This window comes from Leopardus geoffroyi, chromosome D4 (genome assembly GCF_018350155.1).
Source record: "Leopardus geoffroyi isolate Oge1 chromosome D4, O.geoffroyi_Oge1_pat1.0, whole genome shotgun sequence".
NCBI classification, from domain to species: Eukaryota; Metazoa; Chordata; class Mammalia; order Carnivora; family Felidae; genus Leopardus; species Leopardus geoffroyi.
This window is the reverse complement of record NC_059342.1, coordinates 24174948-24319126: the sequence shown is the minus strand read 5'-3', so window position 1 is coordinate 24319126 and position 144179 is coordinate 24174948. Positions and strand designations below refer to the sequence as shown.

The 144179-nt window shown below is 40.8% G+C and overlaps 1 protein-coding gene across 4 annotated transcripts; it reads left to right on the top strand.

Annotated features, from left to right (window-relative positions):
* The first annotated feature begins 42299 nt into the window (after positions 1-42299).
* On the top strand, positions 42300-121340 carry RASEF (RAS and EF-hand domain containing). 4 transcript variants are annotated; one of them, XM_045468339.1, is made up of 17 exons: positions 42301-43033; positions 75854-76000; positions 79148-79238; positions 84517-84612; positions 88085-88162; positions 90725-90840; positions 92919-92987; positions 95061-95145; positions 96536-96624; positions 99872-100106; positions 100411-100548; positions 100665-100812; positions 102100-102181; positions 103815-103929; positions 108731-108850; positions 111448-111524; positions 118076-121340. In XM_045468339.1, exons 1-17 carry the CDS (start codon positions 42603-42605, stop codon positions 118179-118181), a joined length of 2223 nt encoding a protein of 740 aa, XP_045324295.1. In that variant the 5' UTR covers positions 42301-42602; the 3' UTR covers positions 118182-121340. The 4 variants fall into 4 exon arrangements, with proteins under 4 accessions (XP_045324298.1, XP_045324295.1, XP_045324297.1 ...); XM_045468342.1 differs by lacking the exon at positions 108731-108850 and having other exon boundaries at positions 42300-43033; XM_045468341.1 differs by lacking the exon at positions 88085-88162.
* Positions 121341-144179: the final 22839 nt, after the last annotated feature.

The following is a 144179-nucleotide window of genomic DNA, read 5'->3' as shown; positions in this document are numbered from 1 at the left end:
GTGTGAACTTTTTAAAAAATTATTTAGGAATTGGCCAAACATGCCGTGTCCTCCTCAAATGACTCTGTGAGTGCTTTCTTTCAGGACAATAAATGGTGCTAATAAGTGGGCAGGCCTCCCACCAACTAGACCTTTGATATACATTGTGTGAGCACGTTAATATGAAATCAGAATTACAGAAACACAGGGAGTGTTCCCCACTCATAATTGTCTTTTTATGTAATGCAAAATAAATCAAACTATCATGTTGCTCCCAGGAAGTCTGAACCACTTAAATAAAATAATGACTTTTGTTTTTATAAATTGGTTTAATTTATCCATTTCTTTATTGCTTATTAGTTTCTTACAACGTGCAAGGCGCTGCAGGGGCTAAATAGATGCGTGGGCCTAGCCCTGCTGTGAAAGAGCTCACAGTATCTACATACACTCCACTGTTTGGTCCCCGTGCTTTTGCTTCCTCTATTTTCTTGGTCTATTAAATAAACATGTCAGTATTCTTCATATGTGATGTGAGACCACTCACTTCTCTGTAAGCTATCGCTTTGTGCTCTTCTCTAGTATTGAGGCTAAGGACACCAGCTCGTCACTTCTGGTGTTCTTGGTCTACGCCGGTACCAACTCTAGACATTTTCAGAAAAACTTCTAAAGCTAATTAGTATATAGACTGTCACCTAGAAGGAGAACAAAATAAATGGATTGATACAGGACTGGCTAAAACTGAGACCAGATAGTATTTACCAGATAGTAAATATTTTAGGTTTAGAAGAACATATAGTCTCTGTAAACAAATAGGTGTGGCTGTGTTCCAATACATTTTTTTTTTTTTTTAAACAAAAACATGGTGGCCCAGCTTAGGCTATGATTTGGTAGCATGAACTTTCAAAATACTATGCTGAGGGACACCTGGGTCGCTTAGTTAGTTAAGCATCCAACTCTTGATTTCGGCTCAAGTCATGATCTCAAGGTTCATGAGTTTGAACCCTGCATCCGGCTGTGCTCTGACAGTGCTGGACCTGCTTGGGATTCTCTCTCTCTCTCTCTCTCTCTCTCTCTCTCAGTCTCTCTCCCCCTACCCTGCTCGCACTCTCAAAATAAATAAACTTAACAAAACCAAAAAGAACTCATGTTCAAAATACTGTGCTGAAGTAAGTATAGCCACATTTTCCCCTTTATGAAAATCATATTTAATATATGAATTTTATTTATTTTGTTTTTTGTGTCTTCATGAAGTATAATTTATGTGGGGTAAAATGATCAAATCTTAGTACAACTTAACGCATTTTTGCATGTGTATACATCCGTATAACCACCACCCACATCAAGATATAGACTATTTTCATCACTCCAGAAAGTTCCCTATTGTTCCTCTGTAGTTGTAATCTCCCTCTCCCTGGAAGTAATCATTCTTCACTCTTCTATCACTGTAGCTTAGTTTACTTAGTTTTACCTTTTCTTGAACTTCATTTAAAATATTTTTTAAATGTTTATTCATTTTTGAGAGAGAGAGAGAGAGAAAGAGAGAGCACGAACACAAGCAGGGTAGGGACAGAGAGAGATGGAGACAGAATCTGAAGCAGGCTCCAGGCTCTGAGCTGTCAGCACAGAGCCCAACGTGGGGCTCGAACCCACGAACTGTGAGATCATGACCTGAGCTGATGTTGATGCTTAACCAACTGAGACACCAATCCACCCGGGTGAACTTCATTTAAATGAGATTATAGAGCAGTGTGTATTTTTTGTGTATATGACTTCTTTCCCTCAGCATAATGTTTGTTTTTGAGGCTCACCTGTGTTTTTGAACACATACATTTTTATTATAGATATCCTGGTTCTTTATATTGTTGTTACTGAAGACCCCAGTTGCTTAACTAGCAGGAATTTGTTGGTCCTTTTGGTGTTTATAGTGCTATACTAGGGGCCACAAGGAGATGCAGGAGAATTGCTGTCTGTACCCTCCCACCACCTGGAGTTAAATCACAAACACAGAAATTGCAATTCAGGAACTCTTAGTTACAAATAACATCAACAAACTGAAACATGAACTGAGTACTTTTTACTCATTGAAGAATTTAAAGGTTTAAATGTATTCTTTAAAAAAAAATTAATGTTTATTTTTGAGAGAGAGAGAAAGAGAGTGAGCGTGGAGGGGCAGAGAGAGAGAGGGACACAGAATCCGAAGCAGGTTCCAGGCCCTGAGCTGTCAGCACAGAGCTTGACTGGGGGCTCGAACCCACGAACCATGAAATCATGACCTAAGCCAAAGTCAGACACTTAACCGACTAAGCCACACAGGCACCCGTGTGTTCTTAACAAGTGAGGGCTCATATTAAGACCATGCAGAAACCAAATTGGTGTTATACTACCATTGGCTCATGAAATTTCGAGGAAGTTTCATGTCCTTTGGTTCAGTGCTTCTCAGACTTTTATGTGCATATGAATTACCTGGAAGTCTTGTTAAAATGCAGATTATAATTCAGGTTATAATTCAGGGGGTATGGCCTGTGAATCTGCATATCTGGCAAGTTCCCACATAGTGCTGATGCCACCTGCATGAGAATCATGTTTGAGTAGCAGGGCTCTCCTCTAGTAATTATTATTGGTGTGGTTTAGACCAGAGACAATGGTATCCAAGGGCAGTGGCAGTGAAAACTCAGAGAGAAGTAGGATATTTACAAGTTAAAATGGAGAGAAGTTGCTGAGAAACTAGGATAGTACAGGAGGAATGGAAGATACCAAGGGTGATTCCCAGGGGTCTACTTTATGAAATTAGACAAACAGCGCTAGCTCTGGGTAATTCTCCAGATTGTAGTCCATCTCTGGACTACTTCTGACCCTGAGTCTTTTGCAGCCATAGGAACTTGGGAATTTGGGTTCCTGGTGGAACAACATCTATTTTCCATTATTTCTATGTTTAAACTTTAAAGGTGGGAACGTGGCTTTGTCTTCCTCTATTGGTTTTATTGTGGATTTTTTCTCCAGGAAGTCCTGCGTTCTCCATATCATAGTATTTGCCTAATTTGTTCTCTTGAGGCTACCCGACCATCTCTGCTTTTATGTATTAAATATTGACATAACATATGCTTTTAGATTGTTAACACATTTAGGGCTTATAAACTTCAAATGGACTCATGTCCATCACATCTTCCACTGCCGTCTTTGTTAAGTTTTACTTTATTACAGAAACATTTTTAGACTCTCCTACAACAGGCAGATGTTTTCTGGTTTTGTTGATTTTAGTCTTTTGCTTCAGCTGACTCATGATCATCTCCAGGAACTACTGTTCACATCAGCTCATGTTCGTGCATGAGTTACCTCTCTCCACTGAGCCCCCAAACACACAAATATTGTTCATTTAAGGACTTCATTTACACAATGAGTTTGATTACCCCATATTTTGTAACGAGCACAGACTAAATTAGTAGCAGCAGGTTGTACTGTACTTTTTCCTATGATACCCTTCCTACCCCTCTCCCTAATTCCAGAACTCTGTTTTTAGATGCTCGCATAAACATCATTTCCATTACAAAGTCTTTCTTACCTTTACCTATTTAAGAAAAGTGTGTATGTTTGAAAAATCCCTTGCATCTGGACAGTTATTTGGAGACCCTGATGAGGTGGAAGAATGGCCATAGTAGCTTGAAAAGTAGTTGTTAGCTGGAAGGAAAAGAAGTCAAGATCTAAATAAGGGATGCCCTAGTTAGTAACTTCACAGTATGATGACGTCTAAGGCCATACTGATGGAATGGGTGGCTGATGGTGTGCAGAGGAGAAGACTGTAAGAGATAAGGAGGTCAAGAACCCAAGGTCAAGGTGTCAGACAGGTCATCCACTTGGCTACTAAAGTTGCCCACGATACTGGCAGGAGTTGGGTGGGAAGGAAGACTGTGCCCGTGGTAAGTCTTTCAGAAATGGTAGTGATTGAGGGATATGGGAAGTTGATGTGTATGCAAGGGTGGTAAGCTAAGAGGAAGGGGAGAGTTGGTCAGTCGGTCACACATGATGTGAGAGGAGGTGATAATTGCTGGCAAGTGATGGTGGGGAACACAGAGGACAAAATCTCTCCATCCAGATTTTGAGCTACATAACAGTGAGAGAATGAACAGTATCAACTTGTGAGGGATGTGGGAAAGTAACTGCATGGAGGAGGAGGGGACTCCCTTAAGGAAAGGTAGAGAGATTAAGCAAAGAAACCGATGACTTCATAGAAGATTTTAGTGTATGGAATGGTATTTCCATAGAGCTGAACTCAAGGGTTTAGATGGGGTAGGGGAGGGATGGGCTGGGTCAAGGGCCCAGAAGTATGACAGAGGGGGTGAGGGTGGAGGAGAGAATGGATGGCCAGAGCCTCATACTTTGGGTATTCCTGGTGAAAATGCATAGTGGGTTTTCAGCTAGTCTTTTTGAGGAGAGTGGGCAATGGGCCCATGTCCAGATGATTTCTCTTAGATGATACTGGTCCCAGCAGCTGCAATTACTGCAGTCACTTGGCCTTGGGTCAAGTCACTTGCAACCCTACAGCTAAGGCATGAGATGGTATAAAACCTTTACTGTTATTCAGTCTTGTAATCAAAATTCCTGGCTATGATGAGGTTAGCTGCTATACCCTGGCATCATACTTGTTTGCCATAAATTGGCTGGGATCTATAATCATGCAATCATATACTTTCATAGTATTTCCAGGCTTTGGAACCAGTTTTCAAGGTACTTTCAAGCACATGATCCCAAATAATGCCTTGCATTTTCTTTTTATAAACACAAAGCTTTTCTCTTGTGGTTTATCCACAATTATGGGAAAACTCAGGCTGAGAAAAGAAAATTTTATATTGGGTTAATAATTTCAGTTAAATGAATTGTTTTCTCACATGGAAATGAAAAAACACATTGAGGGGATTAAGATTTGAAAAATAAGCTTGAGGACTGAAAGACGAGGTATATCTCTTGTCAGTTTTCAGAGACCCTGAATGGTCAAATTGAAGTTAATTTTAGCAGGTGAGTCTTCAGGTTGTTCCCCAGACTTGATGATGGCTTCCACTCTTTTTCACTCTTTTTTTTTTTTTTTAACATTTATTTATTATTGAGAGCAGAGAGAGACAGAGCATGAGCATGGGAGGGGCAGAGAGAGGAGGAGACACAGAATCTGAAGCAAGCTGCAGGCTCTGAGCTGTCGGCACAGAGCCTGACGCAGGGCTCGAACTCATGAACCGTGAGATCATGACCTCAGCCAAAGTCAGACAATTAAGGATTAACCGACTGAGCCACCCAGACGCCCCTTTTCACTTTTTAAATAATGGTCCTCAGGGCAGGAGTCTGTATTCTCTCATTTAGCTTTGTGACTCTTCACGATCTGGAGGGAAGTAGCTGATACTGTGAATATTTGGTTGGTAATATAAAGCTCAGTTTGGCCTCAGAAGTAGCAAAAAAAAAACCCAAAAAACAAAAAACAAAACAAAACAAAAAAAAAAGCATGAAATGTAGAAACTTACCTTCTTACAAATGCTCAAGCTTGAGTCAGCTACATAATTGCTCCCAAACCCCATTTTCCTCCCTAATAACAATGAAAGTTATAAAACTCATTTACCTGGAACAAGGTAGACTGTTCCATTAAGGTGAGACTTTCATTTCTTCCTCTTAGCTGAACTAGTGTCTACACTTGGCACTAAAGTGAAGTTTGAAAGTGTAGAAAGGGTGTCTTCTGTCTGAGGTAAGCCAGCCTTGATAGTGAGCAAGTGTTATGTAATGGGACCTGTTTTATTTTATACTATCTGGGTGTCCTGTTACTAATTTAAATAGCTAAATGTTTTTAGAGAGCAGATAACATTTTAATATCATTGTAGGCTATATTAAAGTACATGGAGTTAAATGAGGGTTTGAAAGCTGATGCCATCTACCAAAAATGTAATTGTTTGGGAAGCAGAATTGTCTGGTCAGATGAAGAAAAACAAAATCAGGATTTGTCACTGAGCTTTTGTTTAGTTGACATTGATTATCAACTTCTTTGTCATTGCATACAGCATTTTGATTAAAGAGTCTTATGTTATTCTTCTCCTTTTATTGCACAGACTGACTCAGTGATTCTTGCAATCTCTTTCAGTGGCCTTATAGATATCATGAAAAAAAGACTGAGAATTGCCTCTTTTTTAATTTCCTCTGTTGATTGGGTTAGAGTTGTGGTTTATGGTTTTCTGGCTTTGAGGGCTTATTGTTATTTTAAGGATTTTGATTTTTTAAAACAATAATAATACATTTGGGGAAAGAGTTTTCTGAAGCCAAAAAGTTGGTCGCTTTTATGGAAAGCTTAAGGAAATGCTTATGTAAATCCATTGCCTAGAATGTGCTTAGAGAAAAGTCCATTGATATTATTAACATCAATGTATTTTACGTTTCCTTCTCTTGCTAAGTCTTCTAGGAATTTTCACATCAAGATTTCTCAGTGCTGTCTTTGGAGGATTCTTTCATCAACTTGGCACAGATAGAAATGTCATCTTGACCTTGTTTCTGAAGAATGTTTTAACCTTACTAATTAAGCAACCTCCACCGCTATTCAGTGAAGCTCTCTTGAGAGTGAAGAGCCTTTGATTAGGGAAATTTTCTAATTGGATAGGACCTCTCATCATAAACCAGTCATAACATGTTGATTATAGTTTTACCATTAGGAATTCCGTTGCTTAACACAAATGGATTATAACAAGAATTTGATTAACCTCCGTCAATTTTAGCCTAGAGGTACTTGGAACCATTGATAAGATCCAGTCGCCTTAGCAATACAGAAGTCCAAGGAAAGAGGAAGGGCCTCTGATTCATGTAGGCAAAAATAAATATTGTATGGTAGAGTTTGTGTTTTTATAAAATAGCAAACTTCGAAAGATTGTAAAGTCTAATGCTTCTTTTCTCTATGTCTCTCAACTTGTATTTAAAATTTTTGTTATGAGGGGCTCCTGGGTGGCTTAGTCGGTTGAGCATCTGACTTCCGCTTAGATCATGATCTCACCTTTCAGAGTTGGAGCCCCGCCTTGGGCTCTGTGCTGACAGATCTGTGCTGACAGCCTGCTTCAGATTCTGTGTCTCCCCCTCTCTCTGCCCCTCCCCCGCTCACGCTCTGTCTCTCAAAAATAAACATTAAAAAAAATTTTAATTTTTGTTATGAAGATATTCAGAAATACACAAAATTGTGTGAAGAATTCCCATGTACCCATTATTCAGTCTCAATAAGTACCAGTATTTTGTCAATCTTGTGTCATCAATCCCCTCTACTTTTCTGTTTGTTTTGGGGGGAAGGAGGTGTTTAAAGCAAATCCCAGATATATTATTTTACCCATAAACACTTCAGTATTTGCCTCTGTCAATCTATTTTATGTTAAAATCATTCTAAATGTTAAAACCTACATAGCGATTTACAGTTTTAAAGTGCCTTCTCTCATGAAGTTATCACAATCATTTGTTATATATTACTCTATTACTATTTAGCATATAAAAAAAAAAAAACAAACCCAGAGGTTTTGATTGTTAATGACATTTTCAGGGGCTACTGAATAGTGACAGTGGGTTTTGAACTTCGGTCCCCTACAAATACTTAGCTAAGTTTTGCACTTGCAGTATATATGACCATATCAAATAAAAGGCTATTCTTTGAGTATTTGACTTAATCTGTTTTGTGCAGAGGCTCCCTTCTTTCAGTCTTGTGATACCTGAGGACGAACTAAAGGATGCTGAGGGTAGCCAGAGGAAAGTGGTCATTGAAGATGTGTATTAAGCATTTTTATTCTGATGTTTTGACATCTGGGGCCTTGCTGACGTTGGAGACACTGCTGTTCCCAGGGCTCCAGTTCCTAGAGAGAGTAAAGGACTCACTTGCAAGTATGGTTTTCATATGCAAGCCAACCAATCCAAAGCCCATATCCCCTAACCACCTTCTTTACCTAGCTGTTATACCCCAGGCCACTATCTATCTGTCCTAATCACCACAGGGCCAGGTACCAGACAACCAGCGACAGCCCCTGTGCCCTAAAGCCCATCAAAATTATTCAAACCAACTAATCCTAAACCTGCTTACCCTGCCTCACTCATTCCTTCCCATGGAAAGCACAGTAAAGACTCTTGCCCATATTTTCCCTTCACTTCCCTCTGTTGCTTCCCCATGTGGCACACTGTTGTGTTGCATGCCCCTTCTCTTAGGAACTATTGATCTGTTGGTCTCAATATACTTGGATAATAATAAAACCTACATTTAAAAACAAGATGGTGGGGCACCTGGGTGGCTTGGTCAGTTGAGTGTCTGACTTCGGCTCCGGTCACGATCTCACAGTTTGTGGGTTCGAGCCTCGTGTCAGGCCCTGTGCTGACGGCTCAGAGCCTGGAGCCTGCTTCGGATTCTGTGTCTTCCTCTCTCTCTCTGACCCTCCCCCTGCTCATGCTCTGTCTCTCTCAAAAATGAATAAACATTAAAAAAATTAAAAAATAAAACAAGATGGTAAAAGCTGAGTAAAATCTCTTGAGACTAATATCAAGGCCTTTCTAAGGTCAGACAAGCTTAGTTGGAAGCTGGTTGAGGGTCCAGGGTCAGGTAATCAGGTTGGAGATCAAACTCTATAAAAGAAGAGCAATGGGGACAAAGGCAATGAGGTAAATAGCACGTGAAGAACATCATAATTGAGTGGCAATAGGCAATCATTACCTTGCTGGCTTCCCGAGGTGGGTTGAATTCCAGGGGCAATTATAATTTTTCTTAGGTATGAATGTCGTCTCAGATACATTCCCTGAGGACTAGGAAGCAGCATTCCTTTGCACTTGATGTTGATGCCTCCCCAGTATTTCTTCCCTCAGGCTACCATTCCTGTTGGCGCTGCATATCCCATGCAATCTTATAATAGTCAACAGAGAAGGACTGAAACTGAGGCTTTCAGTACCTGACTCTACCTCAAGTGTTTCCTCTTCTCTGAGACTCTAGTTCTCAAGCTAATGCTTGCATATCCAGCTCAGTGTCCACCTTTGGTAGAATCTCAGATCAGGCACCATAGACTTCTCTAAATCTAATATTCTCATTTTACAGATGAGGAAACCGAGCCTCAGAGAGGTAAAGGACTGGTCCTAAGAACACAGGCTGCAAAAAAGGCGGAGGTCTTTGACACTAAAGGACATATTCTCTTACTACACTGATAATTTTCAGTAAAATCTGACTTTTATTCAATATAGATCATGTTTCACAATAACAAGTTCTAGTGGACTACTATAGTTGGCCATAGCACAATCAGTATAATAAATATTTATTTAGATAACTGGGAAATGACCTTCTTTTTTTTTAAGTTTGTTATTGATAGAGAGAGATAGAGTACACACACATGTGGGCATGCACACACAAGCAAGCAGGGGAAGGATAGAGGGAGAGAGAGAATCCGAAGCAGCCTCCGCAATGAAAGTGGGGCTCAACCCCATAAACCGTGAGATCATGACCTGAACTGAAACCAAGAGTCGGAAACCCAACTGACTGAGCCACACAGGCACCCCAGGAAATTACTTTCTTGTGAAAAAATGTTCTAATAACAATTTATGTCATATTTCATTATAATTCTGTTATTGTAATATGCCAGATTTTTCTTTCTGACTGTTGCTTATGTATGCACAAATACTCACAAACATCCACTAACACACAACATAAACACCCCCACACCTGAAAATTCACTCTCCTTTTGCTCTTTTAAAGAAATTCCTTGACTCAAATTAACCTGTCTAGATGGATGGGGCAATAAATTAACAGGCTATCTGTTAAAATACTTCACAATAACTCACAATAACTCAATATGGATTGATTTTGAAATCATGCTCTAAAAGCAGGCTATCACTTAAGGTAGCTTATTATTTTGTACTGGTTCTGGGAAATAATTAAAGCTTCATTATGCACTAGTGAACTTACATATCCGAGATGTAAACATGGATCCAGGACCCATGTGCCTGTGCTAAGTACTAAAGTGACCTGGATAGGATGAAGAAAATTCCTGAGGCCGGCTCAGCCACAGATTGCTGGGCTCCACTCTCAGAGCTTCTGATACCATAGATCTGGGGAGGCCCCAGCCATCTGCATTTCTAACAAGGTTCTACTGGTTCAGGAAGCACATTTGGAGAGCTGCTACCAGGAGGAGCTGGTGGGAACTTCCTGATTCCTTCAGAGCTGACTCTTGAACTTGTAGCCTCATACCACGGAGACACCGTTAATCCTTCCCCATGCTTCTACTCTGAATGGAGATTCTCTAAGAGGAGGCTCCTAAAACACAGCAAGAAGTAACCCAGATCAGGCAAATATGTGTGAAAAATACACCACGGCACCAGCTACAAGAATAGGTACCTCAGGGACACCTGAGTGGCTCAGTCGGTCTGGCGTCCAACTTTTGATTTTGGCTCAGGTCATGATCCCACGGTTGTGGGATCAAGCCCTGTGTCAGGCTCTGTGCTGAGATGGAGCCTGCTTGGGATTCTCTCTCTCTTCCTCTGCCCCTCTCCTGCTCTTTCTCTCTCAATAAATAAAATAGTTAAAAAAAAAAAAAAAAGGATACTTCAGATTTGCAAACCTTATTAGTGCTTTAAAGCAGACAGGTTTTACAAGTCCTGTAATTAGTTTGAGGTGAGGGATGGTTCCATCTTCCCGTGTAATATCAATTTGTAAGAAATGTGAAAATATTTTTTTTAATTTTTTTTTTCAACGTTTATTTATTTTTGGGACAGAGAGAGACAGAGCATGAACGGGGGAGGGGCAGAGAGAGAGGGAGACACAGAATCGAAACCGGCTCCAGGCTCTGAGCCATCAGCCCAGAGCCTGACGCGGGGCTCGAACTCACAGACCGCGAGATCGTGACCTGGCTGAAGTCGGATGCTTAACTGACTGCGCCACCCAGGCGCCCCGAAAATATTTTTGATAAACCTGCACTGCCAGTGAGCACAGCTACCCTGTAATTCAGGTGCCGCTAATATAAGCTAAGGTTGTTCTTCCTCAGAAGCTGCCTTTAATCGTATATACTATTGCTGAATTTAGTGTACTGATATTGAAGATGCGCATTATTTGTGGATTCCATATTTGTGAACTTGCCTACTTACTAAAATTTATCTGTAACCCCCAAATCAACACTCGAGGAGCTTCCCTGGCCATTTGTGGACATGCATAGAGCGGTAACAAATTTGAGTTGCCCAAAGTGTGTATTCTCAGCTGAGATCCAACAGGGCGAGGCTCTGTCTTCTTGTTTCAGTTCTCATAGTGTAAAGTATTTTTTATGCAGTCTATTGAATGCTGTGTTTTTCACATTTTTGTGCTTTTTTGTTGGTGATTTTGCTGCTTAAAATGGCCCCCAAGCATTGTACTGAAGTGCTGTGTAGTATTCCTAAGGGCAAGAAGGTTGTAAAGTGTCTACATGTGTCAGCTTAATTTATTTAGGCAGGAGTTACAGTGTTGGCCATGTTCAATGCTAATGAATCAATAATATACATTAAAATAAGTGTCTTTAAGCAAGTACACACATAAAACAAGGTTATGTATTGATCAGTTGACAAAAATGTTAAGACCAAAGGCTTGTGGGAACCTAACCTTGTATTTCCCTTAGAAACAATGGTTACGTATTCACTCATCCAGTATTTGCAGCAGCTTTATAGAACACAGCTATCAGGAATAAGGAGCATCAAGACTTGTCTTTGCTGAGAATACCACACTTTGTGAATTTTATTCGTCTGTTGATGAAATTTACCAACTCATTTCATGTTATCAGCACTATATGTTTATGCCTCAAGTATGACATTAAAATGCAGGCCTTCCACCATGAAAAAGTAAAAATGTCACTCAGATGACTTGAGGGATCTTCTCATGTGCAGTGGATCAGGAAGCACCGTATATTTTGCTAATTTTTTTTTTCCTTCCTTAGTCTCCACAAAATAGAAGTATTTGGCTGCCTTGCTCTCACTGCCAAGAGTGTAGGTTCCCTGGCCGTGCAATGTCCACACCTGCGGACCCTAAACATCGGGAGAATCCCCAAGGTTTCTGAGGCCTGCCTGGTCAGGAGCCTGGAGAACTTACGAGAAGTAATTGCACTTAATGTCGCTGGCCTCAAAATGGTGAGACTTCTTGGTCTTCAGACTTTTAACGAGGTATCCACATTCCTACGTTTCCAGAACCCAAAACTAATAATGTTTCTGTGGCTTTCCAGCCTCATCATGAAGTAATGTGCATTTACAGAAGGCAAAGAATCCCATAGTACCTGGATAGAAAGGGTTTGGACATTGGATTATTTTTTCCACTCAAAATACTTTAAACTAGAGGAGCAAATATGATCTCCCTAAGGAAACAATGCTATATAGTTATGGATCAGGTGATAGATTTAAAAGTCGACCCATTAACTGGATCTTTTACCACTTTTGCAACTGAACTAATATTTACCGTAATTCAATAAAACGATTGAACAAATAAGAGATAATGATAATAGCTATCATTTATTGAGCCCCTCCCATATTCCAGGAACTGTACAAGGCACTTGTTACACGTATTATTTCATTTGCATCCCATCCTCCCTGTGGGAGAAGCAACATTATCCCCAATTATCAGATGGAGTCATTGAAGTTCTGAGGGTTGAAAGAGATATGGTGCAGGTCACAAAGCTAGTAAGCCTGGACCCAGGTGTGCTGTCCCCCCCACCCCCCACCCCATATCCACCGGTTTCCACCCGTATGTGGAAGAACAAGGCAGGCTGACTTTTCCCTCCACACGAGATGAGCCAAAAGGTGACATGACCATGGGGCAAGCTGATCTTCACAAACTGAATATGAACTGCAATTCTGTGAACTTTGAGTGGATGGTACTTCTGGCTCAGAACATCCTCGTGTTTTTTGGTACTGGTTGACTGGAAGCCAGTGAAAGGGTCAGCTGCTGTAAGCAGTTGAATTAAAATTTTTTTGTGCTCAGTTTTCTCTTTTATAGTCTCATCTTGAGCTCTGAAGTGTTCTTGCCTTGAACACCACTCTGAATGAAGTAATGAGAGAAGAACAATACTGCATTTCTTTTTCTTTTAATCAAAATGTCATGTCCTTGAAAAGCATTCTCCACTGAAAAGTCGACAGTCTGCTCTTAGCTTGCTTGATGATGTATTTAGATATGTTTGGGAAAGTCTTTTCACAAACTCAAAATTCTTCGTCTCTTTTTACTCAAAACAGCAAACTCGCACAGTAACAATAGCTTAATCTTCATGTTTGGCATTCGCTTCTAACATATGAAGAGCTCCCAAATTAGCATTATGTATGCCATGTTGGATTACTTGATATCCTGAATGAGATAGGCAGAGCCCATTACTTAAATTGTGAGCCTAGTTTAAGAAATGCTGTATCACTATAGTATTTGAGGCTCCTTAGTTAATCTAAGTACAATATGGGACAAAGCACCTCTATGACATTCTGATTTATATAACCAAATGGGAATTCTATAGATTCTGGCACTAAAACAGCCATATAAGATCACAGATTTGGAGCCCAGCCCCAAAAGGTCTTGGGGCCCTGAGTGTTGATCACGAACAAGGCACAGTTGCTGTAATACAGTCAGTGCTACGTAAATTTGTGTTAACTTAATGATTGGGCTGAGACCAGGCTGTGAAGGCTATATCACAGTAAATTATGTGTTGATTGAAATATTGTGAGTCAGGTCTCATTTTGAATGCATAGGGAAGGCTTGTTCTATTTAAGAACTTTGTCTGGAATTATTTTTAAATGAATAGGTACTGCCTAATTTGCCTACTGTTTAAGTTTGACTTTCTCTTACTTAAGGTTTTCTTAAAGTGTGGGTCACCTGAGTGTATGAGAAAATCACTTAGCACAGCATGATATCCTGGACAGGATCTCTCTTGTGATTTTCCATCTTCTTATGTCCCAGAAAGTCAAAGACCCTTTATGATCTCTAAATGCCAAGCTTTTCAGCAAGGACTTGAGAGTCACCATGGAAGAAGGACAGGTCTCTTTGCTCTTGAAACCATAGGCTTTGTGGTCCAGACAGAGCTCAAGGTTTGAAAAGTGGACTCGGACTCACTCATGTAAGAGAGCATAAATGTAAATGTGCACTTAAACCAGACTATATGGGGTAAAGGCAATAATTCTTATAGCATAATTATAAAACATAAAAAATAAATGGATGGATGACAGAACATGGATAGATATAAATCTATGTAAAGACACAGAGATGGACAGATAAAGATGTAAGGGTGGATGAGGGCTTGAGGAGTTGATTTCCCCTTCTCTATAGGTGCCTACACCTATATGTATATAAAGGGACAGGGTTTCTAAGATCCTGTCCTATTATAAATTATGAGAAGGAAAATCTGAGTCTGTGTTCATTTAGTGCCTAGCACCATCCTAGTTGCAATTAGGTGATTATTAGTTACTTATTACGATAATAATTTTAGGTAGATGAATAAAATCTTCCTACTAAGACAGTGCTCAGTAGCTATTAACATTATGGTGAAAAAACCATAGTGAACAGTGATTAAAATAAGCAGAAAAATCAGAAAACAATGCAGTTAATCACAAGTTAGATCTGATTTTGTCTGGTGCATTCAGATCCTTCATAACACCTCAGTTTCTTAGTGTTTCATAACTCATTTTATTCTAATAATAACCTAAAACAGAACCTACTAAGCCTAAATTTGACATTCATTTTAGAATCTTACAACTAATTCCGTTTTATATCATTAATTTATCAAGGTCTCTCTTAGTTACCAATTATATTAATAATGAGCCTCAGTGCTTGCATCAGATGACTGACTCTTACTAGTTTAGTTCTTCACCGAAAGTACCTTGGAAAAATACTGGCTTTGGGACCGTCAGTTCTAGATTTGACTGTATGCTTTCCATTTACTTAGGGGCAGCCTCAGCAATTTAACTCCCAGGCGCACAATTTCCTTCTTGTAAAGTGGGGATATTGATGTCTATTTTGTAGGACCATTGCAAGGATTAGAGCTGGTGTATATGAAGTGACTAGCTCAAGATCTGACACACCTTAAGCACTCCTCAAAAGAGAATTACTAATATGATGATGATAATAATGATAATGCATCTGGGAAAAAATGCACATTTTTATCGTTAACACACACGATTCATCGTCCTGTCTTTTCTGTGCAGAGAGCCCTGTGCTTGAAAATAATTCTGGTTTGTTTCCTCCTGTAGATGAGGGATCAGATTGTCCATTGCATTGTGACACAGTGTCCTAAACTGGACAGTCTGGTCCTCAGCTCTTGCTCTCAGGTAACAGACGTGAGCTTGGTGGAAATCAGCACCTATCTGCGAACCCTCAGGTAATCTCCCCTCTGTAAGCATCATAACCAGACCCCAGCAAAGTGGTCCCATTGTTCTTTAGAAATCTGACTTTGATCTGTGTATTTTTCTTTTTTAAAAAAATCACTGAAATAACCCATACATTCTTGTGGATGGATGAATTAGAAGCCAGGGTTCTGCCTGATACATTTTTGTGTCTTGGTAGAATAGCCAACATTATTCTGTGAAGTGACCTGACCCATCAACACTGACTGGAATAGGATGAAACAGAAAGGAACAGATGCACGGTTTGGGGATGTGTGAGATTTTCTCTGACCAAAGATTTTTTTGAAGGGCAAATTCAGGATAATATTTCAGCATAGCGACCATTCTATATTCCTAACGGGCCTGCCTTACAATACCAGTAAATGGCTTTAACGTCTTCATCCTTCCCCATCAAATGTAAGCAAGAGTGGGGATGGTAAGAAGAGGTAAGGGGAAGGCAGAGTAGGCATAGAGAAAATGCCCTCCATGACAGAAGCCCACTGACCCACAAATATTCACCAGAAAAAGGCATGGCCTGAGAGGTGATGTTCTAAAGGGTCTGAGCCACAGGACCATTTACTTAATGTGCTCCTTACCATTTTCTCTACTTTCTTTGAACTCAGAATTACAGAGCTGTGAAATACATGGAGGATAACTTCATGTCTTTAATACTCTGGCATTGTTGGCCTCTGTTCCAGTTTGCTGTATAACAAACCACCCTGGAATTGAGTCACGTAAAATGACCCTTTTATCAGATTCACAGATTCTGTGGTTTGTGAATTTGGACAGTGCATAGGAATGACAGCTCATCTCTGTTCTACAGTGTCTGGGGCCTCAGCTGGGAAGACTGAAAGGGTCTAGAATCATCTGGAGGCTCTCTTACTCACATGTTTGGCATCCGGACAGGGATGACTTGAGCTCTGTACTCAGCTGATGGTGTCAACTGAAGAACTTACACGTGGCCTTCCCTATGGTGTGGGCTTCCCCATAGAGTGGCAGCCACAGGACAATGAAACGTCCTCCACAGCAGCTCAGGGCTCTAGCATGAGTGTCCCGGGAAATGAGGAGGAAGTTGCATCACTTTGTATGAACTAGCCTTGGATTCATATCGTATCATTTCCTCTGTACTCTATTGACTGAAGCAGTTAACAGGTGTGCCCCGTTCTATAGGAGAGGGCACATAGATCTCGCCTCTCAGTGGACAAATGTCAAAAAAACTTTTATGGCTATTAAAAAAATGGCCACTGCCCATTCTATAGTTGAGGAACCTAAAGAAATACCAATACTTTGTCATATAACTTCTAAATTAATTATATATAGACTTAGAATTTTTGGACTGAAGAAAACCTTAAAGATTCCCTAATCCAAACACTTGTTTATATAACAAGGGTATCATCAAGGTCCAGAGAGGTGCTGTGACTTGTCCAAGTTCACACAGCTGGGCACTGGTAGGGCTGGGATCAGATCCCAGGGGATCTGACCAACAAGTGCTCTATCAGACTGAATGAGTATTAGCAACTGAGCAACATTCACTACAAACAACTCTCTCTGACAGAAGAGAACTTTGGAATGACAAATGACACCAGCCCCAGCATCAAAGGTTTCACAAAATAGTGACTGCCACCACTAGTGAAAACATGGGGGACAGAGTAACAGTTGGGAAATCCATCAATATGCCACCTCTTTAACAATATTTCCTTCTAGGGGTGCCTAGGTGGCTCAGTTGATTAAGCATTCAACTTTGGCTCGGGTCATGATCCTGTGGTTCGTGAGTTTGAGCCCCACTTTGGGCTCTGTGCTGACAGCTCAGAGCCTGCTTCAGATCCTTTATCTCCCTCTCTCTTCCTCTCCCGGCTCACACACACTGCCTCTCTCAAAAATAAATAAACATTAAAAAAATAATAATATTGCCTTCTATCTGATGGGCACTTTCACAGACACATATATTTAACCACCATAATAACTCTAAATGATAAAGTTATTCCCATTTTTCCCCCAAGGGGAACTGGGGCTGAAAGGAATTGAGTAACTTGTCCACATTTGCCTAATCAGTAAATGGCAATGTAGGCCTCCACACCAAGTCATCTGGCTGTACATCTGTGCTATATTTTCCCCAGCAGGAGAACTGTTTTAATCTTTAATATGCAACATAAATAGATAGGGGTACCCTAATTTGATGGAAGTTTGCCTTGTAAGGACAAACGAATGCATCAGAGGACAAGGGCATGAAACCAGCATTTTTTACTCCAGCACCTGAATCCGTCTAGTGGGTTTTCCATTTCTTAAGAATGTCTGCTTTCCTTTAGAAGAAGGAAAAGGGGAGTAAAGGCAAGCAATGCCATTCCTGCTGCCATAAATGCACCCCTTGTTATAGGCTCCTACTGATGGCTTCCAGGCAAGCCCAGCAGAGGCATTCAGAATTGTTTATTTGCTTCCTTGGAGAAGCAAGGCAGGTACCGTATGGTGGTTTCTGGAAAGACTCTAGAAAAGACCTTGGGGGTGATTTTTGTCTCATAGGCTTGAAGAGTTATAAACTGACTCTCCAAGGTGACTTAGAGATTAAATTAAGAGATTAATAACATAGAATACAAATAATGTAAATAATAAGTTAAAATATAGTTGTTATTATATCTGTGTAGACATTTCTATTACAAGCCCTTCTCTATTATGAAAGCTGAAGCTGTTTTTGCTCTTGCAAAAATTCGACAATGATTTCTCAAATAGTTTTTCATTTAGAAAACTATTCTTTTTCTTGATTTTGATACTTAAAAACACTTAAATGAAAGCAGCAAAGACATCTGATCTTTATTTGAACTCTGGTCCTGGAAACTGTTTATATTATCTTTAATGCCTCTTAAAATAACTCTCATGATCAGAACAGTCTATGAAATTCTAGGTAAGACTTAACTTGTTTAGATACTTAGAGCTCATGGTACTTAACCGAGTAGATATGGGGAGCATAGTAGACAGAGTTCTATCTCTAGGAAAGTAAGACTTGGGTAAAGAACAATGTGATTTAAATTGCTTTGTTATGTGTTTTCTTTATAAAACAACAAATTCCATTGAAGTGTCTTCTCTCAGCTACATAAATACGAAGCTAATATTTCTCCATATAGAAACACCAACTCTTAACCTGCTAGTTAGGAGAAGGGAAACTGAGGGTGCCAATTTATGAAAAGCCCCTACTAAATCCTTTTTATTTAAACTCTACAGGTATCTTGATGTGAGTGGATGCCGGCAGATAACCAATGCAGGGATCCATGCATTGGCAAGAGGCTGCCACCAGCTCAAATATCTAGACCTGAGCTCTACAGGAATAAGCAAAAGAGGGTAGGGAATTTGCAGTTTCTTTTTAAATTTTTTTTTTTCCAACGTTTATTTATTTTTGGGACAGAGAGAGACAGAGCATGAACGGGGGAGGGGCAGAGAGAGAGGGAGACACAGAATCGGAAACAGGCTCCAGGCTCTGAGCCATCAGCCCAGAGCCTGACGTGGGGCTCGAACTCCCGGACCGCGAGATCGTGACCTGGCTGAAGTCGGACGCTTACCCGACTGCGCCACCCAGGCGCCCCTGCAGTTTCTTTTTTTATCCCGTTGCTTTAAGAAAATGAATCATGAATTAATTGTCCATTTCAGTTCATCATTTTAAGGGTATCTGTGAGTCTACAATGTAGACTATGATATGCTAGGCCAAAAGGAGTCTCTATAGATTCTTGTAAGAGAAAATCCATGATAAATGAAAATATGAATAGAAGAGATTTATCCAATCAACTGACAGAAGAGTTGTTTCTCAAGAGGGATATATACAAACGATATGTATAGTCTGGTATGAACTACTTCACAAACTTTGAATTAAAAATATGGTCGTAATTATTTACATTTCTTTTTAAACATTTTAAAGTTTATTTATTTTGAGAGAGAGATAGAGAGCACGAGCGTGTGAGTGGGATAGGGGCAGAGAGAGAAGGAGAGAGAACCCTAAGGAGGTTCCACACTCAGCTCAGAGCCCCACGCGGGGCTTGATCTCACAACTGTGAGATCATGACCTGAGCCAAAACCAAGCGTAGGTCGCTTAACCAACTGAGCCACCCAGGTGCCCCCATTCTAATTAATTTCTCGTTTAAGCAATCCCTGCCTCATTGATAAGAAATATATTTTCTTCTTCTTTGGTTGGCCTCCTCACTAATTATCCTGGAACCCTGAAGGCTTATGTAATCAAAAGAGGAGGGAGTTTATCCAGCTTCACGCAGGTGAAGAGACCGGAAGCCAATGAGCCCACTATGGCCATTGCCTCCTGCTGCCACAAGGGATGATGCTGAAGATGGTTCAGTGGATTCCAGTGTCCTCTACTGCAGTGATGCTTATGATTCCAGATCTCCACTGCTGAGGCCAACTGAGTAATCTTTGAGGGAGAATGATCTCAATACCTCAATTCTAAGCAGTGTGCCCCAAGACTGAGATCTCAATATTTTCCTGTTGGTGTTTAGTTCCTTCAATTCCTTTGCACAGCTACCTCCCAGGGAATTATTTTACTGATTACAACTGGTCCTGACACCCGTCAACTCATAGTTCCTGAATTGCCACCTTTCTTTTCTCCCCAGTCAGCATTTCCTCTTAAACTCCTGAATCATAATTACCCTTCCCCAGAATATTGGAACTCACAGACCAGTCTTCCAATGAAGGCTATATTCCAAGGGTCCCAACATTTACCAACTTGAGGGAGAGTCTCACTTATGCCATGGTGTGGGGTTACCTTCACTAATGTTGAATAAAGTCAATGTACAACATATGTAATATATGTAATATATTATGTATCTATCTATCTACACACACGCACACATGCACATATATAAATGGTATATTCAGAACCACTGCTCCCTTATGACACTCTGGCCTTATAGTATAGCTTAGCATAGGCTAACCTACTGCTAACTTAGGGTGTGCATAGTTTGCTTGGGCTACCATAACAAAATACCATAGATTGGGTGGCTTGAACAACCTAATTTTATTTCTCACAGTCTTAGAGGCTGGAAAGTTCAAGATCAGTGTAGCAGAATTGGGTTCTGCTCAGAACTCTCTCTTCCTGGCTTGCAGATGCCTGCCTTTGTGCTGTATTCTCATATGATGAGGTGGGGGGGAGAGCAAGCAAGCTCTCTGGAGTCTCTTCTTATAAGAGCACTAATCCTATCATGAAGGCCTCATCCTCATGACCTAATCTGAACCTATTTACCTCCCAAAGGCCCCGTCTCTAAATACCATCTCATTGGGAGTAGTGATTCAATATATGAATTGGGTGGGCGGTTATGATTCAGTCCATAGTAGGGTGCCTTTTTTTCATTTTTGTCTTCAATGTTTCTCTCTGTAATTTTGCTTCTACTGCATTGCCTGCCTCTTATTGGTCAGATATATCTACTGTTTCTTATTGCATTTCTGGGCCCCAAACAAGTCAAGGGATGTAACAAAATACCTGTATTAGTGACACTTAATATTCGATCACAGTTAATATTAGATAGATCATATTCTACCATTGTAGTAGCCAGCTCCCAAGGTAGCCCCCAATGATTCCCAGCTCCTGGAATTCATGCCCTAAGTAGTCCCTTCCAACACTGTATTAGCATTGGTCTGCAAGATCAACAGAACACAGCAGAGGTGATAGCATCTCACATCTGAGAATAGGTGATAAAAGACTGAGACTTCTATCTGGGGCAGCTTTCTCTCTGTTTTTCTGTCTCTTTCCCTCTCTTATTATTTCTTGTGTGGAAAGCCAGCTGTCATATCATAAGGACACTCAGCCAATCTAGGGAGAAGTCCACATGGTGAAGAACTAAATTCTCTGGCCAATAGCCAGAAGAGAACAACAGCAATGTGCCAACAACCAATGTGAATGAGCTTGGAAGCAAATGTTCCCTCAGCCAAGCCTTTAGATGAGACTATAGCCCTCCCAACAGCTTGACTACAATCTCATGAGGCACCTAAAGCCAGAACCACTCAGCTAAGCTGCACTTGGATTCCTGGCCCAGAGAAACAGAGATAATACATGGTTATTATTTTAAGCTTCTAAGTTTGGGAGTAATTTATGATGCATCATACAACTAACACACATGGCAAGTGTTCAGGGCTGGTATTATTATTTCCACTTACTAAGTAGGACACTGACGACCTCTGGACAGCTGCTGCCCAAGCCCACACATCACGTCTGGTCACTTTTGTGGATGTATATTTTAACAAAGATGTTCTTGAGCTCTGAATGGTCATCTTGTAAAAATATGATTTTAAGAGATTGATTCTACTTCTTTACATCCCTCATAACACCTAGTACATTTAGTATGCCACAAGGTCATTAGTGGGTAAGCCCTACCCACTTGGTTGCTTAAAGCATCTTCTTTGCCAAAGATACCTGAAAATATTTTAAAAAATAAAAATGTTGAAATAAACATAGAGGGGGTATTGGTTTGGAACGTACACAATGTGAAGGGTCACATGCACACCAATAATTACTGTTGGAAGTTCTGCAACATTTTAAATGATGCTTAAATTATTTAATATCATGAAAACTGACATTTTATATCTATAAAATAATAACAGTTCAGAATAAGCAAACTTATAGAGGATCAACTTCCTAATGATTATAAGAAGTCAATGGATTCTCCAGCTTCTAGATATGACTATTACTATTCTCAGTTTGTAGTGAAGCAGGAGGGCATAGTGATGGCTGTGCCTTTACTGGAAGCAATTTTACTTTCCTGGTAAAATCAAATAATGTTCTTGTACCTACTTGCCATTACTGGTACATATCTTTAAAATTTGTCAAGTAAAAGATTGCTTTGTGGTTAAGTCTTCATTCCCTAGAATCACAAAGCTGAATATTCCTGGAATAGATGCAACAATGCAGTTCCTGTCATTTAGTTTAATGGATCATTTTAAATATATAATAAATTCAAAATAATTAGATGAGCTGTTTGCAGTGAGGGATAGCAAACAGTATCCAAGACAAGTATCTCCTCCAAGGTACTTCTCACCTAATTTTGAGAAAAAATAAATGGCATACACATCCTTTGAAGAAGAGATTTCTGTAGCCTTAAGAGTGGGGTGACTTCTGGAAAATAATACTTCAGATAATCCTTGAAGCATTGGGAGGATTTAGGTGGGCAGCAGGGAGGAAAAGGAAGTCCAGGAGAGAACAAGTTCTTCCATATTGTGATTTTTTAAAAAACAGGTTGTATTTGCCAAAAGCTTCCCTACAAATCAGAGACCACAATCTAGCAATGTGCTTAGGGCAGGTGTTGTTAATAGTTCCACTTGCTGAATAAGACATAGTAAGCCAGAAAGAATTTAAGAAGAACTTTGCAAGTTTGTTAATATAAGAGGGGGCTTGAAAAATTGTAGCCAGCTGCCTGTTGTTGTTTTTTTTTTTAATGACCTGCAAGCTAAAAATGTTTTTTTTTACAACTTTAAATAGTTATATTTTAAATGCTTATATAAAAAGCCTATATGATATCTTTGATTTTACTTGTTAGCCTGTGATTAAATACAAATTAAAACCTGCAAAACCTCAAATATTTACTATCTGGCACTTAAGAGAAAGTATTCTAACCGCTGTCTTAGGATCTTCAAAATAAAACATTTTTAGTTTATCATAGTAAAATCAAGATATGTCACTATTACAATACACTTAAATATGAATCATCTCATAAATACAGTTTTGTGTCTGTTGCATTTCCATGTAAAGTTATGCCATCTTCTAATTAACCATCATCTTTCCAAAAACACTATTCTGATGTTTGCTTGATATCCCCTTACATAAATGTGATATAATTAATTTAAATATTATCTTATTATTGGGTATATAGATTGCTTCTAATTTTACTTATGAAAAATAACACAGTAAAAAATATCGTTATACCCAAATATTTGCATCTTTGATTATTTCATTGGTATAAGCCCTAAAAATAGAATTGCTAGTTCAAAAAGTTATGAAATTAACATTTTTAAGACTTTCTAGTGAATATTCTGAATTGCTCTCCAAAACACTGTACAGTATATTCTTCCAATAGCAGCATATAGAAGTGCCTGTTTTGCAGCACCACTGGAAACCTCAGTGCTCCGTCACATACATAGCCAAATTATGGAGGGTGTATCTTATTTTGATTTGTTTTGCTGCTGATTCTTGACATTAAGTTTTTATTAATATTCATAATGGCATTTTGCATTTCTTGACCTATTTTTTATTTGTGTGTGTGGGGGGGGGTTTGCCCCTCTTTACTATTGAAACATCTATCTTGCTTCATAGATGTATAATAAATCTTTATAGATATTATGGTATTAATGCTTGGTTTTTAAAAAATTTTGTGGGGATTTGTCCAAGTATACCATTTTATGAAAAGCTTTCCAGTTGATTCTCTTAGGTTTTCCTGATATATTGCATACATTTTAAAGTAGAATACATGAATATGTACAAAATATACATACTTTACAATATGTTACAATAATAAACACATACAGTTCTATTTTTCTAGAGCTAAACTGCTTGAGTTATTTATTAATTTTTAAAAATTTTTAAAAAATGTTTATTTATTTTTGAGAGAGAGAAACACAGAGCATAAGCAGGAGAGGGTCAGAGAGAGAGGGAGACACAGAATCCGAAGCAGGCTCCAGGCTCTGAGCTGTCAGCACAGAGCCCCACGCAGGGATCGAACCCACAAACTGCGAGATCATGACCCAAGCTGAAGTTGGATGCTCAACTGATTGAGCCACCTCAGGCACTCTTATTATTAAATTTTTTTATTGAGATATCATTGATAAATAACAGTATATTAGTTTCAGGCATACAGCATAATGATTCAATATTTGTATATATTGCAAAATTATCTCCACAATAAGTCTGGTCAAAATTTGTTTTTTAAATTTTATTTTTATTTTTACTTTATTTTTATTTTTAGCATATATTTATTTTTGAGAGAGAGACAGAGAGAGACAGAGAGAGAATGTGAGTGAGGGAGGATCAGAGAGAGAGGAGACACAGAATCTGAAGCAGCCTCCAGGCTCTGAGCTATCATCACAGAGCCCATGTGGGGCTTGAACTCATGAATCGTGAGACCATGACCTGAGCCGAAGTTGGACACTTAACCGACTAAGCCACCCGGGTGCCCCCAACATCTGTTAAACTTCAAAATCTCTGATTAAAGATAATATATGAAACAATCATGTATCAATCTGGGAAAGTCACACAAAGCCCATTTTATGGAACTCACTTGTTCTAAGGTGGTGTTTTAGGGTGTGGCCCATTGATGTTCTAGAAGAAATATAAAGATTATACTTGGTTTCTTCCTGTGAACCTGCATACACACACACACACACACACACACACACACACACACACACACACACACATAAATGGGTCTGAATGGAAGAAATAGGGTCATATGGAATAGACAGGATTCAAACTACCCAGGAATTTTTCATTCATTTACTACAGATGTATTATCTGTAGTACATACAGATATATGTCTGTTTACTTGCAGATCACTGGGCCCACGCACTTCCATTAAATTTACAGAACTTCTAAGTGATTTAGTCAGGCAGAGAAAGACAAATACCATATGATTTCACTCATACATGGAATTTAAGAAACAAAATAGATGAACGTAGGGGAAGGGGGAGAAAAAGAGGGAAGCTAACCATAAGAGACTCTTTTTTAAAAAAAAATTTTTAAGGTTTATTTATTTTTGAGACAGAGAGAGACAGAGCATGAATGGGGGAGGGTCAGAGAGAGAGGAGACACAGAATCTGAAGCAGGCTCCAGGTTCTGAGCTGTCAGCACAGAGCCTGAAGCGGGGCTCGAACTCACAGACTGTGAGATCATGACCTGAGCCGAAGTCAGACGCTCAACTGACTGAGCCACCCAGGTGCCCCCAAGAGACTCTTAATAATAAGAACAAACTGAGGGTTGATGGAGGGAGGTGGGGGGGATGGTCTAGATGGGTGATGGATACTAAGGAAGGCACTTGTTGTGATGAGCACTGGGTGTTGTATATAAGTGAGGAATCACTAAATTCTACTCCTGAAACCAATTCTACTCCTGCACTGTAGGTTAACTAAAATTTAAATAAGCACTTAAAAAAAGAAAAGATTTACAGCACTGACATGCTTCCTCTCCTCTTTGCAACTTCATGAATATTATCCCTCTTTCTAATTACACTTCTATCCATGATCTACTTCATACTTTGCAGCAGTTGGTCGACAGAGGACACTTGTCAGAGTCCTACAGATTTTTCTATGAGAAAAATCAGTCAAAGTAAATAGAAAGGAAGACATCATGAATTTAATTCATTATAGCCTTGAAGCCTACTTTTCCTTTAGGCCCCATTTGTTATTTATGATTAAGCCAAGTTACAGATGGAAATTGCCTCTCTCTCTCTGCCTTTCTTTCATTTGTCTTTCACCTAGGAATACCTGGATAAAGACTGGGCTCATCATCCCATTGATCAGCTTACTGTATGTGTTTGAATTTCACTTACAAATGTCTGACTGAGACATAATGAAGAAAAAAGTGAATATATGGTATGGTGGAGCTAATGATAAGCCACTGTCACACTTCTACTGATTTTTGTTTATGAGACAAAAGTAGCTCCTTTGTGATGTGGAACTAACAAAAGGGTGATTCAGCTAGAACCATAGTCTCTCCTGTCTTACCTCTGGTGGTGGGCCTACATGAATGATCAGCTCTGGCCAATGCCCTAATTAGGAGACTATCTTCATTTTAGAAGGATACTGTCTCTAATTACACTAATATGCAACAGAGGCTTCAGAGTGAGTTTCATAAGGATGAAACTTACTAACAGGCAGAACTGAAGACATTTTTTTCATTCTGGCGTGTCTCCAAAGGCCAAGATCGTACTAATTAAAGTACAGAGGAGAGAATGACCCCAGACCTAAGAGCTTATTTTGCTTATTTTCAATATCTTACTGACATGGAGATTGTAGGCTGTGTGTGTGTGTGTGTGTGTGTGTGTGTGTGTTTCTTGGTAACTATGGCAACATCCCCATTTTTGTTGGCTCTCCTGGCACTCTTACAGGATTATCTGTTTCATGCCTCCTCAGTACGTTCCTTTTATATTTTACTTCCACATCGTAAATAAAATATTCAATTAATTCAAATGTGAATTCAAAACCAGTTACATTGCATTCTTTGTTGCACCCAAGCCAGTACTTCAGTAGCTTAATTTATAGAGCAGTGACCAAGTAGGTAAATATATGACAGGCACCTAGACACTCTGTGTCTCATTGTTTTACTGCAACTCTTAGAGCATGGGTACCTCTATAGTAGAGCCTATTTTAGCAGGATTTATTCAATTATAAGAGAAAAGAATGATCTACTCTAAAAGCGATGGGTACCTCCAATGGTGGTTGAAGAATTTGAGAAAGAAACATTTCCAGCAATATAAAACCTGTCCATACATTGCCTTCCTCACATAAGTGAATTTGTTTTCTTAGAAGAAGATGTGGGACACCATTCTTGTGCTCATGAAAACACTCAACAGAAACCTGTGTCTGTATCCTGGGGTGCAATCATGGGGTTTTTATATTATCCTCAAGGTTTGGGCCAGAAACGATCAGGAACAATTATCAAACAGAGTCTTGCCCACTCATTCACAAATAGACTATCAAGAATGACAGGCAGATTACTTTTTTCCTGTGAAGCAATAAGATTTTTCACCAAAGTGTTCAGGAAAACACCCATTTAATTCTTGTGAAAGTAGTCTGAATCTTTTCTTTCATTGCAGAGGTAAGATTGATATAGCATGGACTTTGGAGCCCAATTCTCTGGCCTAAACCCCAGCTCTTTTATTGGCTGGGTACAACACTTAAACCTCTTTGTGCCTCAGCTTCCTCATCAGTAACATGAAGATAAAAATAATGGCTCCTGTCTCAGGAGCCTTGTGGGGATTAAGTGAGTTAACACAGGAAAAGATTTAGGGGCCTGGCACATGAAAAGCACTCTGTGTTAGACACTATTATTTGTTTATAAATACCATTAAAATTTTCTTCATTCAAATAATAAGTATTATTCACTAGACCTAAACTCATGTTCCTTATTTGGAGTGTTTATTTTTTCTCTCAATAGTGTATTATTAAAAAGAAAGCAAAAATTATCATTACTCAATTTGAATAAACCCACTATGAAGAATTTTGAATTTTCATAAGTATTATAGGGGAGACTTAGTTCTTCGATAGCACTGGCCTAATCACTCAGTGGAATCCAAAGAGATATCAGAATTTCAGTATTTATGGATATCATCATGACATTTAAAGTCCTCCAATTTTTGTTATTAATTGGAAACTAGAGAAAAGTCCATTTTAAATGAAAGGACAGAAATTAGAGGTTTTATATGTATGTTGCTCTCACCATTATGAAACCTGGAGAAATATTTCAAGGACAGTCTACAGAAGCTTTTCCTTGCCCTTGTTAACATCAGGAGCACTCTCCATGGTGTGCTATGTGAAACACTCACAATCTCCAACCCACGTCATCTTTGATAGTGCATATAGGCCACACATACCATCCGGGTCTATATCTGGAGAGCAAAGATGATAACACTTAGGATTTAAGTTTGAAATTTACTTTGTCTTTAATGTTGGCATGGCCATATCTATACGAGACCATCTTCTGTTTCTGACATTGATGATTGTCCCATTTGTGCAATAGTTCTGGGTTAAGTGGAAATATGTTTGCTACAACCTACTTGCCCTAACTTGCCTTCCTTCTTGCTATTTTCTGCTCTTACCTGCCTTCCTACAGCTGCCCCCCCCCACCCAATTTTTCTATGAAAACCTGGTAACTGGACTAACAGGAAAGGTTGAAATGGAAAGAAGAATTAATGCTTTTGGAGGCCATAAATACTGAACATGGATTCTATTAAATCAGAATTACTATTTTTAGGAAACCCGGTGATAAGGTCAATTAAAAGTGCTGCTTACCAGAGATTTTTGACTTTATAGACTTATTCTCAACAGTTTGTTTTTTAGAAGTATAATTTGTTTAGGTTGGTAGAATCACTGAGAATGATTCCCTGGCATCAGCATTTGCTAATCATGTCAAAGATGCATCTGATATGTGGCCAAGGCTGTGAACCATTGTTCAACGAAGGTCGGTGATTCTCAATGTTTATGTGCATCAGGATCACCGGGAAGACTTGTTAAAACACAGACTGGGAGCCCCACCCCTATAGTTTCTGACTCAGTGGGTCAGGAGTGAAGCCCTTGTGCCACTCCCCACCTGAATTTCTTTTATTTTTTATTTTTTAAATGTTTATTTATTTTTGAGAGAGAGAGACAGAGTGCAAACAGGGGAGTGGCAGAGAGAGAGAGGGAGACACAGAATCCCAAGCAGTCTCCAGGATCTGAGCTGTTAGCATAGAGCCCGATGTGGGGCTCAAACCCATGAACTGTGAGGTCATGACCTAAGCCGAAGTCAGACGCTCAACTGACTGAGCCATCCAGGCACCTAGGTGATGCTGATGCTGCTGGTCTAGGAGCCATCCTTTGGGAACTAGTGATTTATGGTATACAGGGATCCCTTGTCCTAGAAGAGGCCTTTTTACTCCCAAGATCTAGGTAAACATCTTGAGGTTGTCAAAATTCTATGCCCATGATTTTGACAAATTCTGGGGGAGACTTATACCCTCACATTCCCTCTTGTCTTGCCTTTTGGGGTCCTGCTCCCTCTCACATGGACAACAGTAACTCAGCCTCTTCTTTGAGCTCATCCGTGAGCAAAAGTCAGGAGAAATGTTTCAGGGAACCCTAAGAAGGGCCTACATCACTTTCACTAATCCTCAAGGGTCTCAGCAACAGCCCTTCTCTCTGTTTTTCTACCTTCTATCTCTCTCCCCTCAATGGTCTTCTTTACCCACATATCAGGGGGAAGAAAAGCCCATCCCTGTCCCTGAAAAGTGGCAGAACTATCATGTGCTGTCCTGCAGATTCTTTCCTCGACAAGTCTAACATTATCTCAAAGATGGTTCCCTTCTGGGAGTAATTCTGGTGTCAGATGTTAACATAGTAATTACTTTTACTTCATTATTATTAAATACACATCAAAATGATAACACTCTCTGGACTTATCTACTATTACCGTTTCTCTAAGAATCTCAAAGTAAAATCTACATCTTTAGATCTTTGTTCCTGTCATCTTTACTGTTTTTGTTTGGTTTTGGTCTGGAAATTTTATTAGGTGTGTTCATTGTGTGTACTTTTTTCAGGGAGTTCTTTTTGGAGTCTCAGCCTGGTTGGGAGGGCAGGACCAGGAGGTGAGGAGGGATAGGGTAGGGTTAGTGGACTTGCAGGGCCAAGGTAAATTTGAGGGCTGAATTTTTGAAAACTTTGTAAAAAGTGCATTTAACTATCTATTCTAATAACTTTTTATTCTCTTTTTCCTTTCCAGAGTTTGTTCATTGGCTAATTATTGTCACATTAGTTTGGAATGTGTGAAACTCAGTTTCTGCACGAATGTCACCCTGGATGTGGTTAAAAAACTTTGCAAAAACTGTAGATGGTAAGAGAATATTGATTTTTTGCCCACTGTGTCTCTTTCGGTCTTAAATGTCATCATATAATAAGGAGGAAACTTGATATGAGCTGTGCACTGGTTTATGCTTATTTATAAATCCCCAGGGTTGTTATCATTTTATTGACACAGAGTTCTAGCAATCATTAAATATTTCCCAGAAAATAGCTTCTGGTAACTTTATTTAAGACTAAACCAAGTTTTCATGACCTCTCTTATTGCAAAAATTATATTAGTTCCTTTGTATTTTAGTAGTCATTAAAAAGCTCAGGAAAAAATACTTAGAAAAACTTAGATACCTTTCAGTTATGTTGGCCTCTGTCCTTGGAACACCATTTACCAGAACGATATACAAGCCAGGGAAAGAAAAATATTCGAGGAGTTATCAGAGTTGAAATTACCATTTCATATGTCCCATATTTCAAGAACTCTTTGGTTAATCATAGTCTAGTCCATGAAATCTGAGCTTTTTGAATGAAATCTAAGATTTTTTGTAAGGAATTAATCTTTCAGGAAATAGAGGAATCCATAGAACAAATGGGGGAATCCCTAGAACAAATATTTCTGTATGGAGCCCTGGAACTTTTCAGGTTTTGAAACAAACAAAATAATGGAACAGCCTGAGGAAATCTGGTGTGCGGATTGTAATATCTTATAAAATATTAACTAATTTATTACTAGGAAATGTGAGTTGGGACCTTAAAAGATATAATGGAATCTACATTATTTTAATAAATCATCTCTAAAGAAACAGTATTCTCAACAAATATGTTGGTTGGCAAAGAATTCTGTTTTCTTCCACTATCTCATTGCAAATGTGACCTCTTACTTTTTACTTTATTCACCCATCTTCTTTAATATTAAAGATTTTCAAATTAAAAAATACATGTAACAACGTTACAAATCCTGATTCTGTATTTCCAATTACTACATTAGTAAAAAAATTAGTGTCCTAGTTCACTGCTAAGCCGAGACTCCAGTGTATTGGTGAAAAGAGCCTTATTTGAGTATCTCATCATTTGAATACTGAATTACATAATGCTTTCTAAAGGAATAGGAATGGTTTTAGAATTTTATAGATCTCTATCTGACTGATCTAGTTTGTCTCACTTTGTACTTTTGGGAACAGGAGCTTTAATCTTTCTTAGTCTAAAAAAAGATTAATATTTTAACATCTTGTATTATAAAATCGGGAACTACTTTCATATCACATAGAAATGTACATTTCTCCATTATTTTAGATGAATGTAAATGTACCTCTGATCTAACAATGCACACATTGCATTCCCTGGAGCTAAAAGTAATTTTTGAGCATTTGAGATCAAATTCATAGGCTTTCTTAGGAAGAAATCCATTGTGGTCTTAGGACACGATCTGTCTTTTGTTAGAATACAAGTTTGGGGAAAAGTTAAGCCTGTCCTAAGCAGCTCTAAAACAAGTGGTAAATTAAAGGAAATATTGACATGATTATCATTCCAATATTGCCAACATTAAAGTGCACACAACTGCCTAATAGGTGTTTGTAATTATTCCTAATTATTCCTAATTTTAAGTCCTGCCCACTTTCCAAAAGGCTTTGAGACTTTTTTATAGCTAAGTGCACACATACACACACACATGTGCACACACAAGCACACCTCTCAACAATTCAAAATTATATTAAAAAATGATCAGAAACCAGGTGGAGAAAAAGGAGAAATGGAACTGAGGTTAAGGTGAGTGCCACAGTTTAACACTAAATGTTAAGCTAGAATTTCTGGCAGGGAAGGAAAAATGGAAAGCACCATAAAATATGGCCCTTTTGCCTTCTAAAATGATGCCTGGTAATTCTGAGAAGAATTTATCATAGGATTCTTCTAAAATACTGAGAAACTGAAAACCTTAACAATGAGACAAACCAGACAATGGCACAAGATTCTGGTTAGTCCGTGTTCCTTTATTTTAAAAAATGTTAAAAAAATGTTAGGGGCACCTGGGTGGCTCAGTCAGTTGAATGTCAGACTCCATTTTGGCTCAGGTCATGATCCTACGGTCATGGGATCGAACCTTGTGTCGGGCTCTGTGCTGAGCACTGACCCTGCTTGGGATTCTCTCTTTCTCTCTCTCTGTCTCTCTCCTGCTCGTGTTCTCTTTCTCATTCTCTCTAATAAAAAAAAAAATGTAGGGGCACCTGGGTGGCTCAGTCAGTTAAGCGTCCAACTTCGGCTCAGGTCATGATCTCATGATTCATGGGTTCAAGCCCTCTGTTGGCTCTGTGATGACAGCTCAGAGGCTAAAGCCTGCTTTGGATTCTGTGTCTGCCTCTCTCTCTGCCCCTTCCTGCTTGTGCTCTGTCTCTGTCTCTCTCTCTCTCTCAAAAATAAACATTAAAAAAATTTAATAAAAAATTTTAAGTAAGTCACCATCAATAGAATTTCCATTCTTCCTTCATGCTACCACTGTTCCCTTGTGATGACTACACTTCTTTTCCTGTCTGTTGAAATATGTTTTTATTGGATCTGAGGAATTTTTAGAGGCATAAAGGTAGAGGAGTAGTTTGACAAGAAGGAGCTTCTTTGCCAGTGCATTATGTTAACTTGTGCTATGAGAATATGTGAAACGTGTCCTTCCCTCACTTCTTCATGTAGAGCGGGGTTGGAAACATTTTTCTGTAAAGGGCAAGAGAATAAATATTTTGGGCTTTGCAGGTCATATGTGTTTGTTGCAACTCCTCAGCTGTGCCCTTGAAGCATAAAAGTGAACAGGCATGACTGTGTTCCAATAAAACTTTATTTATGGACAGTAAGTGTCCCAGTAGAACTGAACACACCCTTTCCTTCAGAATGCAGCTGGTCTTCAACTTCAGATATTCTTACTATTCCTCACTAATGTGACAGATTTTTAAAATGTGCTTGTTATTCTCAAATTTGATGCTATCTTTCCCCTTGAGAAACATAAACTACCAGTCAAGGTTATTTTAAAGACTTTTCATGTGCTTACCATGCTTAGGATATAGGCTCCACTTATTCACTCCACATAATCTGGGGTCTTGTCTTTTCCTTTTTTTAGGTTGAAAATTCTCCATCTTTATGGCTGCACCATCACTTCTGACCTGTGTAAAATAAAAGAGGCTTACAAAAGAGTCAAAGTATTTCATGACACTTCTGCCCTTACATGCTAATGTTTTCAGGAAAATAGAATTTCTAGCAATAGTCAATGAAAATATTTGAAGTAAAATATGCCCAGAAAATTTTCCCACTTAAAGTGAGATATAAATTATTTTTGAGCTAAGGTGGAGATAGATAATCAAGGAATAATTCCATGTGAAGTGTTGGCATCTCATCAAAAATAATACACTTTTGTATGCCACACAATTATACCCCCCGTAATAATAAAGTAAAAAAGTACAAAATTTTAAATATTGGTATTTTTCTTGCTTGTATTATTCATTTATAATGTATAATTATAATTTATGATGTATTTAATTAATTGCAATCCCAACCTTCTGGGAGGGATATTTTCTCTTTCATATCTCATACATATTTAATTGTATGCACCATTGTTTTATATGTAATACAGCAATGACAAATGTGTTGATTTCTTTAGGACTTGTGTCAGGGCGTTGTGGTGGCTTCCGAGGAGCCCATGTATCCCACAGGATCCTTTCACAAACTCCAGACAAGGCCATGCCCTTTGACTTGAGTCTCTATAGAGAGTATTTCATGCCAGGGAAGTAGTTGTGCATGGCTTTGGCTGGGTTACCTGGACCCTGGGATGAGGATTCATGTGCATGTGGAAGTCGAGGGAAGTGGGGTGGGTAGAACTGTGAAGGGAAGGAGGATAAGCAACGGTGCAACACTGACACCAAGCAGTGTCACCCAGTGGGCGACTTTGTCTCCGTCCCAGTGCTGAAGGTTGTGCAGGTCAACTCGGAGCTGTTCTACATAGAGAGTGAGGGGCCTTGAACACCACTACTTTCAGAGAAGATACAAATTTCCCAGGCACCTACAGCTCTCTAGACACACAAGCCAAGCAAACTCTAGCAGCCTGAGGGCAGTCCTCCAATATGTGACACAGGGGCTGGCTGTGAACATGCCCAGGGGAATCTAAGGGGATGGGGCAGAGCAAGATAGCATTTGCTACTTGCAGTATGGGGGGAAACATGCAGCAAACTTGAATAAGATGATCTGGGTTTGAATGCTAGTTTTAGTAGCTGTGTGATTTTAGTCCTGTGATCACTTTGTCTGAGATTTAATTTTCTTGTCTCTAAAATTTGGAACTCTAACCTCGTGAAGGATATGTAAAGGATGAAATATGATTGCATGGTGAGGACTCTTATTGCGAGATGAGGACTACTTACCTTTCCTTTGAGTCTGGGTTGGCCTTAGTGATTAGCTTGGTGAATAGAAGGTGGCTGAACTAACATTCTAAGACTTCTAAGGCTAGATGAAAGAAGGCTTGCAGCTTTGGCCCAAGACTCTTTGAACGCTCATTCTTGGGAGTCCTGAGGTACCATGTAAGAAGTCCAACTATCTTGAGGGAGAGACCATGTGAAGAGTCCCTGAAACCCTATGAAAGTAAAAGTTGGGTTAGAATTGGAAAATTCATCAATATAAGACATCACATTAACAAGATAAAGGAGAACAAAAAACCACTATCATCTAAGTAGATGCTGGATGCATCTAACAAAATGTAAAATCCACCCATGATAAATATTTTCAGCAATGTAGAAATAGAGGAAAAATTCCTAAGCCCTATAAAGAACATCTACAAAAAAAAACCCTACAGTTAACATTATAATTAACAGTGGAAGAGTGAATGATTCCCCCCTGTGATTAGGTACAAAGCAACGAGATCTGTTCTTACTACTGTAATTCTACATTGTACTAGAAGTACAAACCAGTGCAATAAAGTAAGGAAAAAAAAACACATACAAATTGGAAACGAAGAAGTAAAACTATCCTCTTATTCCCATAGAAGAAGCATAGCATATGGAGAAAATGCTAAGAATTCTACCAAACAGTGACCAGAACTAAATAGTGAATATAGCAAGGTCTCAGAATACAAGTTTGTGATAATTCCAAAATCAATTGCATTTTATATGCTGGCAACAAATAAACAAGAGATATATCATATTCTCTGATAGGCAGACTTAATATTCAGATATCAGTTATCCTAAAATTGACTTACAAGATTCAAACACAATCACAATGCCAGATATATATGTATAAATTGAAAAACTGATCTTAAAATTTATATAGAAATCCCTAAGACCAGGAATATCCAAAACAATTTTGAAAAAGAATAACAAAGCCAGAGGACTTATCCTACTTGATTTTGAGACTTGCAATGTGATCAAGACCATATGGTATTGGTGAAAGGGTAAATGTACAAACCAGTAGGATAGGATGAAAAGTCCAGAAATAGACCCATACATGTATGGTCATTTGATTTCTGACAAAGGTGATTCAATGGGGAGAGGATACTTTTTTCAAAAAGTAGTGCTGGAAGACCTGGATGTCCATATAGGAAGAAATAAACTTCAACTTTAAACTCATCCCGTACACAAAATTAACTTGAAATGGATCATAGATGCAACAGTAAATGAGAAATCTATATTTCTAGAAGGAAACATAAATATCTTTGCAACTCTAGGTAGATAGAGGTTTGTTGGATGGGTCACAAAAATATAAATACAAAATACAATGTTGATACATTGGATTTTATCAAAACTAAAACCATCTGCCCTTCAAAAGACACCATCAAGAAAACGAAAAGGCAAAGCACAGAATGGGAGAAGATTTTCAAAGTACATTTAAATGACAGAGGACTTGTTTCCAGAACACAGAAAGAACATGTACAACTCAGTAAGATGGCAACCTAATAAAAAATGGGCACATGATCTGAACAGACATTTCATTAAAGAAGATACAAGAATGGGTGATAAGCATATGAAAAGTTATGCAATATCACAGTCATCAGAGAAATGCAAATTTAAAAAATGCTTTTTCAACGTTTATTTTTGAGAGAGAGAGACAGAGTGTGAGTGGGAGAGGGGCAGAGAGAGAGAGGGAGACACAGAAGCCAAAGCAGGCTCCAGGCTCTGAGCTGTCAGCACAGAGCCCGACATGGGGCTTGAACCCACAAGCTGTGAGCTCATGACCTGAGCTGAAGTCAGCCGCTTAACTGACTGAGCCAACCAGGTGCCCCGAGAAATCCAAATTAAAAGCACAATGGGATACCAGTACACATCCCATAGAACGGCTAAATTTGAAAAGACTGATAGCATTAAGGGTTGGCAAGAATATGGAGCAACTAGAACTCTCTTATACTGCAGGTGGGAATGTAAAATTCCAATCACTTTGGAAAACACTTAGTCAGTTGCTTGTAAAGTTCAACATAAACCTACCACGTGATCCAGAAATCTCACTCCTAGGAATTTACCCAAGGGAAATGGACACCTATGTTTCTTCTTACAAAGATTTGTACAGGGATAGTTACAGCAGCTTTATTCATAATAGTCAAAATCTGGAACTATCCCAAATATCAATCATCAAAATAATGGATAAAACACAATGTGGTGTATTTGTATAATGCAATCCTATGCATTACCAGAAAGGAATGAATTACTGAAATATGAAACAATATGGATGAACCTAAAATATGCTGAGCAAAAGAAGCCAGGCATGTTAGAGTACATGCTGAATGATTCTATTTACATGAAACTCTAGAAAAGACTAATCACCTTAAATCTAATCTCTGAGGTCCTAGCCATGGAGTCTTGTCACGACATGGTGGCTACTTCTTCAAGATGAGCAGGAGAATCTCACTCCAGACTGCCCAGTCTTATATAACATAATGTAATCACAAGGGTGATTATCCTATCATATTCATAAGATCTGCTCACTGTGAAAAAGAAGGGATTATATGGAACATATACAGCAGTGAATGGGAATTTGAGGGCTGTTGGACAGTTCTGTTTATCACAGTTGGCCTTTTTTTTTTTTTTACTGTCCAAAATTTGAACTGAGATGGATGTATTTTCACTGCACTGAATTTCTCTTTCCATTACCTGCATGTATAATATAAAATGCAAACTTTTGTCTCGACTGAGTGAAACAAGATGTACGTATGAGACAGTTTTTTTTTAATGTGGGAAAATGACATATGAGCTTTGCTTGGTCATCAAAAAATGGGATCAGAAGTTTGAAACTCGACACTTCTCACCCAATTCTAGTACCAAATGGTCTACCTTGCTCTGGTTTGTGAAATATTTTTATACTGTTTAGAGCATTATAGAGATATTTAATTTTTTTATAATGAAAGACCTACCAAAGCCTGTTAACTGCCACATACACACACACAACAATGCTGTATACTGATTACAGAAACAATATACAATCAAAGAAGACATTCAACTGGTTCTGTAATGCTATATTTTCTAAAAAAAAAATAGATCTGATAAAATGTTCACATTTGCAATTTCTTGGTATATGGGTGTTACATTATTCTTTTCTTTTTTTCAAGTTTACATAACGATTAATTAAGTCACCATGATGTAAATTTGCTGACACATTCTTTTTTGTAAAATCTTCAAAAATTTCCTGTAACTTCCTTTGGAACAGCAAGCCATGGCAAGTATTCATGAGAGAACGAAGACTCAAGGTCTCGCAGGGTGCGTATGTTTGAGAGACTGTCTGAACCTACTAATTGGTCCCTCAGTGGTATGCCATTACTTGGATATCTAGTTCCATCTTAACAGGCTTACTGGATCTTTCTTAGAGTAACTGCAGTGTTAAGTGACTTTGAGGAACGCTCTTGTACCTGAAGGAAATCCTATAGGATAGATAACAACAGGCTTTCATTAAAAACTTCTCCCATTTACTGGGTGAAGAGGAGGTTAAGGGGTGGGGCTCATTCCCCATTATAGGAAATTGGGCCAATTTTGATACTGTGGCAAGGGAGAATTTCTCATGATTCATCACCCTCGTCATTGTCTATCGAGAGGTTTCCCAAAGTATGTTCTCAAGATAACTTGGTGGAGAGCCCTCAGAAATTGAAACAGAACCAAAACAAAACCAAAAACCTTACTTCCATAGTCAAATACATTTAGGAAATTTTAGATTAAACAAGTATAAACAGCTTTCTTTATCTCATCCAAGAACGGATATAGGATTCTTTTCCAATTTTTTTGGTGTGTATTTTAGAAATGTATTTGCTCACAATAATATCTTTTCATTGTTTTGAGAAACACACTCTAACAAGATTATCTCTGATTTTTAAAATCCTTGAGCAGACACCGAGCAAGCTGATCTATCTCAAAGTCATGCTGATAAATACAGGCAAGCTCTCTTTACCTACTGATTCACTGGCTCTCAAAGGTTGCTCTGTTATCTCCAATTTCTCACTAGCTGTTTCTGGATACTAAAATAGAAAAGAAATGCTTCCTATTTCTTTCTTCCCTCTCTTTCTTGAAAAATTAGAGACAGATTATATAACCCTGGCCTTCCCCTGAGTATATTGCTGGTATATTCAAAAGCATTCCTCAGTAACTTGTTGAGTGGCTTTGCAGAGGCATCTCACATTTTATTTTATTTTTTTTTTCAACGTTTATTTATTTTTTGGGGGACAGAGAGAGACAGAGCATGAACGGGGGAGGGGCAGAGAGAAAGGGAGACACAGAATCGGAAACAGGCTCCAGGCTCTGAGCCATCAGCCCAGAGCCCGACGCGGGGCTCGAACTCACGGACCGCGAGATCGTGACCTGGCTGAAGTCGGACGCTTAACCGACTGCGCCACCCAGGCGCCCCTCACATTTTAGATACATAGGAGGTTCCTTACTCTTTCCATACATCAACTTTTTTTCTCACTGATTTACATGACAGTTTCAGATGTATTATCAATTTGTGCTTGTGCCTCACAGATTAGTCCTAAGCTTCACTGCCTCCTTCTCTTTTCCATGATCTTCTCTGCCATGTACTTACTGATGTATAAACAAACACTTAAAAATACAGAAGACGATCCAATAGGAACTTTAGGAATATTTTTGTAAGCCGAACAGTCCTTTCAAAATGTGAGTGATTCTTGATAGAACAGACTAGAAAGTCCAGAAAGAAACCCAAATAGAGAGAAGAATTAAGTATATGCTAAAAGTGACATTTCAATCCATGGGGAAGAGATCGTGAGAGTTGAGACACTAGGTAGAAATCCAGAACAATAGTGAAGTTAAATCTACAAATCACTCACACCTGACCCAAATTAAATTCCAGATGGATTACAATTTTAACTTGAAAAATAAAACCATATTTGAGCTGACATAATACAAACTAAGCAATGTCCTTGTAAGTGACAGGTCACAGTGAAATTGTGGAAACTTTGGTAGGAAAAGCAAGATTCAACTATTCCACTCAGTCTGGGAAATGGTTTGGTAGACCAAAGAGAGGAAAGCTAAAGGGTGTTTGATATTTACATTTTGTGATGACAATAAGACACTATTAACATTAGTTATGTAATCAAGGGTGGCATATTTGGGGATTGTAGGAGCCCTGGTGAGAGATTAAAGGTAGATAGAGGACTATGAATGACCAGATGAAGAATTTACCCTTGGTTCTCTTTTTACTGGGGAACCTCTGGGAGTTTATGAGCTAGGTTTCTTTTTTTTGGAGGGGGTGTGCAGACTTTCTTATCCGTATTCATATTTTTGGCCAGATAATTCTTCGTCATGGGAAACTAGCCCTGTGGATCACAGGATGCTTAGCAGTATCTGTGGCCTCTACCTACTAGATGCTAGTATCATCTCCCCCTTTACAATTGTGACAACTAAAAAACGTCTCCAGACATTGCCCAATGTCTCCTGGGCAACAAAATCATCATAGTTTGAGAACAACTGAGCTCTAGAATGACAGAATAATTGGCATTTTAAAAGGACTATCCAGTTGTGGTTATGTAGAATGGACAGAAGGACAGCAGGACAAGAACCTGAGAAAATGTATTAATGCTGTCCCAGTCCCCTAGCTATGGTATATTGTAATAGTAAAGGGCCTCTAATAAAGCACATCTCCCTGTATCCGTGCCCTTGCATAGTCCCCTCCCACACTGATGTGGGGCTTGCCATGTGACTTGCCTTGATCAAGGTAACATCAGCAACCATGACACACACCGAGACTGGAAAGGCATTTGTGCATTGGGACTTATTCTCTCGGAACACTGCCACCATGTAACAAAGCCCATGCTAGCCTCCTGAAGACACATGGTCCAGCTAAGAGCCAGCACCAACTTCCAGCCAGACAGGAGTGAGGCTTTCTAACACCACGCAGCCACAGTGAAGCCACCATGACTACATGATCCCAGGAAAGCCAGCAGAAAAAGTATTTACCTGCGCCCTGACCAAGCTGATGACAATGAAATTATGAACAAATGAAATGGTAGCTGTTTTAAATCACTAATTGTCTGTTGTGTTGTTATGCAGTGATAGATAACTTGTAGTAGGTCTGGAGTAGATCACTATCACTGGAAATGAAAATATGTGTACACAAGGCATTTGGAAGAATCCATATTTCTTGATGATTCTTCAGTGAAGAGACTCAGTGAAAGGGCAGAGCAGGTCAAAAAATATAAGTGTTTATAAACCGAGTGCAAAGGTCAAGGGAATTCAGGAATGAAGTTGCATGAAGAGTTTCCAAGAAAGCACTTCTATCTAAGCAGCTATGAACATTAACTCATCTATTTTGAAAACTACAGTTATTTAGTAATTGCTAACAGTATAATCATAATAATACTTCAAAGATTCAGTTTAATACATATATTTCTAAAGCTTTAAAAGCATTACCAAGCTAGCCACTTTTTACTTTATATGGAAAAATCAATCTTTAGACTAAACAGGAAAGAACATAAACTCAAAATCAATAACAATTTATATTGCACTGATGATAAAATTCATTTCAATGTATTAGCTGTCCACTTGTACGGAACTCTATTCACTTAGCAATTAGATTGCTAAGACCAGGGCCTCTAATAGAATGCCTCTCATAATTTACCAGTTGAATTTACAGATGGCGATTATCAGTGGTATTTACGGCTTGATAGATGCTGAGTGTTGACCCTGTTTATTGTACTATTCAAGAATTAACAGTTTCTCAGAGGGTTAGCGCTTAGCTTTATGTTTAAGAACACCCGTCTGAGGGAATGTCAGTCAAATCCCCTACTTTATTTTAATCATATAAAAAAATCAAAGTAATAAGCAATAAAGAAAATCCATAATGAGATAAAATGGAAATACAGACTCATAACTAAAAGAACTGGCAGTAAGTAAAAGAACGTGTAAAAAGCATGGAGGGAATGGACAAAGTAAGTAAAGTAGGAATAACCAAAATGCATTTTCACAGGCTATTAGAATCACCAAAGGGAACATATGCATAAGTCATATAAGACAGTGAGGGTCTCTTGGAAACAGGACAAGATTTTTTAAAAAAATCAAAATGACAGAATTTTAAAGATCTTGTACCCATTAAACAGTCAGTATTAAAGAAACAATAGTATTGTTGAAATAAGTGTTTAAGATCAAAGGGTAACATGCATTTGGATATAGAATTCCCATAAGATTTGTTTAAAAAAAGGAAAAAAGCAACCCCAGTCTTTGTTTAAATGCTGCTGCCTGCCAAAGGATTTGGCTTATTAAATCTTTTTTTTTTTTTTTTTTTTTTTTTTTTTTTTGAGAGAGAAAGAGAGCATTAGCAGGGGAGGGACAGAGAGAGAGGGGGGTCACAGGATCTGAAGCAGGCTCCAGGCTCTGAGCTATCAGCACTGAGCCCCACACAGGCTTGAACTCACTGAGGGTGAGATAAGGACTTGAGCAGAAGTTGGATGCATAACCGACTGAGCCATCTAGACGCCCCGGTTTCTACTTTTTTCTCAGGTTGAGGAAACAAGGACTGAGAAAAAATTATTTGGATGTGGGTATCTGGAAGATCTATGTGATTTCTAGTGTGTATTAACCAGTGGTACCTTAATGTTGGAAGGACCTGGGTTAAGGAAAGCCGGTAAAATCAGAGAACGGGGTCTTCTGTAAATCGTCTAGTTTACTTTGTCAAAAAACTTGTATATGCAGAAGTTTACCAATTTTCCGGAATTACAAGAGAATAAAAATACACATAACGTTCACCAACTTGGAATCCTACACCTATCTTCCTTTTCTCTTTTTGTCCGGTTAGCTTTGCACACCTCTGCCAGGTCTTGGCTTTACTGAGCAGTGTTTACGCGGAAGGGCCTGGGGACTCTAGTGCCAGGGTTCCGGCCGGGCCCCTAAACCCAAGAGCCCCCCAACCCAGGTTCCGCCGACTGGAGCTTGGCGCAGAAAACAGAGCGGGTTCCGGAGGCGTGGGAACCGGAGCCGCGCGCTCCACCTACCTGGCTGGGCGGAGCCGGCCGGCCCGGAAAGTGAGGGCCGCCGCTCCCCGGCGCTCAGTTGCGGGCGGGCGGGGCTGCGCGGTGCGCGGAGTTGTGGGGGGCGCACTTAACACTGCTCCTGGGCCGGTAGGGGCAGCGCGTGGGACCAGCGTCGAAGCGCGCCGCCCCCAGCCCGCCCAGGAGCCTCGCCCCGTCCGGACATTCCTGCAAGTGGCCGAACCAGCCGGACGAGCCCGACTCTCCGCGGTTCCCGGCGGCAGCAGGTGGCCCCGGAGTTCCTGCCCGTCACCTCAGCCCCGGCGGGCAACGCGCCCCGGAGCTGTCTGGGCTGTCCCCGCCGGGCGGGATGGAAGCGGACGGGGACCAGGAGGAGCTGGCCCGCTTGCGCTCCGTCTTCGCTGCCTGCGACGCGAACCGCTCGGGGCGCCTAGAGCGCGAGGAGTTCGGCGCGCTGTGCGCGGAGCTGCGCGTGCGGCCGGCAGACGCCGAGGCCGTGTTCCAGCGTCTAGACGCCGACCGGGACGGCGCCATCACCTTCCAGGAATTCGCGCGCGGCTTCCGCGGGGCCCGCCGCGGGGGGCGGCACCGGGGTTGGGGCCCTCGGGAGCCCGCGTCCACCGCGGGCCAGGTGGAGCCCGACCGCGAGGACGGCGAGGAGGACGAGGGCGACGAGGACGCTGCGGAGACGCTGGCAGCACCCTGGGGTCGCGCGAGCCCGGTCCAGGCTTGGCAGGACTTCCAGGCGCGACTCGGGGAAGAGGCCAAGTTCATCCCCAGGTGCGTGTGTGGGTTGGAGGGCCGAAGGTGAGGATGGTGTTTCCTGTATTCCGGGTCCACGGACTCTAACTTTTTCAAGTCGAGACCCCCTAGAGTTGAAGAACGGGAGTGCGTTCAGAGTTCGGGTTTGGGGAGAACGTTTTGCTTGCTCATTTCTGAGTCCTGCACAGGGCACTTTGTTAATTACCTGGGTCACAGTGAATTCCGCAGGGTCCAGAGTTCCTTCCCAGGCAAGGGTTTGGGAGCGCTCCCTACATTTAATCGCACTTTTTACCAAGGCCCCCAGGCTGCACCCCGGAGCGTCGCTGCGATCGGCATACTCTACAAGTAGTTTTTGTATTTGTTGTTTTCTTACAACCACATAGAAGATCAAACATGTTGGGCATTTATATTCCTGGATTCGCATATTCATTGATGCGTACTATGTTCTAGGCATTTTACAGAGTTCGTTCATTTAATTGTTGCAACAACCCTGGGAAGTGGGTTTTCTTATTTCTGATTGTTGGGGAAACTTAAAGACTCAGAAATTTAGACCTGTAAGACATTAAGGGACTTGACTAGTTAATAAAAGAGCAGGGATTTCATCCCAGATATTGTTGAACTGAAAAACTAGTTTTATACAATGGAATCAAATGATAAAATCATACAATTAATTCTCTACTCCTATGGCTCCGACAGAAATAATATCAAGTTACTAACTTACTTCTTAGGGGTTAAGGGAATGCCTGCAGGGGCAGGGCAGGGAAAGAAAGATACTCAGGTTTTATGCCAGAGTAATTTGCATCTGTCCCTGCTTTCCTGCCATGGTATGTCTTGAGCTGCCAGTTTCACTTCTTCCTCTGGCACTACAAACACGTGAATGCTGTAAAAAAGTATATTTCTGCTCTCTGTTTGGATTTTTGGTTGAAAGCTTATGGAGCTCTGACTGTCATTATTAATAACTGAAAGGTGTCATTCTGGCTGGCAATTCACATATCTTAGACTTAAGACTCAGAAAAGCAAGTAGCCCTGGGAGGGGACGGTGGTCTGGCTCACTCATTCACAGCGTGGACCTGCAGACTTGGAGACCTGGGTTCCACTTCCTCCTCTGCCCAGCTCCTCCCTCCAGTTTGGAAAGTGAGGCATGGAGAGTGACTCAGTGCAGTATGAAGCAGATGTGTAGAGAAAGTGGGTGTGATACCCATTTTTCTGTTATTTACAAATGAGTTAAAATGCAATGGCTCTACCAGGAAAGTAGAAAAATGTAAACATTGCTATAAACAGTATTCTTTGCGTTATCTCTTATCTGTAACTTGGTTTAGGTCTGCCTAATGAAAAGTAACAATTTTAGGAATAAGGAAAGGTGAACCCATGCCATGTTTTCTATCCACACGCGGACCTACTTTTCACAGTTGTGAACTCTCAGCAGCAAATATATGACACTTAACCATTAAGTGATTTAGATTGATCTTCTTGGAATCAGTATACAAACCAGGATTTAATATTGGTGATATTGTTATTATCATTTCCAAACTCTTCAAAGGTTATTAAATTTTATGGGCACCAGTGTCACCAGTAGACTTGTTTTAAGCCCCACCCCCTTCTGATTGGAGATTAACAAGTACAATATTTGTCTTCCTGTACTTGTTCAAGTGGAAAAGAACTAAACTGAGCTGCTGCATCTGATTGTTACCATGGCAGCCATTAACTGTTTTTGGTAAATTGAATTGCTTCCATTCCACTTTCCTCATACAGCTGTTCACCTTCCGTTCCTCTCATCCAAATGTGAAAGCACTCTTTGGTTGTTGATAATGCCATCAGCATTATTTCAGCCAAATTAATTCTGCAAACATTATTGAGTGCTTATTTTGTGCCAGGCACTGTCTTAGGTACTGTCCTAGGTCCCTGGGGACAAAGAGAAGTATGGAATGTAGTTCATGACTTCAGGAAATTTATAGTGCAGGTGAAACATTTCTCAAAAAATTCATGAAAGAACATTTAAAGGTGAGAGGGTTTTTTTTTGCAAGAAATTCCATACATAGAGGACAGTCCAACGGACTACTATAACCGGGAGCTTTCTTTGAAGTCTTGAGTTTTTGTTTTTAAAAAGGTCATGGGGGCGCCTGGGTGGTGCCTGGGTGGTCAGAGCATCTGACTCTTGATTTTGGCTCAGGTCATGGTCCCAGGATCATGGGATCAAGCCCGTCATTGGGATCTGCGCTGAGTGTGGAGCTTGCTTAAGATTGTTTCTGTCTCTCCCCCTCTCTGTCCCTGTCCCCAGTTAGTGCCTGCATGTGCTTTCTCTTTCTCTCTCAAAAATAAAGAAACAATAAGAAAGGTCATGTATTTGTTCATTTTTCCCCATAATACATTAGGGCTTATTTTAATATAAAAGACTATATTTTCCTCCAGTGGGAACATTGTTTCTGTAGGTGGATGTGCCATTTTGCCTGGTGGCTTTATCCCATGCTTATCCAAGGGGTTTTCATGCCTAGTTTGAGAAGAACACATATAGATGTAAGAATATTGGGCTCCTTTAAAGGCAAAATGTGGTAGTGTTGACAGAATTTCCCATTTGTAAGACCATTCAAGCTCCTGGTGTAAAATGTTAAGCAAGTTTGGGTTAAACTCCCCAGTCATCAGTACTTGTGATCTTAGAGAAGAAATAATGTTACACTGTCTGAAAGGATGAAAATGGTCTCTGGGATGTATGTCAGCACACTCACAAATTGTTTTTTACTTAGCAGATTAAAGGGGACTGTCCAGAGTAGTCAAGTGACCTGTTAACCTGAACTGGGCAGGTGTAAATGGTCTTCAGGGTCAGGATGGCCATCACCACTTCCTAGAGAACTGGAATTAGGTCAGCCAGCAGGTGAAACCAGAATGGGCATGGCCATGTGGTTATATAAGAGAATTCAGGAAGGGAAGATTGTACAGGGCCAAGAAAACTCCACGAAGCGGGAAGAGAATGTTGGGTGAGAGATAGAGAACAGGCTTGTAATAACCTAGCCTGGCCAATTTCTTGTGCCAGGTGTGTTATGAAAGAGAGTTTTGTACCTAGTACGTAATAAATGTGCTTGCTAAATGTTTGCAAAAACGAACGGAATAAACCTCTGTTCTTTGATTCCTTGGTTCATATATTGAGAATGCAGTTAGTTCATGTTATGTGCACTTTCTTCATTTGTTTTGTTGATTCCTTCTTTTTTTTTTTTTTTTTAATACTCTGGTGTGAGCTGTTTATGGTGTTCTAAGATCAGCAAAGAAAGAGAGAAATAGGGTGTGTGTGTGTGTGTGTGTGTGTGTGTGTGTGTGTGTGTGTGTGTGTCTACATGCATGTGCCTGTGGGTGCATTGAGCATTTGACCAGGGGTGGGCGGATGGCAGAACTCTTTCCTCTAGTTGGAGCTGAAGCTTTTCAGAGCTTCCTTAACTCCATTTGCTGCGAATTGTGTTGTGATTTGATTTCACTTTGATAAATCAGTTTTGAGCCCCATGTTTTCACAAACAGAAACATGAGGATCCAGCTGCCACTAAAACCACAATGGATTTGTGCATGGGCACAGGTACTACAATGGCCAGATTAGGGACAGACCCAAGGTGGTGCTTGTAAGGTAACAGGTGTTAGTGTGATTGGTGACCCACTAGGCAGGACAAAGATGCCATTTGTTCAGGCACCCAAATCAGTCCTGTGTGGTTTCTTATGGTTTGTGACCTTTGTACACACACGGTGTTGAAGGGGAGACTTTTATATTGACAATTTAGAAAGAATAAATTTAATTGAGAAGAACTGAAACTACCGACCTGTGAGTTGTGTATGGGGTGTCAAAAACAGTGTACTTTAGCATCTCCATATAACTGTAGGGATGATTATGGAAATCGAGAGAAAGATCCATGGCTGAACACCAATCCCATTTAAGCAGGACATTTTTAAAACATATAGCTACAAGTAGGCTGAAGTATAGTTTCCCTACTGCTCAGGGTTTCTTTTACATTTCCCCTTCTTGGGTTCCACATTAGCCCTTTCCAGTCTGGTTGCATTTATTTATTTATTTATTTATTTATTTATTTATTTAATTTATTTATTTTTGAGAGAGAGAGAGAGCGCACGCACACACAGCTGGGGAGGGGCTGAGAGAGGGAGATACAGAACCTGAGGCAGGCTCCAGGCTCTAAGCTGTCAGCACAGAACCTGATACAGGGCTCAAACTCATAAACTGTGAGATCATGACCTGAGCTGAAGTCAGATGCCTAATGGACTGAGCCACCCAGGCTCTCCGTTGTTGTCTTCTTTTAAAATAGCATGGTTGTTTCATGCAGCCCCTTCCTTTCCATGGTCTGGTACAAGATCACAAGATGGGGAGGCAGAAGAGAGATAAAGGCAGAGAAAGGAAAACTCAGAAAGAGGGCTGGAGACTTGGAGCAAGAGAGGGTACAGGTGAGGGGAGAGGAAAGACAGAGATCAATAGATAGATGGACAGATTGGATAGTGCCTCAGTTTCCCCTCTCTTTCCACTGAAGAGGCCATGAGCCACCTTGAGACGGGAGAGGCAAATCAGCTTTGCTCAATCTAATTTTAGCTCTTGAGTGTCTCCAAAATGTGGGTATCTTGGTGCTTTGGACTGTGTGTTTGTAGATAAGTATATGTTTTCTACTCATGTGGCCAGGAATATATCTGGTGCTCATCCGGGGAGATAAAGATTTGTTCTAGCCTTGAGACATGACAGTGGGTTGGATCCCAGTCCTGGAAAAGGATTAAGGGTGATTTTGCCTGTGTCTGATATTTACTTCTGGGGCTGGCTTTGGGATCTATTAGTGTAGTAGCCACAGGCTTTCCAGAATTCTCTGCCTTTTCTGGGTTCAGAAGTGGGGTGTTTATATGTATATTTATTTTCTAACTGTTGCTGGTCTTTTGCTTTTTGTTTTCTCCTCTTTAGTACATCTTCTGTTGTAATTCAGTGTGTCATTTCCCTGCTGCTGAGCGGGAGAAATGTGTCTGTTAAGAAAACCGCAGCTCAGCCTCGAACCTTCCGAGACTTGCTCCTGGGCTTTGTAGGGGTCTGCCGGTGGCTTGGCTTTTATGGACTCTACTTGATGATGGTCCCTTCTGGTTTTGATATTTGAATTTCATCTCAAGGTGATAATTTCATTTAGGTCTCCTGGCCCCAGAAATGTATTCTGGCCTTCCTGTCCTTGGAAGACTATCTGTTCTGGCCATGTGGTTAGTGGCCTGCTCAGATTGTGAGATCTCACTGATTGTTCAGGTCTTTATTCTCAGGTTTTGATAAGAGATGATTTATCCTGCCCTTATGAGGTGGGCATAGAGAAAAAGGCTTAAAATGGGGTGTCCTTGGGAAGACTGCACTCCAAGAACCATAGGTTGTTCTCTTAGCTTGTCTTTTAACCTGAAATTTTGATTTACTCCTCTCCCAAATCACTGTTCAGATTCAGGGTCATACTACTCCTATCACTGTACATATAGATATCTTTACCTGTTTCTGGGGGCACCTGGGTGGCTCAGTCAGTTAAGTGTCCGACTTTGGCTCAGGTCATGATCTCACGGTTTGTGAGTTGGAGCCCTGCATCGGGCTCTGCTGTTCGTGTGGAGCCCACTTCACATCCTCTGTCACCTCCACTTTGCCCCTCCCCTGCATGCACTTTGTCTCTCTCTCTCTCTCTCTCTCTCTCTCTCTCTCTCAAAAATAAAGAAAAAAGAAAAAAAAGAAATCTTTACCTGTTTCTTCATTTCCACCCGGGTTACACAATTATTTCATTTGAAAAATGGAAGTAGCGACATTGCACTGATCTGCCTCGAATCGAGGTCTGGAGGCTGACAGCAGAAACGGGACCCTGTAGGTGATGGGAGAGATCGGAGCGCCATGGGCGTTCAAATGCCTGGGTTTTTCCTCCTAAGATGGTGTATGCAGTACACATTCTTGGTTCATGTGTAACTTGTTAAAGCTGAGGCAGCTCCTGACTGCAGTGTGTAGTTGGAAGGAAGAAGCAGGAGGAGATTCTTTATCGTGGGCATTCAGGCTGCTTCTGTTTGATGACATTAGTCTTCTATCAGGTTGTAAAATGGAAAGTAAACACTGCTTTCTACAGGGAAGTTGTAACGGGGGAATATATGTATGACACATGATTTTCTTGGAGTTAGTTCCTCAAAAAAATTCCATTGCTTCAACTTGTAAATATCCAGGATTTTCCAAATTATAATTGCTTTTGTCAGAGCAGTTATAAAAAGAGAATAGTGAATTGTGACCTTTAAGGACTTAGTTTGTATGTCTTATAAAAAGATAGATGCAGTAACTCAAACATGTTTCTGTAATTCTTTCTCTCATTCACTCAGTGTGCCTGCCAGTGTCCTAGGCACACTAGAGAGACTTTGTAGACTTGACCCTGACCTTCAAAGAGCTTATTGTCCCACCTTAAATACATAGGAGTTTCTGATACCTGAAGGACCTGGGATGAGGTATAATCTGAAAAAATATCTCTTGGCACATACCCTACGCTGTGGACGTTTCATGTCAAGAGTGTTTCTGAAATCAGACCCTTTGAGGTCTTTCCATGTGTACCTGGGAGTCTTAGAATCCTAAATGTTTTTGTTTTCATTTCGATGAAATATAACACAAACTGATTTGCACACGTTTGGAATCACCTGGAGATTTGGCCGCTCTGTTTCAAAGCCTGCCTTTGTGGTTAAGATTGTGTGGCATCCCCAGCACTGCATTCATAGGCAGAACAGTGCATGGTGATATGTTCATGTCAAGTGGCTGACAACACAAAGCAAAACTATGCCTGACACTTGAATTTACCAGGGTACCTTCTCAGGTAGGAAACAAGGGATGCGCACACTAGAAATGGTAGCTTTCCCAACTCTGTGCTTTGACCTTCACAGTATGAAAAATTGGAATTTCCACTTCAAATCTGAATTTTTCACCATCTTTTATAAGCTGGCATCACCCACAGCACTGAGCCTGTATCCAGCATGACAGTTCACTCATGAACTGTCCAAACTGTTGGATTGTCTGTGGTCTCAGTAGAAAGTGATGGGAGAGTGGGGTTTTGGTTGTGTCAGTGTGCTCCAAAGAGCCACGTGCAAGCTGTGCTACCATATTGATGTTGGCTATGGTGATTTAGTTTCAGACGGAAGTGTATCCCCTGTCAGGTTAGATGAATGTTGCTAATTCTGACTTCATTGATTTTGTAAATGCATGTTGGTCTTCTAAATGTTTTGGAGCTATAAGTATAGGAAGTTTATATATGGTTTATGTTTGTTCCTGGTTAAGCAACATGGTATAAACAATATTTATGTCAACCCTGGAACTCATAGGAGATATTTTTAAGTAAGGTCTGCATGTTAATCAAGTGTGAGATACACTGTTCTAAAAAAGACTTGAAATTCTCAAGAACGATGTAGGATTGGAAATGTTAGTTTATTTATCATTGCTTATCAATCTTGTCTATCTCTCTTTTTTTAATTTTTTTAAATGTTTATTTGTTTTTGAGAGAGAGAGAGAGAGAGAGAGAGAGAGAGAGAGAGAGACTGCAAGTGGGGGAGGGGCAGAGAGAGAGGGAGACACAGAATCCGAAGCAGGCTCCAGGCTCTGAGCTGTCAGCAAAGAGCCTGACGTGGGGCTTGAACTCACAAACTGTGAGATCATGACCTGAGCCTGTCAGATGCTTAACCGACTAAGCCACCCAGGCACCCCAGTCTTGTCCATCTTCTAACTTGAGGGCATAATACTGTTGAAGAAGTTCATCTTGAATGGTTCCCAATCTTGTCATTTATCCAACAGAAGAAACTTACCTTTTTCTCTGTCCATCCTTCCTCCCTCTCTTCCTCCCTTCCTTCTCCTTCCTTCCTTCCACCCATCCTTCCTTCCTTCCTATAACATGTTTTTATATCCACATGTGCCTGGGACTGGGCTAGATACTGGGTGTTTTAAAATAGTACCCTGTCAGGGGCGCCTGGGTGGCTCAGTTGGTTGGGCGTCCAACTTCGGCTCAGGTCATGATCTCATGGTCCGTGGGTTCGAGCCCCGCGTCAGGCTCTGTGCTGACAGCTCAGAGCCTGCAGCCTGGTTCCGATTCTGTGTCTCCCTCTCTCTCTGCCCCTCCCCTGCTCAAGCTCTGTCTCTGTCTCTGTCTCTCTCAAAAATAAATAAACATTAAAAAAATTTTTTTAAATAGTATCCTGTTAGAAATCAGAGTTTCTTGGCCAGTTTGTCTCTATCCAGAGGTGATAGCATCAGTGAGGTTATAGAATGGGAAGAATCATGGGTGGATGGTCTGAGTTCAGCTCTTACTGGTGGTCAGAAATCAAACAGGTAAACTAAAATTCAGAGTTTCTTCCTGTCTTCGATACAGAAGTCGTATCCTTCTAGCTCCTATGATGGTGTTACAGTTCCATTGAGGACCTGTCAGATGACCTCCAGGTTCCCTTCTCTTACCATCCTGTGGGTCGTGACTGATGTCATGGAGGTGGGGGTCACAAACTCAGGGGTCTGGGGCCAGATGAGTAACACTGAGCTGGTGGAGAAGAGTCCGGGCCCAAAACCAGCCTCTCTGAACTGTCATGCTGGATGTAGTCTCAGTGCTGTGAATGATGCCAGCTTATAGAAGATGGTGAAAAATTCAGATTTGAAGTGGAAATTCCAGTTTTTCAGACTCTGACGGTCAAAGCACAGAGTTGGGAAAGCTACCATTTCTAGTGTGCACATCCTTTGTTTCCTACCTGAGAAGGTACCCTGGTAAATTCAAGTGTCAGGCATAGTTTTGCTTTGAGGATCCATGTTGAAGTGAGCATGTGATTGCACGGTACCCTAAATTAGGACTTGGGCTGCTACTTCCACTTCCCAAGTTTGTGGGCAGTATTTTTTGACCCAAAGATAGTCTCTCTCTACCACTGTTTTTTTTCTCCTGGATATTGTTGTACTTTTCAGAGTCACCTTGTTCAGGCTTAACAGATGTTGCTTGTATGATATTTTCTGCCTCCAGGTTTTGCTGCCCTGATAGGTGCGTCCTTGGGGTAGGAGGGCTGAGTTCTGAATGCATTGGGATGTCCAGAACCCATTTTGCCCTAATGTCTTTCTCTTCATTTGAAGCTAGAACAACATTTAAGGCATGTCACAGTTTTTAAGCATATCTTAATTTTTAAGACTTGTAACAAAGGCAATCAGAATCAGGCAATGACTTCTGATTAAAAATAAAGGAATTTGGGTATAAGAGGTACTGCAGTGGTATTATTTTTTACTGTTGGAATACTTTGTCCTTCAGACAGAAAATTTTTCGCAGATGAAAAGATGCTCAACATCACTAATCATCAGGGAAATGCAAATCAAAACCACAATGCGATACCATCTCACAGCTGTTAGGATGGCTATTATCAAAAAACCAGAAAGTAACAAATCTTAGTGAGGATGTGGAGAAATGGAACCCTGGTACACTGTTGGTGGGAATATAAAATGGTGTAGCCACTATGGAAAATAACATGGAGGTTTCTCAAAAAATTAAAAATAGAACTACCATATGGGGTGCCTGGTTGGCCCAGTTAGTTAAATGTCCAACTCTTGATTTCCGCTCAGGTCATGATCTCATGGTTATGAGATCAAGCCCCATGTCGGGCTCTGCACTGACAGCACTGGGATTCTCTCTCTTTCTTTTTCTTTTTCTCTGTCTCTCTCTCTCTCCCCCTTTCTGTCCCTCCCCAACACGCATGCACACTCATCCTCTCTCTCAAAATAAATAAATAAACATTAAAAAAAAAACCCAGAACTAGCATATGATCCAGCAGTCCCACTTCTGGGTATGTATACAAGAGAATTGATTAAAATGAGGATCTTAAAGAGATATCTGCACTCTCACTATCATTGTAGCATTATTCACAATAGCCAAGAGGTGGAAATAATCTAAGTGTCCACTGACAGACGAATGGATGAAGAATATGTATATAATACAACGGAATATCGTTTAGCTTTAAAAAAATAAGGAATTCCCACAATGTGGGACACCGTACATGAACCTTGAGGAATTACACTAAGTGAAACAAGCTAGTCACGGAAGGACAAAGACCGCATGTTTCCACTTATATCTTAAGTATCTTAAGTAGACTCCTGGAAGGAGAAAGTAGAATGGTGGTTGTAGGGGCCGGTGGGGGGGTGGGGGGGAGGCGACAATGGAGAGTTGCTGTTTGATGGGTTATAGCCTGTCAGTCATTCAAGATGAAATCATTCTGGAGATTTGCTCTACAATAATGTGCAGTACAGGACTGTCCACTTAAAATTTTGTTAAGAAGGTAGATTTCATGTATGTTTCTTACCATGATAAAAAAAAGTTAAAGAAATATGAATTTTTTTCAGACAGATAAGAAATTTGAAGTTATCAAAGCTCTGTGCCTTGATTTCTGTTTGTGTCATTTGTTTCTGAGCCATCCCAAATACAGGGTCTGTGAAGCTTTGCCCCTTGAATGTACTCATACTGGCTGTTTTTAGGCAAGCAGGCAGAAACACTTGCAGTAATGACACATTCTAAGAGCACTCTCTCACCACACACATACACCAAGGGCAGTCACTATTCAATTTCACTTTTTTTTAAAATTAGTTTTGGGACATTTTATGAGAATGTTCAACCACGATACCCCATTGTGATTATTTACAATTATAAAATTGTGGAGCATGTTCAGATGGCCATTTTGTCATAATATTTTTGACCAGGAATATTTTTTAAATGTCTGGATATAAAGCAAACATGTGCAAATGAGTTATTCATTCTGAAATCCGAATGCAGTGGTGAGAGTATCACCTGCTGGCAGAGGTGGAAGGGCTCACGGGAGCTAGTGGCACATCCACTGACTTGTGGCTCATCTACGGGGCATGGCGGCTGTGCCATTTCATCCCTTGACGTGACACGATCACTTCGTAATTCTTGCTTCCGTAGAACAGAGTTATAGTCTGCTCTGGGCTGGGGTGGAAGAATTCTGGGAGAGTCCATCGACATTTGCTTAGAAAATCCATGTTTTAGGATGTTCATATGTCATGTTTTCTGACTGAAATGCTATAAACCAGTGTTGGTGTTTGTGATGCAAAATATTTTTTCTTTTCCTCCTTGGGGATCCATGGCACAGCATGTACTTCACAGTCTGGCAGAAATGGTTAGCTTGGGGATGTTAATGAATGAATTACAGTACCGGCATTCTGCTCTACCATGGTGTATGCATTCCAGAAAGACATAGTATTCTGCAAACACATAGGACATATGAAGAAGGATAGGATGGGGCCAACCACTCAATATTGTACACCTTTGTAACCAGAACACTGGAAAAAAAACCCAGTAACAACTCTAATAAGATACCAGCACAATAAAAAAAAAAAAAAAGCCATGTTAGATTAAAAAAATTTTTTTAATATTTATTTATTTTTGAGAGAGAGATAGAGAGACAGAGTGTGAGCAGGGGAGGGGCAGAGAGAGAGGGAGACACAGAATCTGAAGCAGGCTCCCGGCTCCTAGCTGTCAACACAGAGCCCAATGTGGGGCTTGAACTCATGAACCATGAGATCATGACCTGAGCCGAAGTCAGACGCTTAACTGACTGAGCCACCCAGGAGCCTCAGTCATGTTAGAGACATAGACATGGAAATACAACAGCCCAGGAATACCTGCACATGTTTTAAAAAACAAAAATATAGGATATTACAGTTTAATTTTTTTTTTGAAGATTAAGGTAGCTTGATGGAGGAGGTATATAGGTTGTGGCTGCTGAGTTATAGGGACAAGGACAAAATGCACAAAGCTCTGAGAGAACCAGGACAAAGCATGTGGACCATCTGTGCCAAGAGGAAGGCCCCCGGCCGAGTGGGCATTGTGTCGGCCCTGTATTTACCTCAGCTGCCGCTGCAGCTTGGGGAATGGACTTGCATTTGGTGGCTGTTACTTGGGGGCACAGAGCCTTAATATGCTGGGAAACACAGCTTCCACTTCAGCATCACTCACCTGTTGACCTAGGAAACAAGCTGGTTGATGCTATAGGAACACACATTGTGGTGGAGCAGTCCTGGTCTTCAGTACAAATTCATGAGGGGGCAGAGCCAGGCACAAAGCCAGCGCTGAGTGGGAGGTTGGTTCTGTGTGTACAGATTCAGAGGCTTTGTACTGGTCTAAGGGGATAATGCATTGCCTTGCTGCTAATAGATTATAGTGAATAAGCTGTCTTTAGGCCAATAAAAATCCATCAGTCCCCAAAAGTCTGCAGCTTTTTCAGACAGGTTATTACAATCCTAATGAGCCCTGTGACAATTAAAATGTTACGATATAGCTGAGCATTTGGAGCCCTTAAAAAGTGACCTACTCCATTGAATGACACTTAAAGTTCATATTTGCCAACTGAAAAATAATTCAGTTCTTATTGAATTCAATTTATTCAACTGAGTAAGTTGAATAATCTTATTCAGCTCTTTTAGGCAGTGCTAGCTTGTATATGCTGTGAAGCTGGTATATGTTTGTTTATGTGTGATTAGCCCCAAAGTGCAATGATGTAAACTACCATATTATTTAGGGTTCCCTAGAGAAACAGAAACTATAAAGTGTGTGTGTGTGTGTGTGTGTGTGTGTGTGTGTGTGTGTGTGTGTGTATAAGAGAGAGAAAGGAATTTATTTTAAGGAATTGGTTCTTAGATTGTGTCGGCTGGCAAGTCCAGAGTCTGTGGAGGTAGACCAGGAGGCTGGAGACCCCGGGAAGAGTCATTGCAGGCAGAGGGACGGGCAGAATGCCTTCTTCCTCCAGGGAGGTCAGTCTTTTATCTTAAGGTCTTCAGCTAATCGGATGAGGCCTGCCTGCATCATGGAGGGGAATGTGCTTTACTCAGAGCCTACTGATTTAAATGTTAGTGTCATTTACAAAATGCCTTCACAGCAACATCCAGACGTGTATGACCAAGTGTTTGAGTACAGTAGCCTCACCAAGTTGACACATAAAATTAACCACAGCCACTAAGAAACTTTTTCAGATGTTCCCAGTTTCTGAGATTCCCGATGTCTTGGGAATCAGTTTTGAAAAGATCAGAGACCATTTTAAAAATGCTTCTAGGTTATAAAATATATACCAGAAAACTTGTGGATATTTACTTGCATCTGGAAAAAAAACCCCGGTACGTATGTTATATTCCTCCCGCGCCCCTTCCAAATGCCTAAACAGTCCAAAACAACATACCAAATTTCTGTGGCAGCTTTCTGTGGTTCCTGTTATTTTTCTATCTGCCAAAAAAAGGCTTGCCCTGCATGTGTTTTTGGCTCTGAGATGCCCCCGGGGGGGAAATGGGCTTCCTCTGTACCGCTCCATCCTTACCCTGCAGTCCCACTCTTCATCACAGTATCCGTGAGTCTGAACCAAGCACCTGACAGAAGAGGCATTTTGGATTGAAGCAGCCTTGGCCGCATCAAGCCACGCCAGCATTCCACACTGTTGTCCTTTCCCGGGCAAACCATCTGCTTGCTTGCTTATGTCTTCCTTCTCCTCCTTCGCTTTCTTTCCCTCCTTCCCTCTTGCAGATGCTGTGGAAAAGTGATTATGCCACGAAGTCCAAAGATAATGAGAAACATTATGAAGTTCCTTAGAGTAGGGAAGGTTCTTCCTCTACTGTCCCCAACTACTAGTTTTAGTCCCTGAATTGGTAGCTCCTAACAAGGATGCAATTTGAGAGGCATAGGGAATCCCAGAAGTGTTCCACCAGATAAAAGTCCTAAAATTCAGCCATAAGAAAGCTGCTAGTTGCATGCTCATATTTCAGTTCCCAGGAGCTCAACAGACACTGATTTCATTATTATTTTTTTTACTTTTTTAAAGTTTATTTATTTTGAAAGAGAGAAAGAATATCCCAAGCAGACTGCTGGCATGGAGCCTGATTCGGGGCTTGAACCCACAAATTGTGAGATTGTGCCCTGAGCCGAAAATCAAGAGTCGGTCGCTTAACCATCTGAGCCGCCCAGGCACCCCAGCAGATGCTTCTTTTAAATCACACCTTTTCTCAGGCACTGCTACTCAGCAGTGCAGACCAGCAGTACTGGCAGCACCTGGTAGTGGTTCTAGAACCTCAGACTCTGAAGCCCCACCATGAACCTGCTGAAGCACTTGCATTCTAAGAGGGTCCCTGGGTGATTTGTGCACATTTTAAAGTCTGTTAGGGAGGCGCACCTGGGTGGCTCAGTCCGTTAAGCGTCCCACTTGGGCTCAGGTCATGATCTCACAGTTCATGAGTTCTGGACCCGAGATAGGTTCTGTGCTGACAGCTCAGAGCCTGGAGCCTACATCGGATTCTTTGTGTACCTCTCTCTTTCTGCTCCTCCCCCACTCGTCCGCTCCCCTCTCCCTTCTCTCTCTCTCCAAAATAAATAAACATTTAAAAATTGTTTTAACTCTGCCAGTAAAATGAGAAATGAGAGTATGGGATTTAGCCACTTTTGCTTGGGAGTTGCTTATAAAGAGATAGAGAAGACCGAGAAAGAGAATGTTGAACTTAGGTAGAAAATATGAACTTGACGTATGCCAGAATTATGCTGGGTTGCCCTGGTTGTCTGAAATCTGAATTGTGAAGTGTTCCTGACAGAATTTACCATGAAGATAAGTAATTGATACTTCACTGAATATATTGTGTACTTTGTGAATGTATTCTTCAAAGACGTACGCATACAGAACAGTTCACAGAGCTTAATCTTCCTTGATCTTCCCAGATGGAATGCTCACATAATCGGCATCCAGATCAAGAACCTGAACATTTTACCAATTTTTCCGAAGTCCCCAGTGCTCCCTTTCAATCCCTGTTGTCCTCAGCCCCAGAACAGTCATTATCCTTTGCCTTTTTTTTTTTTTTTAACGTCTATTTATTTTTGAGAGACAGAGAGAGACAGAGCACAAGTGGGGGAGGGGCAGAGAGAGAAAGAGACACAGAATCCGAAGCAGGCTCCAGGCTCTGAGCTGTCAGCACAGAGCCCGACATAGGGCTCGAACCCACAAACCATGAAATCATGACCTGAGCTGAAGTCGGACGCCCAACTGACTGAGCCACCCAGGCGCCCCTGCCAGGGTTTTTTTGTTTTTTGTTTTTTGTTTTAATTTACATACAGGGCCCCAAACAGCATTATCTTCCTTCCTGTGCTCCACATTGCGTTCATGAGCTTGGAGTTGTACATCTGTCATTTCCATTGCTATAGAGTATCCCTGTGTGTAGAGTATCCCATAAATAAATGTATTTACTTATCCATTTGGGAAATTTCTGCTTTGTGGCTGTTACTGTACAATGAGCAGTCTGTCACATGTCTTTGGTAAACACATGGACACATACAATGCATTGCTCTTAATAACTGCAAACTGGTTTAAGATTTCCTTGCTAACTCAGGGACATCATCATGAAGTCTGGTTTCATCCTGGGCTGTAGTATAGTGATATCCCCAGGATTTGTAGAGATGGTAGTTCAGCGTGGCTTTCTGAGTTCCTATATACATTTTCTCTTCTAGCTGTCAGGCTACCCGGTGACACTTCATGACTGTCAGTTCTTCCTTCCTGGGTACCTCCATCTGCTGAAGATTCACAAAGCAAATGATTAGAATTGTGTTTTCAAACCTCTGTTTGAATGCAGGTTATTCCTGTACTGAGCAGGGGTGTCGTAGAGGCTGTTTTTTATTCTTTCTTGGCTTTCAACCTTCTTTGGATTCTTCTTGGTGCCAGATCCCTGAATTTTAGGTAGCTGGAGTGCTGTTGTCATTTTGAAATTATTATTATTATTATTATTATTATTATTATTATTATTATTATTTGCAGTCTTAATTTTTATTCCAGTTAGCTCCTTTTCCCATGTTCATTTTGAAAGTTCTGCAAAGTAGACCTGATAGTTCTAAAGTATCTTTGTAGAAATGATGATACTTGGATAAGCACGAACATTCAATTTTATTATTATGAATACATGTGAGAAATAGGTGTCTAGTCAAGAGTAGGAGTGGGCATATGCTTGGATGAGCCCATGGGAGTCTGGCCAGGTGTGGGGGCTTTCACCTGTGTCATGGGCCTCCAGGCCAATAGCTGGTCACTGAAATTATTTTTCATGCTCTTTTTTTTTGAAGTCTGTTTATTTATTTTGAGAGAGAGAGAGGCTGGGAGGGGAGAGAGAAAATCCCAAGCAGGCTCCGTGCTGTTAGCACAGAGCCAGGTGTAGGGCTTGATCTCAAGAACTGTGAAATCATGATCTGATCCAAAATCAAGAGTCGGACGCTCAACTGACTGAGCCACCCAGTCACCCCTTTAATGCTCTTTTTTATGAGTCTTGGGGAAATGCTACAACAACTATCCATGGAGGTAAACACATACTACAGCTTTGTGCATTCTCCTTATCCACTCATACAAATTTTTATAATAATTTTATTGCTTATGTCATTTTATTAAGCCCCTTCTTTAGTACTTGGATTGAAAGCAACCATTCAACATCTATTTCCATTTTACTTAGTAGCGTTTGGGCCAATTGTATTGCCCAGAGGGGATGTTTTCCACGCGCATGAGAGCAGAGGGCAGCTCATACCACAGGGAACCAGAACTACAAACCAGGGAAGAGTAAAGGTTTGGGATGAAAAATATAAACTGAGATAAATGTAAATACACAGCTCACTGAGATTGCCTTCTTTTTTTAAAATCTGATGAACCAGTGAGTTAAGATGATGACTCAATTAAGAGACCAGTTGTTCTTTTCTTGGCTCTCCTGAGGGGCTGAGGTCAGATTCCTTCAGTAGATTGTGTTTGCAAATCTGAAGGTTGTTTGCTAGTGGGCTGTGGCTCTGGAAACTCCTAAGTGGGTTTGTTTTCAGGACAACTGATCCTGGTATAATGTGAAAAAGTCAGATTTTGATAGGATTTTTGGCTGCTTCTTTTTTCTTTTTTTAAATCACATTCCAGAAAATCACCCTTTGGGTGTTGAGAAAATCAAATGAAAAAGTAATTAAACTTTCCTGCAGGATGCTGGGAAAGCATTGAAATGGACAGTTGATGAGCAGTGGAGTGTATCTCGGGAAGCTTCTCCCTTGTGGAAAACACGCCCCAGGCACCACTGAATGAGACCAGCGGTCTCTCAAAAGGTCTTAGCTGTTGAAATGTCAGATTAATGGTATCAGCAGCATTTTACTTTAAAAGGGAAATGTGTTCAAAAACATTATGAGGAAACCTCTACAGCGAATTTAACTTTAGTTTAATATTTTGGATCCACCTCTTTGCGTAAAACAGAGAGACTGTAAAGCCATTATTGATTAATCTTTATGTTTGATGGTTAGGTAAGAAGGTATGTAGGTAAAAATCAATGATACTTTAAAAGAAGTAGATTAAAAAATTCTTTGCTATGCTTTTCATACAGTAACTAAACAAACATTGCCATGTATACAAATAGTTTTAAGGTAGTTCAAGGATGCCGTAGAAAAAGCTTTCTTATTTAATTACATGATCTTTCAGAGAAAACTGTAGTAACCCTCGAGAGAGGTTTTTAAGAAGGCCAGAGCGGGTTGTATATGATGTACAACAAAATTTCTTGCCCATATCATCCATACACCGGCATAAGGTCAAGATTTAACTGTTCAAGAAAATGTGACTATAAAAAAAAAAATTAAAAAAAAAAAAAAAAGGGGGGGGCGCCTGGGTGGCGCAGTCGGTTAAGCGTCTGACTTCAGCCAGGTCACGATCTCGCGGTCCGTGAGTTCGAGCCCCGCGTCGGGCTCTGGGCTGATGGCTCAGAGCCTGGAGCCTGTTTCCGATTCTGTGTCTCCCTCTCTCTCTGCCCCTCCCCCGTTCATGCTCTGTCTCTCTCTGTCCCAAAAATAAATAAACGTTGAAAAAAAAAATTAAAAAAAAAAAAAAAAAGAAAATGTGACTATAGCTTTGGCACCAGTTATCTTTCCATGATGTCAATAATAATTTAGCATTATATGAATAATCAGTAGTAAGTTTTTGACATATACTAAATACAAATTCAAGAAATATGTTTGCTGCTGAGTGAACAGGTAGGATGCACTTATATTCCAGAATATGCTAATTTTAGGAGAGAAAAAATGTGCTCTTTAGTGGTACTCATGATTCTGAAACTAAAATGTATATGTTCGTTTGTTACAAATGCATCCTTGTGTATTAATGAGAAAATATAGTCAGGATTCACAACATTAGTTCAGCCATTCAGCTGGAGTTCTGATTTCAACAACCTCAGAACACAGAAAGGCAGATCTGAGGTGGATGGACAACGAAGGCACCTGTGCCTATTAGAGATATTAGTGACAAACCTCTGCAGGACAGACAGTTTCTGGAGTAGACAATTTTGGACTCTTTCCTAGTATTATATGGTAAATATTGGGCACGTCCCCTGTTAGAAACAATGCAAAATGAGAAAAGGGAAAAATAAATGAAGGGCAGCAGTGGGTTTAGAGTAACAGTGTACGCTCTTGCCTGTAGGGTTGAGATGTGCTTTCTGGAAAGCCCTGCTTTCTCACAGCATTCAGGAGGGGGTTGGCCCTTCTTCCTTGGCAGTTTGATTTCCCTTAGTTAGTCTCATCTCTGACTCTGTGACCAGCAAGGTTCATCTGCTCCCTCCTCAGCATGGACTTCCTCAGCCAACCTCAGATCCAGCACAGAAGTCCATATTCTCTTCTCCTCTTCAGCTCCCACTGAGTCCTCCTTCTCTAGGCTCTGGCCTCCTTTATTCATTGATGCAAGATCTGTGTCAGGTCAGCTTTCTGGTGCTGCAAGGGATATGGAGGCTGATAGGGTAACAGGGAAGGTAAACATTCACAGAAACAGTCCACAGAGCTTCAGATGAAGTGTGGCAGGGGATCTGAAGGGGAAGATTTCTTGTGGTTGAAACAGGGCAGGCTTCAGGGAGGAGGCAACTTTTGGGAGAGCCTTGACTGATATGCAGGGTTCACTTTCTGAAAGAGCTTTTTATTTATTTGTTTGTTTTGAAATTTATTTTTTTGAGAGAGAGAGAGAGAGAGAGAGAGAGCACACAAGCAGAGGAGCAGCAGAGAGAGAGAGGGAGAGAGGGGAATCCCAAGCAGGCTTCATGCCATCAGCAAAGAGCCCAGTGTGGGGCTCGTTCCTGTGAACTGTGAGATCATGACCTGAGCCGAAACCAAGAGTTGGACATTCAACCAGCTGAGCTACCCAGGTGCCCCAGGGTTTACTTTCTAGATAGGAAATACAAAGGGTTTTGATTTGATCAGAGAGCAATATCAAAGTACACTTTGACCAGGAAGGGATGCATGTGTTTCCGAACCCTTTTTAAGTCTTAAAATTTGAAAAAGATGGTTAAGGAATGGGATGATGTGAAATCAACCAAAGTGACGTATTTGATCTGAACATTGTCTCCTTTGTTGAAAATTTATGTATTACATGTTGAGCATTGCCGAAAATATTTGAGAACAGTAAGCACCTAAGAGTGCTTAGAATATAAGCAGGTTGAAGGAAATGAGGTAGAAAGTAGAGTGGTCATAGAATTGATCCTCAAACCCAGAATTTTCCTGTGAATAAAATGAGAGAAACTAATATGCTTGAGATTATCTAACTTTCTTGGAATTTTATTTTATTGTCTGACAAATTGCTTTTATTATATATGTGGTCCTTGAAATAGTTCTACTCAAAAAGTTTTAAAAATAAGGTTATTTCTAAAACATACACACATTGTATATACATTAAGGCAAAGAAAATCTTTTGATCAATCTTGTCACTGTTAAAAAATTGTGTAAGTGGAATAGTTAGTTTTGGAAAATACTTCAGCACTTTAATCAGTTACTTATTCATCTCTACTTCTCGTACTTCCACGAAGAATATATCTTTCTTCATTGTGGTCTTTTATGCTTTTTCTGCGCCATAAAATTGTTTGTGATCTTCTTTAGAGTTCCATTTTATGATTATTAAATTTGAAATTATTGACATCAGCATTAAGGCTTCTTTGAAGGTCATCATGTTTTTAACTGAGAAATTTATTCTCTGTCTAAGCGCTGAGGTACAGTCATAGAGAAAATTCTGCCATAAGCTTAGAGCAAATTCTGATAAATGGCAGATATTCTCAATTGTATTTAGTTTTAGTATGGAGAAGTGTAAATATTGACATACGTAAATATTTCCACCCTTGATGGTCACAAGTTCTACGCTTTCTGTCTTCAAAGTACTTTCAAAGTACTTTCTTTGACAAATACTTTGACAGATTTCTTAAGTTTTATAAGATAAGACTTGTCAGATGAGTTGTCTCCTATTATGATTCTTAGGAATGTTTTTCAGTACTGAGATGCTCCAGAATTGTAGGCCTTTTCAATTTCATTTTATTTTGGTACAGAGTATAAATTTAATCAAGTAAAAATAGGAGGTGGAGATATTCCAAATCATAATTACGGAATTTTAGAATTTAATTTGTGCAACATTTGAGCTTTTAATCTGTTTAGTTCATCAGTGCCTTCCTGTTTTCAGGCTTATTTTTCAGTGAATTCCAACCTCTAACAGCTACAGAAGCTGAAGGTAGTTTTTGTAGCTCCCATTGTTGACTAATTTGATAAAAGTTTTCCAGCAGCTTTTGAGCAAAATGTAATACCAACTTAGGGGACAGGTTTACAGAAAAACCATAGGATGATTTGTTAAGTAGTTCTCGAAAGGTTCAAATGCTTCCAAAACTTGAATGATGACAAGCCACGAAAAAAAGTAATCTCCACAAAAATGTTTAGATGCTGTAATGATATGTGTGAATATATTTGAAATTCTGATAGCTACAGCTTCTCTTTCAGTTGGTAAGAATATCAAAGCCTGTTTGGGTGCAGTCATATGCACCACTGACAGTTCCACATGTATTTCTACTCCATACATTTCTTAATTTAGTAAAAATTTAATTTTTAACTAAAAGATTTTTACTAAAAGTGCTTTCGTTTTATATTGCACTGAATTTATAGTCACATTTGTAATGAGTTTGGATGTTTTACCTTCAACAAAATGAACTTCCAAAAGCTTTACTCTGCATGAAGTGGATGGAAAAAAACAAAATCAAACCATTATTGGAATTAACTCCACTGATTTTCTTTTAGAAGCATTGATGACACTGATATAAAACTGGCCTCATTTATCTCTGCAGAGTTCCTTTTCTGCTAACCAGAGACACATAAACACTTGTTGCATCACCATGTGCATTTGTACAAGAAAACTTGGAAGTGACAATACACAGAATCAATTTAGAAAGATAGTCTTTTGATCTAAGGGAAGGGTCATGCTTTGCATGCTTTCATTCTGCAGCTGCATGAATGAATTGTAGACCCTGAACAGTTTTCTTAAAAGATGTAGATGCGGGGCGCCTGGGTGGCTCAGTCGGTTAAGTGTCAGACTTCGGCTCAGGTCATATCTCACGGTTTGTGAGTTTGAGCCCCGCATCTGGCTCTATGCTGACAGCTCAGAGCCTGGAGTCTGTTTCAAATTCTGTGTCTCCCTCTCTCTCTGCCCCTCCCCCTACTCATGCTCTGTCTCTCTTTCTCAAAAACAAATAAACATTAAAAAAATTTTTTAAAAAAGACGTAGATGCTTTTAGGAGATTTGTTATTTATTATCTTCTGGATTTCTTGCAGTTAATGGTATCAGTCTGGTCCACCATGGTGGAGGCTAAATGTTGACAAACTTTTTTTTTTTTTTTTACAAAAACTTCTTTTGTTTAGAATGTTTTTAGATTTACAGAAAAGTTGTGAAGATAGTACAGAGTTTCCCTATAACTTGCACCCACTTTCCCCCAGGATTAACATCTTGTGTTGGTATAGTACACTTGTTAACAATTAGTGAACTGATCCTGGTACATCCTTATTAACTTAAGTCCATACTTTATTAATATTTCCTCAGTTTCTCCCCAGTGGACTTTTGTGTTCAGCATCCCATCCAGGACACCACATTCCGTTTAGTTGTTATATCTGCATCAGTTCCTCTTGGCTGTGACAGGTGGCGAACATGATGATCAAGTTACACATTTATCACCATCATTTTTGTAGAAAGGAGATTTGGTACTTACCTTTTTAAAGCATGAACCTTTGTTCTTTGAAGTCATTGCTGCTAGAAGGGTTTATTGCAAAAATGTAAAGGCATTACTATTCAATAAAATAAGTAGTTATACATGTAAGTTTTACTAAAATGGTTCAGTTACAATAGCAAGAGCATTCTAGTTACTTTCTGTTGCTGTGGGGCAGGGTGGTCCGACTTCTGTTTTCTGTACCAATTTCATGTACACTGTGCCTTTAATTTCCTAATTTCTCATTGATTTGGCCACACAGCCTCCTGGCTGCCCTGTGCATCTTGCAGGTAGTGGCACAATAGGCTGGTTGCCCGGATGGCCAGCAGGGCAGCTGTCCCCAGCCTTTCTCCACCACCATCTGAGATCCACAAGAGTTTCCTGTCTACAGCTTCTCTTGTCTGAGCCTAATGTGTCTTATCAACGAGCATTCTGTTCCTTAGTCCTGAAAGGAAAGGCTTAGTTACACTGTGTCTGAAAAGGATCAGGAAAGGAGAGGTAGGCTTATCACTGATTGTCTTCTGATTTAGCCACCTGTTGGTGAGAAGTTTCTCCACTGCACGGGTGGGGTATGTCACACACCACTAGGTGACAGCAAGAGGTAAAAGGGTACAGATCCACAGCTCACCCTGGCTTATTGTAATGCAGCTGTTAATAACTTCGGTGCATAGTTAGTACATAGTTTAGTAATAGTTACCTACTGTTAATGTAGCTTTTTGATTAGCATTTATCCAGAGTTTTCCTTTTTTTTAAGTCAAGACAGAATACAGGACAACAGGATAAACTGAGATTGTCCCAGGCAAACCTGGGAAGGTGACAGATGTCTTCTAAAGGAAAATTTTGAATAGGAACTGATGTGGCACTCTTTTATTTTCTCCCTAACTCCCATCTTTCTTACCAAAACAAAGAGATTTTCAGTGAAAATACACCAGCTTGCACTAACATTACTGGATTATGCCTACATTTAACTTGATGCCAGGTAAATTGATAGAAGAGAAATACTGGGGGTATGAACGTGCAAGGTCAGTACTCTTAAGTAAAGAGGTATGTATTCTCACATACACCTGCACACATATAGAGCATGCTGACAATGTGATATCCGTATATAAAAAAAATTGTTCTGCACCTAGGGGCAAGATGTGAACGAAGGCCCGCCCATTCCCTTGTGTATAGAAAGCTAGGCCTGCATTGCCCCATGCTCATTACTGTGCTCAGGGCCTTCTGTTAATAGACTTATAACAGGGATCAAAGGAAGGTCCATTGGCCCTCGGCCTGTTTGTGTAAATAAGGTTTTATTGGAGCATAGCCAAGCTCATTCATTTATGGTTTGTCTATGCCTGTTTTCATGCTACAATGTCAAGGTTGAGTATTTGCAACAGAAATCGTAAATGCTTTCTGACTGGTGCTTTACAGAAGACTTTTACTGACTCTTTCTTTTGGAGCACTTGGACCCAATTCCAGCATGGGTGGGGGTTGACCTCTGCACCCCCTCCCCCACCAAAACCAAGCAATCCTTGAACACCAGCAGGGTGTTCAAGAATTCAACTCAATTCTGACAGTTGGAGATAACATCAGATGCCATAGGTTAAGGGTTCATCCCCCATCCCCACTGCAGATGCCAGTCACAAGCCCCAGGCTGTTACCTGTGCTTCTGACTGATTGGGTTTCAATTAATTCACTAGAGAGGCTCACAGAACTCGGGGAGACACCTACTTAACATTTACCAGTTTATTAAAGGGTATGACCTAATATGTATCAGCCACGTGAAGAGATACCTAGGATGAGGTCCTAACCAAAGGAGATTCTGTCCTCATGGAGCTTGGGGCCCACCTCGGTGGCACATGGAAGTGTTCTGGCTTTCCCCAAACATGGAAACTCTCTGAAAAGGAGCAAAAAAAATGTTCTCTTGGGTTTTTATGGAGGGTTCATTACACAGTCATGATTGGCTAAATTGTTGGCCATTGGCGCGTCTCCTCTCCCTGGAGGTCATGGTGTGGGGTGGGTGGGGCTGAAAGTTTCAACTCTTTAATCCTATGGTTGGTCTTCCTGGCAACCAATCACTGCCCTAGGATGGGATCCAAAAGTCACCTTCGTTAATAAAAAGACTCCCATTTCACCTTTATGGCTCTGGAGCTTTTCAGGAACTGTGGGTGAATACCAAATCTATCTGAGAAATGTATTTTGGTCACCTGAGTGACCAAATATATATTTCTTATGAATCATTATATCACATGCCTAGACCATAAGCTTTGCAGACTGACCTCGGGCATGACCCAGTTATTTTTTAGTTTCTTCGGCACTGGCACCCATAAGACGGCAGTTCTGTCTGTGAGGTTTCCACATCACATCACTTTTTCCCTTTTGGCCCCTTCCCAAAACACAACCCAGAAGCACACAGGAGATAACCCCTAGTTCTTTTTAATGCATTGGGGTAGAGGAGTCAAGAGCAATAACAGACCATAATAATGGCCAACATTTATGGATTCCCTGCAGTGTGCCTGGTACAGTTGTGTGTGCTTCAGTAGGAGTTAATGGTCGCATTATGTGGTAGGTTCCATTACTGTCCTCACTTTATGTCTGAGGAAACTGAAGCTCAGGAGGTTAAGCGTTTTGCCCTGGGTCACGAAGCCAGATGTGGTGAGGAAGCATTTGATTTAGCCAGGCCATTACACTTCCCCCACGCACTATTCATTCATGACTGAGGCAAGCCTCAGCTGTTGGGAGCGTGCCCTCCCTAAACCTTTAGTACAGTGCCTCTTGCTGTTTCTGTCTTCCTCCCTCCATTGGTAAACTCCCAGTAACTAAATGTCAGTGATTTCAAATAGGAAGCAATTTACAATTTGAAATGTTTCTAGACTTTGAATCATCTCCCAGGGAGTTTCCATTTTAAAATCTTTGCTGGAATGTTACCATATAAGTGCTTAGGGAAGTAAAATACTCGTCAGGGTGATGGGAATCCTGAAGGAATTTTATCCGTGGGAGATGTATTTGGGAGGGGGCCTGGATGAGGCACTGGTGGTTGAACACCCAGACTAGATCATCCTCTGCCTGAGCAGTAGCAAAGCAGAGCCAAGGAAAGGCCAGGCCAGGACTGGCTTGTCTTTCTGTCTGTGGGATGGTGGGACCGAGTTGAAGAGATCATTATTTTTTTTTTTTTCCCTCTGGAAGGGAGAGCCGGAAATAATTTTGTAACTGAGTTAATGTTCTCACCTTTTGTGAGAACACCAGCGGGAATCACTTCCAGTCAGAGGCAGCCGGCTTCAGGCGGTTAGTGGGCCGAGAGGTACACCCTTGTCTGGAGAGAGAGACACGAACTTCACAGAGAGAGCTAATTCTGCCTTAGGGCCAGAGCTGGATTTGGCTGTTGGAATTTATTTTCTAGTCATTTGGGGTTTATTCTGAAATATGATGTACTATGTAATAAGAGTACGTTTTGAAGTCAGTCAGTACCTTTTATCTAACTTGTGTGGGGGTAAAAGGATAAGCCTTTCCACTTACTGACCAAATGACAGTATGGGTGGTTCAGGGCATCCAGAGAGATCAGCTGGTGTCACCTGAATAGGAATATACCCATTTTTATTACCCCCAAAGAGAAATAAAGCTATCTGATTTTTAAATTATTTTTTATTTATTTTTTATTTTAGAGAGAGAAAGAGAGAGACCAAGTGGGATAGAGGGGCAGAGGCAGAGAATCTCAAGCAGGCACCATGCCCAGTGTGGAGCCTGACATGGGGCTTGATCCCATGACCCTGGGATCATGACCTGAGCCGAAATCAAGAGTCAGATGCTCAACTGACTGAGCCACACAGGCACCCTGAAACTATCAGATTTTTTAAAAAAAGATTTAGTTTTTAGAGCAATTTTAGGTCCATGGAAAAATTAAGAGGAATGTGCAGAGATCTCCCATATACCCCCTGGCCACACACTTGCCAACTTCCTCCATTTTCCAGAACTCCCATCAGAATGATACATTTGTTACAATTGATGAACCTACATTTATACATCATAGTCACCCAGATTCCTTATTTTACATTAGGGTTCACTTGTGTACATTATGTGGGCAAAGGTACTGTGACATATACCCATTATTATGGTACAGAGTATTTTCATTGCCCTAATGAAATACTGTCTCCAGGTTTTACCTTTTCCAGAATGTCATAGAATTGGAATTAATATGTAATCTCTTCAGATTGGTTTGTTTCATGTAGTAATATGCATCGAAAGTTCCTCAATTCTTCTCATGGCTTCATGGGTCAGTTTTTTAGTGTTGGGCACTATTTTGTTGTCTGGATGCACCCGAGTTTATCCACTCACCTACCCAAGAACATCTATCTGGGTTGCTTCCCGGTTTTGGTAATTATGACTGAGGTGGCTATACGGATTCATATGCAGGGTTTTGTGTGGACATAAGTTTTCAACTCCTTTAGGTAAATTGCTAGATTGTATGGCTAAGAGTACATTTAGTTTTCTAAGTAACTGTCAAACTGTCTTCCCAAGTGAATACCATTTTGCATTCCTGCCAGCAATGAATGAGAGTTCCTGTTGATCCACATCCTCACCAGGATTTGATGTTGTCAGTGTTCTGGATTTTGGCCATTCTAATAGGTGTTGTCGTGGTATCTTTTGTTTTCATTTGCATTTCCCTGATGCCATATGATGTGGAGCAGTTCTTCATATGTTTATTTATCATCTGTATATCTTCCTTGGTGAGGTGTCTGTTAAGGTCTTTGACTCATTTTTTAAGTCAGGTTGTTTGTTTTCTTACTGAGTTTTAAGGGTTTTTGAGGGGTATATTTTGGATGACACTACATTATCAGATGTACCTTTTGCAGATATTTTCTCCAGTCTGTGGCTTCTCATTTTCTTGGCACTTTCACAAAGCAGTTTTTAATTTTAGTGGAGTCCAGCTTCTCAGTTCTTTCTTTAATGGATTATGCCTTTGGTGTTGTATCTGAAACTTTGTTGCCATACCCATGGTCATCTAGGTTTTCTCCTTTCTTATCTTCTAGAAGCCTTATAGTTTGGCATTTTACATTTAGGTCTGTGATCCATTTTGACTTCATTTTGGCGAAGGGTATGAATTCTGTGTCTCTGTTGGTTCTTTTGTAAGAGGAAGCCCAGTTCTAGCACCGTTTGTTGCAAAGACTCTCTTCGCTCCATTGTATATTACCTTTGCTCTTTTGTCAAATATCCATTGACTATATTCATCTGGGTCTCTTTATGGGCTCTCTGTTCTGTTCTTGTGATCTGTTGGTCTATATGATCAGATTTTACTTGTCTATAATTTTACACATTCTATGGCAAAGGAAAGTAGAAGTTCATGAAAACTTCTGAAGTTGTACATTTCTGGATTCAGTGACAATGGACTCAGATTTACCTTTATCTCTACAAACTTGTTTCAAAGTCCTTTGCTTTATTACCTGCTTCAGCCAAAACGTTGTGAAGATGGGAATAGGAAAGATGCATGCTTGATTAAGTTATCACTTCATTTTAACACTTCCACTGGATTCCTACTCTCTCAGTAACTGCCCTGCACCCCCACTGTGTCTCTGCTGTGCTTTCGGGTCCTGTGAGGTCCTCTGGCTCCTGCTAACTTCTCAGGCCACATCCACATCTGATGCTGCTGCTGTCCCTCCCCAACTCTGAGCTGTCCAGCCCCACCAGCTTCTTCCAGTTACCTGCTCCCTGCCCCCACCTCTTCAACTTATGGTTACAGGTGCCTGGGACAGGCCACCATTCCCTCACTTCTTTCCTACTTTCTGCCTAATTGAGATCTACTCATCCCTCAAGTAGTCCCTTAAAGGCTGGTCATGTTCACCTGTCTATGCTGCCAGAGCATCTTGTACTTAACCTTCAAATGAGGGAAGGAACTCAGTCTGTTTTTTAGCATTTTACTTTTAGGATGTAGCATGGTGCCCCTTGCATGGCATGAATGTTTTAATTTCCCACGCTCATATATTAGTGTCATAATGTCAGTTTTCTTATGGCAGTCGCTACTGTACAATGATGCAGACATTGGCACTTAATGCTGTTAGCTTTTGTTCATAGCAAACTGTTTGGGCTTTAGATCTGTTTAACTTATAGTTTGAATGAATAGGTTAGCTCCCTATTTTAATGCTTAAGGGAGCAAGACTTGGAATCTAATGGAGTCTTTTCCTAACAACGTTATTGGATCACTGTGTTCCTTCGTGCGGAGTGGTGTTGTCTGTGCTTGGCTGTTCCCAGAGGTGCCCTTATTATTATTTTTTTTAATGTTTATTTATTTTTGAGAGAGAGTGAGTGAGCACACAAGCAGGGGAGGGGGAGAGAGAGAGAGGGAGAGGGAAACAGAATCTGAAGCAGGCTTCAGGCTCTAAGCTGTCAGCACAGAGCCCCACAAGTGGCTTGAACTCACAAACAGACTGTGACCTGAGCCGGCAACCACCTGAGCCCCCCAGGTGCCCCCCAGAGGTGTCCTTAGACCAGAGGTGTGCAGGCATTCTAAATACCAGCTCTACTACATTACATACACATAAAGGTAGATATAGACGTGCTCTTCTAAATAAAGTGTTAATCCTGTGAAAATATGTGACCCTTTAAAAATTTTTGCACATCTTAAGCATACCTGTTTTTCTTCCAAGTTCATGTAATAGCCCTTTCAGCTTCAGTGGGAATATTTGTGATTTAAAATGCATATTTCCCAGGATAATTTTATTTTGGTTTTTATTTTTTATTTTCCCAGGGACAATTTTAAAATTCTAAGTTGTGGGGCGCCTGGGTGGCTCAGTCGGTTGAGCGTCCGACTTCAGCTCAGGTCACGATCTCACGGTCCACGTGTTCGAGCCCCGCGTCGGGCTCTGGGCTGATGGCTCAGAGCCTGGAGCCTGCTTCTGATTCTGTGTCTCCCTCTCTCTCTGCCCCTCCCCCGTTCATGCTGTGTCTCTCTCTGTCTCAAAAATAAATAAACGTTAAAAAAAAAAATTCTAAGTTGTGAATTTTTCATCAGTAATTAGCCATCACCGCTGTCCTTTTTTTTTTTTTTTAAACATGATCTTGTAGTTTATCAGACAAGAAGATGAGTAGGCTCGAGTTTTAAACATCTAAAGCTGGTTGACAATTCAGTGCGTGTTTTTCTCTGATCTGATGTCTTTCTCAGCCTTTCATTTGATCTCTTTACTTCAGACATAGATTACTTTTAGTGTTAGGGGCTCTCCCAGCACTGAAGTGCAGAGAGCATGTTTTGTCTTGGCTGACTAAAGCATATGATTCGACCCTCTGTTTTTACCCAGTATTTGTCAAGCACACCTATAAACAGGTGTACGTGGTACTTGTGAATCCAAACGTAATTGCCTGAGATGAGTCCCTGGACTTAACGAATTAAAAGAGCTTCAGGCTTGTCACCACCGGACACCACACTCAGACCCACCTGTGCCACCCTGGGTTGGGCCAGAAAAAACCAGATCTGTGTGTGTGGCATTGTGCATCCTCTGCTTGTTTAACCTTTGATGGCAGGAGCAAGGACACTGGGGAGGCCAGTGACTGTGGCACTCTTAGCAGAATAAAGATCGTCTTGGCACCAAATAGTGGCACCAAGTCTGCTGAGCTGAAGAACCCACATGTGTTTAGCTGCCTGTGCACGGGGCACGGCATTGAAAGCTTGCATAGAGGGACCAGGTATCATCTCTTGTTACAATAAGACATTTTTTGTCTTTGTTTTTTTCCATGAGGTGTCAGAATTGCCAGGTACTTTCTGGTGGCTGTCTCAGCATAATCCAGGTGGTTCTCTGGTTTCACAGATAGAGACCAAATGAAGCACACAGGAATATGGGGGGCGGGGGAAGGTCGGAATGTGCCTTATTGTCTCCTAACGTGCTTTCCCCAAATAGCTTTAGGCAAACCAAATTTTATGAGATTATCTCATTTTAATCTTAGTCATGCCTTCCTTCTTTAAAGGAGTCTCTTTGTGATGTGGACAATCCCTGCAGCGATAATATACATCCTTCTGCAAAGTAGGTTTTTAAAAATCTTGGTATGTTAAATCTTCTTCATGCCCTTGGGACCCCTGAAGACCAGCTCAACGTCTACTCTTGGCACGAAGAGCTAGTTTCTCCATGGGGAGCTGGACTCGAGCCAGATGGGCTGAGATGGAATCCTGGCTTTGCTATCAGGGCAATGCTTACCTGTCTCTGCCTCAGTTTCCTCTTCGGTAAACAGGATACTAGTGGTAACTTCTTTATAGGGTTGCCAGGAGGGTTGAGTGACTAGTACATAATAAATGCTAAATCACTGCCTGGACTACATATGGAAGGTGCTTAGTAAGTATCTGCTTCAGTATATGAATGCTTCAGAAGAGTCTTTTGTTTCCTTGAAAGAGAGTGGGTGGTGGTGGTAAAGACTTAACCCTGGTCATAGAAGCTTTTACGTAGTAAATACAAAGCTAGCACGGAAGAGGATGAGGAAGTAATTTAATCTGGAAGAGGATGATTAAAAAAACAACATAGGAAACTATAATGCCAACTTTTTAAGTTCAAACTGACTGTAACAAGTTCCAAGTCATAGTGGCTTGGAACAAACTTGCAAAATACAAACTTATTTCTTTCTCGTGTGTCATTCAGATTAAAGTGGTCAGGCAGCCCTGCAGGGCAGGTGACCTCAGTGTGGGGACTCCAGAATCCCAGCGCACTCTATCCTGTGTCTTTGCCATATTAGAGTTCTCCACTTAAACTATGAGGATGAGGAAGAGAGATGGAAATAGGTAGAGGAGTGGGAAGAGAGGGAGAGGGAAAGGGGTGGAAGGAGAGACACAGAGAGAGAGAGACAGACAAAAATGAGTATAAGCTGAGGATTTTATGAAGGATTTTAGGGAATAAGCCATGAAGTGGCAAACACACCATTTCTCTTCCCACTCCATTGATCAGAACTAGTCACATGGCTCCGGTGTACTTGCCTGCGGTTCTGGGAAGTGGCTTCTCCCTGTGTGCCCGGTAAGAAGAAGCAGGACAGATGAGCATTCCAGTAGTCTGTAGCATGATGGTTAACTATAGAACCTATCTTCTGATGATGGCAGATACTTTCTAGAATTGATCTGTTTGTATACTTCACTGTAAACCATCCGAAATTCTTTATAATGTCAAGACCAGCAAAGGACTTGAGAAGATTTAGAAATCATTATGTGTCTTTCTTATTTTTGAAATTTGCGGAAAGTCAGGAAATCTGATCTCTGCTTCTGAACGTTTTATTGTGCTGTTAGCCACTAAACAAGGACTCTAGGTGACAGTATCTTAATGGCCATCTCTGACAGGCAGGTCCCTATTAAGGAGAAAGTTTTTATGTTTTGTATTCTGCTGGTGATCCGTAAATGACAAAAGGCAAAGAAGTTAATGATCCAGTTATGCACTGAGGTTGCATGGGACAATATAAGAGTATTTTTTGTTTTGTTTCCTGCTCTAGTAAGTACAGCTCACTGTTGCAACTAGCATTTGTACTCCGCTCTGATGGGAACGGTGATGACTGCTTTCTGTCTTATATCAAATAAAGTGACTTCATCCTGCAGGTTTATTAATAACATTTCACTTGAGCAGTTCTTTTGAATCATAATTGGCATCTACACAGATTGAACAGTTTATTTAAGACCTAGGGGATTTTATAGCCACATAGGCACCCCTTGAGGCCATGCTTAACTAAGCTTCTAGGTTAATATATACCTCAGATTTTTCACTGTTTCATAGTTCAGTGGATTAAGTGAATTCAGTGGATTAAGTTCAGGGATTCAGTGAATCCCGTTTCTTCTGCAAGGTTCAGATGTCTAACACAATTGGGAAGCAAAATAGTGTTATGGTGTATCATGTGGTCTTCAGCCTCAGACTGGGGTGGAATCCCAGCTCTGTCACTCAGTCACTCAGGGACTTTTTATCGTTGGCTCTGGTTGCCTAGGTATCTCTAGTAACAAATACCAGACTGGGTGGCTTCAACAACCAAGATTTCTCACATTTTTGGAGGCTAGAAGTCCCAGATCACGGCGTTAGCGGGGTTGGTTCTTTCTGAGGCCTGTCTCCTGGGCTTTTCTTCACAGGGTCTTCCTTTCTGTGTCTTCACAGGGTCTTCCTTCCTTCCTTTGCGCACCAGGTCCTGAACTTGAGTCAGGGGCACCGCGAGCCCCCCTGACTCACTCCTTTATCCTCCAGCAGGCAGGCTGCCAAGGCGCATCAGTTTTTCTTTTGAAATGACTCTGGAGTATTTGTCTTTTAATAAAAGTTAATGACAAATAGAATTGTCACATATAAGTATATATGAGTTTATATGAAGTAATTTTTAATGGACTATCAAATAACAGGTATACTCACTCTTCTGATCATAAATGCTGATATATGTCTTATTAGAGATTGGTGGAACACGTTATTAATCGGTTTAATGGTTACCTCACTTTTTTTCTGTACATCTATTTTTTACCTTTCTGTTAAAGAATAAAAAGAAAAACAGCAGTAACTCCCTATCATTCCCTCCCTATGCACTGGTCTACATCTTCTAACACTAAGTCATGACCTTATAAAACTAAATATATACAGTTTTTATTTATCCAGTCATCCCTCAATAAATCCAGGAAAAAATGAGCTTGCTGTTCCACTTAAAAAATAATACGGAGAATAAGGCAACGGCATCTCTTCCCTCTCTTCCGGTCCTTCTATTGTTGCTTTTTTCTTCCTTGGTTCTTACGTATTTTATTCCTCAAAGTATTGTGAAAATTTGCCTTTTTATTTTTTACTTGGTTTAATTTAGTTTTTAATTTTAATTAAAAAAAATTTTTTTTTTTTTTTTTTTTTTGGCAGAAAAGAGCAAGTCAGTACCTTGTATCTAAACATCAACCTTGTGGAGCCAAGACTAATTCAGCCATACGAACATGTTATAAGGAACTTCATCCGCGAGATCAAACTGCAAAGCACAGAAATGGAAAGCCTGGCCATTGCAGTGAAGAGGTATTAGAACCTTTCCTTTCTCTGTGGCACGCGGGGGTCCTTTAACTGGCTCTCTGACCAGGTGGCACGTGGACTGAACTGAACTGTTGCATCATGTTGTGGGTGGGCTTCCTGAGCCTCAGGAACCTGGAGCTGCCTAAACTCAGCCAGCTATGAGGGCAGCTGCGTTGGGCAGTACTTTGTAGCGGCGGCCAGCAGCCCATCAGTAGGTCGCTGTGACCCTGTCATATAAACTTTTCAAGGCCAATGATTCCATACAGACCAGTTCAGAGAGATTTGTTATCTTCTATCCAGCCACTTGAAATGTACGGGAAACTTTTCATCCAGAGAGGCAGACAGGACTCCCATTTGAAGCCTGGCCTCGTCACTGACAGGTGTGTGACTTTGGGCAGGTTTCTGCATCTGCAGAATGAAACGATAAATATTCACCTTCTCAGGGTGTTGAGATGCAGTCAACGATGTCATGGCTGGAGCCCCTGGCGCGGGCTTAGTGGTGGGACTCTTCCTGTCTCCGGCCCTCCCCACCCAGCCTGAACTGAAAGCCAAAAAGCTTTAATCGCGTACTGTCATGCAGACAGTTTGTGTAAGCCATTCATCTTATTGGTTTTACCAGCAGCCCAGTGCAGAGAAAGAGCTTAGATATGTTACAATCCAAACATCAGCCTTTTTCCCCCCCGGAAGGACCACAGTCCTTTGGCAGTAGTGGGAAAGAGGGCATGTTGTTTGCCCTAATTCCTGGGTGTTCTGCCCCACAGATGCTCGTTGCTGCCATCTGTTTTACCGACATCTCCGAGCGTGCAGCACGTCCTGCTGGTCTCTGCCAGGACTTGTGACAGCCTCTTTGATAGGATGTGCTCCATGTGCATGGAGGCAGGAGAGGGCTATTCCTCTGTCTCTTTATTCTTTCCTTCAAAATGATGATCAAACTATCTAGTTGACTCTCTGCAGTAAGTGAAGGGAATTAACATATAGAAGAGTAATGTTTTAAAACATTGATGCTAAGTAGGACTTTGTATAGTGCTGGGGTCACGCAAGAGTTGTACCATTCACAGGGGGTTTCTTAGAAAATTTTCAGTTCCTGACCCTGAACTTCTCCCTCAAGTTTGCCTGCTAGGGGCTTTCAGTAGGGTAGGAGGGTGGTCCTCTGCATTCCAAATTCTGTAGAGCATTATGGAGCTGGGGGTGATTCACAGACACACGTGTTGAGATTTTAGAGTATCCAGTGAATACGTCTTAAAACAGACTAACTTCCCTGTACGCACACACACACATATACACACACAGACTCACACAAAACCATGTGGAACACACACACACATTTACATGTGACCTTTAAGGATGTTACCATGTAAACCCATCGGAGGGAAAAGAATGGGATTCTTAATGTTCTCATCAGCAGCCAGGCTGCTCTGCTCCTGTGGAGTGAGTGTGTCATGTGTGTTGAGCTGTGTTAGTGCTTCTCTCCTTCCTGCTTCTGTGTTGTCTGGGTGGAATCCACAGTCAGGCTCTGCCCTAGCTGTCTGAGACCTCGCTGAAGGGCTTACATGACAACTGTGCAGTTATCTTATGTTCTTACCTGAGGGCCATCCGTCCTCACCTGGGCTTTTTGGTTGGGGGAGGGTCTCCATCTTTTCACCCTGCCCTTGGACCTAAAGAATGGTCCTAGTGTCTGGATGGGAGCCCTGGACTAGGTTAGAGTGGACAGTCTTCATCTCATTAGACATTTCACTAGGAGTTAGGAATAGCTGGGGGCAAACACTGTGTCATTATAGAGTACCCCAATTTACCAAAAAAAAAAGTTGCTCAGAAATGAGGAGGTGGAAAGAACAATTCAGGAGCAGTCTCAGATGCCCAGATGTTTAGAAGGAGCATCTGGATATCTAGAAGGGGCAGTTGGAAAAATGGTCATAGAGGGAGAAGGGATATGTGGCTTGGCTGTTTACATTCCCAGAGTTGACCAAATCAAACCAAAGTTGCTCTGGAGATATGTAATTCCTAGATTTCAGACAGTAAGTATTTATAAACGAACCAGATAGCTGACTTTCTAAACCAGGTTAACATACCTTTGGACAAGCTGTAAGGTAAGGATGAAGAAAACACAAGCAGAAAGTAGTAGGAAATCATGAAAAATTTTATTCTGGGCCCTTCTCCCAACCCCTCAGTGTTCATTTGGAACTTGATATAGAAATTAAACTATAGCATGAACAGATTGTTAACAAGGAGTAAGTAAGTGGAAAGCGGGTAGGATGGTATGGTAGAAGCCTTCAAACTGGAAGATGGGAGGTCTTATATTTAGGTCCTGGTCCCTACTTTTTATTAACAGCATGTCATTGATCGTCTAAATCTCACGTGGCTGCTTTCAAGTCTCTCGTAATCTAGTTGAGTAGGCAAGGCTCATGCAGGATAAAATTTAGATAATCAGACCTGCAGCAGAGAGAGAACAAATGATACTTTTTCTAGGGTTTAATCTGAAGCCTCAACCATTGTAAAGTAGCAGATGTCTCCATACTAGACAGTTGCTCAAGAAAACTATCCCAGAACTCTTTTCAATGAAATGTTCCCATTTCTGACTTTTTGGCAAATCTGTGTGCTCTACTTTAGAGAGAGGTGATTTAGTGATGACATTAATAAAAGAAACAGAATTTTTCTACAATGTAAAGACCATATATCTGTATTCTAGAACTTTGGGAACTGATTAGAAATAGTTGTTGAGATTCCTTTTTTTTTCCCCTTCTAACTGTAGTACTGTGTGTTTCATAGAATAAAATTTCAAAATTATATCTAACCATCTGTTTGCCATGGGGTTCTTTTTTTGTCCAGAGCTGTCACTCAGTCATGGCAGTAAAAAGGATTTTCAGAATTTATTGACAGCTTCCCAGTGATTTGGTATCTTTATCTGTACTTTGCCACAATCTAGTTTAATACTGTTCTATCTAATTTATACCATTTATTTAATGTCTAGTTTTAATGTCATTTTACACCCAAATGGTCAAATTGCCAATCTCGTTTTATTACGTGGAAGGGACAGGGAATATTACTTTAAATGGCGGGTTTCTCCTCACCTGTAAAAATAGGGGTTGGAATAGCGGAGGTTGAAGTTTTCTCTGCATGTTGCGGTGACAAGGCGTGAATCCTCTTGAATTTCAGAGCCCAGGACAAGGCAGCCATGCAGTTGAGTGAGCTGGAGGAGGAAATGGACCAGAGGATTCAGGCGGCAGAGCACAAGACGCGGAAAGATGTGAGTGTGTGGGATCGGCCCCTTCTTTCCACGAATCTTGAGGGAGCACCTTTTGTAGACTGGGCACCAGGCAAGGTGGTGCAGCAAGTCCAGGCTCCAGGGGGCTCTCGGTGAGGGCAATTTTTGGTGGTGGTGGCTTTGTGGGGAGAGTAAGGAGAGAGAGAGAGAGAGAGAATAAGTAATCAAATAAGGCAGATGATTTCAAGCACAACAAGTGCAGTGAAAAGCAAGTGTGGTAGACCGCAATGAGGAAAGGAGGCGGGGAGGCCAGCTGCCTCTTTGTAGAGGCGATGTGAGAGCTGAGGCCTGAGGACGAAGGCAGAACCCTCTTTGGTAGAGGAAGGTGGCTCAGCTTTTATACCGTTGTCACTGACCATGTCCACTGCCAACTTTAAATGTAGGTTGTGGGGAAATTAAAATTCTCTCTGCAAACTTCAGTGTTTTATAATGGAATATACTTTTTTAAAAATTTTATTTATTTATTATTTATTTATTTTCTTAGAGAGCGAGAGAGAGAGTGTGTGAGCAGAGGAGGGGGCAGAGGGAAAGAGGGAGAATATTAAGCAGGCTCCATGCTCAGTGTGGAGCCCGGCATGGGGCTCGATCCCACAACCCTGGGATCATAACCTGAGCTGAAATCAAGAGTCGGACGTTCAACTGACTGAGCCACCCAGGCCACCCCTAATGGGATGTACTTTTTATTCATCATAGGCACTCTTGTGGTTGAAAGTTGCTACACCTTCAGTGATTCCCGGAGACACAATAATTGTCTTTTTTCCTTATGTAATATAGTTAGGTGATTAATGCTTACTGAAAACAGAAAATAGATATGATATATCTTTGAGGCTAACATTCAGTTGAACATTCTATTTTCTTTTCCACTCATTTGCTCTGTTACCACTGAGAGGCAGCAGGGGGGCAGTAAGAAGGCCTGAACATTGGCATCTGACAGGCCTTAGTGTGCTTCCTGCCTGGGGTAGGTAGCCCTGGGAAAATAACCTGCCCTCTGACGGTTGTGGTTCCATCTTAGAATGGGGTAATGTCACCTACCTGCTTTGTGGAGGTTAAGCCTGATGATCTGGCTATGTGCCTAGCACTGTGCCTGAAGTATGGTGGGCACATCACACCTGGGGCCTACCCGCTCTTTCCTGTTGCTTTGCGTACTTTGCCTTTTTTCACATTCTTTGCCTAAAACTGCTCTCTCACATGCATGACTTCAGGTCTCTTTGTTGTCTTATTTCTTAATGACATATTTAATAACTACTGGGAAGTCATAGTCAACTGAGTGAATGGCTCAGAATCCACAGGCCCAGCTTCAGTGCAGTGGGGATCCCATTCTTCTGTTAGCACTTCATTTGTTGTAGTCTAGAAACAGAAAAATTGTAAATTCTTTTCCTTTTTTCCCTCCGTCCGTTAATCTGTGTGCTCACTCCTGCATCGCACACTTATTGAGCACATATGCTATTCTGCTGCCAGTCTCCCTGCTTCTTCCAGCTAAGTACGGAACAGACATATTTGTTGTTGGTATTGGAGACCTTACCATGGCCCCCACCCCTTATAGCGTCAGGTTTGGTTAATTATAACATCTGGCTCAGCTCAGCTCCCTGTGATTCTTCACCACACAGCTCTGGTCCGGCTTTGCTCCAGCTCTTTTCTTTGCCTGGGTAACCGTTGCCCCACTCCTTCCCCTTTTCCTGAACTTGGCAAAGTTCAGGGAAAGTCTCCTCTTCTCCTTGATGCTCTCTCCCAGTCCTCTGGCCTGTATTCCACTCTTCCTGACCTTAGCTCCTGTTGTATGTATAGTGGTATTCATTGCTTCAGTTAAATTTTTTTAGTGTAATGGCTTTCTTGCAGTATAATTGATATACAAGAAGCTGCACGTATTTAAAGCATAGAATACAATAATAGTGGGTATATCTGTATACTCTGAAACCATCACCGCAGTCAAGATAATGGGGTGTATCCGTCCATCTTGTGGGTTTCCTCACGCCCCTTCCTCCCTCCTCTGCCCTCCTTGCCAGGCCACTGCTGTGTATCTTCTTCGGTGAAATAGCTGTTAAAGTCTTTTTCTCACTTTTAAAATTAGGTTGTTTTCTTGTTATGAAGCTTTGAGAGTTCTTATATATTCTGATTTTAACATTCTCTCCCACACTGGGACTTGTCTTTTCACTCTCCTAACAGTGTATTTTGAAGAGTTGAAAATTTTCATTTTGATGAAGTCCAATTTGTCAGTTTCTCTTTAATGGATCGTGCTTTTAGCATCTAAGAAATCTTCACCTACCCCAGGTCACAAAGATTTTCTGCTATGTTTTCTTCTGTACTTTTTTTTTTTTATGTTTTATGTTCTACATTTAGGATCCATTTTGCAAGGTGTGGATCAAAGTTCATGGTTTTTTTTGCAGGTAGACATCCAGTTGTTCCTGTATCATTTGTTGAAAAGATTGTTTTCCACTGAATTGCCTTTGCACTTTGTCCAAAATTGGTTTACTGTATTTGTGTGGGTTTATTTCTGGGCCTGCTGATTTGCCCCATTGATTGCTTTAGGCCAATATTACATTATTGCTTTATAATAAGTCTCAAAGTCAGGTAATGTTAGTTTTTCAAAGTTGTCTTGTCTTGGCTATTTTAGATCCTTTAATTTCCATAGAATCAGCTTGTCAGTTTCTAAAAAACAAAACAAAAACCTGCTGGGGGTTTGGTTGGACTTCATTGCATCCATAGATCAATTTGGAGAGAAATGGCATCTAAACAATAATGAATAATTTGGTCCATAAGCCTGATGCGTTTTCCATTTACTTAGGTCTTCTTTAATTTCTCTTAGCAATGTTTTGTAGTATTCAGTATAAAGATCTTATAAATCTTTCCTGAGATTTATTCCTATGTATTTGATACTTTAATGCTACTCTACACAGTGTTGTTGAAGATTTCCATTTCTGATTGTGAATCTACAGAAGCACATTTGAGTTTTCCATGTAGATCTTGTACCCTGGCGCCTTTGTTTACCTTGTTCACACTCAGTAGCTTGTTTGGTAGATTCCATCAGAATTTCTAGGTAGATGGTTATGTAATCTATGAATAAAGACAGTTTTACGTCTCTTTACTTCTGATGTGAATAATCACTTTATTGATTTTTCTCTCCTTACTTGCAGTGGTTAGAAGAAAAGTGGTGAGACAGCCATCCTTGTCCATGTTGTTCATAGATGCCCTTTACCGAATTGAGCAGGTTCCTGGTTGGCTAAGAGTTGTTGTGCCAATCAGGAATGGAAGGTTGGATTTTGCCAAATGCTTTTTCTGTCTCTATTGAAATGACCATGGTTTTTCTCATTTTTAGAATATCAGTGTGGTGAATCACATTGATTTTCGAGTATTAAAACACACTTACACTCTGGGGATAAACCTCAGTTATGATGTATTTTTGTTTTCATATCTTGTTGAATTCATTTTGCTAAATTTTGTTTATAATTTTTGCATCCATGCTCATAAAAGATATTGGTTTATAGGTTTCTTTTGATGTGTTTGATGTGTCTAATGGTGGTCTCATAGAATGAGTTGGGAAGGCTTCCCTTCCCTTCAGTTTCCTGGAAGTTTGTGATGAGTTGGTCCAAACCACCGCCACGTCTCACGTAGGTTGCTGCGATGACCTCCTATCTGATCTCTTGACATCTACCTGTGACAGGTTAGGAATGGAGAGAGCTACACAGTGATAATTTCCTGTATTGAGCTCTGGATGAAATATTTTTAAACTGTAAAACTTGTTATGTTTGGGTCGTGGCCCTGGATTTAGTGAGGAGACTTGCCTAGTGACATCTGGGTCCATTTTGATGGCAGGAAGGCTGTCCAAGGTGGTGCCTCACTGGGAGTCTGCACATCTTCATCCCACCCATGAAGTGGCGACATTGGCTGCCACACCTGTAAAGCTGGATAAAGTCGGGAGGCTTACTCAGGCAAAGGTTATAATGAGTGAAAATGTTGCTCTTCTCCTATATATTTTCTCCTAAGCATAGAATATTTAATTTATGTGGGTTCTTTAATTTATATGGGTTATTTAATTTACTTGGATAATTTAATACAGTACTCCCTTTAATCCAGTAAGGAAGTGGAGGCACCAAGTAAGTTGTCCCAGCTAGACAGCCAGTAAGTGGGCAGCAAGACCCTGGATCTCAGGCGGGTGTTTAGACATGGGGTCAGGTCTCCTATGCAGAGAGCGCCCTACCTTACCCCCATCTAACTCACTTCCTGTCACATCTCATCGTTAGCTTCTCCTTAGTAGTACTTCCGGAGGTCATCTTTGTTTCCTGGCTTCCCCCACCAGGATGCATGTTTGTCTGCATTGCTTCTGCTTTGTTCCTCTGTGCCCAGGACTGTTGGTATATAGTAGGCTATCAGTGGATATTTGTACACTCAATTTCACTGGTTATTAACATAAAACTTGATTTGAATACTAAACATAGGATATAAAGTTACATACTTTATTAAGAGAAAAAGGAAATCTGAAGATACCTGGGCTCTTGGGAGGAGCTGACCTCCTGGGGTGCCCCTTGCCACTCTCTGATGCAGATACGACACATTTGGGAAGTATGAGCCCATGTGGAAGCACTTAGCATAGCAATGTGTAGGTGATGTGATTTGAATTCATGTAATGTGTGAGCTCTTGGAAAAAGGACAAACCCACCAAACCTTCCTAGGCCCTGATGACATGCTAGGGTTCAGGCAAGCACTTGGACCCTTGGCTGTTGCCATATCTTTTAATTAATAACAGCAACAATTAATTTAGCTAGTTAATTGATGTGCTATCGCCTTCCATCACAATGTGGGTAATAGTCATAGAGGTGTCTCTTCAGCTGATGCGTGCACGTAGGCTCTAGTATTCCATTCTTCTTTCACTCCTGCAGGTTCTAGCTCCAGAAGAGTCATTTGATTTATTTCTTCCATCCCTTCTCACACTCCCTGTGTGGGAGACTTGGGGTCAGCCTTAGTTTGACACAAAACATTTCCTGCTTTATGAGGTGTTGAAGAACCTATTTAAATCAATAATTTTTGGGCACCTGGATGGCTCAGTCAGTTAAGCATCTGACTTCACTCAGGTTGTAATCTCGTGGTTCATGAGTTTGAGCCCCCCGTTGGGCTCTGTGCTGTCAGCTCAGAGCCTGGAGCTTTCTTCGGATTCTGTGTCTCCCTCTCTGTCTGCTCTTCACCCGCTCACGCTTTGTCTCTGTCTCTGAAAAATGAATAAATGTTAAAAAATTTTTTTTAAATCAATAATTTTTTTTTTTTCTAGGAAAAACGTAAAGCTGAGGAAGCCCTCAGTGACCTCAGACGTCAGTATGAAACAGAAGTAGGGGATCTACAGGTGACAATAAAGAAACTCAGAAAGGTAGGTTTGTGGCAGTGAGGCTTCTAGGAATAGTCTCAGTATGTTGGTGTGTTTAATTATTGGCAACTAAAAACATTTGGAATCATATTAAAGCAGCAGTTGGAATCAGATTTCAGAGTCAAACTGCGTTCTCTGGAAAGATGTTTTTTTTGAAGATCCCTGATTTCCTTTTCTGTTTCCAAGGGGAACCTATCTTCTGCACACAGATCTAATAAATATTTCTGATCCCTTGAACAGTTGTCCATCAAGCCCCAGTTTTCCTTCCTCAGGTGCCCTCAATTCCCACACGTTCAGTGGACTCTGCTCATGACAGGAGGGGTACTGTCTTTACTCGTCACGTATTCCTGTATCCCTATCCCCAGCTTACTGCAAGGTACACAGTCAGTATTCAGTGAACATTAAATGAAGTAAATACTTTCTTCTACATAGAAAGTTCCAGATCTAGGGGACCCCAGATCAGTAGGAGGTGGGAGAGAATTTGTTGAAATGTGAGCAAAGGTGTGATTGGTTTTGGCCTTTGCTGTGTTTGGTTTCTAATGAGTAGGTTACGTGTCACCGAGTGGTGTGCTGGTAGATACTTAACAACTGGTTCTGGAGGCAGAAGGGGGAAAGGGAGGAGTCTGCAACATTTGCCAGTTTCTATGCTGTGAATACTCCCACCATTAATAGTTTCAAATCACTGAGTGCAGAGTTTGCAAGAGATGCTTAAAACAGGCTCTCACCTGCGGGTACGGGTTGTCTGCAGCACGGTACGGGATCCGCTTCTTGCATGTGGATTGTCTCCATAACTAGTGGAAATATCTTGGCTAAAAGGCAAATGGATACTTAAAAAATAATCATCCCTGAAAGTAGCATCGTGGATTCTGGCACATCACTTTGCTTCTCTGGTTGTTGATATGATAAGCTTTCAAGCTCTTTCCAATGTTTATATTCATGAGATTAAGGGACAGTTAACTGTATTTTGTGGGCTATTGCAGTTCAAACCTCTGGAATTATTAAAAATTTTCCCCAATAGCCTTCTTGGGAAATTATTGTTGATGTCAGCCTTTTTCTCTGATTTGCAAAGGTCATTAGACCATACATAATGCTTGCATTACAGAATTTGAATGGACCAATCCTTTGTTTATGCCAGAATCACAGATTCTCCTAGCCCCTGTCCTCAGTTATCCTCATGCCTTCCCAAATCTTTAGGCTAAGAGAAAGTTACACAAGAAAGACACAAAATTTCTTACCATGATAAGGCATATGATGAGGACCAAATAGTCAGCGAAGAGCATGAGTCAGAAGCCTGGGACCTGAGTTCTTATCGAGACTATGCCACTTTCTGCCTGTAACACCTGGGACAATTGGCTTCTTTATCTTATCTTTAGTTTCTCATCCGTAATATGGGGTTAATCATTGGCCGTCTTGCTTAACCGTAATAACCAATACTTTTTTGACTTCATGATTTACCAAGCTCCTTTTCATAATTTTTAAATCTAATTCTCAAACTTTCTCTGAGGATAGGTAAATCTCCCACTTTCACAGGTAAGGACGCTGAGTTCCTTGTGAAGTGAAGTAACTTGTCCAGAGTCACAGAGCCAATAAGCAAGGGACTGGTCTTGGTACACAGTTTGTGCTTTCTCACACCAGACTTCTTGCCTGCTTGAGGGTTGTTCTGCAAGAGAGCAAGCAATGATTTATGTGAGGGAACATTAAAGGATTTATTTATTTTTATTTTTATTTTTTTTATTTTCTAATTTACATCTAAGCATATAGTGCTATGATGATTTCAGGAGTAGATTGCAGTGATTCATCCCCTACATATGAACCCAGTGCTCATCCCAAGTGTTTTCCTGATGCCCCTTGCGCATTTAGCCCATGCCCCCCATCCACAACCTCTCCAACAACCCTCAGTTTGTTCTCTATATTTAAGAGTGTCTTATGTTTTGTCCCCCTCCTCGCTTATATTATTTTTGCTTCCCTTCCCTTATGTTCATCTGTTTTGTATCTTAAATTTCTCCTATGAGTGAAGTCATATAATATTTGTTTTTCTCTGATTGGCTAATTTCACGTAGCATAATACCCTCTAGTTCCATCCACGTAGTTGCAAATGGCAAGATTTCATTCTTTTTGATTGCCGAGTAATACTCCATTGTGTGTGTGTGTGTGTGTGTGTGTGTGTGTGTGTGTGTACACACACACACACACACACACACACATACATACAGATACATACCATGTCTTCTTTATCCATTCATCTGTTGATGGACATTTGGGCTCTTTCCATACTTTGTTGTCGATAGTGTTGCTATAAACATTGGGGTGCATGTGTCCCTTCAAAACAGCACCCCTATATCCCTTGGATAAATACCTAGTAGTGTCATTGCTGGGTCATAGGGTAAGAACATTAAAGGATTTAAAGAACTATGGAAACGTTCACAAATTGGTTACAGTTGCCATTACCTTATGCCATTGATGCTGAGGAGCTAGATCCTACCCCCCCTCCCCCCGCCACACACACACACAGTTTTTCTTCTCTGAAGTTGACATCCCTCTTATAAAATCAAGAGCTCTTCTTAGTTACAGTCGTGTGGTCTGCCATGCGGCAGTCACGGCATAGTTGTGTGAAAATCTTTAGTTGATGATGTCTGGCAAGATGAAGAAAGTCCAGCATCAGATTACTTAGCCTTTGACTTAGACTTGATGAAATACAGCATTCCTTTTGCTCACTACCTAACTATTCAATTAATGGAAACCCACAAATCCCTCAGGTTCCGGGTAAGTAAGCTGTTTGTAGGGAAGATATTTTTTGTTGTCCATGTTAGAGATGCTCCCGAGCCAGTTTAGTCTGGTAATACTAACAAGTCAACAAGAAAGCAAAGCTCGTGTATGTATTCATATAGTTTGTGTATGTATTCATATACTAATAAGTCAGCCAGAAAGCAGAGCTCAAGTATGTATTCATTAGCCTTATGTCATACTTACATTTTATTGATTTCAGTTATTTTAATAAGCATTTACTGAAATCACTGTGAAGAAAACAGTTGAATCTGACACTAACCCTCTTTTAAAAATCTTAGACTCTGGTAGAATTAAGGCCTTCATAAATAATCATAATAGAGGATAGATAAAAAGTACAGATAAAAGTTCTTGGGGAATATAAAGGTCCAGACTCCTATGTAGCATAACTGAAAAAGCAAAGGTAGGTTGCTGAATATTTGAAAGGTTTCCCAAAAGGACTTTTCAGTTGTTTCGAAGGAAGTTCATTAAACGATAAAACCCCTTTTTCAAGTTCAGGAACTTGAAATTATTTAAATTATTTAAAGCAAATTTTCAAATCCTCATGAGTTATGTGTAGTTTAATGACTGATAAAGTTGAAAATTGAAGACTTTCAGAATTCCTGTATCTACACTTACGGATATTCAGAAACTTAACTGAAGCAATTCAAAGCGAGTTTGCAAAATGCACAACTTTTATTTGCTTTTTCAGCTAGAAGAACAGTCAAAACACATAAGTCAAAAGGAAGATGTGGCTGCATTAAAAAAGCAAATTTATGATTTATCAATGGTAAGAATCAACTTTCACTTACAGAAATACATTTTCTCTTAGATGACTGTTTCCTAGACATAATCATGCTGTTATTTCAGTGTTCCAGGGATGGAAGCATAGAGAGAAATTAATACCACAGTTAGAGAAAGTCTTTAACATACCTTTGACCAAGGGTGTTACTCAGGCTTTTATCCTCAGTGATACCCCAACTATTGTGAATGGTTTTTTTTTTTTTTTTAAGTATAAAGCATTGCCTTGGACTTTAAAAAAAATTTTCTTAACATTTAAAATTTTTGAGAGACAGAGTACGAGCAGGGGAGGGGCAGAGAGAGAGGGAGATAACAGAATCTGAAGCAGGCTCCAGGCTCTGGGCTGTCAGCACAGAGCCTGATGTGGGGCTCAAACTCATGAACCATGATATCATGACCTGAAACAAAGTCAGACACTTAACGGACTGAGCCCCCCATGCACCCCCATTCCTCTGGATTTTTAAAAAATATTTTTTATTTAATTTTGAGAGAGAAAGAGAGTATGTGCACACGTGTGCACCAGAGCGGGGGAGGGGCAGCAGGCTCTGAGCTGTCAGTACAGAGCCCCACATGGCCCCAGGCTCGAACTCTGAATGGAACTCACAAATCGAACCTGTGAGATCATGACCTGAGTCAAAGACGCTTAAGTGACTGAGCCACCCAGGTGCCCCCTATTGTGAATGCTTTTACTTATTTTTTAATTCAAAGCAGTAATGGCATCGCCCTTGAACTCGAAATTGTTAACCCTGCATTCTTACAACTTCAGCTCCGTCTGTGTCCCTGGCTTTGTAGGATGACTGTTATTGCCCTTCTCTTCCTCCAGCGTTCCTCTTTTTGTCCCTTTCCCATCTTTTGCTGACCATACCTTTGCTCTTTCTGTTGCCGCAGTTGACAGCATTTGCATCTGTTTTGTTACCATCCTTAAAATTGTCTTTATTTTGTTTTTAGGTGGACTCTTGAAAGCCAGTAGTGAGCATTTCCTTTATTATGAGTCTAAATATTCTCATTGCAGAGCCAGAAGTGAGCTGGCTGTGCAGAAGTGCCTTTCTTTCTCTGTAGTCATTACTCCGTACCGTTCAGAAGGGAAGCTCCCAGCTTTATGGTCAAAGTGGAATGCACCAGCAGTTCCAAATTTTGCCACATCTTAGTTGGCTTTGTACTTGGATCATGACTTTCTTGTGGAATTGCTTGTTTTTCTTGGATTTTCTGGTCGAGTTTTTGGTTTCTTGTAAAACAAACAAACAAACAAAACCCAACTCTGGCATCTTCATGATATCATCCACTGATGCCTTACAGGTTCTTATTTATTGTTCCCAATGCATGAAGTTTGTTTTTTCTCCTTGCAAATATTAATTTTGGAGTCCACAAAGTTTCAGTTCTTATTGGAGTGATTGTTTTTCAAACTTGCTCCCCTTATGTCATCCTGTAATTTCTGAGCATTTTAAAAGGTTGCTGGTGTAGGATTCCTGTGCAGCTAGGTAAATAGATCTGTTTACTTCAAGGCCTCTTCCCTGAAAGAGAGTCTTCCTAGGAGCTCTGTGTGTGAAGCTGACTGTCAGACTGTGGGACCCCTGATTACCGGAATGAGTGGGGTATGGATAATCGAGAAGCTGTAGCTAACAGTATCAGGGTCTTCCAGTTATTTTTTAAAAGACATGCCCTGTATTACTGCCTTGGGAATCAACTATCTGCTATTATTTGCTAGTGTAAACGGGATGGCCTTGGGGGGGTGTGCCTTAATATAAAAATTTAATCTCTGTTTTTAGCCCCATTTCCAACTGTCTTCTCCTTTGCCTCCTCCTTTGTTCTATAGCAGAACCTTCAACTCTGCCTCTTCTGTACCTCCTTTGCTCCTGTTCTCTTCCCTTTAGCATATTTCCATCCAGTTTCCATTTTCCAAAAATGTATTTAATTCACTGAATGGTTGAGGGACCCCTCCTCCGTTCTTTTAACTTGTATTGGTTTATTTCATGTTATTTGGTATTTCATGTTAATGGGGTCTCAAAAGGAAAGAATAGTGCTCAGTCCATCATTTTGAACCAGAAGGCCCCAATGGTTTTGTTTTTTTTTTTAAATATGGACATTTTTTAAACCACACTAGTTTATTTTTAAGTGCAAAACTTACAAACATTAGGTGATAAGATTTATTGTAAAAACTAGGCAGTCTACTTGGTAACAGGTACTAGTAATTTCACAGAATATTTATCAGCATTTTTGTAGCTCTCATTGAGTAAAACAGATGTTTAAGTGTTTGATTGGGGTTTATTTGCCAATAACATGTTAAAGGACCTCGTGATCAGGTCTTGACTATTGTTTGGCACCAAATGTCAAGCATTAAAAAAAAAAAAAGAACACCTTCAAGGATTTAGTTCTTTGAGATTTTAATACTTTATAATAATTTTAAATCACCTTGAATTGATAGTTTGTTGGAATACCAAGATTGGAAGAACGGTGGAGGGGTAAGGTTGGTGCGCGAGGTTCCCCTGCACTTGACTCTCTCAGGTGGAAGACACTCCTGAATCTAACTGCCCATGCTGTTCCTCTTCTCCAGGAAAATCAGAAAGTTAAGAAAGATCTTTTAGAAGCACAGACAAACATAGCCTTTCTTCAGAGTGAATTAGATGCTTTGAAAAGTGATTATGCCGATCAGAGTCTGAATTCAGAAAGGTATGAAACTCTCCATTTTATTCTTTAGTTTGAGTGGAATGTTTGTTTTGATGACCATTCATGTGAATGAAGCTGAGCTGTGTAATAACTGAAATAAATAAAGAGTTATTTATTAACTTTTGCTGATATGTTCTTTCTAAAGCTTTCACTTTCAGTGTCATGTCTCCTGGTGGTTTTTGTGTTTTAATTTTTTTAACAAACATATTAGTTTAGTTATTGAGTGCTTAGGACAGTGCAGGACTTAATAAATACTTAAATTATTGGGACCAGAAGAATATGAAGTGTCAGGAGTCAGTGCTAATTAAAGTGCTTTGAAGGTGGGAACCCTGGCCCTTCAACATATGAAAGGGGAAAAAGTAGCATCTTATTAGTAAGTCATTTCCTTTTGATATGCTTTAGTTTTATTAGTATGGTGTTAATAACACAAGACCTAACACACACACACACACACACACACACACACACAAACACATGCATTTATATATATTTGTATATTTATATAGGTAAAGGTGTGCAAATGTATAATGCATGTATTTGTATACACACACTTGCATGTGAATGCATATATGTATATTGCACAGAATACATGTATGTATGTATGTGTATACACATACACATACATTCATATGCATACTCATATATATAAAACATGTACACTTGGGAAAACTATCTTGCTTTTTGTTTTATTTGCTTGCAAACTTTAATCAGAATTAAAGTCCTGTAATGAAAAGCAGTGAAGCAAGTACTTACTGTACACAGGCTCCTAAACTAAATAAGGAGTTATGAGTGTAGAATACATAAAAAAGCAAAGATGTGATCTCTGCTTGATCTGATTCATCTCATCAAATGTTGTTGAGAAAGATTCAAAGCCAAAAGATGAGAGTTAACGTGAGAGCTGAGCAGTGTCAGAAACAATACCAGCAGCAGTGTTACAGGTGGGGTTCACTGCCATGTGATGGTAGGCAAAATGTACTTTTTATTCAGAAGAAGTGAAAACTTTATTAAAGAGGAGACATTGAGGTTGAAAGGAGTTGGTTTGTGTTGGCTGAAGGGGCAACATCAGCAAGTAACAAAAGTAGCATTACCGTCTACCGGGCCCTGTACTTAGTACTTTACTAGTATTAACTCTTTCAGTCCATAGAATATCCTATGAGATAGGGACTTTTAGTATTCCTATTTCACAGATGGAAAAAGAGAGTCTCAGAGATGTTCCAGGTGAGGCAGTAACCAAGGCAGAGGCAAAAACATAGGGACAGATAAGACTGTTTGGGGAACAGTGCTCAGACGTTTGGACAGAAAAAGATATTTTGAATGGAAAGATAAAAGTTAAACAAAATTAAAAATTTTAAAAGCTAATTTAAGGCTATGATGTAAGGGCCCAGAATTGTTGACTAAGGAACTTAAATTCCTATAGTCCATTGGGAAACTTTGAGCTTTATCATCAAGAGAGTGAGCAGACAGGTTATTGTGAACAAAAGTTGAGAGCCTCAGAATCTTTGGAAGCTTAGGGATTTGTCCACTTAGGAATGGGGGTAGAATATGGGCTGGTGGTGAGTGGCTGTTTTCAGTGGACGTTATAGGGAGGCAGCCAGGGCTTTGTAATAAAGCAACAGGAATCTCTGAGCATAGGTTTACAGCAGACGGAGAAAGCCTGGTCCTGCGGACTCCTCTGCAGTCCAGGGTGAGGAGGGGAGGCCCAGGCAAGGAGAGGAGAAGGAATCACAAGGCAGAAGGTAGCTGGGTTGGGATTGTATAAGGCAGGGAATAAGCAGGGAAGGATCAGAGGTGAGAGAGCAGGCTGGATTGAAGGGACTGGTAATGAGTGCCTGGGGAGAGTGGACTTAGCAGAAGGGGAGGGGTCATGATGTTCTGGGAGGAACACAGCCAGAAACTTGCACAGGAAGCAGAGGGGATGTGCTGACGGCACAGAGGAACCGAGCAGGAGCGCGGGAAGCGCAGGGAGCTAGAAAACCAGAGCCAGGGACACATCTTTGAGAGAGGTGGTCTGGGAAGATAGGTACAGGTGAGGCAGGACTGAATACCTAATTGTTGTTCAAACATAAAATATGATTTTACAGGGATCTGCAAATAATCCAAGAGTACACAGAAGATCGAAATAGTCTTGAGAGGCAAATCGAAATACTCCAGTAAGTTCTCATATAAAATGCTCAGTACATCTACATTTTCCTAATGTTTTGTTAATAAGAGCCGTGCCACATCTGACACAAGTTGCCATATACTGGGTTTGCGGATATATGCTTGTTTCTTCTCGCCATGCTGCCTCCAGCACATCCACTTGGTTTTCTCATGCTTTTAATCCTAAGTAAACTATTCAAATCCAGAGGCTAGAGTATAATTTTCTAAAAACCCTCTCAAGTCAGGTGGTATGTTATAATACCTCTGTAAAGACTAAGGGCTGGGGCGCCTGGGTGGCTCAGTCGGTTAAGTGTCCGACTTCAGCTCAGGTCACGATCTCGTGGTCCGTGAGTTTGAGCCCCGCGTCGGGCTCTGGGCTGATGGCTCAGAGCCTGGAGCCTGCTTCTGATTCTGTGTCTCCCTCTCTCTCTGCCCCTTCCCCGTTCATGCTCTGTCTCTCTCTGTCTCAAAAATAAATAAACGTTAAAAAAAAAAAAAAAAAGACTAAGGGCTGTGACCTCAGAGGTTTCCTCTGCAGCCCAGCAGAGGTTGTCAGGAGTCCTGTTAGCTCATGCCACAGCACCAGGTACACAGGATCATTCTTTCCCAGTGTATTGTTCTTGGTGACATGGCTATTTTTCTTAGTTTTTTTTTTTTTTTAAACCCTACTGGAAATATTATACCCACCCTGTCAACTTTCCTCCTGAGTTACTGTAATTCTAGCCTGTGAGGGCCTTCTCCACAAAACCTTCCCCTCCTCCACCCTGCTCTCTTTTCAATATCCAGGTATTTTCTTCTGGTTTGTCTTCCCAAAGGAAGTAAGGTCAGGCTTGTCAAGTTTTGTTGTTGTTGTTGTTGTTTGTTTGTTTGTTTGTTTTTAAATTTTTTTAATGTTCATTTTTGAGAGTGAGAAAGAGGGTGTGAGTGAGGGAGGGGCAGAGAGAGAGGGAGACACAGAATCTGAAGCGGGCTCCAGGCTCTGAGCTGTCAGCACAGAGCCCAATGCAGGGCTCAAACTCACGAACGTTGAGGTCGTGACCTGAGCCGATGTCGGATGCCTAACTCACTGAGCCACCCAGGAGCCCCTGTTGTTTTGTTTTGTTTTTTTCACCATTTACAATGCTTATTAATTCTCACCTGTAGCAGGTACAGGGTTGACATAGTAACTCTGTTCGTTCATTTATTCATTCATTCAGCAGATTTACATTCATTACCTTTTATGGGTCAGGTGTTCCAGGAGCTGAGGATGGAGTACAAGTAAAAAAAAAAGAAAAAAAAAGTCTCTCTAGATATGGGGCTCATCTAGGGAAAGAGAATGGAAACTGATCAATAATTATAGAAATAAACATAAAATGCTGCAGGGGAGGTGGGACAGGGGGAAGGGACGTGTCCCCCAGGGGCATACAGGACAGAGCTTCCTCCTAACCAGGAAGGTCCAGAAAGTGTTCTGGCAGGTGCAGCAGTTGAGCTGAGATCTGAAGGATGGATAAGCCTTCAGTAGGAAAAGATTGGCTGCTATCAGGCAGGGGCTCTGTTATTGTCCTCATTTTTTAGAAGAGGTTGCCGAGGCTTTGACAGCTTAAATGACTCCCATAAATTATATGGTAAGTACATGCCTGTGTTGGGATTTGAATCCACAGTCAACATTGGAACCTTAACTGGTACCTGGGCAGTGGCAGGCCATGAGTAGGATGTGGGAATAGCCAGGAGGAGAAAGAAGTGTGATAAAACACATCGCATCCACACCTGGCTGGGACATGCGCAGGGGGCCAGCTGGGTCCAGGCACTTAGGGAACAGAGACCTGCAGGAAACCTACTCACACTGTGAACCTACCTGAGGGAGGGGATTCCACAGCATAGCTAATTCCTTCCTTAAATGCCTCCAAACCTTTAAAAGAGAGGTGATTCACCAAGTTGTAGTTCTAGTAATGAATTATGATCTCAGTTGATGAGGTTTGAAGGGTAGTGGTACACAGTTGCAAGAGGTGGTAAGTAATTCCATAGAATGAACATGAGAGCCTGCAAAGGCAGTGATTTTCACCCCCACTTTCCTTATCTATCTATTTAATTTATCTGCTCTGTAGAACAGCTAACCGGAAACTGCATGACAGTAATGACGGCCTGAGGAGTGCCCTTGAAAACAGTTACAGCAAGTTCAACAGATCTTTGGTATGCAAGTAGAATTTTTTTTTTTTAATTTTAACACTTATGTATCTTTGAGAGACAGAGAGAGAGTGTGAGTGGGGGAGGGGCAGAGAGAGAGGGAGACACAGAATCCGAAGCAGGCCCCAGACTCAGGGCTGTCAGCACAGAGCCTGATGTGGGGCTTGAACTCACGAACCATAAGATCATGACCAGAGCTGAAGTCAGATGCTTAACTGACTGAGCCACCCAGGAGCCCCGCAAGTAGAATTTTAGAATACATTTTGTTCCTTCTTGTAGTGGGATATTTTGATGAAAATAATGTATTTTCTTTTTAAAGTATTTTGTTTGTTTGTTTTGAGAGAAAGAGAGCAAGCATGAACAGGGGAGGGGTAGAGAGAGAGGGAGAGAGAGAATCTCAAGCAGGCCCCCCACTGGCAGGACAGAACCCAATGTGGGGCTTGGACTCATGAACAGTGAGGTCGTGACCTGAGCCAAGACCAAGGGTCAGACTTGCTTAATGGACTTAGCTGCCCAGGCACCACGCAAATCATGTATTTTCTTAAAGGGGAACTTACAATAATGAGAAACTATTCCATTTAATAAGAAGAAGCAACATTTTCCCAAACTAAAAAATATGCCACCCCTCTGTAGACATAAATACCTAGATGTTAACTGACTCTCTGTTAGATGTTCAGGGAAACCAGAGAAAGATGTATAAAGTGTGACCTGGGTCCCGGAAGAGTTTTTAATGTAGTGGGGAGTTAAGATGTGCATGGATGGCAATAATATAAGAAAAAGTGGGAAATCTTATAGAACTACAAAGAAAATACTGCTCATTTCTGAGAAGGGAGAACGCACTTCTGACTGAGGCATGCATTTAGACACAGTAAGTATTTTCTATGGTGGTAAGATTATCAGAGTGGAGGCATTAGTTTTAAAACCCTGCTGTGGAAACAAGCTAAGCCCTTCTTGGAAATTTGAGGAACTTCCCCAGAGGGCACATGCCAGAAATCCTCCTCTCCCACTTTTGGAGGTCAGCTTCCAGTTTGGGGTTCCTATGCAGTAGCTTTACATATGGACAGGTCAGTCACTTGGCCAAATTATGGTTTGAGAAGAGAGAAATCCAAAGAAGTTGGTATTGCAGGGTCCTGGCAGATGTGGGGAACTGGGATACCCCTTTATCGCTTATGCAGTAAGGCTTGGACTGAAGACACAATGAGACAAGGGTACTGTGTGTGCAGGTGGCTTTTTGAAGTTTTTACCTCAGCGTCCATACTCAACACTTACTCATGTAGGATACCAAGATTTGAATTACAGTGGAAGTTAACTAGTGTGTTGTAAATATGTGTATATGTATATGTACTATATGTACCTGGCATAACAAAAAATTGCTTATATATTTTTTGTATTGCAGCGCATAAATAATATATCACCAGGGAATACAATTTCTAGAAGCAGTCCCAAATTTAATGGTCATTCCCCTCAACCTCTGGGCTATGACAGGTATGTTAACACCTACTTACTTTTTGTTTGAATTCTGGATCAAAGTTAAAAGGAAAGTGAATTTCCTTAAAGGTGAATTAATAAAATAGTAGAATCTACTTTGGGCACAAATTTCTATTTTCTGCTATGTTATTGTAAATTTCTGAAACCTGTAAAAATTCCAAGTAAAAATGTCCCAGAGAGGGCAAAGTAGTTTCCTTAAGATGTTATCATGACTTGATTTTACATGTGCTCCCCATTACCTCATCCCTCATCATGTCGTGTTCCTAAGAAATGGACTCTGAGTGCTGTTTCAGGGAAATAAATGGAATTACAGTGTAGGATGTTGATGTACGTGTGGTATATGATTTTGAGACTCTTGGCGTGATCTGTAAATGTTTAATAGCTCAGCATAATATGTAAGCTGTGTTCAAGGGCAGGGAAACTTTAAAAACAAATAGAAATATGACTAGTAGGTGTTGGTGAGCTATTGTATTGAAGCTGAAGTGAGAATCTACCTCTATTCTGAATCATATGAAGTGAAATATTGGTCCTAGCTTGAGATCTAGTGATAAGGACTGGAAGGTTACATGTATGTATACATGTGTGTACAAACACATATGTCCTTTGTTTTACTTAAAAAGTTAACTTTGGAGTGTATCAAAGTTTGTAAATAGAAGTGAGCACATAAACTCTAGGTTTCCAGCTCTCCATTTCCAGTGCAACCCTCCAATTCATGTTCATTCCCTTTGCATTTGAGAACTTTTGTTCTCAAGACTAATGTACTTACTGTCCCGGAGATAGCAAGATGGTCAGGTCCCCTTTCAGAAAGGTCTGTTACCAGGGCTTATTGGTGGTCACTTTTAGGAAAATTCTATCCAGGTATCAGAGGTTTTGTTGCTCACTGATTTGTGAAATAATAAATGTGGATGGTTTATAGACGTGTAGGCAACTTGGTTGCTCTGTTACTAAACAGTAGACATTTTTTATCTTTATTTAAATTTTTTTTAAATGTTCATTTTTTGAGAGAGAGAGAGAGAGAGCAAGGGAGGGGCAGAGAGAGGGAGAATCTGAAGCAGGCTCCAGGCTGTGAGCTGTCAGCACAGCTTAACCGACTGAGCCACCCAGGCTCCTTCTTTTTAACAATGTGTGGGTGCAATGTGCTTTTTCTGGACTGATATTTAAGATCAATTCTAAGCACATAAGGGAAAAGATACAGAACTGAAAATTATTTCAGAAATTTTACCATAGTTCATTCTGGAAAAGATTACACACTATGGGTAAGACTGAATAGTACTGGACTAAGAACTCCTCAACAGTAGGTTCTAAGGGACAAAGTCATCACACGCCTGTGGCTCAGAGAGATAAGAGCATAGCACTCAGGTGCTCATCACCCTGAATAGGAACCAGTGGGCCAGTAGGGTCTGGACTGATGTCCCCTTTGGAGGGTCATTAATTTGATATAAGAAATCAACATTTAAATTTACTTTTTGATGTTAATATAAAAACTCAAAAGCACATTGTGAATTTTATTGCTTTTGTGGCCTTACTGGGTTTTAACTTGTCTATCTGTCTTAGTTTTGTGTTTTCTCTAAGATCTGTAACAAAAATATGACTTGTTCTATATTTGTACATATTTAATTATGATGAAAATATTCTTTGGGGAAGTAAGAATAGTTTACTTTTAAAAGAGTATGTCTAGAACTTGATTTTGAGAAAGTCTGATCTGTACCTATATTTTTAATTTGGAGTCTAGATATTCATGGAAGTGACTTCTCAATTCAGGATTTCACTTCTTCATTCCTTATCAAAAATCTGAATAAGTTTTTAAAAAAAGTTCTGATCAATAATTACATGGAGCTGAAGTAGTTTGTACTATATTATGAGTATGGTTTTCTTAGTTTCCTTATAGTGTTACCTAAATCAGTTTTGGAAGGAGAGTTTCATAAATTATAAAACAACAAGAAAATGTACACACACACACACACACACACACACACACAGATAGCTAGCTACAGATATGGTGTGAATACATGCCCCAGGATATGAACAACATATTTAGGGAGAGTTTGGTGGTTTAAGTTATTACCTTTTAAATTAATTTGACACATTTGCTAATGGCACCAAAATATTTTTGAGTTCTCAGATTTATATGGCTTATATTTACTTATATTTGAGATCACCTTCTGTTTTCTAAGCATATTAATCTCTTAATATTTTTATCTCTGTACACTTATATACCCTGCCCATTTCTCCATTCTGATGAGATGGTCTATGCCAAGTGGCCAGAATGGTCCCCAGAGTGTAGTGGTGACTAAATGAGTTATAGCCCTTGCTTTTATTTCAACATAAACTTAGGTTTTTGTGAAAATCAAATGGAAAAGCAAAAGTATATAGGGAAATAATGTGGTTTCTTTTGATTCTCCTGTTTGATGTTAATTTCTGCCTCACTTATAAGATGTTAGAGAGTTTGATAAATGGAAACATCCATAGAAGTCAGGGGATCTAGCCTTTATCCAAGTACCTTTCCTATAGGAATCTTTCTAGACTCTGTATCAACACCTACTGGCAGAAAACTCCCAGGTCATATTCCAGTACCATACCTTTCTAATTGCCTGTCATTTTTCACCATGTTGTTTAGAAGTATGACTCTTGGAAAAGTTTATCAGTTGGCCCTTATTTTGTCTTGTGCAACTTGAGAGAATGTATTCTTCTTCATTATGTGTCGCTCTTTGAGTATTTGAGGAGAGAAACTGTTAAGACTTAAGCTGAGTTCATGAGACTTAAGCTGAGTTCACGGAACTATTTCTTGCATCTGAGTCTCACGTCACCATAGATGCCTTCGCTGTCCAGGTTCTCAGCATCTCTTTTAAGTAGAGAGTTATCCAGAAATGGACAAGCTGTTTGGAATATGGTCCAAACACATCAGAGTAAAAAGGTTCACATGTTCTGCATACATTTTTCTTAACTCAACTTGAGATTGCATTTATGCCCTGGACACTGTAATTCCTTTTGTATCAGGAAATAAAGTGATTTTAAAAACAGCTTCATTTTTGTTAAATGTTTGACTTGAGTATCTTTATGTTAACTGATTGTTGCATGGAATGAACTGATATTGCTTTGAACATTTTGTTTCCCTTGATGCATAATCATGGAATACATTGTGGTTCTTGGCCAAAGCTAGAGTGTTGATCTTCTGGAGTCCACTGCTGTGTGGTCCTGAGCTTTGTGAGCTCTCCGGTAAATCTCTCTTCCCCTTTGTCACCAGGTCATCCCGCTCTTCCTATGTGGATGAGGACTGTGACTCGTTGGCCCTCTGTGATCCAATGCAGAGAATGAATTGTGAGGTTGACAGCCTGCCTGAGAGCTGCTTCGACAGCGGCTTGTCTACCCTGAGAGACTCCAATGAGTACGACTCAGAGGTGGAGTACAAGCACCAGAGGGGACTTCAGAGGTCACACGGCACGCAGGAGAGCTTTGCGGGCGATGCTTCAGACACAGACGTAAGCCCCAGAAATCATGGTCTCCTGGGCCTTACCTTTGATAGAAATCTGTCACCCCATTTGACTTGTATCCGTCATGGGAATATGACTTAACGGTTATAAATATGAAACATAGTCAGCCGAATGGTTTTTCCCTCCACCAAGTTGGGAAGAAATTCTCACAGATTGCCATTCGGGGCTACTCTGTTCCCTAACAGCACTGACTATAGATTCAGCTACTTATTTTTCTTCTCTCTAATCCATGATGTATATGTGTAATGAGAGACTTTGTTTTTTAATTGCTGTCTTAAAAAAAAAAAATTAGGTTCCTGATATAAGAGATGAAGAGACGTTTGGTGCAGAAGGTGTGGCTTCCATCTTGGACTGGAAGCCCCAGGGGCCCTCTAGTGAAGGCAGCATTGTCAGTTCTTCGAGGAAGCCCATCTCGGCACTGTCACCACCGGTAGGTAGTTGCTGAGGTATTTTATTCATGAACACTGTGAATTTTCGGTGTCATATAACTTTTTAGGAAGAAAACTGGCATGACCTTTATCACCCACTGTGGCTTTTGTCCCCTAGACAGACATGGTGGATGGTAACCATAAATCTTCCAGCTCACAGAAGGCTTACAAGATTGTGCTTGCTGGAGATGCTGCAGTGGGGAAGTCTAGTTTCCTCATGAGACTTTGCAAGAATGAATTTCGAGGAAATACAAGTGCCACTTTGGGTATGATTCCTTCTTCAGTTGATAATGGGGAGATGACCTTGTTTAGCTTGAGTTTATTTTCTTTAGAGATTAGATACACAGATATACAGATCTCTCTCTGTATACGTACATGCGTGTGTGTGTGTGTGTGTGTGTGTGTGTGTCTCCTTGTCTGTAGAATGGTCCTCTTCTGTTTTAGTGAAGGCCCAACTTTAGGAAAAGAAGACTGACAAAGGTCAAAGATAATCTACTTAGCCGGTCAGAAAAACTGAACCAAGTTCAGAGCTGGAGATTCATTTGTTCAGCAAACATTTCCTGGGTTCTGCTATGAGCCAAATGCAGTTGTAGGTGCTGAGGGCACACAATGAACAGTCAACTAAAACCCAGCCTCGAAGGAAGCTACATCCCAAAGGATGGGAGTCGGTGAAAAACAAATAAAAAAATATGAGGTTTGGAGAGAGGCGAAATCTCACACAGGGTGGCCAGGGAAAGCTTTTCTGATAAGATGTCACTTGTTGATAAAGTGACATTATTAATAGCCAGTTTGTCATGGTCAAAATCATAGGCAGGTGTATGATCCCTTCCCTCCTTTACAATGGAATACATGAGTAAATACTTCTAAGAACAAGAAAAGAAGTGTCCTGATTTCCCAGATTTGCATAATAATCAGTAAATAGGGTTGAAGATACGCAAATTATCATTCACTTTTGTTCTTCATCTAAGAGTTCTTATTTTGATAACTAGAAATATTAGAACAGATTGATTACCCTCTTCACAGTGGGTGTCTTTGTAAATTTATGGTCCTTTGTTACATACCCTTCAAGATAACAAAGCTGAAAGTTCACTGTAATTTGATTCATAAAAAGACTGCAGTGTTTTGTTCAGTTGCTAAAGAGCATGGCACGTATGTGTGTCTTACCCGTGTACACACTCCTACACATGCACATACATACACATATGCACGTTTATGTGCACACAAGCACATACACATGCACACACACAAACACAGAGACATAACTGAGTTCGTCTGATTACCCAAGCAAATAGAACATAGATTTTCCTTTTGTCCAGATTAAATCCTTCCCCAAGTCAGCCAACCTGCAGATGGTACATCTGTGTGCACACGTGTGGTCTGACTTGTAATTAGAATCTGAAGGTCAGTCCCCTTGAAGGCCACATTCATTCCTGTCTACCTCACTGAGCTTGGGCTTATTGGCTTTTTTCTTATCCCAGTAGTGCTTGAGAGTAAAAGAACAATAGAATTATTTACATCATGTTCCCTCATGTTCTCTTATAATTCCTTCTTAGGAGTTGATTTTCAAATGAAAACTCTCATTGTGGATGGAGAGCGAACGGTCCTGCAGCTCTGGGATACAGCCGGTCAGGAGAGGCAAGTGCTTTGTTTGGTGCTTCGGGCTCTGCTTAGGTTTGCCTAGACAAGCCTCCTAAGGTGCTTGGTGTTTTTTTCTGCTCGTGATCATATAATTATATTACAATTTCAGGAATGCGCACTTTTTGCCACATTCTTCCCTCCTTCACTTACCTGTCAGTTGTCCGTGGAGATCTTTAGGCTTCCTCTGAGCCCGTGTTGACTTGGGAAAAAGAGAACAAGGGAATTTAGGTGACCCAGCAGTCCAAATGCAGTATCAGTGGGGGCAGGTACTTAGTCGAGTACAGTAAGTGATGGAAAAGAGAATCTGTCCGCTTCCTTCAGTTCAAGGGCAGAGGCACAAACTAAACGGAAGACTCATGTTGGGTGGCATTGCCTTATCTTGCATTCATTGCCAATGACCATAAGTATTAAGCACAGGTTTTAATCTTGTCTAACTCTTTGGAAATAGAATCTCTCCAGTTGTTCAACTAAGTTTGGGTGCTGCCTGCCTGTGTACCAGGCACTACTCAGGCTGCTAAGATTCAGCAGTGAACAGACACAGATACATAAAAGCTGTTCACCCGGAGCTCATATTCTGGAGCAGGCTGAGTTTCAACGTTTAAAAAACATTCATGGGGCGCCTGGGTGGCTCAGTCAGTTAAGCACCCGACTTCGGCTCAGGTCATGATCTCGCAGTTCGTGGGTTCGAACCCCATGTCAGGCTCTGTGCTGGCAGCTCAGAACCTGGAGCCTGCTTCAGTTTCTCTGTTTTCGTCTCTCTGTATCCCTCCTACTCACTCTCTCTCTCTCTCTCTCTCAAATATAAATAAACATTAAAAAATTAATTAAAAAAAACAAAAAAATATTTGTGGTTGGGATGCCTGGGTGGCTCAGTTGGTTGGGCGACCGACTTCAACTCAGGTCATGATCACACAGTTTGTGAGTTCAAGCCCCGCATCGGGCTCTCTGCTGTCGGCATGGAGCCTGCTTCAGATCCTCTGTCCCCATCTCTCTGCCCCTGCCCTCTAAAATAAATAAACATTTAAAAAATATTTTTTAAAAAAAGGAATAAGAAACATTCATGGTTGATGTGGCCTTACTGAAGATAATATAAAATAGGGCAGTTGGCTTAGAGTTGGGACATACACGTTGAGGTATATGCTCTTCCCCTCACGAGCTGCCCCTTACCCTGTGTATACAGTTTCTGGCCTGTTGCAGCTGTTGTTCTTCTTTCATGTGACCCCCCCCCCCCCCACCAAAACGGAGATTTTCTCTCTTGTGCATCTCCCTCCCTCTTCTGTGTCCCACGTGTAGGTTCAGGAGCATGTTGCCAAGGCTGAAATTTTTAAGAAATTATGCTCCAACCTTGTCCTGGTTATGTTTTGCGGTTTGCAGACATTCTTGGGGGTAGTTTGATGGAGAAATTGATTGGCTCTTGTAGATTAGCATCCCAGATTGTTGTTCAGTTACCTTCCGCTGAGACATCCCAGTCCTTGGAGGTGGCTGTTTCACAGTGACGGTTGCCGTTAAAGTCTTCTCAGGGGAGGCTTATTCTAGAAGATGAGAAAAAAAGCATAAAAGAGATGAAGGGGCAGCTCCTGCCCAGTGGACTGATTAGAACCGTTACTTAACATGCTTTTCTCTTTGCCAGATTCAGAAGTATTGCCAAGTCTTACTTCAGGAGAGCAGATGGCGTTCTGTTGCTGTATGATGTGACGTGCGAGAAATCCTTTCTTAATGTACGAGAGTGGGTAGATATGATTGAGGTAAGACCTCAACACAGAGAAACAAACCAAAAATTACACAAGAGAGTCATAGCCCATCTTGGAATGTGCGATTTCTTTTCTTGGTTGAAGTGCACACCGGTAGAGACCATTGGTCCAGGCTGTCACAGGAAGGACTGGGTGTTAGAGGGAGTTTCCAGTGACACTTGGCAGTATTGGTCTCTTCCTCAGTAGCTGGGTAGGTTTCCACAGAACCATGGATACCACTGAAGGGAGCTTCTGGGAATGAAACTTGGAGGTGTTCTTACAGATGAAATCAGAACCCTTTTGGAAGTAAATGCACATGTAGGCAGCCTGAGAAGAAGCTGCTTTTACACATGGGGTAGTGTATAGCATGACTGGGTGTTGCACAGGGCCTTCCATGCATGCCGGACGTGTGGGTGTCGCATCACGGATGTGAGCCTGTGCACAGCCCAGTTCTGTGGCACCTGCGTTCTCAGCCTTGTGGTGGCAGTAATTTGGGTATCACTGAAATACCAGTTGGTATTTTATTTATTTATTTACTTTTTAATTTTTTTTAAATGTTTGTTTATTTTTGAGAGAGATAGAGACAGAATGCAAATGGGTTGGGGCAGAGAGAGAGGGAGGCACAGAATCTGAAGCAGGCTCCAGGGCTCCGAGCTGTCAGCACAGAGCCTGATGCAGGGCTCGAACTCACGAGCTGTGAGATCATGACCTGAGCCGAAGTCGGACGCTCAACCAACTGAGCCACCTGGGTGCCCCTCCAGTTGGTATTTTAAACATACATGGTAACATCTGTGCTCTTTTTTGTTTGTTTGTTAAATGAGATGATGCCTTTCATCTGAGGACCTTTCTTATCTTTGGTTTCATGGTGAATAATTTCTGAAAGTAGGAAATGATTTTGACCATAGTGTGCTGCCAGAGGTTATTTTTTTTAAGTTTTATTTATTTTTTTAAATGTTTATTTATTTTGAGAGAGAGAGAATCCTAAGCAGGCTCCATGCTGTCAGTACAGAGCTTGATGTGCGGCTCGATCCCAGAACCATGATGAGATCATGACCTGAAACAAAATCAAAAGTCAAATGCTTAACCGACTGAGCCACCCAGGTGTCTTGCTGTCAGCGTTTATTTTTTTTTTAATTTTTCTTAATGTTTATTTATTATTTTTGAGAGACAGAGCATGAATGGGGAAAGGGCAGAGAGGGAGAGGGAGACACAGAATCCAAAGCAGGCTCCAGGCTCTGAGCTGTCAGCATAGAGCCCGACGTGGGGCTCAAACTCACGAACCGTGAGATCATGACCTGAGCCAAAGTCAGTCGCTTAACTGACTGAGCCACCCAGGAGCCCCCAACAGTTATTAATCAACATAAAACTAGAAGCTATGGTTCAATATACTCTTTTAATTTTTTTTTTAACGTTTATTTATTATTGAGGGACAGACACAGAGCGTGAGCAGGGGAGGGGCAGAGAGAGGGGGAAACACAGAATCATAAGTAGGCTCCAAGCTCTGAGCTGTCAGCACAGAGCCCGACACGGGGCTCGAACTCACAAACCGAGAGATCATGACCTGAGCCAAAGTCGGTCGCCCAACCAACTGAGCCACCCAGGCACTACTCAATATACTCTTTTAGAAAAAATAAAATTAAAAAAAAAAATAGTGGCTAATATAATTTTTCAATTAAGTCCATTATCTATAATTTTTAACAGGCATGAAATAGTACAGTGGTGGCTAAACACAGAACTGATTGCTGTATGATACCAGGTTAGCCTCTAGATTCTTCAGTTGGGCCTATTTAATACCCTATCAAAAATAGAATTAATGATCTCTTTCTAACTAAAGAAGTGATGTGAGAAATGACAAAGAAATGTGCATTTTGTTCTACTGAAATATCATGACTTAAATTTGTTATAAATAACGATGAAAGTGTGTTGACATTTATGTAGGATTTTTATTTCACAAAACTTTCCACATGTTATATTCATCTCTGTAATGTATCTGAGAAAAGAAGTAAAAAGTGTAATGTTTTTCTCACTTTTTTATGTGAAACTTGAGGTAGAGAAAGAATAGGACAATGGCTTGTGGTTATTTAGAGGTTAGGAGTTGAATGGGGAATTGGCTCTCCTGATTCAACCCTGGTTGCTACTGGGATAAAGCGCCAGAGTAAGCAGTGGGTTGAGAAAAGCTTTTGAGGTCCAGAAAGGAATTCCAAGGTACCATCAGTGAACAGAGGAAAAGCAGCTGCTCAAGGGAACAGACAGACCTCCCTGGGACAGAGCGATGAGTCCAGAATGACATAATCCCAGCAAACTCATACCCCACAGAAATTCAAAATCTATAGCAAAACTTTTTGTTGTTAAAACTATGAGACTTAGTCTTTGTTTTTTGTTTGTTTGGTTTTTTAATTGTTGTTGTTGTTTTTAGACTTAGTCTTTGTTTTAAGTCTTTGGATTTATGCTCAAGGAAAGGAGGCCTAAAGGCAAGGTCAGCCCATGTTGAAACGGCCCTTAGTGACCAGCCACAGCATGTACCAGGACCTCATAATTTGCCGTGATTTGCTAATCACCAACACATGATAAGTGACCTTTTTAGCTCTTTGGGTCACCTTTCACAGGGTCTGAAAAGGATGAAAACTGTATTGAAGATGAATGATTGAATTTGCAATCGGGAAAAATTAGATACCAGTTGGCATTAGACTTTCACCTTCAGAAAAAAACAAAGCGTGATAAACCTTTGCCATGGCTCACTCTAATTTGAGGAAATTCTACAGGGACAGTTTATTTATTTATTTATTTAAATGTTTATTTTTGAGAGGGAGAGAGAGAGAGAGAGCAAGAGCGGGGAGGGGCACAGAGAGACAGAGGATCCAAAGGGGATAGGAAGCGGCCTCTGCACTGATAGCAGAGTGTCTGATGTGGGGCTCGAACTCAGGAACCATGAGATCGTGACCTGAGCTGAAGTTGGCCACTTAACTGACTGAGCCACCCAGGCATCCCCTGTAGGGACAGTTTATACAGCCACTATAAATATGGGTAGAAACTCAGATTATGATTGTTGGGGTAAGCCAGAGGGTTGTAGTAGAACTTCAGCGGTGAACAGACCCTCTGAATTATTAATGAATACACTTTGATAAAAACCACTGGGTTACAAAATCGTGCAACAAAATTAGGGATAAAGTTAAATTTTGGCCATTTACTCACCTGTCGTGAATAATGTATTGATTGAATAATTGGGTGAAAGTTGAAGGGGGGAGACACTTGAGATGTGGGATCTCTTCCTGACTTTTACATGTTCAAGAGCATTTTGGGAGTGCCTCCCTTGTGCACGTACTATTCTAGAGCCTGCAGTGTATCCATTAATAAACGGAGAGCCCTATCCCTACGGAGCTTGCACTCTAGTAGGGGAAACATAACTAGCAATAAATATGTAAAATAAATAGAATGGTAGAAAATAACAAATCTTGTAGCAACAAGAAGAGGGCAGGGGAAGGGGCCTGATGATGAGGCACTGGACCACAGGTGGTGTGGTCAGCGTGGCCTCCCTGGAAGGTGAAGTTTGAGTCAAGACCTGAAGGAACTGCCAGTCTTTACTGGAATGACTTTGGGAAGTCATTTGGATGCTTGGGTTCTTGGCTTACTTAAGTGAATATTTGTTTAATGGCTTCCAAATGGTGCCCCCTTGGAACCTGAGCAGTTTGCCCAAGAAGCACAATTAATTAACACGTTAGTGGATGGAGTGCCTAGTTTCTGGGAGGGCCTTTTATTTCCTTTCCCCCTTTGCTGTTATCACACTCTGGTGCAAGGAAAATGGTCTGAAGAGAAAGGAAGTCAGGTATAATGTCATCATTTTTAATGCTTATTTCTTGATCTCATGACAGGTAGGGCACCAAACTGAAAGAACACCTTGTACCTTGTATCTTAGACACTGCAAAGGGCACGTCCCATGTGCCTTAGTCGGGGCTCCTGCTTCTCGTGCTTAGGAACCAGAACCCTGTTTTTCTGTGCTGGTCAGGTCATCTTCCTCTGTTCTCATCAGCACCTTTTGAGGTCACATGTGCTCTTACTAACTCCTTCATTTTACAAGTGGGGAAACTGAGGCAGAAACATGAAGAGATTTGCCTGATTTCACACACCCACACCGGCAGCCCGGTGGTGGGAGCGGGGGGGCCTCAAACTCAGCTGTGCTTCTCTCATTTCACGCTCTGCCAGCTCGTGTGGTCCCAGATGGTGATACAGTTTGTGTAAGTTGATTTAGGAGCATTATCCTTACAATTGATTCCTTTGAATGATTGGTAATTAACTCTTGTAAGAAAAATGAACCTTTTAGAACCTTCATATTTTGCTTTTGTTGTAAACCAGACAGCAGTGCATGTGGAGCCCTCAGGCTCTGTTTTTATCCCATTATGGCTGAGGGATTTCCTGTGTGTTTTGTACCTGAGATAACGAAGTTGACTGGTCATCACCGCTCGTTGGAGTGAAAGCTGCAGAAAATGCTGTGGGCGCCACAGCCAAATATAATTCTGTGGTCATGCCTCTTGAGTTTATATTGGTTTGTACGGTGGCAGGGGGGGATGGAGTGCATTTGGACCGTGGCCTGGGCCTTTACAAGTTCTTATTTGGCCTCTCTGAATTTCAGTGTTCTCACTTGGCAATGGGAAGAAGTCTGACTCTTTTTAGAGATATTTTGAGGCTTAAAGATCGTCCCTCTATGTCACTTGGCACCCGAGGGGCATTTGGAGAATGGAAGCTGCGGTTGGTATTGCTGCTCTTGTCAGTGGAACTTGTTCGGTGTTTGATGAACACACAATTTTATTCTTTATGGCAGGATGCAACCCAGGAGAGCATTCCTATCATGTTGGTGGGAAACAAGGCTGATCTTCGTGACGCTGCTGCAGCAGAGGGACAAAAGTGTGTCCCAGGATACTTTGGAGAAAAGCTAGCCATGGTAAGGGTAAAAGTGGGTCTATTGGGATAGACCTTAGCAGTTCATGAGCTTTGTAGTTTACGGCCCTTCACTTTTGTCTACATTCACTTTAAGAGGTATTTTGGCAAACCTCCATCCTTTTTTAAAACTTTTTTTTAAACGTTTATTTATTTTTGAGAGAGAGAGATACAGAGTGGGAGTGGGGGACGTGTAGAGAGAGGGAAACACAGACTCCGAAGCAGGCTCCAGGCTCTGAGCTGTCAGCACAGAGCCCGATGTGAAGCTTGAACCCATGAATCGTGAGATCATGACCTGAGCCAAAGTCAGATGCTTAACCAACTGAGCCCCCCAGGCACCCCAAACCTCCATCCTTTTTGATGGGTCTCCTATCTTTATTCAGGCAGAACTCCGCTCACCTCCCTTTAATGGATGTAGTTAGTTGTACCAAGGATTTAAACCTCTCATGGAAGTAAAATGACCACTTGGTCATCCTCCAGTGGAGAACATTGACAAAGAGTAGCCAGAATTATCCTGTCTTCCTCCCCACTCTCTACCAGTTCCTGGACTCCTGTAGTTCTGGAATCAATGTCAAGGAAAAAGAAGGGTTTCCTGTTTAGAAAACATGGTTGAGGTCCAGAGGTTTACTGTGCCAAAGGGCAGTGTGTCACTTGGGTGAAAGAGCATTGGGAAACTTGTTGTTTTGTTTTTTGTTTTTTCTCTAAGATTTGTGCTTAGTTGAATAGTCTAAATTTGGTTATGCACTTGAATAGAGGATGAAGCCCATGTCTATCCAGCCTATTACCATGGGAAGTGTTTATTCTGCCATTATTACCAGTGTGTGAGAATGCTCCAGGGCCCTCTCACGACCTGTCCTTCCCCAACAAGGAATCAGAGGTACTTGGGTCGGATAAATTCATGCCCTAACAGTCTGATCTGATACTGTGGTCATTGTTGTCTGTCATCAGCACCATGGAAGGGCTGCCCTGTAGCATGGATATGCGGGCTTGAACAATGAGTTTCAGTGTCACTATTTTCAGTTGGAAAATCTTTCTTGATTTAAATCTTGGAATTGTGAGCCTAACATGCTAAACATCAGAACCAGGCAGTGAAATACAGAGGGGATTCATTCAACACATGCTTGATTGTATCCACTTCATTGTGTGCTGAGCAGAGACTGGAGCACAGAGTAGACAGTCCTTGTCTTCATGTAGTTTATTTCTGGGGAAGATTTATGTAAAACTTACATAATCCGCGTGCCACATTGTCCCACACACCCCCTTGAGAGCACATCATCCCTGGCCATATGCCAGGTTTATTCCCATCTCACGATTTCTGAGTTCCCAAGGTTTGTTTACCTGTGTGTCTTGTGACCCCTACCCCTGTGCATCTGTGGAGGCAATCTCTGTTTCACCCCCTGACATCCTAGCTCTAGAACTCAGCAGCAGCGCTGCCCATTTCCACTAGAATTTTGTGATTTTTATGCATTTTCTGTGGAATCCACAGGGGCTCATGGGTGAAGGTCCCACTGTGGAGTGGAATCTTTCCCCATTGTGTCGTTCTCTCTCTCCATGCTCCAGAGCAGCCATTACATCCTCCCCTTGTCCCACATGGACAGTGTTGCCCACACCCAGGCCTTTCCTGAGGGAAATTGTCTCCAGGCAAAGACACAAAAGTAACTTCATCCATTACACTTGTGGCAAGTGCAATGCAGGAAAACCACACAGGGCTGTGCAGCAACTTGTCACGGTGAGAGAACACTGAATCTTAACCTCCGGGGAGGATTACCTGAAAACCCCAAAGGGTGGTAGGAGTCAGCCTGCAGAAGGGGTTTGATGGAGGAAGGTCATAACCCAGGTAAGGGAAACAGCAGGTGAACAGGTCCCGAGGTAGGAGGGAATTTAGAACATTGGAGAAACGGAGGGAAGGTCAGGGTAATTGGAGCATTGTGAGTGAGGGGAGATGATGGCAGGTAAAGCTGGGGGGGTGGGCTGGGACTGCATTGTCAGCCGTGGTGAAGCACTTGAGCGTTACTTGAGGAGGAATGAGAAGCATTGAAAGGTTTGAAGCAGGAGAATATGATCAGTGATCATATACATAACTGCTGGGAGGTTGAATAATAGAGGCCTAGAAGATGTCCATTGGTTTTAGCAACATGGAGGTTGCTGAATCTTGATAGGAAAAGATGATAGCGTGAAGGGATGTGTGTTAGCTGCTGGCCCAAAGGACACATACTTTTGATGGACGTTTAATTCGTGAGTGGTTACCTTAAGCTATCATTTTTACTTCTCTCAGATGATCTTTTAGAGAACATTTGTAGCAACTGCGATAGGACTGTGGGAAGAACCTTAAAACATGAAATTGTGTACAGTGCTTACTTTTAAGGCAAAATAAAATTCCTCTGACTAGAAACTGTTTCTGGCATAACTAGATTCAGATGCACTCTTTCTTAAAGCATTGAAACTCTGAATCCAGTTTCTTGGCTATTAGCATCCTCAACAGAAGAGTATTTTAATTGTATTTGTTGGTTTTAAAAGCTAAAATTCCGGGAGACCTAAGGAAGAGACCTGAGAGAGAGAGAGAGAATTCTTCATTTAATTGTGTGTATTTCTTTTCTACAGACCTATGGGGCATTATTCTGTGAAACCAGTGCCAAAGATGGCTCGAATGTAGTGGAAGCTGTTCTCCATCTCGCTCGGTAAAGTGTTGCCTCATATTTGGAAAACTGGAAGTAGGATTGAATTTTCGTGTAGTTGGTGCATATATCAAATTTCTTGACCATAACATGAATATACATTCGAAAACACAGTCTTGTATTTAGTAGTGGTGAGCGAAACAATTGAGCACAGATTTTATAAAAACTGGTAATGCTGCCTCTGCACTGTGAATGTTGGCAAAGTACCTTTACTGCCAAACAAAACAGGTGCATCTGAGGTGTCGTTGACATTTCTGCAAAATGTCACTGCAAAGCTAATAGTTGACTTGTATGAATCATTTCCAGGAACCAGATTTTAAACACAAGAGACTATTATGAAATTATCTATTATGACATTTTCCTGGGTAAAGGGAAAAAAAAACCTCAACAAAGCAAATTGTATATCATGCCAGTTGGAAGCACCTTGTTAAAATTATTAGTCAGATAATTACTAAGCTAAGGTAATGGTGTTAATAATAAATAACACTTGGGATGTAGATTAGAATGAAAATTATATCATTGAGGAACTTGAATATAAATGTGAGTGTTTTAATCCTTGGAGTAAATTTAATTTTTAGGAAATAACAGTATGATCTGTTAGAGCTCTCTTTTTTGTCTAGTTTTCTGCCACAAATGAAAAGATGATTCTTTACTGGCCTAAAGGAATTAAATATCCAAAAGAAAATAGGAAGGAAAGGAAAGGAAAAAAAGAAAAGAAAGTGTACATTAACAAGATTCAGGCCAGTGATCTTTAATTACTGACAAAGCCATAATTTTAGTGTAATTTGTGTAGGGTTTTTTTTCCTGGTCATTTGTGAGGTTTTACAAGAATCTTTTTTTAAAAAATTTTAAATGTTTTTATTTATTATTTTTGAGAGACAGAGACAGAGCACAAGCCGGGGAGGGGCAAAGAGAGAGGGAGACACAAAATCTGAAGCAGGCTCCAGGCTCTGAGCTGTCAGCTCAGAGCCTGACGTGGGGCTCAAACCTACCAACTGTGGAATCATAACCTGAGCTGAAGTCGGATGCCCAACCAGTTGAGCCACCCAAGCACCCCTACAAGAATCTTAATTTTAGAAGGATAGTTGGCTTGCTAATATACATTGACAAGTAAAATACCTTGCAGTGTTTTGAGGGCTGCTTTTATGTTGATGACTTGGTGTTTCTAGTGCTTACTAGCTGCTTCGACTGGGGCCTTGGGCAAGATCCTTGCCCTCACTTGAGAGAATCAGGAAATGGGCCCCAGGACTTTTTTTTAAAGACTATTTATTTTGAGAGAGAGTGCGCAGGCACACACATGGGGTGAGGTTGGGGGTGGGGAGAGTCAGAGAAAGGAGAGAGAGACAGAGACAGAGACAGAGAGAAACAGAGACAGAGAGAGAGAGAGAGAGAGAGAGAGAGAATTCCAAACAGGTGCCACACTGTTAGCATAGAGCCTGGTGGGGCTCGATCTCATGAACCATGAGATCATGACCTGAGCCAAAAATCAAGGGTCAGATGCTTAACTGACTGAGCCACTCAGCTGCCCCAGGAAATTAGCCCAGGACTTTAAATGGCCTGTCTTTAAAAATTATCTCCTTTGCTATCAGTCCAAGATGGAGAACCACCTTTCCCCACCACACTGGAAATCATCTTTGTTTAAAGCAAAAGCAGTGCTAATTTTGAGTGTGACCTAGAACAGGGAGAAAAAAGGTAAACATTAAACATTTGTAGATTCAGGGGAATTACGTGGTTTTCTGCCTGTGATTCGCAGGGAGAATCATGGGCTAGTATTGTAATTGTCAAACAAGAACCCAAGTAAAACCTTTGTAAGTTGGGTGAAATAAGTGACTTCGTGCACCTCTGTGTGCATAGGGGCCTCCAGCCATTTTGACCAAGGAAGGCTCACTCAGTAGAGGTGGTGAGAGATTCAGCGAAATGCACGAAAGATGGATTCATTGCTGAACTATTAGGTGTTTACACTTTTCTAGGTGGTCACACGGTGTTTCACTGCAGTATACCCGGGGATTCCAGGGTGGAGGTGATGCACTTGCTGGGCTCGATGGGTGTGGGAAGGGCCTGCCTGCAGGTCTGCAGAACATTGCAGGGCCCGAGGCTGACCTGGAACCCCAGGGGAGGTGGAGGGAGCCTTAGCTTTGGCAGTGGGGAGAAAAGGATGCTGTATGTCAGGCCCCCTGTGAGGCTGTCGTTTGCTGCCTAGCTTATTGGAAGACTGTAGTGTCAGGAGGCTCAAAGTCCAATCTTAAATCTGCCCTCGCACAGCCATGGAGTCTCCTCTCGGCCTCTCTAATCTGTAAAACGAGGAAGGAGCCTAGAGGAAACGACCCCCAAGGTCCTTCCGGTTCTGACAGTCCATGGTTCTGTGTATAATAGCCAGTAGTCCACTGAGTCCCATAATCACTGTTTAATGCTGAATTGTCTTCACGGGGTCATATTAAAGTTAAATGACTCCAAATTGCCACAGTCACACCCAGAGCACAGAATCGATTCCCTTTATTGTATTGTAAAGATGGGAGAGGCTGTGAGCCGCCTGTGCCTTTTCCCCATCTGCTCCCGCCCGGCGCCCTGTTTACCATGCAGCATCCGCACAGCCATGTGCTTCTTTCCTTAGAACACCTGTGTGCAGAGGCATTTTGATAACGAGGTCACTTCTCGTGAATCACTTATCAAGGAGTTCTTTTATTGTTGTTATTGCATTGTGGCCTGGTGCAAGGCCTCTGGTTTAGTTACGTTAGCGATGTGTTAAATGTGAAAATTACAAGTAGGGCAAACATGTAAATGCTTGAGTTTGCTTTCTATCCTGCCTTCAGATTTGCTTGTCAAAGTACCTATGTCTTGAAATGGCAGAGTCACCACAGGTGAAATTATCATTTTTAAAAGTTTTTCATCCTTCAGAAAGCTATGTATCATCCAAAGCATGTCACATTCTCGATTTGGATCTCACAAGATAATTCCTGTCGTGGCCCCTTTCACACTGTGTTACATCTTAAAACGTGTACTATAAGAGTTTATGAATTTGCACTGTCTGAAACAGAATTCTGTTTTGAAAGGAGGCCATAAATGTCTAGTTAACACCTGCAACTACTAATACTGCTTTTTCTGGAAACCTCTCAATCCTAGGAAAGTTTCTCCTAGAAATGCAGTTTCCTTGTAATGCTGACAGGACATCTGTCACAATCATCATCCCTTGGCAGGTGAATTTGCCATACCAGGACCACAAGCTTTAAGCATTTTGCACTAGATTCAAGTTCCAGGGGCATTTAATTGATCAATGGCCTGAAAATTGAAAAAAAAAAAAAAACACAAAAAATGCTTAGGTTGGTATTATCAGTTCAGCCGAGGAGCTGAGCCTGTGGGTGTAAATCCATCCATGAGACTGACTCACCTAAAATGCAGCTGTTAAGCATGTGGTAGTTTTTGGAGAGATAGTCTAGTTTTCCCAGCCTTAACCCTGTTGATTTCCTTAAAGTGGGACATGCCTGCATTTATGATGGATTAAAGAAACCCGAAGGCCAGATGAAAAATGTGGGTACATGTTTTTCCTCCTTAATATTTGTTTTCAGGTTCTATAATGTCTGCATTATGTGAGCACTCAGCCCACGGAGGCCCCATACATGATTCAGTAAAGATACCGAGGAAATAAATATGAGACAGGCCATCCAATTTAATATGAGAGGAAGAGGGGCGCCTGGGTGGCTCAGTCGATTGAGCGTCCGACTTCAGCTCAGGTCATGATCTCGCAGTTCATGAGTTCAAGCCCTACATCGGGCTCTGTGCTGACAGCTCGGAGCCTAGAGCCTGCTTCAGATTCTGTGTCTCTCTGTCTCTTTGCCCCTCCCCTGCTCACACTGTCTCTCTCTCTCGCTGTCTCTCTCTTTCTCTTTCTCTCTCTCTCTCTCCCTCTCTCTGAAAACAAAAAAATAATAACATGAGAGGAAAAGAAGAAACATATGACCAGGCAGCCAGATGATTGCAGCTGATAGAGGCCATTGGAACCCCCAGAAGGAGAGATATGAGTTGTCTTGTGAAGGTGCTATGATTATTATACCCATTCTACAGATCAGAAAATGGAGAACTAGAGTGCTTGATCAACTTGCTCAAAGTGACACAGCTACTAAGTGGCATCATTGGGACTTGTCACGTGAATCTGAAGCGTAGGCTTGTCACTTCAGTGTTGGCAGTCTCAGGATTGCATTCCACATTCTCTTCTTTACTCTCTCTCCACCTAATGCCTTCTGTCCCCAGTGTTTCTAGAACTGTCTCTAGCTGGTGACTTCCACTTTCTGTATTTTTAACCTCCACTTCTTTTTAAAATTCCATAACCACATCCCCAACCCATCAACAAGTAGAAATTCTGAAGGCATGACTGTATCCAACATGTCTAAACCCTCACAGCCTGGCCTCACCTACCTTTCTGGTGGCATCTCTTATCTTGCTTCCCAAAGGAGTGATAATCTGTGGACACAGTCAAACTTTATTTCTAGTTGTGGCCAGGCTCTTTTATGTTTCCTTGCCTTTATGTGTGCTGTTCCCTGCACCTGGACTCTCCTTTCCTCATTAACTGAAGGCCAATCCCTGTCCTTTTTTTTTTTTTTAATTAAAAAAAAATTTTTTTTACATTTATTTATTTTTGAGAGAGAGACAGAGCACAAGTCAGGGAGGCGCAGAGAGAGAAGGAGACACAGAATCCGAAGCAGGCTCCAGGCTCCCAGCTGTCAGCACAGAGCCCGACATGGGGCTCAAACTCACAAACTGAGATCATAACCTGAGCCGAAGCCGGACGCTTAACCAACTGAGCCACCCAGGAACGCTTCAATCCCTGTCCTTTTAAGAGATCCCTCCATTGTCAAAGTCTCCATGAAGCTGTCTCCATAAAGCCTTCCTTTCCTGCAGGCCAGCACGACTGTGGTATACCCTTTGTATTCCCACATCACACTGTGTATGGGCATTAGCAGCTCTCTCAGGGCCTTGTAATGATTTGTTTAGACTTTCTCCCCCTCAAAGCTCACAGAGAGGGTCCCAGAGTTTGTTGAATGCCCAAATGTCCGAGATGATGCAGTTGGAAGTTGTATCACTTTCCTGTTGTTGCTGTAATGAACTCCCACGAACGTAGTCCCTTAAGCAGTACAAATTTATCATGTTCCGCTTCTGGTGGTCAGAAATGAGTCTCGTGGGCTGTTCTAGGTTGGCTCGTGTTTCTTCCTTCTTATCCTGAGTCTTTGTTTCCTTACCTGTGGAGAGAGGATAATAGTACTCACCTGTCAACCTGTCAGGTTTGCATGTGTGTTTATGTTGTGTGCATGTGAATGTGCATTAAATAAGAAAAATGTAAAAACGTAAAGCCTAGCATTTATTAGCTGGCCTTCATCAAGAATTAATTTCTCTCTCTTTTTTTCTTCCGCTGAGGCATCTTCTTTCCAATTCACAGTATAGTGGTTTTCAAAAGTGATTAGCACAAATGAGCACCTTTTGGAGTTGTGCTGACCAATTCGGACATTCCAGAAGTGTGGCTAACCCAAATTAAGATGTGCTGTAGGTATTAAGTATATGCTGCATTTTGAAGACAGTATAAAAATTATAAAATACTTCATTACTGTTTTTATTGATAATAAATGCTGAAATGACAATATATTTGCTATACTCATTTAAATCAAATATATTAATAAAATTAAATTTACATGTTTGTTTTTACATTTTTTGATGTGGTCTCTGATAAATTTAAAATTGCATATGTGGATTATATTCTATTTCTACTGAAATATATTGCTGTATTAGGAATACGCCAGTCCTTAGTAGTTTCAGGTGGGACTTCAGGGTCCCTGCATGTTTCACGAGCATCCCAAGGAATACATGTGGAAGGATCTTTCCCTAGGAGACTTTTGCAAGATTTTACAGATCTTTTGTCATTGTTGCCTCTAGCTGTTAATTCCAAGAGAAATTTAGGAAGATTTTTCTTTTTCTGGATTTTAACTTAAACATTCATCACAACATCCATGATCATGTATAATTAAAGTGGTTATAAAGTTATCGTTGTTTTCATGAAGGTCAGCGAGCATGAGTCAGGGATGGAAGCCAGGTTCCAGAGTATTAAGGAGTGAGCTATGCATGCGGGAGAGAATAAAGTATATGAAACCACCAGAGAGAGCAAGAGTGGGCTGTGTGTGTGTGTGTGTGTGTGTGTGTGTGTACCTATGCACATGTGTGTGTGCCTGCCTTGTGCACGTCTGAGTGTGGCCTGGTGCTCAGAGCACAGCTCTGTGTCTCCTCCAGCTGCCTGACCGAAGGGAAATTTCTTAACCTTTTTTTTTTTGCCTTGGTTTCATTATATATCAGATGGGGCACAACAAATTCATATGGTCCTGGTGAGGATTAAGACAGTCAATACCTATAAAGCATTTACCACAAGGTCTGGGTGGCACACAGCAAATGCTTAGCAGTGTTGTTTTTATTTCTACAAAGCCATTTGTGGTTCGGTTTTGTACCTCGATAATTCATTCTCTCTCTCTCTCTTTCTCTCTTCCTATCTCCCTCCCTCCCTTTCCCCCTTCCCCCAGGGAAGTGAAAAAAAGAACCGATGAGGATGACAGCAAATCCATTACCAATCTGAGCGGGACCAGTTCCAAAAAGTCAACCCAGATGAAGAACTGTTGCAGTAGTTAAATCCCATACATCTTTGGCCTCTCAAGTCCCAGAGTGCTAAGTTTCCATGACCTGTTTGCTTCTTGCAGAGTGGTACATCCTACAGACACTGCCTGTGGGAAGTTACAGTGTGGGAGTCTGAATCGTGCTCTAGATCTCTCTGGAGCCCTGGCTTTTTGCTATGTTTCAGTGAATGATTTGGGCCCCCTGGTTAAATATACTTGTCTTGTCGTTGCAGAGTCTCCAAGATAATGTGTAAAAAGTGATAAAAAAAAAAAAAAGTCACCTGCTCAGATCAAAGCTGTAGAAGAAACTGACATAATTATTCATGTGTAGCTGACTTTGTAGATAATCCATGACAAAATTTTATTTCAAATATTCGATAGTAGAATATTAGTAAAAAGGGATTACCATCCTAGCTTTACTACTAACTAGCCTGTGGCCTGAGATCTGTCAGCAACCCACATTAGATCTGTTTCCTCATCTGTGAAACAAGCATCTTGGCCTTGTGGGCCTTGACCTCTCAGATTTTGTGCGCTGTAAGGAGCGGGAAGGAGCCCCTGCTGGCCCACAGTTAATAAGGACTCTGGTTGGTTGTACTTTTTAAATATTGGGGATATTGACTTTTCTCATTTCTGAAACAACAGAACTTGAGAAAAAACATGGTAATGTGTTAGGCTCCAGTGGAGACAGAAAAATCTATTTTTTTATATATATAAAGAAAAAAACATTTTTGTGACAAAGAGTTGGAAAAAAATGGTACTGTAATCTCAGAATACTTGCAAAATCCATGGTTTAGAGTCAATGTTAAAAATTCTAATGAAAACTTAGGAGGCCACATACTACTAAAAATGCAATGCCCAGGAAAGTTGTCACTCTTTACTTAAAAATATATACCAGTAAGTCATGACCATGGGTTGGGGACACACAGGAACTGGGAGTGACTGCTAATGGGTATGTGGTTTCTTTGGGGGATGAGAATTTTCTGGAATTACATTGTGATAATGGTTGTACAACTGTGAATATACAAAATAACACTAAATTATATACTTTAAAATGGCTGAAGTTTATGGTATGTGAATTATACCTCATTAAAAAAAAACACTACCAGTAGAAACAATTTAACATTTTGCCAAATGAAAATGTGCATGCTTGATTCCTACCTTCCCATGGTTTACAAACATAATCTCCAATACAGTGCAAATCCCTCAACTCCCTAGTTGCCAGCATTTGCTTCCTGAAATAATGAACAGCGATAGAAATGCATGGTTTTGGAAACTCAACTCTTCAAAAGAGGAATTGTCCTTAGGAATGGGAAATCCAAGTCCTTTGTTGAATGTGACTAGTGACTCCTGCTCACCAACAGCTTGGTTGGTCTTGCTCTTCTAGAACCTGCAGTGCCTCCCAGATTTCTCCACCAAAATGTCGCTAGCACTGAGAGAGTCGACACCTGACCCTAGAGAGAAGCCTGGTTTTTGGTGTTTGGTTTTCAGTGGTCTTGAACCAATTAAGTTATTTCCAACCAGACGTTTGAACTTACCTTGGTTCATATAGGTTAGGTCCAGGTTCCAAGCAGTCTGCTGAAAAAACTTAAAGAATAGTGGTTATTTATGGTATTATGTGAGCTAATAACGTTCCTTTTTGTTGAATTAAAAGAATCCCATGTAGCAGTTTTCTCCTGTTTATGATTTTTATGATCAAACCTTAAATTCCCTAGCTTCATTTTTTTTTTAAATGAAAACTGACCAGATATGTTACACACACAGGTTATAAATAACCACAGCATCCTTTAGCTTTGAAAAGCTTGCCTTCTCTCTATTGACATCTAGCCCCCCCACTCCCCCCACTGGAAAGTTTGATCTATCCTCAGCAACTCTACCATGCATTTGTGTTGTGTGGTTTTGGTTGCAGAAAAAGAAGTTTATATTTTTGACTGAAAAGAATGCCTTGCTTGTCAAATGGAACAGGGCAGGGAGGTGGTTATTTTGGGACTATGGTGAGATGCAGATTTGGCCACTGCTGTTTGTCTCTGTGGCACCTTTTGGAGCCCAGGTTAGAAAGGATCTTCTGTGTTGACATAGGGGACACATGTTCAGGTGTTTGGTGCAGTTGCACAAAACTGTGTTAATATACATGTTGTGTTGCCTTTATTTATTTTCCCCCAAAGTGTCTCTCTGTGTTTGTACGACAGTCTGTACATAGAGTATACCTTTGGTACAGAAGTATTATCTTCGCTTTTGCCTCTGGATTGTATGGTTAGTACACCCATAGATTCGGAGATTACAAAGGCACCTTTAATAGACAAAGCAATCATCTTTATTTGAACCTAGATAAATATTTTGGCAATAAAATCCAAATTAGAGACTTACAGCTTTGGTTAGCAATCTTGTTTAAAGAAAAGCTACTTGAAAGTTCTTTCAGCTGCATTGGTGGGAAATCATAATTATTACTCACATTTGATTTCATGAAGGTGTTCTCAAAGTTACAGTGTATTTTTGGTAAGAAAAAAAATATTTAATGTTTTTAACTTAGACTTATTGTGACACATTTGCATAGTCCTGTGCAGCTAACTCATCTTGACTCAATTTTTCCTTTGAGAGCTTTTAAAATCACAATTCTATTATGCTCCTTTTTTTATGCATCCTGACACATTGGATAATATTTTAATTTCATCATGGAAAAGAATGTTGGATAAGGAGACATTTTTCACTGTTAACTTTTAGCCTCATGCATTTTCATAATTTATTTTTTCCACTTGCTGCTTTATATGACATATGTGACATTTGATTATTTAATACCAAATGTGATTTGCATAAACCCAAGTCATACAACCCTCTTGCTGAAGATAAAATTGAGGTTAAAAGATAACGATTTATTTTCGTATTTGTACAGTGATCGGCTTCAGAGTGAAGGCTTTTGTGGGCTTTTATTGTATATGTGTGTAAGAAATTTCATATGTATATATTAAGTAGGCCTCTGGGTATTGAATAATTGTTTCATGATTTTGATTTATATGGTTTACATTTTCATAGTATTGGCCATATTTCGTTTATACTGTTTATTTCTCTTCAAACCATTAATAATTATACCATAAAGTGTAATTTTTATAGCAATGCAAATGTCTAAGGAACTACAAATATTTTCTGCATTGTAAATTCAGTAAAGCACGCTTCTGTTGGCCTTTGGGGTGTTTCCTTCAGCTTTCCTGCAGGCATACCTAAATAACTTTAATTCTAGGATGTGCCTACATGAAATCATGCCTCTAAAACACTTGCCTTATCTGGCCTGGACAGCAGCTGGCAAGAGAAACAAATGAACACATGGTTTATTTGGTGCTACGGTACAGCCATGTCACCTTGGCCAGTGGCGCAGCACGTCAACCAGCTTGGGATGTGACAGCCAGGAATTAGGAGGCTTTGCAGGAAAATTTCAGGGCATGTTCTGGCCATCCTCATGACCTCAGGGGTTAGTGCCTTTCTCCGACACTCATTCTGCTCCTTCCGTTCCCCACACTGCCTAGCCAACTCCTGCTTGTCCTTGGGTTTTAGCAGAAACGTCACTTTTTTCAGGAGTCTTCCCTCTCAACCCCCTAAAATAGGATGAGGCTTCCTGCCCTCACTTGTGTAGCATCCGTCGGAACTGATTGGCATCCTTATTGCCCTTATACTTGTTTAACTGGACACATTCCCTGAGCCCTTTGCTGCTGCCTCCCTTCTGCTGCATGCAGTGCTTAAATAGGGGAGCAAATAACTAACTTTAAATAAGGCAGGCTTTGCAAAGGGTTTCTGTAGACATACACAGATGCACGTACACAATAGTCATGGACAGTGTAATCAAGAGGCAGCATATTTTATTTTTTATTTATTTTGAGAAAGAGAGAGCACGAATTGGCTAGAGGGGCAGAGGGAGAGAGGGAGAATATTAAGCAGGCTCCACGCTCAGCATGGAGCCGGATGCAGGGCTCCATCCCACGACCCTGGCATCATGACCTGAGCCGAAATCAAGAGTCATATGCTCATCCTACTGAGCCACCTAGGAGCCCCAAGACAACATATGTTAATGGCCATAGGTCTGAGCTCTGCAGCCAGGTTGCTTGGGGATGAACCCAGCCTCATATACCTACTAGTGGGGTAACTGTGAACAAGGGGCTTAATCTCTGTGGACCCCAGCTGTTTCTTTGATAAAATAGTGATAAAAGTACTATTCTCACGGAAAGTTTATGAAGACTAAACGAGTTAGTGTATTTAAAGGGCTTGGAATACTCCCTGGCACTTTTATCACCCTCACTTTGAAAGTTTTGAGGGGCGCCTTGGTGGCTTAGTCGGAGTGTCGGAGTGTCTGACTCCATTTCGGCTTAGGTCAGGATTTCACAGGTTCATGAGGTGGAGCCCCGTGTCAGGCTCTGCGCACTGTTTGAGATTTTCTGTCTCCTTCTCTCTTTGCCCCTCCCCCATTAGTGTTCTCTCTCCTTTCTCTCGCTCTCTTTCAAAATTAAACCTTAAAAAAATTTACCAGATTACTTGGGGGATAGGGCATTGTAGAGGACTCACTTTGACATAAGTTCATTGATTACTTCCCATATATGTTCTTGGTATTTCAATGGACATGAAGTTGGGTATCACAGGGGATAGGCTATTGTGTAGATGAATTAAAAGATGGGGAAATCATGGAGAGAAAAACGAAGGTCTGAAAATTAAAATGGAAAATTGTGAATGAAGTCCTTACAGGTGTGGAACCTCCATTTATTAAAGTCTAATTGTATCAAATAGTTAAAGGGATGGAGAAAACACCAGAGCTGTGATTGAGAGTGTGAATCTAAAAGACAGTAGACAATGGTGGTGGTTAATGATGTTCTCAAACTAATTAGAGAGTAACCTTTATGTTTATACCATGACAGGTAGCCTGTTGAGAAGGATCTCTGGTGGATATATGCAAATGTCCACAAGATGGGAATTAATCCTTAGGAAAGCATATTGTTTTACAAGCTTTAAAGTAAAAATAACATCTTTCCTTTCCAGATCTAGATGTTACGCTTCGTTTTCATAGCTGAAAATGGAAAACAGGCAAAAATGCTTCAACTTAAAATTGCAGGGTAAGGCAAATTTTCAAATGAAAAATCCTAGAAATAGTTACCCAGTTTCCTTTATTTTTTTCTGCATCTGCATATCAGGTTTATTTGTGAATTTATATTTCTTAAATTTCTGTAGAATGGGGATTTAGGTGCAAGGTCCTTTAACTTGTGGCCTTTCAGGCTGGCAGTTCACAAACCACATTTCATAGCATTTGACATACACTTTAGTAGAGTTTCTCACTGTCCTTAGGATTTTGGCTTTCTGGAAATTTTTCCATGCAGGTTTTCTGGCACATCTTCCCATTGCTGTGCAGCAAGGCAGAACTCAAGAGCTGGACAAAGATCCCTTCAGGGCATATCTTATGAATAATTCCAGTGTAGGTTTAGGAGTTTTGTGGGGTTTTCTGTTTTTGTTTTTTTGTTTTGTTTTTTTTGTTTTGTTTTTTTTTTGTTTTTTACAGAGCCTGTGTGAATGGAGGAGGGGCAGAGAGAGACGGAGAGAGAGAATCCCAAACAGGCTCATGCTCAGCATGGAGCCTGATGCAAGGCTTGATCTTATGACCACAAGATCATGACCTGAGTGTGTATCAAGAATTGGACACTTAACCATCTGAGCCACTCAGGTGCCTCAGGAGTTTTTTAATTCACCACACCTGTCTTCTTTTCTTGATCAGTCATTCCAGAAACAGATGTTTTTACCTCTTAGATAAAATCTAAAAACTTTACATGATCTCTGCGGCTCTCTGTGATCTGACTCCTACCTGTACATTTGCTACGATTCTAGACCCTGGAGATACAGGGTGAATAAAATAGACTCCCAAGCAGATTACATTCTGGTGGGGCTTGATGAAACATGTGCAGACAAATAAAGAAGATCCACGTTCTGCTTCTTCCTCACCTCTCTCTACTCCAAAGTCTACCTTTGGGCACAGAAACATCTGTTCTCAGATATGCCAGCCCTCTCACCCCCACCCTTTACTCAGGCTCTGCTTTCTGCCTGGAGAACCATGTGCTCGTGTCCATTTGCCCTATCTAGTTCCTGTCCGCACTGCTCGTCTCAGTTCCTCCTGGCAGCTATGCCTGACACTCAGGTCTGAGCCAGAGCCTCCTCTCCGTGATGTCTCCCTGCAGTGCCCATCGCAGCCCTTCGTCAGTGGTTGCCATGATCAGCTGACTTGTGCACCTGGCACGCTGGATGATGTCTACCTCCTGCAGCCCTTTAAACGTGACTGAGTGGAAGTAAGCTTCCTCCACCCTGAATGTACACTTCAGCAGGTTCATGGCTCTTCTGGATCAGTGTCTCAATCAACTTTCTTATGCCATGGACTCCTTTGAAGCCCAGGAACTCCTAGGAATAATGTTTTTAAATGAATAAAACAAAATACAGAGGATTGTAAAGGAAACCAATGCTATTGAAAGACTATTCCCAAGATACTTAAACAATGTGATAATATGGTATTTATGCTGTTTTATTGGCACAAGATCTAGTGCAAGATCTGGTGATGGATCCAAGAGTCCCCATACTTGTGATGTAGTCATGAAAGTAAACTGTGTGTTGAGACATCTGCATTAATCTAGAGTAAATTATGAATATCTGATTTCGTGGACAGGGTGGTCACAGGTACCAATAATACTACTGCATTTCATTGCCAGCATTTTATATGAACTGACATGCTAAATTTCAGTTAGAGTTTAGTGAAAACGTGTAATTTTTGTCCCATTCAAGTTAGATGGGTTTCTATCTGTGGAGGCAATGGATCCATTGCTCCAAGTAGGAAGCTCAGGCCCTTGATGAGAAGGTATATCCAGATGAGTATTCCCTTAACATAATCAGAACTCTAAGTTCGCCTTAGTGGTGTTAGTTTTCTCTCTGTTCCAGCTCAGGCTTGCTTCAGCCTGAAGCCTGACATGGGAAGGGGCTCCGTCGCCCTTGTCTGTTCCGCATCCCTGATGTACTACTTACTACAGAATCACTCCCCGTAAGGTCCAGGGAAGGGAAGCATGGTGCTTACAACATGGATACTGCTTCACATGTTAGCAAGATAGATCTCATGAAAGAAAAAGAAGGCACGTGGCCTGCCGTTCTTGACCATCCAGTGTGCTGACATTGAAGGATAAAATATGCCCCTTGCAGAAGTGTGTTGGAGCCCACCTTCTGCCTCATAACTGCAGCTGTGAAACTAGCCTGCTTTCATGATTCCTCTTTTGGCCATGAATGCTGGCTAAGGAAGTAAGGAAGTCCTAACGCCCTCAAAATAAAAGCAAAAATAAAGCAAATTGACAGCAAAACCTCCACAAGTTGGCACATGGTACATAAGACTGAGGATAAGACTCGGTTAGGAATCAGAAATACTGAATGTTTTCAGGGGTGAGAGAGCATATAAATTATCTCCTCTAAAATCCCGTTAAAACTAGAGTCCTATAGATTTTCTTTTAAAGATAGTTAGACCCACAAGGACAGAAGACAGTTACAACAAAATTGTGAAGCTGCAAAGTAGATGGAAAATTGGGAACTGAATGAACAACCTAAGGAAGCTGAATCCTTTTTTTTTTTAATGTTTATTTATTTTTGATAGGGATAGAGAGTGAGCAGGGGAGGGCAGAGAGAGAGGGAGACAGAGAATCCCAAGCAGGCTCCACACTGTCAGCTCAGAGCCTGATGCAGGGCTAGAACCCACAAACCATGAAATCATGACCTGAGCTGAAATCAAGAGTTGGACGCTTAACCGACTGAGCCACCTGGGCACCCTAGGAAGTTGAATCCCAAACCAGTAGTGGGAGAAAGCTGAGAATAATCTAGATTTACACTGTGAATTTCCCAAAAAGCTGAGGAACTAGGGAAGCAGATACCTCTGTAACTGGTGTTTCGATGAAAGGTGGGATGAAAGTTTGAGAAGCAGTTCTATCCTAAAGTATTGTTCTTCAGTGCTATGCCACTACTACCCAGACCAACATCTGGAGATGTATTTTCTGGAATAAAACAGAGGGCTGCTAAATTGGGGGATGGGTGCCAGGCATAGTTGAGTGTTGGTACTATTCAAAAACAACAACAACAACAACAACAACAACAACAAATGGGGGAATTAAGTGACAATATACATTCTGGGTGCTTGGTGCTAAAAGCCAATATTCCTCATTCAGCTTACAGGACACTGACACCTTTATCTTTCTGAGATTCAAAGACGTTTCCCTGGAGTATGACCAGCCAAGAGGGAAGACCTTAAGACACTAACATCAGACACCTTCCCAACAAATATAACCTCCATACCATCATCCTACAGTAAAGTTCAAAGTTGGCAAGTCACGCCCCACACTTTCCATCAGGATTTTAGCTCCTCTGAATAATCCAAGGATCACTGGATATTTGTGGAAAGTCTCTAGCATGGAAGATGGAGACCAACTAAAACAAAAATATCAAGTTGGGGGAGATAGAGCTCATGCAGAGAAAAGAAAAAAAATTATCATGAATATATTTAGAGAGATAGACAATTGCAGCCATGAAACAAGAACAAGTTACTGTCAATAAGGAGCATTTAAAGAGCAAAAGTAAGCTCTTAGAAATTAAAAACATGGGAGAAGTATAAAAAAAGTAAACAACATACAGTTTGGAAGACAAATTCGAGGAGTCTTTCAGGAGCACATAAAGAGAAATCAGAAGGAGGTCCAACATCCAAAAATAGCTATTCCACAAGGAGACATCAGAGAAAACAGGACTACATAGCCAAATAAATCAAGACAAATTTCTAGAACTGAAAGGCATGAGTTGCTAGATTGAAAAAGCTTATCTAAAACCCAGAAGCTTGGGTGGTTCAGTCAGTTAAGCACCCAGCTTCAGCTCAGGTCATGGGTTTGAGCCTGGCATTGGGCTCTCTGCTGTCAGCACAGAGCCTGCTTCTGATCCTCTGTCCCCCTCTCTCTTTGCACCCCCCACCCCCCGCTCATACTCTCTCTCTCAAAAATAAATAAACATTAACAAGTTCAGAAGAATGAATGGAAATAAAGCATATTGTCATTTGGGCCCATTGCCCAGTGAAAAAATTCTCCAAGTTTGCAGAGAGGAAAAAAGAAATTAAGAAACAGGAATTAGAATGGCTATGCATCTTTCAACAGAAATACCAGAAGCAAAATGACAATGAAGCAATGTCTTTAAATTTCCAAAGGAAAATTATTTTCAACTTGTAATTCTATACCTAACTAAACCATTGATAAAATGTCAATAATAATGACATTTCAAGACAGGGTCTCAAAACCTTATCTCTCATACACTATATACCCTTTCTAAAGAAGCTTGAGGAGGACTTGCTACAACAAAGGAAGAGTAAGTGACATGGAATACAGAAAGTAAGACATTCAGCACAGGAATGTCCAATCCCAGGGCAACAGACAGTGAAGGAAGAGCCCAGGCCGAGAGACTTTACCTGTTGCAGAGGATACTGGTCCATATTAGAACAGTGTGACTTAAGAGAGCTGTCACCACAAAGTGCCACTCACCACAAAGTACATCATCTTTTTATCTGAGGACAGAATGGCAGGGTAAGCCTGGCCCTGATCCACATCTATGCTCTCCTGTCCTTGCCCTGTGCTGGTAAAGTTTCTGCTTGCTCCTTCATGCCCTGCTGCTTGGATTAGCTGCTCATTCTGCCCCATAGGAGTATTCTGTTTTTACCTTTCCGCGGAGGTGGTGGGAGGCCATGGGAAACTAGAAAACAAAAGGGAGGGGGGAGAGGGGGAGAGAGAGAGGAAGAAAGCTGCACACTCTCCCTGCCTATATTGCTGCAGACATCCAGTACCCAGCTCACATTAGATCCTCCCAGATTGCCAATTTTGGGTAAATACTGTTTCCAGAGACTAATGTGCCAGATTTTCAAATGATATACCCAGAAGCAGGGAAGAGAAGGTACGAAGGAAGGAGGGACAAAAAGAGGAAAGTGGAACACTTTACATGGAACAGAATTTGCAAACATTCTCTAATTTACTTGAGATTAAATTATTTATGTTTTTTATAACTACAGATGAATGGGTCTTCATGACAGTGTCTTAAATTTCTTGATTAAATGCTGTGCTGGATAATTCAGATGATCAGAACCAGTGGTAGACTTTTGCCATTTTCTTTCCTACCCGCCATCTGAACACCCTTCTTTATCCTACACCATGTGAATGTTAGTGAGAAGCAAAACTTTGTGGATCCTGAGAGAAGCTGAAAGGAACAAATATTCCCTCCCACCATCCCCTAAAACCTAGGTATATAATATAGACTTACCTTATCCCTGCCTTCCGACCCATCACTGTGCTATAAAGGAATGACACAGACCTGAAGGCAGTTAAGAAACCACAGTGATGGACCCCAGACCCTTTGGGACATGGCTGTACTTCCCAGGGCCTAGCTTCCCTTGGTTTCTGCTTATTATCTATAACCCACACTGGGTTCTTGTGCCTTCTTAATTCTGTGTTTCCCATAGCCTTTGGATAACATCATTTTGTGCTAAGGTTCAAAAATAAAAAAAGAATGTAAAATGCAATCCATAGATCTTTCTAGTTTGCTTACATATGACATCTCTTAATTTTGATCTCAAACTCCAACATAATTAGTTTGTTATATGTATTATGTCTGGTTTTCTCTACTTGACCTGACAAATTACCATTAACTTTATGACTTAAAATAATACTAACTTATTTTATAGTTCTGGAAGCCAGAATTACAAAACTGGGTTTTATGGGCAAAAATCAAGGTGTGCACAGAATGTCATTCCCTCAAGAGGCTGTAGGGGAGGATCCACTCCTTGTCTTTTCCAGGTCCTACAGGCTGCTTGCATTCCGTGGCTAATGGAATGACATCATTCCCCCATCCCCTCCAGCAATGACATCATTTTAGCTTTTTCTTTTCTCTGGTTCTGACTGTCCTCCCCTGCTCTTTCCCTTATAAGAACCCTGTGATTACACTGAGATGACTTGAATAATCCAGAATACTCTCTCCATCTCAAGATCGCTAATCACATCTACAAAGACCCTTTTGTCAATAAGGTGACATATTTACAGGTTCTGTGAATTAGTGCTTTGATCGGCTATTATTCTGTCTATTGCAACATCCACAATAATTTTGTCCTATTATCTTTTTCTTTTCACAGTCTGCAAGTTATTACATGACGTAAATTTTTAAAAAGAATGCTTTACTCTTGAATAGTTTGCCCTTTAACCTTTTAATTTTGAAAACCTAAATAAGTACACAACCCCAAATTTTCACTTTTTAAAAAACATGATGTGTGTTGGCAATTTAAAAAAAGATTCCTAACTGCTCTTTGAAAACAGAAAATGAGCATTTATCACTTTGAACATTAAGTTTGTCTAAATGGCCACAACTTGACATAGAGTTGGCTAATTAAACATTGATACAGCATCTGTTAGGGGGAGTACTCTCTGGAAGCCTTGGCAGAAGAAAAACAAAACAAAGGTACATTCCCTCTTCCTGAAGAACATATCATTTAGTTGACAAGATCACAAAAGAGGCCATTTCATCACCAACTAGAGAAAAGGGAACCATTGAAAAATCCCAGCTGTGTAGAAAGGCAGAATGTGCATTCCTGTGGGTTTCTCCATCAGCCACTGGATTGATGTGTACTGTGTCCCTGTTACCATTTGAGAGGCTGTTCAAATGGGTGTAAACAGATATGGCCCTTTGAGGAGTTTATAACTCCTGAGATTGTAGACTTGATGGAATTTCAGTGGGAGCAGTGAACAAGTACACAGATGAATTACTAAAAACATACATCATAGCATGTATAACTGACCTTGTACAGATGGCCTATCCTAAAGAGTGCTAGATATCTACCTGAGGGTACCAATGGAGCATCAACCAGACACGTGGTCAGCTCAGATTTGGGCAAGTTACAGAGAGAATGTATATTCCTTATTGTCAATAGGAAAACTCATATTTTCTAAGTGTTTACTGTGTCCTACAAGCTTTCTCATGTTTTCTCATGTTATCCTTGCAGTAATTCCTATTTTAACAGATGAGGAAACAGGTTCAGGGCCTAAGTGGCAGAGCTGGGATTCCAGCCCAGGTCTGTTTGAGTCCAGTATGGCTCCCTATCTCAGATAGTGTAAGTCTTAAAGGTTACCCAAGTTTATTGAGTCTAAAAAATCTTGGAGAAAAAAAATATCTCACAAGAAAGAAAGAGAGAGAGAAAGAAAGAAAGAAAGAAAGAAAGAAAGAAAGAAAGAAAGAAAGAAAGAAAAAGAGAAAGAGAAAGAACAGGAAACATCTTTTCTTTCTATTGTCTTGACTCACTGAGTTGAAGTGCCCAGAAGGACTAGATAACATTGTACGGTGGCTAATGTTCTAATTCAAATCCAAGAAGCCAATTGAATGGCTTTTTCCCTGTGGCAGGCCAGGACTCTTAGGGTTCTTATTTTAGAATGGGGATGGTTTGTAATGGGTTTTTCTCCCTCAGTCTCAAGCATTGGAAGCTTTCAAGTTCTCCTAAGAACTGTTTCTTGATTTCCCAACTGGATACTGAGCAAAATAAACACTGTCCTTCTGTGGACCTAATCCAGTGAGTGGACATCCAGGATAGAATTAATGTCAGTGCTGAGCGGATGTGTAAAGAATATCCATTCTATGCACTTTTGTAACCAAACCACTGTGAGTTCCCTCCTTGGTGAGTCAGAAACTGCACCAAGTTGAGCTGCACACAAAGAAAACTTTATTTGCAGCAAGTAAGGAGATTACGGGGAAAGGGGAATGACTTCCAAAGCCATGATTCCCCAAGCAAGGGTGGATGGTTTCCTTTTATTTAGAGTTATGATGAATATTTAGATAGAGAAGCCTTGTCCTTGTATGTACAGGCAGGCATAGGTGGTGCATGTGCCTTAGGGAAACAAAGCCTGTACACACATTGTATGTTATGTAAATGAGACTTGTGCTCCTCTTGGGTGGATTTCAGTATTATAATGACTTATAGGTAGTTGTAGGGTCCTTCTAGAGGTCACTCCATGGTCCACCTGCGCAGGTCTGGGCCGGCTGGAGGTCTTTCTTGTCAGGGCAGTTGCTATGGCAAGCAATGGTTTCATTTTCCACTTGCCTTAGTTAAGAGATAAGCTGGAAAGAAGAGCTTAAGGAAAAATGTGGGAAGAAGGTCAGTGAATACAAGCAGGTAAGCAGTAAAGGTTGGGTCTTGGGGTCTAGCTGGTGACACTTTGTTTTTAATTGGTGAGGTAACTGGTGTTCAGGGACAGCCTGTGATTATCTGTGTGGTTTCAGAGCTGGACCCAGAGCCCAGGTCTCCCGTCTTCAGGCCAACAGCTCAAGATGCCACACTTGTTCCTGCTTTTTAGGAATGGAACCTGAGAATTCCTTCCTTCCTTCCTTCCTTCCTTCCTTCCTTCCTTCCTTCCTTCCTCCCTCCCTCCCTCCCTCCCTCCCTCCCTCCCTCTTCCTTCCTTCCTTCCTCCCTCCCTCCCTCCCTCCCTCCCTCCCTCTTCCTTCCTTCCTTCCTTCCTCCCTCCCTCCCTCCCTCCCTCCCTCCCTCCCTCTTCCTTCCTTCCTTCCTCCCTCCCTCCCTCTTCCTTCCTTCCTTCCTTCCTCCCTCCCTCCCTCCCTCCCTCCCTCCCTCCCTCCCTCTTCCTTCCTTCCTTCCTTCCTTCCTTCCTTCCTTCCTTCCTTCCTTCCTTCCTTCCTCTGTTGCATACAGAGGTGAGGTCACGAGGGGTGGGAGAGAATGACAACTAGAGGCATGTGGTCTGGTCACTGGTGACACCCTTGTTGGCATAGAAGTAAAAAATTATTTTCCTCAAAAGCAAACAAGTAAACAGGATCCTAACCTACTATACTCTGGGTATTTAATGCAAAGTACTTACCATCAGATAATTAAAAAAATAAGCCTTGAATAGGCAAAGACTTAGGAAATAAACCCCTTGTATTAGGGGGAAAGAACTTCATGTGAACTTCACGTCAGTTATATGAAAGAATACAAATCGCAGAGTAACTCACCAGAACATCAATTCAGAAAACCTACTTGAGATGGCTTTTTTCTCCTGATATGATACTTCAAGTTTTATGAAAAATACAGTTTTTTCCTTCCCTCCTTCCTTCCTTTTTAATTTCCTTCCTTCTTCCTGTGAAGTATGCACTTAGTTAATTGCTTATTTTTTCCCATTAAGTCACCACTGTGGGTTGAGTTGTATCTCCCTAATGTATATGTTGAAATCATAAACATTGACATCAGTGAATGTGACCTTACTTGGAAATAGGTCTTTGCAGATGTTCTCAGATTAAGATGAGGTCATACTTGGCTAGGATGGTCCTTAATCCATTGTGACTGGTGTCCTTATAAGAAGAGAAGACAGACACGCAGGAAGAACTTCATGTAATGATGGAGTCTGAGATTAGAGAGATGTGTCTACAAGCCAGGGAACTCTAAGGATTGCCAGCAGCATCAGAAGCTAAGAGAAAGGTCTAGGACAAATTCCCCTCTTAAGCCTTTAGAGGCAACATGCCCCTACAATTCCTTGATTTGTAGGACTCCAGAATTGTGAAAGAATAAATCCATGTTGTTTAAAGTCACCTACTTCATGGTAATTTGTTACAGTTGCCCCAGGAAAATAATGTAGTCACCAAACATTTCAGAATTCCTGCTGTAGCCAGGAGCATTGAGTAGGGGATGAGGTGGGGAGGAGAGAACCTAACAGGAGAATATGATACAATTTTTTACCCTCTAGGAACTCACAGTCTAGCAGTTATGTTAGAAACCTTAGTGATTTCCCCCATCCCACCCACAGGCATATCCACTTTTAATGACAGTCAAGGATAGGTGACATCTATGGTGACATCTCTGTGTTATACTTTCAATGAAGGAGATTGATCATAGGCAAAACTGTGAGGAGAGGAAATGTGAATAAGTCTTTAGAGCCAGGCAATAATTTAGGTTGGCTTCAGAGAACTGAAAACCAAAAATTTTAAATTGTTAAAAGAACAATGGTAATATTTAGGGTTCTGTTTTGGATTATTTAGGATCCTTAGCAAAGACGGATAGAGCTGAATAAATAAAACAGAAGAAGATGGGAAAGTTCTGACTGAAATGCTTCTAGCCAGGATTCGCGGGGAAAATATGGTACAGAGACCATTAGCTCTCAAAGACCTACATATACATATCCTTTCACCCAGAAGTTTCCCTTTTATAGATATATTCACACACATCTAAAATACATACCATCACAACATGATCTGATATAGCAAAGTTTGGAGTGGGAATTAAATATCATTTAAACATGGGTTAAATAAATTATGGTGTTTCTGTACAATGGAATATTATGTAGCCATCAAGAAGAATGACCCAGCTGTATATATATATTGATATGGAACCATTTCTAAAACATATTGTTAAGTGAAAAAGAAAGATACAGACTGATACATATAATATGATATGGCTTGTGACATAAAGGTTGTAAAGGTTGTAGATCTGTATATGGTTATGTATCTATCAGGTCCAGGCTACCTCTGAGAGTATCCAGAAGATAATCAGGGGAAGAAAACTGGGGAAGTAGGAGACAAGGATGAGAATGAGGTTACCACTCAGTATACCCTTTGGAACACTTTGAGGTTTGCTTCATGTACATGTATTACCCATTAAAAAAAAATCACAAAGCAGAAGAAAACCCAGCCAAGCAAAATGCTTGTGGTCTTGATGCTGGCAAAAATGGCCCTTCTGCCCATCTATTTCAATCTGCTTGGCTCACCTTCTCTGGCTTGCTGGCCTTTTGGATCCTCACCTTGGCTCTCTCTTGACTCCCAATAGTCACCACCAGCCTCCTTTGTTCTGACAACCCACTTTAGACAGGCTCCTCTGGCTTCCATCTCTGGCTCTTCTCTTGGGCATGATGCCATGGATGCTCTCCTGCTCTCTGCAGCTCAATGTGCTGGAGCCCGCCAACTCCTGGCCAGGCTAGCCAGGTCACTAGACAGCATGCACCTGGCTGCAGACACTGCCTAGGTACAAAAAGAGAATGGTCTACATGGGTGTCCATTGTATATAGGAAGTAATGGGGCTGCCTCTAATGGCATTCCACCTTTAGTTGGCCCAGAATATTTTGGTTCCTTCATTAACTTGTTTCTCCATTGGCTGATTTGTGTGTTCTTTTGTTCATTCAGTACTTCTGAACCAGGTAGATAATATGAGGGGTGTGCCAGGAGATTTCATAGCCCTCTACTTTCCTTTTCCCCAACCCCATGGATAATTTAGATTTTATTATGTCCTGATAGCATGAGATTTAATAATTAAACCAACTGAACATGTTGTACGCAGAGTGGCAGCTTCTGGGAATCACAATCAAATGACCTCTCTTTCACCCTCACCAGAAAGGATCTAAAAGGTACAACAAAGAGGCATTTAGTTTAATGACATTTGCAGATGAGCCTTATTTCCCTTGGCTGATTTTTTTTATTTATTTCTTTTTTTTTTTTTTAACCAGTAAAATTCTTATTATTGAGTCTTTTTAGTGTTCCAATTCTCCCAGAGGGCATCTTAGGGAGAACAATGAATGCCTGCAGGCAATTGACCATTTTCCATCTTCAGCCACCAGGGATCTTGAGTGAGGTTAGAAATGCTGCCAGGAACTCCATCAATATTGAAAATGCCTCTGGCTTGATTAAGCTTCGGAAATACCTCCATTGATTCTATTCAAATATTTATTGAACATCTACCTCAGACAGGGTATACTGATTGACTTCAGAAAAGTCACCTTAGCCCAAGGCCTGGGAAGGGGAAGGCTTGCATGAACACTGGGCAGGAAAGGGAAATTCTTTGTGGGGTGACTGAAGAATGGGCTGGCTCAGCTCCAACCAGAGAAGGATCCAGGAGAAAAAGTCATTAGGTTCTAGAATACTGATAGGGCTTATAGCTCCTGTGATCAGCGAGGCGTTCTGACCTGAATGGTCATCCAAGCAGTAAAGGACATCTACAGAGTGGCAGCAGGAATGGTCCTCAGGAGGAACCATCTTGAACAACCCCACAGCAAAAAAGCAGGTTTCTTGAGTTGCCTGTCCACTAGAAAGTGTTCTTTAATGAGATAGTTTAATAGCATGGTATTTAAGAGTACAGCATCTGAAGGCAGACTAATTACCTGGGTTTGGATTCAGGCTCTCCCTGTAAGTTTGCTTAACCTCTCTAGACATCACTGTCTTCATCTATAAAATGGGGATATGATAGTACCCAGCACATTAGGGTTGTCTGAGGACTAACTGAGTAAATTACTAAGATAGTAAAGGAATCCTAGCAAGTATTCAAAAATGGAAAGAGTTATTTTAATTGTAGCCTTCTGAAAATGACCATGTCTTCCAACGAGTAGAATTACTAATTTGCCTAGTTTTGAATTTTGTTTTTGTAAGGGTAATAAGATTTTTGTGCTGCAAAATACATTTTCCCCCTTTTTGTCACTTGTCTTTGTTGGGCTTTTCACATCCTTTTTTTTTTTAAATCTCAAATGATGCAAATGAAGGTAGCATGTGGTCTGTAGTCCCCAGAGTGTGTTACTGAATGTACATATGCTCCTTAAATTTGAAGAGGAGCCCATCGTCATTGGCTTAAAATGTCCCCAAGAGGTTGCAGCTGAAAATCCCTGAGCTCTTGAATGATTGGTCTCAGATTCCTGCTCCTCTTGTATTGAAAGTATCATTAATAATTTGACTAAATCATTTTCTTTCCCAAAGCCTGCCTGAATTATCTTTTCCTTGACCCCATGTGTTCATTGTGGTCACCATTTGAAAATAACTTCCTCATGAAACAAGGGTCCTTCATGTTTATTCAGAATGGTTTGCATTGTGTACAAGTTGGCATTGCCTGAGGAGAAGTTACAACACCTTGCCATCCATAACAAAAGAATTTTGAATTTGCCCTTGAAATAGTGACAATTAAGAATATGCTCATCAAACCCTCTCATTTGTAGAACTTAAACTCTCACCAAACCATCACTGGCCTCATCCTTCTTTCTCTCCTCACAATATACTTCCTGGCTTCCGAGTAAAGCCTAAATAACTTTTGAATACATTTCATTTTTGCGATTGAATTGTAGTTCTGACCATATGGACGTATTCAGACTTTTGTAACAATCCACTGCTAAATGACTTTCTGTTAATTCAGTTCAAGTTACAGGTCAAATCTAACGATTGTGATGAAAATAACTTCAGAGAAAAGCATTTTCCAAGTGCCAGTTGCAACTATAACTTAAAGGGCCTCCCTCTTTAAGGCCAATAATTTTTCACTGAAAACACCCATGGTCATGCTTTTTGCATAATATATTTTGTTTCAGTGAATTGAGGGAATCATTTCAGTTCTTTGAGCCAGCCAGGTGCAGTGTTGAAAGGCCCCCCTTTAAAAGCAATGCATCAGTTCTTGAACGGTACCTCTAGGTGGCACTGCAGCCCAAGACAACGTGCCTGGTCGTTTGCTTTCTCCCCTCCCCCTCATTCCTGGTTGCCAGCACAGGTTGGATTGGCATGCAGGGAAAATAATCATTAAAAATAAATGCAATCAAAAGAAGTAGGTTATTACAGTGGCACATTGGAACTGCTTTGGTTAGAGGTCTGTTGACCTCCCGTTAGAAATGTCGTTTGGGAGGAGTTTGCCACTTGGCTGTGAAAATTGGCTAGAGGTGAAAAGTGACATTCTCTAGGTCTCAACCTTGTAGCCTATTTAATCCTAAGAAGTTTGATTTCAGATGGTCGAGTGGCTTTGAAGTAGCACACAAAGACACACAGATGGATTTGTTTTCCTTAAGGCAATTCATAACTGTTTTTGTAACCTTGAAATGCACTATGACCCAATGACATATTGCAGTTTTGTTGGCCAAAATGAGGGTGCATGTCCTTAGTAGGATCTCAAGATTAAATTCTGAAAAATACTGACGTGTGAACAGGGAAAATATTAGAAAGTGCAGCTTAGTAAAACATTTGGGTAGGTTTGGCTACATCTCCACCCCCCACTTTGTCTGAGGCCAATCCCTTCCCTCACACCTTCTTCTGACACCATGGTTTCTTTCATGTTAAAATGAAGAGTCACTCTTGATGAACATTATCATCAGAATGTGTGCGTCAGGATGTTTTGGGGTTATAGTATGGTAACAAGCAATCCCCAAGTCTGAGTGATTTACCACCAGCCGAATGTGTTCCCCACTCATACAACTTGTCCAATTTGATTGGCAGGAACCCTGCTCCACACTGTCACAGAAGTTCTACCATCTTGTAACTGCACCACTGGATATGTGCTCTTAGACTTTCTCTGCTCTGTTCTGGATACACATCACTTCTGCCTTGGTTCATTGCTCACAACTAGTTATGTGGCTATGCTCAACAGCAAGGGAGTGGGGGAAATATTGGGTAAGCATCATAGCCTCCAGCCTATTACATCACTGTGTATTTTCTGATCCTATAATTCTGTCGGGATCTATCTTATTTATATTTTAATGCCCTTGACCATCAATACCAAGTGCATGTTAATTCCTCGAAACCTGAATTTAATTGAATACCTTGATCTCCCAGGCCCCCATCGAGGTAAAGGCTATGTAATTTTTTCTGAGGACTTTTTTCTTCTTTTCTAGGCAAAATTAACTGCTTCTACTCTGTGCCTTGATGGCACTTTGTTCATGCTGATGGGTTTGCATTTGTCACAGTCCATTTGTTGCTATTCTGTCTCCTCTGATAGAATATAGTCTCCCTGATGGCAGGCACTCATTTTTATCCATCCTTGTATTGCTGATGTCTGAAAAGATATAGATAAAAAGAATAAATGTATAAAAAATGTTAATTCTATGAAAAATGATAAAAATAATATTTTTGAGTTCTATGTACTCAAAATATTAAGTTTTAAGCATATATAATATGCATAGGTGCCTCGTCTCTTTCAATTCCTATAACAATTCTAAAAGGTAGGTAGATAAACAGACTGTATTTTTATATTAGTCAAATAACCTTCCCCAAATTTATGAGGTAGAAAATGCTAGAGCTGAGATTTGAATCAAAGCCTCTTTGATTGCAGAGTTGTACTTTTGAAGCATTATGCTATAGTGACTTATATCCTGCTTTGTATGTTTTAATAACAAAAACATAATTAAAAACGTAATTATGATTGATTTAAAAGTCCACCGTGCAAAGTGGTGTGAACTTGGAGTAAATCCTCCCACACATGACAAGAGACCTGGATTCCATTTCCCACGCCAGTTCTACACTTACTGGTTGTATGACTTTGGATTAGGCTCTTCATTTGCCTTGTCCCAGTTTCTGTATCTGTCAATTGAGAGTCAAGTTTGAACTATTAATTTTCAACTTTACTCTGCATACCGGAGATCTTGTTAAAGTGCAGATCCTGATGCAATAGGTCCAGGGGGCCAGAGATTCTGCAATTCTAACAAGCTTCCTGGGGATGCTGTTGTTGCTGGTCTGTGAAGCACATTTTGAATAGCCAAGAGCTAGATGATTGCTAAGTGCTAAGGCTCCGTACTATATGATTCTACAAGTCATTAGAAGGGCTTGAAAGAACTTCTTAATTTACATAATTGGCACAAAAATATGATGTAATTGATCTGGTTATCTTCATGTACGTTCACCTTAATATTTATTCTCTTGCAGCGATAAATCTAGAGTTTCCCTGGAGATTTTCTCCAGTCATCAGTCTCTGCTTCAATCTCTATGAATTTGGGAGGCATCGGTGTTTAAAATTTTCTGGCCACAACAGTTGGTTCAGGGAGTGTCTTGAGACCTATTGACAGCCAGTAAAATATAATTAAATGTGTTTCTGAGAACTCAGGGATAGAGTCAGAGACATTTTCCTGCTGGCCTTGAACTTGAAGGACTAGAGGTATCATGACCATCTTAATTTATCGCCATGAGCGTAGTAAGGTATCCACAGAGAGAAAATAGATCTAAGACAGGGAGAGAAACCTAAGCCTGGGGAAGTCTTCTGAGCTTTACTTGTAAAAGTAACATGGCAGACTCACCCATACACGGTTAGGTACATTGTGTGTGTGTATGTGCCCTTACACATGTGTAATTGACCAGTTAAAGACTTACCAATTGTTTAGCCCCAGGATCTGGGCTCAGCATCGGAGAATGAGCCTGAGGGTTTAATCCATGAGAATTCAAGGTTGAAGCCACCAGTGAAAACCAAGCATAAAATACAACAGAAGCATGGATGAAGCAGAGAGGTAGGAAAAGGAACAGACAGGACCACACTAGAGATTCAAGGCCACAAGCCAAGGGACAAGAATGGAGCCTGCTGAAGTCTGACTGTGATCTCCTCCATGGGCAGAGTCTGGCCTCTGCACTGGGTGAGGAAGGAATCATGAGATATGCCAAGCCAGGAGGACATAGAAAGGGATTGTGTTGTTCTTTCAGGCCTTAAAAAGGTAAAGGCCCAGACTACAGACTGAAATTTGTTTGGTCAGGAAGCTGCTGCTTGCAATGCTTCTCTCTCTCTCTCTCTCTCTCTCTCTCTCTCTGTCTGTGTGTGTGTGTGTGTGTGTGTGATTATTTATTTATTTTCTGACAGAAGCAGTAATCTCAAATAGTCTCTTGAGACTGGGCAGCTATTATGGATGTCACAGATGATCTCCTCGTAGGATGGCCGACTTCACTTTGACCTGAGGCAAAGCTATTTAAATTTTATTAGGGAAGCAGGCCAACCACCCTATTAGACCTTTGGGTGATTAAAAGAAAATCATCCTATAAAATGTTCCATTATATACATCTGTTAACTGACCATGGCTCCTTGATGAATTTAAAATATCTGAGGGGCAGATAGCATAACAGTAACAATTTATCTGAATCAGACTAAATACACTCAGTTCCATGGAATATCATGGGATCTGTGTTTTTTCTATTTCTGAGCAAACCGCTTCCTTTCCCCCAGTCCCCCAAACATGGTTGCTTCAGCATATTCTGAAATCCATGTTCCCGTGATTGTTTTTGTCTTGCTTCAGTAACTCCGGAGCATTTATCCATGTAATAGCATGGTCTTCTGCTCCACTGCTTACATAGCCCTCACGCCTCAATGAATTTGCTTGATGGGATGCAGACAAAATGCTGCTGAGTATATTTTATGTATCTAAATGAATATTTATAGCAAACAAAGGAGGTAGACATTTTAAAAAATATATAATCATTTTGAGGCAAATGGCTAATTAAGCTTTATCATATATAATAACTTACGTTCTGTGTATCCTTCATTTGCCTTATAGGATGGGATGTTGTGCCATATTTGATTAAAGGGTGGATATTGACATATTGGTTTATTAGTAAACCAAACACATCCTGAAATACGATTGCAAGCTCCCATTGTGGGTTAATTATTCTGCAATAGTCATTTACTTATACAAAGATATAATATGTAGAGGGGTATGCTGAACAGGAGGTTTTTGATTAGGGAAAATTAGACAAAAAAATTAGCAAAAAGATGTCCAGACTCATAGAGGAATCTAATACAGTTACTAAGAAAGAATGAGATTGATCTATACCTGCTGACCAGGAAGGATTTCTAAAAACAAAGACAATTTTGTAATGAATACATAGCATAAACCCATTCTTATGAAAATATTGATAGTATAAATAATACATAAAACTGTAGAGGAAACTGCACCAAACTGCTTTCACATGAGAAGATACTAAGGTACTATCTCTTTAAATTTATTTTCATATAATTTTATTGTGGAATTTATAGTAAAAAAACCCAGAGTAAATGGATTCTTCAAAAAAGGATCCCAGCTTAGTATATGTAGAAATAATTCTGGTGTACCATTGGAAACCTGACCACCTGAAAGTGAGCTCTAAGGTAAAATGAAGCAATTTCTATGGATGTGTATGGAAGGAAGGACTAGATGCTTCACAATGATAGAAATCCTTGAACTTCCAGCATGGCAGGAAACATAGCAACAGCAAATCCAACACATCATTTTGAAGATGGGGAAAATGAAAGATTGGCAAGGTTAGTGTCTTTTCTGAGCTCAGGCAGCCAGTGCATGATGAGATGGTCATACATGTGAGGTTCCAATGAGAATTTTCTTTCCACTTTAAGGTTGATAATTCTCAAGTTTTGAAATATGTCTGCCATTGCATTTGAAAGCTAAGTAATACTTTAGCTCATTAACTCAAGAATCCTAAAACACCTGTGTCTTCATTGCTTATATTTTATTGTGCTGTACAATTCTGGTGTTGAGTGTGGGAAATGAATTAATCATGACTTTTTCCTCACAGCCCTGTGAAGCAGCGAGCCCTTATTATGGTACCTTCATTTTCCAGATGAAGAAACACGGCACCAAAAGGGTAAGTGATGTGCCCTGGGTCACAAGCTGGGTCAGTGGCAAAGTTGTTAACAGTAAAGCCTGGGTTGGAGGGTTTTATCTCCGATTCCTTCTATCCTTTTGCATTAAAAATGGCTTCTGAAAATCCAGGACACTTATTGTCGACTTACAGATTTTGGCATTTTGGAATGCCAAAGATTCAATTTTTGTAGGAGGGAAAAAGAGACAAAAAGTGAGAAAAATAGATACATAACAGGGATATTAACAGGATAAATCAACCCCTTGCCATTGAGCCTAAATTTGCATATCTGTGAAGAATGTAGTACTTATAAAATGCCTGTGTATAAACCATCTGTTTCCATTCCATGAGAAAGATACAGAAATGCTCTTTTTGTCTGCTTTGTTTCTATAAAAATGTGCACAGGGCCCATAGAAATGTTTTAGATTTGCCTATCTCAGACCTGTGTGATGTAGCAAGGAATTTGTTTTTATTGGACCATTCTGTGCATAAGAATATTTCAATTATGTTTTTTCAAAATCTAAATTAAATCCTCCATTAATTCAATGGGAAAGAGTCAGATAAGGTGAATCACATTAGCCAGACTCTCCTGAGACACTCACACCGTTGCTGAACCTATTGGGGCTCTCAATTCATCAAGTAAGTGTGCACTTGTGAAAATTCACAGGTGTTTTTTTTTTTTTTTTCCACTTTAAGTCTTTGGGGAGACTTTGTTTATCAGTGCAAGTGATTTGAGTCATGTACTTTCTTATGAAACACACACACTAACACTTACAATTTTTCTTCGTTGGAATGAACTGAAGTTCCCATCCCCTCTACCAGGACGGAGACTTGGCGATCAGAGAGGTGGCATGAACTTTGCACCAATCAGCATCTTAGATTGTCTCCAGGAGTCAATACGAATTTTTGTCATATAAAAACTGACTCAGGACAGCAGCAAGTGTACTTTCAGAATAATAGGGCCAGGGGGAGTTATCTGGGTGTTGGATTAAGTTGGGCTTGGGCTGCTAAGCAACTCCTTTGAGTTGCTTTCTAGGTTGAGTGTGGGTGGAGAACAGGGTCTTCAGAGACACCAAGCCAGGTGACTTCCAAAAAGTGATGACTCATGTTAGAGGTCATCTGTGTTTGCCTCTGGGTTCCTCAGAAGGACAGCCCCCAGCAGTAATGCTGGTAGAAAGAGGTGAATGGGGTTAATCACACCCTTTCTTTCAAGGAGAACCTCTTCCTTCCATACTGACTCCTAAGGAGCCTCCATTGGTACCAGCTGAAGCCAAAGGCAGTCGGGTATAGAGGTCTTGGAATGGGCTGGTCTTAATTTAATAGCAAGGTGGGGGCCAGTTTGGTGTGTCTTGAGGAAGGGCAGCTGACACTGTGAGGAAGGCTGAAATAGCATACTGTTGGAGAAGCTGAGAAAGATTTGGGGGAGTAGGTGGAATTTAGACATAGGAAGCATATTCAGGGAGCATGTTGGGTGCCAGGGTCGTGGGGAGGGTACCTACCAAAGACCTGTCATCTGGGCCTGTGATGGAGAAGGGTTCTAAGTAGAAGGACGAGCATTAACCAAAATGGAAAGTGTATAGCTGTAATATGACAGGGCTTGTGACTTGAAAGATAGTGGACAGTGTGGGATAATTACTCCAGAAAGGTAAACTCAGACAGATTGTAAAACTCATTTGATGTCTGTTCCTGAAAAAGTGATTCTGAAAGAAGTTAGCCAAAACCATTTAGAGTACTCATTTGCCTTTTGGCTAGTATTGCCTACCACATTAGTAATAATAATATATCATGAATTAATAAATACAAATAGGGAGGAGGACCTATCTTTCTTTTTATAAGCATCACTTAGCTAGTATGATATTGTTTGTATAGCATTGTCTATACATCTGTTTATGCTAATTATCTACACACATTGGAGGGGGGTATTTTAGGGGTTATCCATTTTATAGGTGAGAAAATGGAGACCCAGAGGGGCTCAGGCATTTCCCAAGCTAAGGGAAAATTAGTGGTGAAGCGAGGACAGGAAGCAAGATTCCTCAGCCCCAGGCTGACATTCTTCTCCATTGAGCTATACTGTCTAATATTATTTTACCCAGAATGCTTTCTTTGGAAAATATATCTCTCTTCCCAAATATGGAAAGAAAATAAGATCAGTTGAGTGATGGGGTCATCTGGTACTGATAAGAAAAGACTTTGGATCATTTCTTGGTTCCCATCATTCTCAGCACAATGTATTTCCTCTCCTTTTCACTCCTATCCTCTCCCCACCTCCTACTCCCAGGGGCCAACCCTCTCCAGTTTATAGAGTAGTATTGAATGCAGCTTAATAATGTGTCTTGTAAAAGGTCTAGATTAGATTTATTTATCCTTCAGAAGGGAAATAATCATAGGAAACCATAGCATTTCTTTCATTTAGATCATAGCATGTCACATTTAGCCCGAGAAACATTAGCTGAAATTATTTTTTATATGTTATCTGGACCCTGCAAAAAATTAGACATTGTTTTGAAACATCATTGAACTTGATCTTTTCTTGATAGAGAATTGTCATTAACTTATGCATTTGTCAGGACTGGCAATCAAGCTGCTTCATGTTTGAGTGTACACTCTCTAGAGTGAATTCTTTTTGGATATCACAAGAGTGCATAATTTA

Coding starts and splice junctions, on each gene's coding strand:
- RASEF (XM_045468339.1), top strand. CDS start 42,603: ATGGAAGCGGACGGGGACCAGGAGGAGCTGGCCCGCTTGCGCTCCGTC. Junction 92,988..95,060: donor AGGCAAATCGAAATACTCCA/GTAAGTTCTCAT, acceptor TCTGCTCTGTAG/AACAGCTAACCGGAAACTGC. Junction 102,182..103,814: donor GATACAGCCGGTCAGGAGAG/GCAAGTGCTTTG, acceptor TCTCTTTGCCAG/ATTCAGAAGTATTGCCAAGT.